The sequence below is a fragment of the Panicum virgatum genome, chromosome 9K (assembly GCF_016808335.1).
Source record: "Panicum virgatum strain AP13 chromosome 9K, P.virgatum_v5, whole genome shotgun sequence".
Lineage (NCBI taxonomy): Eukaryota > Viridiplantae > Streptophyta > Magnoliopsida > Poales > Poaceae > Panicum > Panicum virgatum.
The window spans coordinates 61,212,403-61,346,149 of NC_053144.1; the positions used below are offsets into that span (position 1 = coordinate 61,212,403).

Genomic DNA, 133,747 nt, shown 5'->3' on the forward strand with positions numbered 1-133,747 from the left:
AGACCCTTAGGATAGGGCTGTGGCGGGTCGTACACTTGAGGGCAGAGTGTGCAGCCCTCAGTTTTGTTCAAACCCGTCTGATCGGTCAGTGGACCGGTCTGACCGGTTGTAATGAACCTGAACCAGTGAGGTTAATGTAGTTATAGTTTTTATTATCCTTCTGAACTTTGGTTATAGTTGTAAATTATTTAATTCATGTAAATTATGCAAGCTTTTGTATATTTGAACTCGGTTTGTAAAACTTAAAGTTTCTATCGTGTGTACTTCTTTATATTTTCAAGTAATTGTCGTGCTTGTACCATCTGCACCCGCCTTCGCGTGGGACTACCGGTGTTTTTTCGATCGGGCCGTGGGTTGAGAAAGGACCGTCAAATTAAACCATTAAGCAAATGCACCTGATGTGTTCAAATGACGGCCATTATGCTTAATTTAGACTTTTAATTTGGCGGTTCCATCACATCAGCTGCCTTCGTCTGAGGCATCTGGCCTCAGGCGAAGCCATCGCCAAGCCTTGGACCCTCTCTCGGCCGTCAAGCCGGCAAAGCGAGGGGCGGTGCTCCTGATACGCCGACTCGGTGAGGTTGGCGCGCCTCAGTCCTTGGCGGCTTCTGTGGAGCAAGCGGTGGAGAATTTTTTTCGGGAACCTCCGCCACACCACATGGACGCATTGCAGAACACGTTTCCGATGTTGAAGAACAAGAGTAAGAGCTCTCTCTCCGTGGGATGGAGCATTGACTGAGAGCTACGCTTAAAGTCAGTCGTTTAGGTTGTGCGGGATCTGAGTAGTTCATGTGGGAGTTTATCTTTCAAGTTGTGTTCAGCTGGCTTGCCGGCTTGTGTCCATCTAGAGTCCGTTCCATTTGGGTTGTAATCGAACATTGTACCAATTTCTTCTTCGTCTTAATACAATGATACACTACGCGCGTATTCGAGGAAAAAAAACGAAAGCAGCAACATAAAGGAAGGCTCCGCCTGCCAACTGAGGATTGCTCAGAAATGTCACCAATACCGCTGCCGGCAGTGCTCATTTTAGACGGTTCGTTGTTGTGGCGTCAGCTTTCCTAACTCCATGGAGTGCGAGATGCATTGCAAGGATGCAATTGGACAAGTGGGATTCATGCGTAGATCATTAATGAAATTTGTGACCAAATACCGTTACATTGCCATTACATAAAGATTGTAGTCACTAGTTCCAGCACTAATACTAATGTGATTTGATTTCATATTCGTTTCGCATTGGCACTTGTTGAACCAATTTTTTTCCCTAAACCAGCTACTATTCAGGTAGATAGAAAAAACTTTAAACTGAGCATTATCCGGACCCGTTTAGACCCACTCCAGTGGATCCAACAAACCCTTAAACTTGCTACACTTAAAGCACCAATTAAATATTTGAGTAAATAGCACCAAACATACAACATCTCGTATGATTGTATTATTTTGATCCAACAAGTAGCAGAATGTGCAAATTGATACACGAACTTGTCAAATGTGTGCATATACAGTCACATGACCGTATGCAAATGTATTTTGTCAACATGGAAGGTGACTTGGATGATTTTTTTCACGTTATCTCCTATTTTTATTTTTCTTGCTAAAAATATCAAAACACCTACGTACAAAAGGTTCTACGATTTACTCTTGGACGGTTAAATGTGGTACCACAAAGAATGGATTGACTATGCATGGAATATCAACATATTCCATAGGAGATGAGTAGGTATAAGGGTATAAATATATTGTATTGACTGTCAATGCAATGTTCAATAATGTATTTTTTGTTCAAGCCAGCAATATTTACTGGTATGTTGAAATTTTGAGCTTTGCAGTTTTTTTAGTATACCTACTTAATTCTAGTTGGAAACCGCTTATCACTAATTAATATTGAGATAATGGTATTAAAATAAAATTTATATAGTTATATTTATACAATGCAACTTGAAAACTATATATAATAAGTTATTTATTAGGAATTAATACCCTCATGCATCTCGAGTAGCCTCGGCCCCCTAGTTAAGATACACTAGATGAGAACAAGGGACAAAAAAAAGGAGGTTGCATGCATAAAAACAACCGTGTCACCTGTCACAAAAAGGCAAAATACATCGACATGGCATACATGTGACCGTATATGCGTATATTTGACAAGTTCATGTATCTGTTTGCAAACTTTGCAATTTGTTGGACTAAAGTGATACACTCATACAAGTTGTTGTATGGTGGGCAGGGTTTTTTTTTACCGACCGGTGAGATCGAACCGCCGGCGTCCGGTTCCGGTAAACGTCCGGTTTGACCGGTTACCGGTAAAAACCGGTCAAATTCAAATTCCAAACCAAAAACCAAAGTTCAATCGTTTTTCACCGGTAGCCGACCGGTAAACTGGTCCGGTTTACGTGGGAACCGGGGAGTTGAACAAAAAACCGACGGAAAACCCACTTTAGTTCAAAATTTGAATGTTTGTATAACATGTTTTAGCCTAAATGAACCCTCCAACCCTCTTTTGTATTACTTTTACATTAATGCAATGTATAACATGTTTTACATTGTATTTTTATACTTTTGTATGCACATTTTTTTGTTTAACTTCAAATGCCCGCAAAGTATACTAAATGAATGAATATTTAAATTTTTTTGACACCATTAGATTCGTCGCAACTTGAAGTATTTTTAGAAATTTTTCATTTTTTTGAATTCAAATTTGAATTTTGAATTTGGACCGGTTTAAAACCGGCCGGTACGGTAACCGAGGTTTCCGGACCGGTTCCGGTTGGTAAAAAAACCCTGATGGTGGGTGCATTTTACTCTAAATATTTGCATTATCCTCATCTGGTTATGCTCTAATGTACAAATGAAGTGACTTTGCCTTAGAACAAAACCAATGATGATTATAAACAGAATCAACCGACAAAATAACTTCCATTTTCTGTTAGCAACAAATCATTATAATCAACATACATAGCAGCAACTTTCTCTAATGATGGTGTGTTGTCATTGTTCTGGTATCAATGGCGCTATAGAACTGTTGATCTCCTCTCGTCGTGCTTTACTTAGCGAGAGCGGCAAATACAGAGGCTTTTCGGCTTGTCTTGTCTTGGCTTGTCTCGACTTATTTCGGTGTATTTCCTCTTACAGAATATTATTCATTTTATCAGATCTATACTATTTATGCGGTGCCGAAGATGCTCACAGTTACGCTGCCCAGTGGCCGGCGGAATGAAATGTGCGCCGAGAGGGTCTTGTTCCCACGTGAAATGGACATTCCTCGCACCGTCATTTGTCGATTCGAGTCAGCGTCAGCCATTGCCCGGCCAACCACCCCCGGCGCGCCGTCCAAGCCCCGAACTCCCGAAACGAACATCTCGAGAGAGGTGTGTTTAGTTTGCGAAAAATTCGCAAAAAAGTTGTTGTAGCACATTTTGGTTTTATTTGTAACTATTGTTCAACCATGGAGTAATTAATCTCAAAAAATTCTTCTCGTCATTTATAGTCAAATTGTATAATTACTTATATTTTTTAACTATATTTAATACTTTATACATATATCGTAAGATTCAATGTGACGTGCGTCAGTGAAAAATTTTGAAAACTTTTCGTCGAGAGCAGTTTGCTGTCGGCGACGCGAGGGACGCCCGGACGGAAGAGGCACCTGGTGCCCGCTGTGCAGGCAGGTTTGACCGTTCCCAACTGATGAGCCCCGCCAGTTCCGTTCAGATTCCTGCTCGCACCTCCGTGGTTCCGTGTCCGGTGAGTTGTCCCCCAGGCCGCAGGCCCTTCGCCGCGCCGTCTACGCGTCCTTCTTTCGGTTCCTTTCTTCCAAAGTCTTCTCGTCTCATCCGTTCGCCAGATCCGATACCCCCGCCATCTCCGCGCCCCAAACCTGTGCCCGCAGCGAACGCGCGGCACACGCCGAGGCCGCGTGTCGGCGTGTGCTACGGTTTGGGCAACCGTCGCAGGTTCGCGGCAGTGGCACACCAGCCAGCCGACGAGCAGACTCCGCGTCCCTGAGCGCCACGGCGAATCAACTGTCGCCTTCACCGGCTCGCTCCTCCCCGTATTAAAAATCCCACCCCTCCCATTTCCGTCTCCCCACTTCCCTCCTCTCGATTCGATCCGCAGCAGAGCAGAGCAAGCTAGCCGTAACCGACCAGCAAACCAAGCGAATCCGCCATGGCTTCCGCCTCCTCGAATGCCAAGCAGAGCCTGTACCCCGCGGTGGATCAGTCCCACCCCGATCTCAACACCCCCTTCTACTCCGCGCCCACCACCTCCACCTCCGGCAGCGCCGCCGGCGGTTCCCTCTACCCCACCGTCGATCCCAACGAGCTCGCCGAGAACCTCTTCCCCGAGACGGCCGAGGAGGACGCCGCGCCGCCGCCGCCCACCACCGAGGAGACCGTCGTCGCGGTCCCGGGCGCGCAGCTCCACCTCGTCGACCCCGACCGCAGCCTCGACCTCGGCGCGGGCACGCTCTCCGTCGTGCGCCTCCGCCAGGGGGACCACTCCGTCGCCGTCCTCGCGCGCCTGACCCCTGAGAAGCAACACCAGCGCCGTGGCCTCTTCCGCCTCTTCAGCAGCGGGCGGTCCGGCGGCGATGGCGCCGAGCAGGAGCCCGTGCAGTGGCCGCTCACCCGCGACGTCGCGGCGGTCAAGCTCGACCCCGCGCACTACTTCTTCTCGCTCCATGTCCCGCACACGGACCACCCGGACGACAAGGATGACGCGGAGGAGGGCGCGGACGAGGCGGAGACGGCGCTGAGCTACGGCCTCACGGTCGCTGGAAAGGGGCAGGAGAAGGTACTGGGGAAGCTGGACAGAGTCCTGGAGGAGTACACCACCTTCTCGGTGAAGCAGGTGGAGGCGGCGGCGAAGGAGAAGTCGGAGGTGATGGACTCGAGGGCGGTGGCCGAGATCACTCCCGAGGAGGCTGTCGGGGATAAGAAGGAGGTTGTCGAGGAGAAGGCGGCGGCGTTCTGGACGACGATCGCGCCGAACGTGGACGACTACAGCTCGTCGGTGGCGAGGCTGATTGCTCGAGGCTCCGGGCAGCTAGTGAGGGGCATCATCTGGTGCGGGAACATCACGGCAGAGGGCCTGCGGCATGGAGAAGCGGTGGGGAAGAAGAGCGTGGGGCCCAGCGCGAAACCGACGCAGGTGAAGCCCAGCACTTTGAGGAGGATGAAGAGGTAGGATGGTGAATAATCTTATCCTATTACTAGTCAGCATTTATCATAGCTAACTGTTAATTTCGTTATGTTCCGCTTGCTCCTAAAATCAGAGAAATTAGGTACGGAATCTATATATTGAGTTACATTATCCACTTAATTTAGATTGTGACAGCTCTTGTTAGATTGCAGTATTTTAGACACTACTTGAGTTATCTTAGACAGGATTTGAATTGCATTACTATTAATCTTGCATATTGCAGTAGCTTGTAGGACCACAATCAAACAATTTACAAATAGCGGATCTGCTTAATAAATCATAATCGAACAACTTACAAATAGTTATTAGATAGTAAAATCTTCTTAGTTGGAACTCTAGTTGCATTTCGCGCATTGATAGATGTTATATTCACTTTAACAGAGCAGGGAGTCTTTTGCTTGAGCAGGCATGGACACTTTTTCCCCCTTTCTTCCGGACAAAAACTGAATGTCCTATTCATATATAGTCATGTCAATTGTTCCTTCAGAGGGTTGCCATCTATCTTTATTAGTTGATTGGTGGGAAATCGACCCCAAACTTAGCCATTGCCTGCTTTACGTCCGCCATCCAGTATCTATTATTCACATATCCGCATCCTGTTGTGAAAGCACCTAGCATCTCTTGATAACGACCACTGATATTTTCGTGCCTGATGTTACTCGCTACGATGGTATTGAAAAATGGTGGCGAAGACTTGTGAGTGAGATGTAAATCATGATTGTTCTGGGAGCATCTAACTAGTATGCTAGATTGATAGTCTGTTCAGTCAAGTATGCCCCTTGTTATCAACATGCATTGTATAAGTTTTACAGCAGCAACTGTTATTGTCATCTCCCTTTCAATTGGTTGCTGTCCATTGCTATCAAATTAATATGGTAATCAATTTTGTGTCCCTCCTTCCTGTTCCTTACGATTTTGTCTTCATTCTCAGGGCTAGGAGGGTTACAAAGATGTCCAACAGGGTGGCAAATTCGATCCTGTCTGGCGTTCTGAAGGTCACAGGCTTTGTCACAAGCACTGTGATGAACTCCAAACCAGCACAAAAGTTCTTCAAGTTGATGCCTGGAGAAGTTATTCTTGCCTCACTTGATGGATTCGGTATGTCTGCTTTGACGTTCTTTAAGATTTTGCTTGATCATTTGTGCTGGTCTACATGCTTCTAGAGGGATTGAATCTATGATAAAATTTATAAAAACAACATATTGAAGTGATTTCGTAATAGGTTGTTGGAATTTATGCCACTTCACAATGTTTAGTTTCTGCTGCATTGCATTTTATGATTGGCTGATTTCCCGCTCATTCGATGGTCCAGGTAAAATATGGGATGCTGTTGAGGTGTCTGGCAAGAATGTGATGCAGACATCATCAGTTGTGACAACTTCTGTTGTAACACACAGGTAACATAAGACGCATTTGCATAGTTTTTTGGGGCTCTGCATTTTTTTTATTGGGGTTAAACAGCCTTCATTTTTTTTCTCAAACTATGTAATTCCAGCCTTATTTTGTTAGCGAACTCTCCAAGCCATCATCTACCAACAGCTGGCACTTCAGCTGCCAGTTCCATATGGTGTATTATATTAGAAGAATTAAACAAGGCTTTAAAGTCAATATTTAAAGATCAAATTGGAATAGAAATTATCTTGATAATTAGCAGTCTGGGACATTCAAAATGAGCAAATAAGAAGTGTTTTTAGAAAAATGACATGAAAGCAATAAATTAAAAATCCTACTTCTATGTGACCTTCTGTTTCTTTAAGTCCTGTTTTCATGAAAACGGTTCTGCAACAGCTGCAACATATAGATATATCTTTTCCCGGTGGTTATATGGCAATTATTTGACTAAGATCACAAATTTTAATGCAACTACCGTGTTGGCACTAGAACAAGGCTAATAATGGTTTGACCTTGTGCAGATACGGTGAGCAAGCAGGGGAGGCCACACAGAATTACCTCCACGCTACAGGAAATGCTCTCGGAGCAGCGTGGGCTGTGTTCAAGATTAGGAAAGCACTTGACCCGAAGGGCAATATGAAGAAGTCGTCCATCGTCAGCCAAGCAGCGCACGCTGTGGCCAAAGAATCAAATGCCAGGCAAAAGAAGAAGTGAGATGACCTGGCTGACGGTGTGCCTGTAACGTAATCTGTTCTGTTAGCTAGGGAGCTGTCTCTGTGGCGTGTGTGACTGTTGTCATGATGATTTTGATCTCTTATTTCCTTTTTCTTTTCTTTGTGGCTGGGTTCATCTTGTTGTACAGTAGTGTGAAACTTCACGTGTATGGTTTGATAATTGACATATGAGTGAAATTTAGACGTTTGGATTTTCAGATGATAAAAAATTCACTCGAGTGTTCCTGTGGTAGGAGTACAGGGGTCGTGATCAGAGATAACCATGGGGTGTTATAGCTGCTTCAAATAAGTTTCAACTTTCAACCTCATGCGGCTGATGCTCATATGGCGGAGGCTTGGGCCCTGTATGATGGTCCGTGCTTGGCTCAGCATTGGTGCCAACAAAATTGTATGCCAAACTGATTGGCTTGAAGTGGTGACAACGATATAAGATGGGGGTTTCTGGGCTACTCCGGCTGCGGCAATCTATGATGAATGCATGCGGCAATCTATAATTTTTGAAGTACAATCAAACATGGTGATCGTGAAGCGAATATGGTTGCTCATGGTTTAGCTAGGCAAGATTTTATTTTGAGTGCTGTTGCACGTGATTTAACTGTCCTACATGATCAATAAAAGCTTGCCTTAGCCGTTTAGTTCCCAAAAATTTTCACCTCGAAATTTATATTTTTCTCTTTGGACACATGTATGGAGCACTAAATGTAATTAGACAACATAATTAATTACACAGTTTAGATGTACACGACGAGACAAATTTTTTGAGTCTAATTAGTGCATGATTAGCCATAAGTGCTACAGTAACCCACATGTGCTAATGATGCGGTCAAAGGGCTCAAAAGAGTCGTCTCGCGGTTTCCAAGTGATGTTTGAAATTAGTTTTTTAATTAGTGTCCGAAAAGCCCTCCCGACATCGGGTCAAACCATTGACGTGACACCCAAATTTTTTTTGTTTGGGAACTAAACACCCATAAGTGTTAAAAAAAAAGGCTCTGATGTATGAATGCTACTTCATCGGTTCGCGCGGCCGCGGATTCCCAGTTCTCTGGTGCATGCAGCCCAGCAGCGCCGCACCCAGATCAAAAATTGCTGCCCCGCGCGCGCGGCGCCCCGCGTCAGAGACGATCCGATGCCCGGGTCGCGGAGCCACCTGCCCGCGACCGGCGACGCCGACGCCCTCCTCCGCCTCGTGGCCGCCTGCCGCGCGCCCGCTCACCTCGCCTCCCTCCGCGCCGCGCACGCGCGCCTCCTCCTGCTGCTCCACCCTTCCCACCCCTCCGCCGCACCGGCCCGCGTCAAGCTCATCCAGGCCTACGCCGCCTGCTCCGCGCTCCCCGCGGCCCACGCCGTGCTCAACTCTCTCTGCTCCCCCGATCGCGGCGCCGCCGCCACCATCTGCTTCAACGTCCTCATCCGCGCGCTCACCGCCGCCTCGCTCCACCGCGACGCGCTCCGCCTTTTCGCCTCCATGCGGCCGCGGGGCTCCGCCTGCTTCCCCGACCACTACACCTACCCGCTCGTGCTCAAGTCGTGCGCGGCGTCGAAGGACCTCCAACTCGGCCTCCAGATCCACTCCGCCGTCGCCAAGCTCGGCCTCGACGCGAACCGCTACGTGGCGCACTCCGCGATCAGCATGTACGCGCGGTGCGGCTGCCCGGAGGACGCGCACAGGGTGTTCGACGGAATGCAGAACCGGGATGTCGTCTCCTGGAACGCCATGATCTCTGGGTTCGCGCGTGTGGGATTGTTCGAACGTGCTGTGGATGTTTTCAAGGAGTTTGTAGCGCTGCCGTATTCAATCCCCGATGCCGGCACAATAGCAAGCATCTTGCCAGCTATGGGGAATGCCAAGGCAGAGGACATAGTATTAGTCAGGAAAGCGTTCAACGAGATGCAGTTGAAAGAACTTATTTCTTGGAATGCAATGCTCGCTATATATGCTAACAATGGGTACCATGTTAAGGCTGTTGGACTGTTCTTGAAGATGGAAAAGGATGGGGTCGAACCTGATTCAATGACTGTGGCAACAGTTCTTCCTCCCTGTGGGGAGCTCTCAACATTTTCGGCGGGAAAACGGATCCACGAGATTATCAAAAAGAAAGGTATGCTCCCGAACTTATTGCTTGAAAATGCTCTCACAGACATGTATGCCAGCTGTGGAAGTCTGAAGGATGCTAGGAATGTTTTTGATTCCATGAGTGCACGGGATGTGATATCATGGACTTCAATCATATCTGCTTATGGCAAGCATGGTCATGGAAGAGAGGCTGTTGATCTTTTTGAGAAGATGCTAGGACTGGGTCTGGAACCAGACTCTATTGCCTTCGTTGCAGTTCTCGCAGCATGCAGCCATGCTGGCCTTTTGGATGTTGGAAAGCGCTACTTTGATTCCATGACTTGCAGGTATCACATTACTCCAAAAGCAGAGCACTATACTTGCATGGTGGACCTTCTCGGCCGTGCTGGATGTATAGGTGAGGCATATGATTTCATCATGACAATGCCAATTGAGCCAAATGAAAGAGTCTGGGGAGCGTTATTACAAGCTTGTCGAATTCACTCCAATATGGACGTTGGGCTTGTGGCAGCAGACAGTTTGTTCAGATTGGTACCTGAACAAACAGGATACTATGTGTTATTATCTAATATGTATGCTAGGGCTGGAAGATGGGCTGATGTTACCTCGGTGAGAAATGCCATGGCAAACAAGGGTATCAAGAAATTGCCTGGTGCTAGCATTGTTGAGCTAGGGGACCAGGTTCACACATTTCATATTGGCGATAGATGTCACCCACAATCCGAAATGATCTATCAGAAATTAGATGAGCTATTGGGAAGAATCAGGGGAATGGGTTATAACCCAGAAGTGGATGCTACACTTCATGATGTTGAAGAAGAAGATAAGGAGCGTCACCTTTCAGTTCACAGTGAGAAATTGGCTATTGCATTTCTACTCATAAACACTAGTCCAGGGACACCTATCAGGGTAGCGATGAATCTCAGAACATGTGGTGATTGCCATCTTGCTGCAAAGCTTATTTCAACTATCACTAGTAGAGAGATTATCCTCAAAGATAGTAATAGGATCCACCATATAGTACAAGGTGGTTGCTCTTGTGGGGACTACTGGTAAAGGATTTAGGAGTATCATATACTGCATTATTGTTGAGTCAACCGTGGCTGTTTGAAGAGAAAGGATCTTTGCTCTTTCAAGCATGAAGCCTCAATTCACCTTTCTTCCTGCATGTGCGTGCTAGATTCAATGGATGATAGTTGTCTGGACAGAATCTGTCACATTGCAACATCTTGCTCACCAGAGTCAAAAGAAAACAAAAACCTATATAGGCATGAGCACTTGACTTCCTCATCTGGTTGTTCCATGCAGCGAAATCAATCTAACAGAAAAACTAAACAGAAGTACCCTGTACACAAATCAAATATCAGCTTTCAATTGCTCAGCTTTTGTGAAGCAGATGTGTATAACAGGTGGAGCCTAGGCATACAAGAACATTCACATTTGCCTGCTCGAGTGTATTTGCCTACCATCTTTCAACTGAACAAGAAGCGGTGGAACAGAGATGTTCAAGAAGCATGTAAGCAATGGTATGATACTACTTTAAAGTCTGAGTCTACATACTGTCCCAACAAATCTAAGGAACAAGTGTCGTGGAAGCTATTTCCCCATAGCCCATGCTCAGAAGCTACATGGCTTTCTCAAAAACAGCATTCTAAGCAGTTCTCGCTTCGCTCCCAAGAAAAGCTGTATACATGGCAGTCCTTTTGCGATAATGCATCCTACTAGATCGTCAGGGGAGGCAAGCAGTTCTAGGAGTGAAAACTACAAAGATTTTTATCATGTTTTCTGCGCCAGGAATCCAAGGCATCCACTTCTTTTCCATCGCTACTTTCTTGTCATGATTACAAATCTGTTTATTTAAGGTTTTGTTTTCATGCCAGCTTGCAAATTGCTTATATAGCATTCCATGGTTAAGTACTAAAAAACCACATCATATCTTTTAGTAATTTTATTATGTGAATTTATGAAAGTTACAAAAATCATGTTCCATGAATAAATTACACAGATTCTATATTTATGAGTACTTGTCAGCAAGGCATTTCTAAAAAAAGAAAAAGTTTTTTTTTTGGTAGCAAACTTTCTGCAATCATCCTTGCATTTATTTTATCTTTTGGCCTTAAAACATATGGAGTGTATAATGTCTAAAAACGGGCGCATGAAAAGGATGGTTTGTACCAGGTCAACAAACAAAGATAGCGTGGAATTAAGGTGGAAAACTGGAAGCATATCTTTTCTTATTTATCAGAGGTAGGATTTAAAGGGTACTAACCAGCATCATTAGTTGCATAAAGTTTTTAAGCTCTATTGCTGGTATGCAGATCACCTCCCTCCCAAACGCCCAAAGTCCAAAGAGCCATGTTTGACGCAAAACCTCCTCGGCTCCTCGCCCGACTTCCGTTTACACTTGTTTGTAACGTCTTTTAAAAAAATGATCTGGACATTAAAATTTCATTCTCCAGTATAATGATCACGCAGCTTGATGAGAAGGTAAGGTTGGTTCATCTGAGATCCAAGTCCAACTGGAATATCCATCACTTGCATGTAATTTTTTTTTCTGACTGTAGGTTCCATAAATAAAGCTCACCTGTTGATAATTGATTTTCGAGATAATATATGTTCTGCCTTTTAATGCACGCCCGAATTTGGCATTATTTTGCTTATGTGAAAGTTAAATATACTTTCAGGTTCCTAAACTGATTATCCATTATGATTATGGGAAAAAGAAGCTGGCTGTTGCAGAAGAAATCGTTTGATTTCCCTTGAAGGTATTGCATGGATTTGTGAATGATTACATCTTTATATAACCAGATTAGGCCCATGGGTTCTAACACATCTCGTTTAATCTTTCTTGTAGGCGGCACATACTAGCAAACAGCTTACATGACAACACATAGCAGGGAGGCAATATGGACGCGACACAGTCAATAAAGAACGTCAAATTGAGACCATCGTCGTTGATACCTTTTTTTTTCATCATCAATCTTCTACAACGTGTCCGCTGTTTTATTACACGGCCAGTTTAGCTTATCCAGGATCTAGGATACACTGAAATGCACTATGAACTGCCAAGCTACAGAAGCAGTACAGTATTTCAACGAGTGAAAATGACATTTTCGGTCTGTTCTATAGTCTATACGGACCATCTATCCCAGGCCAGACGGCTATTCATCATGCTCTCTGACACTCATCCTGTAGCCTTTCTTACCGTCAATCATTGACTACAGTCTACAGAAGAAGCTTTGTGATGGCTTGAGGCAATGAGCCTGTACTATTCGCAGCGCGGCTATGGCCAATGGCATAAAGGCTTCGCCTGAACTGTTACCCTCGACAGGCCACAGCAACGGCGGCGCCGGCGGTTTTTGCGGCCGGCGAGCCCTCAGCATTTACGGCACGCCACCATCTGCATGAAGCCGCGATGAGGACCAGCCGGGAGCGGAGGTGCGCCGTCAGCGCGGCGGGACGACCTCGTTCTCTCGCCGGCTCCAGACCTCCAGTCAGCAAGCCGGCGGCTGGCGTCGGGAAGGGCGGTGGCCTCGTGACTCGAGAGGGAGCGCATCAAGCCTGGACGGTATTCAGTCCACCAACCGGGTGGACGGTATTTCAATTACCGTCCGCCCCTCGGGTCCCGGAAACCGTCGGATCGGCAGCGAGCGGTAGGACCCGAGGCAAAGGGCAGCGACGCCGACGCGTGGGTCCATAGGTGCCTAAATCAACTCGGCCCAATTCGATGCCAAGGCCCGGAAAATCAGTTGCCCAGGCGTTTCTCGCAGTCGCAGCGCATGCGATGCGACGCCACGCCGTCGTCCTCGCGGCCGCGGCGGGCAAAGGTGGACGCGCGCGCGGCGACGGCCGTGAGCCCGCCGTGCAGGCAGGGTCCTGCAGAATGGGGGTGGGGGAGAGGGAGGATATGCCGGACATGGAGGAGGAGGAGCTGTATTTGTGAAGAGGACGACTAGGCGAGGCAATCCTGCTGCTGGCAGGCACCACGGGCTGGCTTGATCAGCTCCATCGGCCACTGACTGGTTACGTTTCTTGTGAAAGGGAGCAGGCCAGTTTACTGTCGTCAAGAGGCACTGCCTGCGGTGTGAGGAAACAATCCCGTCTAATCGAATCATCATCCATTGATCATTTGATTAGAGGGGACCAACTCTGGTAGTCCTTGGAATGTGTCATAAACACCGTCCAAAATTTAAACACACTTCACGAGCACAACAGTAATACCATTACATAGTCACGTCCAACACACGAGATTATATTACAAAGCGGTTCAAAATTTAATACAACAAAGTCTTCAGAGTTTTGCAGCGGAAAGTTCTACTACTAGCACTCCATACATATCGCAAAATAAGAAGGTAACACTATCTGCCGATAGTGCCCTTTACATAGCCACAGGCCATCTACTCCTCACCCGCATCTCCGTCCGCGGGGTAGAAGTAGCCGAACACGGCCTCCGGCTGCGCATCACCTGCATCAACTTAATGATAGCACCATGAATACGAAGAGTACTCGCTGGACTTACCCAACATGGGTATATATATCCCGACCTCAAAGATATAGCAAGGATAGGGTACTCGCTGGACTTACCCAACATGCATTTGGTTAGTAGTAAGGATAGGGTACGGTATTTAACTTTTGCATAAAAGCATCTAATTTTGATCAAGTTGTAATAAGCAAAGACAGAGCATCTATGATCTCTAAAGTATGCATCAAACAATTATATAAGTGAAGTGTTCATAAATCATAAACTCAATCTTCCATGAACTTCCTCGGTAACTCTACGTTAAAGTCAAAGTACAAGAGCGTGCTCAATGTCCGAGAGCGCGGCTATTGCAATAGATCGAAAATCCTGCAGGGGTGTACAACTTTTCCCACACGAGAACAAGACCAATGTCCATACCCACAGCCAAGGATAAGTGTTGATTCATACCTCAACCTTTCACACAAACACAACCGACTATGAGCGAATGGTCAAGAAGGACAAGTGCACCGGAAACGCCGATCACACTCCATCACAACTCGCACCGAATCCGATCAAGGCAAGGTGTGACTTATGCTAGTTGGCTTACCATCACATTATATAGTATGTGGTTTGTACGGAAAGGTGCTCAAGTATCAAAGCGATTACGCATCGATCCTTAATCAACTCAGGCAAGACTAACCATGTGAGCTTCATCCCAATATGGCCCTATCATACTTGCCCAAGTCCGAATCATCTTTCATATTTGCTCAACTTTGATCCATTCTTGACTAATCATGTAAATTAATCAAACATCATATAGCTCGCGAGTGGTGGTGACCTTGCCACCTCTCGTCTTGTACCGTAGCTAAGCATGACTAAGCATATAGTTCGTGACACCTATTAAAGCATACTCATCTAAGGATGGTATCCTAATCAAAGTTGATAATGCATCAAATAGGTTCTACGCAATCAATGATATATACATACATACACACACACACACACACAGATATATATATATATATATATATATATATATATATATATATATATATATATATAGTAACTCATGCGCAAACAAGACACATATACTTCATTGATCCAAAATAGTGTAAGAAATGCTTAGGGGCCTGCTTTGAGTCTAAAAAAAAAACGTCGTCTCCCACGGGTTCCGGCTCACCCTCCTCTTGCTCCGGTGTCACGGTCTCTACACAAATGCAAATGATGTTTGAGAAATGAGCATGCTATGAATGCGTGCAATGATTGCTAATGACAGGAGAATGCATGCTTTAACAGGGCTAAACTATGGTATAGAGACTGGACATAAGGTACAAAGGTGGGTGGTACATGAATGAGTGAAAGGGTGCTGAACAGGTAATTGCGGACCGTCTGGGTTAGGGAAGCGGACCGTCCGCCGGTCAGTCGCGGACCGTGTTGGGTGGAAAACATGCTCTCTGACTAAATCGCGGACCGTCCGCGTGGGTTGAGCGGACTGTCCGCCTTTCAAATCTTGAAAGGCTAGAACTCGTGCAGAGGCTCCGTTGGTTTTGGTCAGGAGCTGGCGGACCGTCCGGCCATGTCGGGCGGACCGTACGCGACACGGCCGATGCTCACCGGTGAGTTAGCCGCCGGCGATTCCGGCCACGGGTTGGGGTGGGCTTTGTTCCTAGAGGTGCGTGGGAGTCCAGGGAGTTCACTTTGGTAACTAAATCGCACATGCATTAGGGTTTCGAACCTCTAGGTCATCAATGGTGATTTGTGTTCTAGGTGTGTTTTTGGCTTCGAATTCTAGGGCAATGCGGATGGATCGGGGAGGGGAAACACTCACCGGCATCGAGTGGATCACCGGTAAGGTCTTCAAGTCATCGGGAAAGGCTTGGAGTAGCTCGGGGTCGTCCTCCTTGCTTGGGCTTGAGGAAGAGGATGAAGTAGAGGAAGAAATTTGTTGGGGAAGCTCCTCCCCAAAGAAGAAGAGGAGATCGGGGTGGTGCAGCTCGTCGGCGTCGTTCCCCGGCGTCCTCCGGTGATGCTCCGGCGAGGTAGGGCTTCAATGGCAAGAGTGGAGGAAGGGAAACTCCTCCATGGCTTTGCTAGAGAGAGAGGGTGTTTGGGGAGAGTGGGAGGGAGAGAGAGAGCGCAGATGTGTGCTGGGGAGATGGAGAGCTCGGGCTGACAAGTGGATCCGAGGGTGGGACGTGGCGCCCAGACTCTGCGCGTGTGACACGCATCGGAGATGTGCTAGCGGACCGTCCGCGAGTGAGGCGCGGATTGTCCGCGGGTAGGGTGACGTGACAGTGAATTCGATGTGCCCGAGGTGCACCGTGATCGGCCACGTGGTAAGGTCGCGGACCGTCCGCCGTATAGGGGCGGACGGTCCGCCACTACAAAATAGTGGATCAGCCTAAGGTTTAATTCTCTTTTTAATTGTGAGCTAATTATGCTTAATGCTTTAAGATGTATATGCACCACATCGATGCGAGTATCGCTAATTTACGGTTAACCGTAGGGAGGGGATTCGTACGGTCGATCTTACGACCATTTTTTTTCCGTTTTTAGTAACTTTTTTGTCGTTTTCTGATAAAAAAATAAAAAAAAAGATAGAAAAAATTTTTCAAGGGAAATTTTAGAGAGACAGAAAAAAATTTTAAGAAAAAAATTGACGAGAAAAAAATGAAAGAGAAAGTTTTACGAAATAAATTTAAAAAATTGAAGAGGAAAATTTTTACATCCAAAATAAAAAAATCTCGGGTAAAAAAATTTGTTAAAATTTTTGAATCAAAAAATAAAAGAAAAAAACTACCTGGTGCTCGCCGCCTCCTCCGCTGGGGCCGAGCGCCGAGCGCTCCCGGCGCCGGCAGTCGCACTGCCCCGCCCCGCCGCCTCGCCTCCCCGCCGCACCGGCCCGCCACGCCTCCCCGCCGCCGGCGCAGTCGCGCCGCCCCGCCGCGCCGCCTCCGCCCAGCCCGCCCCGCCTCCCCGCCGCCGGCCGCCCGCCATGGAGCACTGGAAGGGGAGAAGGAAGGGTAAAGCGCCATGGAGCACTGGGAGGAGGAAGGGTAAAGGCGGACAGGAGAGAGGAAGGGGAAGGGGGAAGGAAAAAACATAAACGGGATATACTCTGTCTCTGTCTCTTAGAGGGTGTGACCGTGAGTTTGGAACTCAGGGTCGCCTGTAAACTAAGCATCGCGCATCGATGCATAGCAGTGATCAGAAAAACCGCAAAGGACGAAGCTGTAACTCAGACAGGAAGAGGACGGCAAACATCAGACACGGCAAGAAGCTTTGATTGCAGCCGATTCCACTCACAATGCAAGCCGATTGCAGCATTTATGGGTACGCTCAGCCTTCCAACCGGGAGGTTCTTCGCCCAGGCCGTCGCTTTTCACGCCCATCTTGAGCTGCCTCACGTGCACGCAGGCCCGCCATGGATGCGGCGAATCTGCTGCAGCCGGTCAAACATGTACGCTTCGCATCGTAAAACATCAGGCGCGCTACCTGCGGCAGCATAGGGAGCGGTGCCGCGGGGCGCGAAACCGTGCCGGCGCGGCGAGGCCCTCGCCCCACGGCAAGGTTACGACCTGTGTTCTGCTCATCGTCGTCGGGAGCGGCAAATCCCAGCCGGCCGGAATTCGTCAGGCTTCATAGATCGGAGGCGTCTCCCATCCTCGCGGCAGGACTACCGCGTTCCGTCACCCAGCAACCCTCCTCCGCAGCCGGCGGACGGCGGCTGGAGGTGCAGCATCTGCGGCGACGGGGAACCGGGGTGGTCGTATTTCATTTACCGTCCACTCCTGAAGCCATCTGAACCGTCGGATCGAGAAGGAGCGGTAGGATGCGAGCCGGAGTGTGGCGAGCGCTTCGTTGCGTGGGCTGATTTACGGGAGTTTTTATCTATTTTGTGGAAAATAGATAAGACATTTATTTTTAAAGTCCACTTTAACTCATTTATCTGTTGCAAATATATTTAATATTTTATTAAACATATTCAATATTTAATTTTTAAAATATTGAAACTGTAAAGACAAAATGTTGAAATTGGAAACACGAAATGTTGTAAATACTAAAATAAAAATGTTGGAGGTTTATTCTCCGGTGAGCTTCTTCGACGGCGGCGTGCGCGGGCGCAGCGCGCGACACAGCAGCGGCTACAGTAGCGCACAGTGCCGCCAGCAGCAGCCCAGCGGGCAGCGCAGCAGCGCGGCGGCGGCGGCAGCACAGCAGCGCCAGCAGCATAGCAGCAGCCCAGAAACGCGGTGGCACAGCAGTGTGGCAGCAGCGGCACACGGCGGGCAGGCGTGCGGCGGCGGACGACGGGCTAGCACGGCGCTCGCGACCGGTGGCGGGGCGGCGGCACATCCTTTCTCGAGCAGGAGGAAGGAAAAAGCTAGGGTTGAGGAGATCTAACCGTTGAGATGATGTGTACGAATCTCAAACATTGTAAGGTGGGGAAGAAAAAAATCTTAAAAAAATATATAGGATTTGCGCTGATTTACCGCTCTCTGGGCGCAGTTTAGTGCCTCGGCCCAGGAAAACCTCTGTCATTTTTTCGCGCGATCGCAGGCAGCTCTCCGGCTTCGCGACCAGGCCGCGCGCGGCGGTGAGGTGCCGCCGGCCGCCGCCGCCCGAGTGCAGCAACATGGAGGTGAGGTGAGGTGCGGCGGTGCTGCACAGGGAGGGTACGAAGGTCATGAAGAAGCTGGCGACCTGAGTGACCTGACCACGAGCGGCGGCGGCGGCGGCTACTACTCCGGCGTTGGCTCGACAAGGCGACAACCCAGGAGGCTACGACGTCGAGCACACTTATCAGAACATGCCGGCTCCTGATTTGCATACCATCTGTCCAACTCCCAACTGAATGAGCACCAGAGGAACAGAGATTTTCAGAAGGCGAAGGACGAAGCTGCAACTCAGTCAGGAAGAGGACGGCAAACATCAGACACGGCAAGAAGCTTTGATTGCAGCCGATTCCACTCACAATGCAAGCCGATTGCAGCTTTGATGGGTAAGCTCATCCTTCCAACCGGGAGATTCGTCGCCCAGGACGTCGATTTCCACGCCCATCTTGAGCCGCCTCGCGGGCCGCTCCGCACACCGCCCCGTGGCCGTGCACGCAGGCTCGCCATGGATGTGGCGAATCTGCTGCAACCGGTCAAACTTGTACGCTTTGCATCGTCAAACATCAGGCGCAGTACCTGCGACAACATAGGGAGCGGTGGCCGGGGCTAGCGGTGCCGCGGTGCGCGAGAACGTGCTGGCGCGGCGAGGCCCTCGCCCCTCGGCAAGGTTACTACGACCTGTGTCCTGATCGTCGTCGTCGGGAGCGGAAAATCCTAGCCGGGCGGAACTGGTCAGGCTGCATATCGGAGGCGCCTCCCTTCCACGCGGCAGGACTCCAGGCAGGCCTCCACAGCCGGCGGACGGCGGCGGGAAGTGCAGCGTCCGCGGCGACGGGTAACCGGGGTGGTCGGTATCGGCATGTCGCCTACCGTCCACCCCAGGGCGGACGGTATTTCATTTACCGTCCACCCCTGGGGCCAGCTGAACCATCGGATTGGGAAGGAGCGGTAGGATGCGAGCCGGAGGGGCGAGCGCTTAGTCGTGTGGGCCGATTTTCGACTCTGGGCCCAGTTTAGTAGTGCCTCGGCCCAGTAAAGCCTTATCTCATTTTCTCGCGCGATCCCAGGCAGCTCCGGCTTCGCGGCCAGCCCGCGCGCGGCGGCGTGGTGCTAGTGGTAAAGCCCGCCGTCGGCGCCGTCCAAGTCCAGCAACACGGAGGTGAGGTGAGGCGGTGCTGCAGAGGGAGGGGACGAAGGCCATGAAGGAGCTGGCGACCTGAGTGACCTGACCACGAACGGCGGCGGCGGCGGCGGCGGCTACTACGCCGGCGTTGACTCGACAAGGCGATAACCCAGGAGGCCACGACGTCGAGCAGACTTATCAGAGCATGCCGGCTCCTGATTATATTTGCATACCATCTGTCCATCTCCCAACTGAATGAGCACCAGCGTAACAGAGATTTTCAGAAGATATGAGGTAACACTACTTCGCAATGCTAGTTTCTGTAGTTCGAAGTCCCACAAACATTAGGCATAAGCTAAATGTTACAGGACTTTTCCAATTGAGATTCCCAAGCAGTTGTCTAAAAGCAACAACATGCATCCAACTAAATACTGTCCGGGAAGGCACCAGTACTAGGAGTGAGAACCTGAGGAAATCCTGTAGATGTCTGCTGCAGAAATCCAAGGCTCCTGATTATATTTGCAGAAATCCAACTAAGTATCGCTTCTGAACTTCCTCCCAACTTTACTGTTCTCGTTTAAATAAGCTGACTGCAGAATCATGCTAGCTTGCAAATGGTGCTTGATTTTGCATTCCTTGATTCAGTACAAAACGATAGCACAGCACATTTTTTAGCACTCTGTGAGTCCGTCCAATGGATGTTTGTACAAGAAACGTAGTAGTACATCTATTTGAACTTTTCAGCTCAAGGTTAACTCACCATCGTTTGTCATCTGCTTTAGTGCCATTGCATATATACACAAGACACACACACACACACACATGCATTCTCTATTTTCTGGACAAGGTTCATGATGTTGTTAAGCTCTTGCATTGAAAAAGGAACCAGAGGCGGGATTGTGATCAATGGCAACTGGTGGCTGAGCCGTGAAGATTAGCTTGCTAGGATACAGTACAACACGTGGTTTAAAATAAAGAAGGGCATCTATTTCAAAAAAGATAGAAGAAGGAAGGCGGTCAGAAGGGCATGTAAGCAATTGGACCCCTTCTGTTTGAAAGCTAATAATATACAGTGCTCTCATCATGTTGCTATTATGATATTCCTACAGATTATTGCAGGCTTTTGACGAAAGATAGGAATAAGTGCGAAGCTTTCCAATTATTGAGCTAAATTTTGGAACAACTTCATCTTTATCCAAATGAAATTACGAGATCAAGGTGCCTTTTGTGTAAATATATCAGGGAAGGAATTAAGCATGATACTACTGCCTTGTCAGCTCCCACTTGTCCTTGTTCTATGTAGTAGCCACTGAAGGGGGCATACTAATCACTTTTTACAGGTAGCTGCTTGGTGTTATCAGCTTATTCAGTACATCATAGGTTCATAGCCTTTCAATCATTCAACAAAATTTTCAACCGCTTTCCACCCGATACATACAGCATTAAAACTTTATAAGTTCAGAAAGCCAAGAAATAATATGCTTTTATAATTTGGATGCATACACTTTGTACTAGGAAAAAGAATCGAAGCCTGAATTAATGTCACTATCACATTCATGATCCTGGTTGAAGCCGACCGCTAGAAACACAGCCGAAAGAAAATCAAGTGGTAGTTTTGTGCCCTTGTCAATCATTTCGGACACCGCTTCCTCTTCCTGTCTATGAATCAGTTGAAAAAATCAGCAAGATAATAATGACTACTCTATCAGAAAGAATAACAAGAAGTGTATCTGTTGCATTATGGTTCTGATATATTTTCATCTGACCACCTTTTCTGCCATGCTACTGCGTAGCATTTGTGTTCATCTGTTTACTGCTCTTTATGTCTTACCTTGTGCTTTATTTTCCAGGGATGAGCTCTGCGTCGTTATTAATACTGAAAAAATGGTTTAGCAACCAACTGATCCTTATTGTCGGTACCCAGAAACAGCAACTGGGGTATCCACTCATACTGTGCCAAGACTCGCGTAGTTATCCGTAACTACGCCCTAAGGAGCTGAGCAGCCGGACCCCTAGGGTCCGGCTCCATCTCACCGGAACAACAGGTCCGGTGTCACCACGTGTCCCAGAGGTGGAAATGCTTAGCACCTGTGGCCGCGGATCCGGACCTTGTCAATAAGCCGACTCTGGTGGCTCTCTCCGACGTTAAGCCGACTCCTGTCGCACCCCCGACTCTACATCTCTGTAAGTCCTACCCTTAGAGACCCAGCAGGGAATAAAACTTTTTCCTTTGTAACTAGGTAGTATTTCCGTGTGGTTCAGTCCGGTGAGCCTCCCCTGTGGAGGGGTCCGGACCTCTGCGAACCAGGTTCAGGGAAGCGTACTTACCCTCCGAGGAGGTCCGGAGCCGTGTAGCCGCTTAGCCTGGTTCCGTACTCTAAGCCTGCATGCTCTACCTCCCTAGGGCGAGTACCGTAGTACCTAAGACTGGGGCCCGGAGGTCCGGACAGCTCCGGCATCATAAACCCGTGTTCTGGCTTACATCGCACATCTCATGTACATCTAGTTATAAGGGAAAAGTTTATTCTCAGTTCGCCTCTAAGGATGTTACATTCCAATTTCAATCTACGCATTCTGTTTGCGCTAACCCCCACGTGGCTTCTTACTCTTGTGCGGTGATTGTGGTCCGAATTGAGTTGGCTAGCTAGTGACTTAGCTCGAGACCCCTCATGGAAGAGAGGGGTTCGGACCCCTGGGAACCTGTAGGTTCAGGAAAGCGCACTCATTCTCCGGGGAGGTCCGGAGCCGTGTAGCCGCTTAGCCTGGTTCCGTACCCTAAGCCTGCACGCACCACCTCCTGTGAATGAGTGTCGTAGTACCTAGGACTGGGAACCTGGAGATCCGGACTCTCTTAACCTAAAGGCCGGCCCCTTGAGCTCCGTTCACTGAGCCTAGCTGTCTATCTCAAAGGATCACAGCCAACAGGATTTGGGACCCGTGGGCACGCTACTAAACATATACCTTGAGTCATGTGCAGGTCCAAACGTGATGATGCAGCAGGTGACCTAAAGGATGGACGACGCAGGACAAGACCCTTGCGGCGCACACCGCTGGGCGCCAGAAGCAGCCAAGTTGCTCACAGTAGTGGCCCCACCTGCGGGTTCGTTGCCTCTCCCGAGGCGGGCCCGGGGGCCTCTGGTGGTACCCTGCAACTGGGGTACCTACTCCTACTGTGCCAAGACTCGCGTAGTTATCCGTAACTACGCCCTAAGGAGCTGAGCAGTCGGACCCCTAGGGTCCGGCTCCATCTCACCGGACCAACGGTCCCGGACCCGCTTCCCGCTCGGGGACGGGTCCAGTGTCACCACGTGTCCCAGAGGTGGAAATGCTCAGCACCTATGGCCGCGGACCCGGACCCCCGCAGGTGGGTCCGGGACCTCCACGTGCCTATCCGAACCCCCGTGAGCTCTCGGCTCAGCTAGCTGCTCGGGAGGGGTCCGGAGCCGCCACGTGTCACGCAGACGCGGGCGCGGGCGCAAGCCTTCCACTGGATGCTCCCTCACCCACCCGCATTAAGTGCGAGCGGTTGAGACGTGCTCTGCTGCCGCTGGGCACGGGGCAGCTTTTGTCAGTCCACACTGTGGATTGACAGCCCTCCTGCCGCATTAAATGCTTGTGGTTGGGGCGTGCACTGCCGGAGCAGGGCATCGGATACCTACTCACGGGTTGGACAGGTGTGACATGACAACACGGTAAGCCCGCCTGTTTCCAAGGCGGCTCGTCAGTTACCAAGGCAAGCATTAAAGACTCAGCGCCGCGCGGATGGGCAACGAGTCATGATGACCAGCTACTAACTGGAGCAACAGTGCACGCTGCTGCAGCGGACTGAGTCAGTAGTTCGGCGCTTCATCATGACCTCGACGCGCGGCTCCAGAGGCTAGACTCTACTCCGACAGGACAGCTCAAGACCATCCCTGGTCAGAAGCTATGCACGAAAGCTGACGACAAGATCTCCGGATCTAAGGCATTGAAGGCCAAAGTATAGTTTATAATACATCACCGGGCCCACCTGTCGGGGCCCCGCTCAGTGTACGTGCTCCTCTTGGACATATAAAAGGGAGAGCACGCCCGCTAGAACACAGATTCACACGGACACGAGGTTCCACAAGTTTTCACACATGCAGAGACAGGCATAGCTCCTCCCCCAGCTTGCACACAAGCTCTCTGAGACCCTCGGACTCTCTCGAGACGAAGGGGAACACAAGCAATACAACACACAGTGGACGTAGGGTATTACGCTCTGGCGGTCCGAACCACTCTAAACCTGCTGTGTCCATCGTGTTCTTTCAGCGAGGTCGAACCAGTCCTAGCTAACCCCCGAGTACTCACCCTCTGGGCTTAGGCGGGTGCGTTACGCCACCCGGCTGTGGGTTTCCACTCCAAGACACTTATGTAGTATTTGTTGTTTGGCAATCACATCCCACATTGTTGGATCAAACCTAACATAGATTTTAGTGTCAGATCATCTGTTGCGCTCCAACGCAACAGCAGAAACGCAGGGGCAGTTTTTTGTTTGCCTGCCGGAATTCAGGACCCAAGTATGTTTATTGACGTACAATTCAAGCACCAATTATGCCGTCGTCACAAGGAATTTCCAGCTCAGTGAGCCAGTTCAGATACCTTTAGGATGCAGAGGCACTTCAGCAAGGTTCCCGATCCACACCACCTGTGACCGAACATGATCCGATTTCTTGATGATATCCCAACATAAGAAAAAAACAAATCCGGCGAATACAAAACCCCGTGGACCAGCGGCGCGCGTGTGGATGTCTCCGTTAAAAAAAAAACTCACAGAAAGGTTTAAAAATTGCATCAGAAGCAACGACCTACCGCGAGGTGGGTCACGGAGGCGGCGGCAGCAGCAGCAGGCCGAGGCGAAGTGGCACGCGACGCCTCAGCTTTTCGCGGCGTGCCCCTGCTGCCCGGCTATGCCCCCGTGAAGGCGTCCGCTACGACGCAGCACTCGCGGTGCGTGCGATGTCTCACCCGATCCAATAATTGGCCGGCCGGCCGGCCGGCGAGCTCCTCCCTGCCTGCCTGCCCAAACATTAGGTGGAGGACGCGCAGGTGCGACGTCGTCCTGGTTTTCCTCGCGTACTCTTCGAGCACCCCAATCCTAGCTCCCGGCACGACCGGACCAAACGTGCCGTGCGTGCGTGCGTGCGTGCGTGCGTGTCGCGCGTGCGCGCGCTCCTCTGTCGTGCGATGCATGGTATTGTGATAGGAGAGGGGAGCAGAAAGTGCGACGTCGACGTTCTGATGTGTGCGTGTGTGTGAGAGAGATCGGTGTGTTGGTCGCGCACCTTTCATTGCCGTGGTTGATACTTCACCGTGTCGACGTGGCGTCTCGGCGGCCTTGCTTATGCTGGAGGGGATCAATTAGCAGTAGGCATTACGTTAAAAACGGGGCCGGGGGTCGCTGTGCTGTGCGGCTGTGTGGAGGTAGTTACGGGCAGCGAGAGCTTGTGATGAGACATTGGTACTCGCTGTTACTTCATCACATCGCTTTACTTGGTTGGGACCTTGTCTTTACTTGGACCCTGTCCAGACAAGGAGATGTGATCTGACAAAAGAACGATCGATCCTATTCCTCTGATATGGTTTTCATTTGGTTGGTGTGCACGATCAAAGGATCATAACTCCTGATGCTGATCGGACTGATGAAGCATGCTGGAGGCGGCAGCACAAAATCTGGAACGAGCTGTACAAGCTGCTGGCGTAAAAAAGGAAGAAGGAACAGCGTAGCAAGTTCTTTTTTTTTTAAGAAAAAAAAAGCGTAGCAAGTCTTTGCTAGTAAGTTTCATGTTGCTAGTCCAGTCTCCTTTGCTTGCCGTCTTAGAATGCGTTTAATTAGTTGATCAGTCCTTCAAAATGTTGACCACCAATACACAGATCTCTCGCATAGAAATGACATCGGCAAATCAGACGATTGATGACCAAAAGTTCTTGATAACACCCTATTTTTCGTCAATATTTCTGCTCTCACGAAGCAGTGCTGTACTACTGTGGAAGCATCATGCTCTCGGGCCCACCACCGTTAGAGTAGTAGCCCTTTTGGTACATCCTAACCTCAGTGGCTCATAGAAACGACAAGGGCAATCATCGGGCGACAAGAGCGACTTGATATTATAATACTTACATGTTGGAATGAATGATGGAATAATATGTTTTTTAATGATTTAAATCGCTCCGACCGACACACAAGAATTATGCCCGACAAAAAGATAAGAAAGGCTAGCTGGGACGAATGAAAAAGGCGCACTACACATGCCTGCACTCGCGCAACAAGCTGAGGAGAGCAGACAGTGCGCCGTGCAGTGGCCCAAGCTCGAGTGTCTCTGCGTTCCTGGCGCCGGCAAAGAGCTCCGCATTTTTAGATGGCACAAGGGCTTATTAGAGCTATGATGAACTCAATATCGACGACGATTTAACAAGAGAGTCTCTACATGCTGCCAGGGCGTTGAAGCTCTCTGGTTGGTTATTAGCTCGTCACACCACACGTACTGCAGGCACATGCACCGTGCGTGTCCTGCCGGAGAAGCCGGCCGGTAGCCACGTAACCGCCGGTGGATGGCGCACGCACTCGCGCCTCCGATGCAGAGCCGGCCGCGTCGGTTGCGTCACCCCGTACACAGGTGCGCCCCTGGCAGCACAGAGACGGCGCCCCCACCCCGCACCGGACGGCTGGGTACCCGCCGTCCGGCCAAACAGATTTCAGCGAAGCATCCACGGCCGGCAGGCGAAGCCACATCCCGCTGGCCCATCAGTCATCATACCCCCACCGCCACCAGCAGCTCCGATCCCGCCGCCGCCGCCGTACGCGTGCCGGGACCGGCGGCCCGCCGCGCGTCGTGGCCCGCGCGCGGCCGCGTGGAGGTGTGTAACTGTGTATGCATGCGATCGAGTATCCGGAGCACTGTCATGTAACACCGAAGTACTGTCATGTATGTGACAGTACCGCCAAGTTAAATGATTTAATTAAGCGTAATGACCATCATTTGAACGCATCAGACGCATTAGCTTAATTAAGTGTAACCTGACAGTCTGTTTTCAACCCACAGGCCGATCGAAACACACCGAAAGTCTCGCGCGATGGCGAGCATAGACGGTACCAGCATAATATAATTTCACAAAAATAGATAATAACATAAATATTTACAAAATAACTTTAAATTTAGAATTTACATAAAATAAATGACAGCAGCGGAAGAGAATATGATCTGAGAGAAGAAAATTTGATTGAGAACCAATAAAATAAAATGATAACTATGAACACGTGAGGACGTCACATCGAGCCCACTAATGCGAATCCTGGTTAGCTTCTATACCTGAAACAGGGTAAACAACAAACCCTGAGTATACTAATACTCAGCAAGACTTACCCGACTTTTGGGTATACTTAGCCCACATATCTAGACATTCAAAGCTTTCTGGCTGGTGAATTTATTTGCAGAAAAGCATCTAAGGGCAGATACTTAATTTCAAAATTTTAGCTCCAAATTATAGTTATAAAGTTGTCACACATCTATGATTTGCAGATCTATAACAATCAATGTGAAAACATAATTGATTAAATAACATCAACATGTATCATATCATTTCGTTTCATTTCCTTACTACGATGTGACTCGGAGATCAAGGTGCTCATGTCCGAGAGCGACTGACGGCGAATCGATCCGATTTAACCTTGCAAGGTGGACCTAACCAACACGGCACGTATTTGCCCCGTCGGACAATACGAACCAACCATTCCCCTCCCCGCCTCGAACTACAGAACCGCCCTACCTGCATATAGTCAACCGAGCCCTACGAGAGACCACCAAAAGTAAACATATGCATCCCAATTCTCCACGGCCACTCGACTGCCCTAAGGGGTGGGTAGAAGTTCTGTACTTTCGAAACAAGTCAGTACTAGGCTTACCGGTTTCGACTACCTCCTACTCCCGGCATGCAGTTAGTACAATTCAAACATGATCAGCAGGGCCAACAACGGTACGGTCCTCAATCGACTCGGACGGGGCTAAGACACCTAGGAACCCCGTCCTGCTGCCATACCTATACATCATCATTATTCCCCGCCCGGTCTCATATTTCCATGTCAATTTCAACAACTCAGGTACTGTAAATAAGTATATAACCTATATCTCGCGAGTAACCGGAAATTACTCGACTTCTAAGTAACCTATATCTCGCGAGTGCAAAAAGTCACTCGACTTCTATCGAGAAGTATTAAGCATAGCATTTCTATCGTCCTATACATGCTAGTATAATTCAGGGAAACCTAGGGATCATGCAACTAGAGTTCCAATCAACTCCTGAAACGTAATGCACAAGTAATGAATACATATATAGGTGTCATAATTTCAAATGATATGATGTGCACCGGGGCTTGCCTGGGATTAACACTACGTCAGTGTTTGTTAGATGACACTTGCTTGGCGAGTATTCCGGTCCAAGCATGTACTCCTGGTTCTTTGCCTCTTCTGGATATGTCCACCAAACATCGTCTTCGTGTTCGGTTCCAATATCACGTCCTTCACGTGGTTCATCTATCGTACCTAAATAAGGTGCAATAATGCATATGTATGAATGCATGAAAGTACAATGCGCAAAGCATTCATAAAAGTGCAACACACTATACAATATATCATTTGATATTTAAGAAAAGATGAATCACACTTTGAAAAGAGCATAATTATCATAAACAAATGTATCAATAAATGATCATCTAAAACCAGCACTTACAGACATTGCTTTGAGCTATAGCACTATTTATTTTATCAGACTAAAATAAAGTCATATTTACTACTACTTAACGGTCATTTTAATTACAAAGCCAAGCTAGAAAATTTGCAAACATTTCATAAAGACAGGTGCTTTGGTTCAAAAATAAATACTACTACTCTAAAGGGGGTTTTAATTATAAATATAGAGCCTATATTTTGGATGATTTTTAATAACTTTTATAAAGTATTATTGTTAAATACAACATCATTGATGCAAAAAGGAATGAAATGCACCGGATAACAATTATAGCTCCTATGATCCTGTAAAGATGCAAAACTGATGTATGTTACATAATTAAAGTCTTGAACTAAGTCTCATGAATTTTATCCATAGGGATTTATTTTTAATAGAAGAAACATTAAAGCATCAACATTAAATCATTAACTCATGTATACATGCACCAAATAAATCTAACACCTTTACCACAGCATATGCATCACATGAACAGCCTACCATAAAAATTTCATAGTAAACGGAGCAATATAACTATAAATATAAATTTATTCCTAACAAATATAAATAAAATTCTAGAACAATATTTTTCTACTAACATATATCATATTATGTACCCACTGCATAGATATACTAACAAGGATTCCAAAACATCTTCATTTTCTATTTTACAATTTTTCCGTGATTTACTATGCATTTTCAAAGTTTACAGCCACTTAAACTAATATTTAAACTAGATCAAAACCTATTTAGAAAATGATGATCAACCTGTAAGAAAAGTTGTAGATATTAGAACAAGAAATCCAACAAATTTTAGTTTGCAATTTTTTGATTTTTCTATGATTTAATATGATTTTTCAAAGTTTCAACCAAACTATTGCAATAGAACCCTTTACAGTACTATTCACCTGAGTCATGGACTTCGCAGAAAGGCCCCTGCACTTCTTTCTATTATTGCATGGGGTCCCTAGCCGCGATTTATGGAACAGAGGAGGCTCAGGGAGCTCGGTTCCGGCGAGCTCGCTCACCGGCGGCGAGAGCTAGGTGGGGGAGGAGCAAGAGGAGGTCACGGGCTACCTTGGGAGGTGCTCGGCGCGGCGGGAGATGGCCGGAGATGAGCTGTCTGCGGTAGCCGTGGTGGAGGCGGCCATGGCGGCGGCGTTCTCGCCGGCAGCGAGGCAAACCGGCGGTAGAGCGAGCCGGCGCAGCGGCCAGTAGGGCCAGGCGAAGCCGGGGCGCGCGCCGGCATGGTACGGGGCGGGCATGGCGCACGCGCGGCGCTGGGCAGGGGCACGCGCGGCGCGACTGGCGAGCTCTGCGCCGCGGCAGCAGCGCAGGCAGCAGCAGCGCAAGCGGGCGGTGCAGGCAGGCTCGGCCGGCACGGCCACGGCGGCACCTGCGCGCGAGAGAGGCGATGGAGGGGGAGAGAGGTGCAGTGGTGAGCGGCAGCGTGAGACGCGCGGCGCGCACAGCGCCCTGGCGATGCCGTGGCCAAATTGGTCACGGTAACCAAGCACAGGAGCAAAATATCGAGTTCCCGCACAGGGGCAAAATATCGGTGCGTTACAATGTAACACCGACTACTCCCGTCCTGGAACGCGACGCGCGCGCACGGGGCCGGCCGGCCGGCCGGCCGGTTCGGCGTAACTGCGGCGACAGCGACCGGGCGGGAGGCAGGGCGGATGGCAACCGTGCAGCCACCATCCCCTTCCCCTCCCGCTCGTGCATGCCGCCCGGGGCACCCACAATGATTTGCCATGCACGTACGACACGCGCCGTCGTGACCGATCAGTCACCGGTCGGTTGAGCCGTCGCTGCTGGCCGGGCGCCACGAGGTCGAGGTCGACGCGACCGTGTGCTCCTGGCTCTGGCTGCACGGCAGCGATCCGCCTGGGACCCGGCCTGGCCGATCTTTTGGGGCGCTGCAGTTAATCACCGCGCCGCCGTCGCTGCGATCGCCGCTGCCGCGGCGGCGTTCTTGTGTGGAGGGAAGGCGGGGCGGGTGGCGCTCGGTCGGCTGGACTTGGGCGCCCGCGCCGCGCACTGGGTGGGGATCGTTGGTCGGTGGCTCGGTGCGGCGCGGGTGTGTCGGTGGCCGGGCTATGCGGCGAGGGCGAGGCCGCCGCGCGCTGCCGTGGGCGGAGGGCGTGGAGCTCGCACGTCACGTGCGACCTGGGGCCCGGTCAGGTGCGCGGTCGGGGGCGAGGTGCGCGGGAATCTTTTTTGTTTGGGGGGCCCGAGAATAAACAACGTACGGAGGCAGGCAGTGCAGCCCGCCACTTCAGCTCAAGCCGACAGGTCCAATCCGTTGATAATTGCGTATACATGCTTGGCGAACTCGGCTTGGAGTCCACAGAACAGAAGGCATCCTAAATCGCAAACTTCAGGACGATGGACCCTGCCTCTGAGATCATCAGCACGTTCGGGGTTTGCATTGCAACTGGCCCTAACTTAGCACACGTGTCCATGTTAGGACAACTGGACAAGATCATGCGGCGGGCGTGCTCCGTGTAATCGCTCGCCGTGTCAATCCTGTGTGGAAGTGTCCGGTGGACTAACACCACTTTGTTCATGTGCTGTACTGCTGTCTACCGCGCCCGCAGCTGCTGAATTCATCCCCCCAAAAAATAGTACTACTACTCCACTTGGCAAGCAGGTCAGATTTAAAAACTAGCAGCACCAATTTTCTTTTTCAAGATGATCATTCTATCTGACCCTACTCTATTCATCCTCCACGCACAGTGTCGGTGTGGCATTCCCCAGCCAGTGCAAACGAAAAATCAAATAAAATAAAATCAAACGGCAAGCTGAAATGCCGAACTCACTGGTGCGTCCGTACATGTGGAATCTGTCCAGAAGCAGAAGCCGCCGCGCTTGTGGGCAGGCACTGGCGAGTGACGAGCGTCCATCCCGAGGGAGTACATGCCAGAGCGGGGGTTTGGCCCCACGTGCGCCTCCTCGCGACCTCACAGTCACTCGTCCGCCACCGAGAGATGGTGGTGTGGTGGGCGGCAGCCGTAGGTGCTAGCGGTAATTCGTGCTTGTCCCGCGCCGCGCTGCCGCGAACGCATTTACTGCGCGCACTCCGTTCGCCCGCCTGCCCCCGCGCGGCCGCCGGGGTCGGTCCCGGGCGGCCAGGGCGCCCACGGCGACGACGCGTCCGGCGCCTCGGTCCAGCCGCCGTCCCCAGCCAGTGCCAGGCAAGCAACCGTGGCGGAAGATTCTCACGATCCCATCGCCCGCCATCTCGTTGCGGATGCCACGGGTGGGAGACCACGACCTGCCCGCCCGCTCGCGTCGCGTCACCGCCTCCTCCCCTCCCGCCGTCCCGAAACGACCGCGTCGTCGCGTTCGGTCGCCCGCCGCGCGTGCGCGGCACGGCAGCGCGCGCTCGGCGTCGGGCGAGCTGGCATGGCTGGTCCTGCGGGGGCTCGCGCGGGTTCGCCGCCGGAGGCGGGGGGACGCCACGGCGGCTGCTCCGGAAGAGGAAGTAGGCGTAGAACAGAAGAAAATCGCCTGGGATTTGCACACGTTTATCACGTTAATGGTTGGTTGCGTGATGGCGGACCTAGCTTTTCGATATAGGGTATGCCGTGCCAATTTTTCACATACAAAATAGTATAATTCAATTTTCAATTTGGTAAAAGACAGTAAATTCACCAAACATTTCGGGATACAAGTAAGAAATAACATATTATCTTGAATTCAACAATTAAAAAAACTCGACCTAGGAGAGACAAGCCGCTCTCCGAGCTTTAAGAAGACCTCTCACGCAGACCGAAAAAATTTCCGAACCCCTGCCCCACTTTTACATAGGGATGTTGTAACTCATACCGTAACCCGCGTGAGAGCAGGTCAGGGTGAGCCAGGACCTATTTCTATATGCTTTGGCATGTAGCGAGAGGATTTTTTAAACTTCGGGCTGAAATTTGATTCCACCGGGAGTCGAATCCAGGACCCGAGAAAGTGCTACTGAGACCACATACCTAAAGAAGATTACAATACTACTTGTGCTTGTCTAGCCTATGATGTCTAGTGGCCATGAAAGTCTCCATTATATCATCTTCATCCACTTCAAAGAAAATATTCCGCTCAATTAATGTGACAAGACAATCATCAAAACACTATCACCGATTTTATTTTCTTGGTTTTGACTAAATTCAAAGCTATAAATACATGAGCTAACGGACTTGAAGATATATAGGAATTTTTTACATGAATCTAGCCTATTTTTTAGGGTATGCCAAGGCCCATATGGACCACCCTGTAGGTCCGCCCCTGGTTGCGTCTGCCGCGCCCGCGCGCAGCACGCAAGATTTGCACGCAAGGATATTTTGTAGCTTCAGGTCGTTCAGGTCAGCAAACGGGAGTGCTACTGTGCGGGGGACGGAAATGTTTTTCCTGTACAGTTACAGGTGCGACGACTGCTGCGGATGTTGAGCTGAAGTCGTCCTGCGTGATGGCCACCGGTCGCTGTCGTCAGCTGCATACAATTGGAAGCAACACGATCGGTTATCCCTGCAACGTCAGCGTCTATCCAGTAATCCAGTATCCTCAGGTCCTCCTTTCAGCGTGTCTGCCCAGGACACTGTCTGGTAGCAATTGGACGACCTCTGGCTGTCGACATGATGCTTGGGTACTGTTTTAGTGTTTTTGCAAAATTGGTGAGGAGATTTGTTTAGAAAGAAGAGATTTGCGATGCATAGAACTATTTGCGAATTTGTTTATGCCCTGACGTCACAAATTTGCGATGCATAGAGTAGTACAACTTTATATTTTCTTTTCTTTTTGACGGGCAAACACTTGATACGTGTGGATGGGACCCTGGCGGATGAATGAAACCAACCGTATTCTATTACCCGCCACAAAGTCGCCGTCAGCTCTGATCGCATGAAGCTTAACAAAAAGGACTCCTACCATAGATGACGCCCCTGCGCTGCACCCGCCCCCGCGCGCGCATTGAATTCGCGATTCGGTCCGCAGCAGCGCGCGATACAGTTCAGCTGTACTCTTCTGTCAATCCCGGTCTGTCAATTGCCAAAGCGGTACCACCAGTACAGCAAACACATGTTTGTTTTTCCATTTGACCTTGATGAGAGTCTTCCAGCAGTATCTTTTGCAGAACAAAACCATCTCTCACCTCACCTCCCGTTGAGAAGTTGGAACCCAATGTAAAAACCACGTGCGATCCTCCTCGGTCTCAACGCAACATCTCGCTAGACACTAGATGAAGATGATGATGCCCTTTTGCTTTTTTCCAAAGAGTGTTCTCCAAATTCCTATTCAGCTTCTTCTCCTTTTCAATCCATGTGTGTGTGTGGGGGGGGGGGGGGGGGGGGGGGGCTATTCCCGTCCTCTTTTTTTCGCCGTATTGCGATTGCAGTAAGTGAATGTATGGACCAGATCACTAGGGGCGCGATTGGTTCACTTCTCCCGCGAGCCAGGCTGCGTGAGCCAGCACCGGCGGAGCCTGGCTCCCGAGATGCGACCAATTTGCTCGTATCTGCGAAGCCTGGCTGAGGGTGCTTTAAACATCGTGCGAGCCTTGCTCCCAACCTCGGTGCAGGCAACCAAACACCAGTATTGTACACACAGAGCCTGGCTCACAGCAACCAAACAGCAAGAGGTTGCATTTGCGGATGCTTGCACGCGCAGAAGCAGGTAACCAAACGCACCCTAGGCCGATCGCCGATGGCGCCCTGTCGTGCGTCTCCAATTGCTCGCTTTCCACCCCCCGCGGCCCTGTCTCTCCATTCTCCGACCTCCACCACCAAGTCCTTGGCCCAATTCCCATCGTCCCCGTCAGCCCGTCCACCTCTCCCCGTCGCCTCGCGTCATCGCCGATCCCCATTGCCCACACTTCTGCTCCTCCCCCACAGGCCGTACGAGGCCACAGCCTCAAGTCATCCCCGCCGCCCCTCCCCTCCCCTTGCCTCTCGCACGCTTCCAGTGATCCTGTCGCTGTCGGCTATTGCTACTGCCGCTGGTCCGCGCGAAAACAGCAGCCGTGCTGGCTGGCTCGCCGTCGCTGACCGGCGACGGCGTGTCCGGCTCGTTCGTTCGTTCGTCTCGTGTCCGTTCCTCCGGCCCTCCTCCCCCGCCGCAGGACGGGACGGGACGGGGGGTGCCGCCGGCCTCGTGCTTTTTGCGCGGCGTGGTTGGAGTGGTTGAGCCGATGGCGACGATCCCGGGCGGCGCGCCATGACGGAAACCATTTTAATACGCGCCCCCCTGCAGCTGAAACCTGACAAGCTAACCAGATTTTAGGTGGTTAACTCTGTCGCCGCGACGCCTCTCTTTCCGCCCGGCGCCCAGGATAATAGTTCCCGCTCTGGCCGCTTGCGCATGTATCTTCTTCCTCGCCTCAGCTCAGGGCCTTTCGGTTCGGGCTGGCCGAGCGAATTCGGCCACGAGGCGAGTGCGCGGCCGGAGGGGGAGCACCGGCGCTTGGCTGGGTAACGGAACTCGCTCGCTTTCCAGGCCAGGAGGCGACGACCGCCGCCTCGGCACTTTTCTATTCGAGCAGCCTCGGTTCTACTTCTTCTACGACTTCCGGGTCAGACATTGGTTGCAGGCGTGCAGCCAGCAGCAGCCGGGCGGCTTCGTCTTGTGTCAGCGCGGAGTCCACGGCGACAAGTGGTTGAGCTAACCGGCGGCCCCGCCGTGCTAGTTACTGACCAGCTCCGTGGGCGCGCCATGGCGGCGAGGTGCGCCTCGTGCTGATTTCTTGAGGCGATCGCGAGCCGGGGGCGAGCAGGCGCCATGGCGGTGGAGGAGCGCGGGGAGGGCGTCGGCCGGTGCATACTGGTGGGGCTGCACATGGACGCCGTCGGCAGGGACCTGCTCCGTTGGGCGCTCAACCAGGCGGCGAGGCCGGGGGACCGCGTCGTCGCCGTGCACATTTACCGCAAGTCCGGTTGGTATCTGCCAAGAGCTCGATCGGCATGGCAGCTCGTCTCCGTTTCAATCCTAGCGAAGCGGTTGGGAATTAGTAGCGCTCTTTTAATTTTCCTGACATTTTTCTCGGCTCTGGTTGCATGCAGACCTGTGCAAGACGAACACTCTGAGGCTGATCAGGACGCTGGACGACTACCTGGCGGAGTACGAGTCCCTCTGCAGCCGGAAAGAGGTAAAGCAAGCGGGGATGGGCTGGAGGAGCAGGCGCTGATTACTGCAACGGAGTCGTGTCCCATGCTGCTCCCGATTCAACTCACATGCTACCATTGATTGGGATTTGTGTCAGATCGTTCTGGTCGGCCGGGTGACGCCGGGGAGCTCGATCCAGAAGGAGCTGGTGAAGGAGGCCAAGCTCTGCGCCGCCATGGTCGTGGTGCTCGGCGCCAACAAGAAGTACTCCTTCGGGTAAGTTCGCGGGGATGGAATGGAAGCAACCTTTGTATGATCCAACCGTTTCTTTCGTCACCATTCCTTACCATTTTTCCCCCTTTTTTCGGGGGCGGTTGGTTGCGGGTGCTCAGAGGGTCGACTTGCCTGGCCAAGTACTGCGCCAAGAAGCTGCCGCCGACGACCACCGTGGTCGCCATCCAGAACGGCAAGCCCGTCTTCGTCCGGGAGGCGCCCAAGCCGCCACTTGGTAATCGAAGCGCCTCATAATCCGAGCAATAATGCCTGGTAGCGGAGACTTGGTTAGCGGGTCGCTAATCGTTTGGTGGCGAGCTGGTGTGTGCGCAGGAGCAGAGCCGAAGCCGGTGCTGCGCATGGTGCTGCACCCGAGCGTGGGGCTGGAGGCCAAGGTCATCATCCCGAACCAGGACCGGAGCGCGCGGTCCATGGACTTCGACGCCGAGGGATGCGGCCACGGTGCGCCGGCGACGGAGTCCGTCGAGGACGCCACTAAGGCCAGCGGCGGCGTGGCGCCAGAGCAGAGGCTCGGGTGGCCGCTCCTCCGCCGCGCGCACGCCGCCGCAGCGGCCGCGGCGGTGGCGGCGGCCGTCCCCGCGCCAAGCGCCAAGGAGCAAGAGCCGCGGAAGCAGTCGGTGGTGCAGTGGGTGATGAGCCTGCCCCGGCGGACCACGCCGTCGGAGTCCGCCGGGGCGCCCGCGGGGGCGGGGCTCGCGTCGGAGCTCAAGGCAATGCTCGACGGCGGCGGCGCGCGGTGCCGGTGGTTCCGCTACGAGGAGCTCTACGACTCCACCAACCACTTCTCCGCAGGTTCGTCTCTTCATCGTCAGTCTGGCGCCTTTCTTCCATCGCACGACTCGCCGCCGCCACGGCCACCAACCCCGTTCTCGGCTTCCTCGCAGAGAACCTGATCGGGAACGGCGGGAACAGCCGGGTGTACAGGGGCAGCCTAGCCTGCGGGCAGCAGGTGGCGATCAAGCTGTCCAAGGCGTCGGCCGAGGCGTCCAAGGACTTCCTCCGGGAGGTGGACATCATCACCAAGCTCCAGCACCAGCGGATCCTCCCGCTGATCGGCGTCTGCGTGGAAGGCCCCAACCTCATCTCTGTCTACAGCTACCTCCCCCGAGGCAGCCTCGAGGACAACCTGCACGGTACCAACCATCCCGCTTCATTTCATCAAAAAACCATCCCGCTTCAGTTACAAATTCGGTCCTGTTAAACTGTTCATGTGAAGTCACCAAGAAACAATGCTCCTCAGTAAGGTGGATTCGGTTCTAAGGAACCGGGAATTCTGCAGACAACGATTCGTGCAGGATGCTAGTTTTTTCTGTTTTCTTTTTTCTTTTAACGAAATCAGTCGTGTTCAGAACAGTTGGATGGTGTGGGAGCAGTTGCGAGGTGTTCTTCACTCCCTGACGTCTGATGATGCTTCTTTCTTGGAGTGTGCAGGGGAGAGGTCAAAGCCGGCGCTGTCATGGGAGAAACGGTACAAGGCGGCGCTGGGGATCGCGGAGGCCCTGAGCTACGTGCACTCCGGCGGCCCCCGGCCGGTGATCCACAGGGATGTCAAGTCCTCCAACATCCTCCTCACGGAAGAGTTCGAGCCCCAGGTGGAGTAACCATTCAACTCCCCCCGCCTGTTGGACTCGGTTTTCGTTTGGACTCGGCACTGATGACCTGATGAACTCCCCGTCGCGGCAGCTTTCCGATTTCGGGCTCGCCATCTGGGCGCCGACGAACCCGACCTCCATGGCGCACAGCGACGTCGTCGGCACGTTCGGGTACCTGGCGCCGGAGTACTTCATGTACGGGAAGGTGACGGACAAGGTGGACGTGTACGCGTTCGGCGTCGTGCTGCTGGAGCTCCTGTCCGGGCGGAAGCCCATCAGCAGCGACGGGGCGTCGCCCAAGGGCCAGGAGAGCCTCGTCATGTGGGTAAGATACTAAGATTTAGCCCTCCTGCTAATCCACGAGGCACGATCACGTACGAGGCGTAACGACTGGGCCGCCGTTTTTCTTGGCGCGACAGGCGACTCCGGTGCTCAGCAGCGGCGACATCACGGACCTGCTGGACCCGAGGCTAGACGTGGAGCACGACGACGCGGAGGTGAGGCGGATGGTCACGGCCGCGTGCCTCTGCCTCCGGAGGTCGGCTCGGCTCAGGCCGCCGATATCGCAGGTCAGTCAGTTCCCATTCAGTTTATTGACTCTTTGCAATCCGCGATTGGACTCTGCATTTCGCTGACCAGTTTGGTTGTGCCGTGCAGATACTGAGCATACTACGAGGAGAGAGCGCGGCGAGCATCGCCGACCAGGGCGGTGCCGCGGAGCTGGACTGCCTGGACGACGAGGCGTACCCGGCGGCGAACGTGAGGTCGCACCTGGGCCTCGCGCTGCTGGACGTGGAGGACTCGGAGTCCATCTCCAGCACGGAGCATAGCAGCGGCCTCAGCCCGTTGGAGGAGTACCTGCGGGAACGGTGGAGCCGATCGTCCAGCTTCGACTGATTTGACGCTTGCGATCTTGTGGACATGTAATTTTCATTTTCTCCCCCGGTATCTCCTTTGTTCGTCGTTTGGTTTTGTTACCGGGACCGTGTACAGTATAGAATCAAAGAATCATCACAGCCACATTTTCGGCAAGAAGATTCAGATTATCCATGACAGAATAGCATCATCGGAGAAGAAAAGGATTCATAGTATTATCCTTTTTAAGCCTACTAATGTTATTTCACTAACATTAATAAGCGTTTTCATTTAACAATTGTACAGCTAATATATAAATTATGGAGATCGTGGTTGGAACAAATACAGCGTGTCATACAACAGTAACTGCAAAGATTTAGGTCACTTGCAGCTCAACAGCTTACATAAATGAGCGCAAGAATGCATCACCAATAAAGTAAGTTTGCCTCGGCACAGTTGTCCTCAAAACGAAGAAACACTCTCTGGAACAAAGCTGGAAAACTGCGGCAGGGAACCATTATCTCCCACATCCACACAGCTCTCTCCCAACATCTCTTCTACTTCTCATCTACCTCACCACACGTTTAAAATGGGATAACATATGGCAACTGATAGATATGGAGGTCCGGCAAAAGAGTAGCCCTGGGTTGCAACGAAGGCTGCTGCTCCATCGATTGGAAGGGTACTGAACAATCACTTGCTCTGCAGGTCATGCTGGCATCAGTGTTCCTTGTACCACCAAGCAGCCAGTCTTGCTCAGCAACATCTGAACCTTCCATCTCTAGCGAAATGGGATTCCAGGTAACAAAGAGATCACTGAACTTCTTCTCTTTCTTCTCAGCCTTGCGGATTTTCTTTCTATCTGACCGGGACAGCTTCGCTTCCTTCCCTGGAGCAGCTTCCACATTCCTACCAGAGAAGCAAGGCTCTTCTTTGGGCACAGAGATGATTGGCTCCTGTTGCTGCTTGAGGACAGGTGGTTCCTTCGGTTTTTGCGGGACAGGGGCTTCAGGCACTCGAACATCAGATCTGAATTCCTTCTGGGCCACCTTTGCAACTGCAAGGCTTTTTCTTTGAATCCCCTCAGATGGAACCTGAGGACCTTTCTGCAAATCCCTAGCAGGTGGATGTTGAACTCTCTGCGTCATCTTAACAGGTTGAGGTCCAGATCTTCCCATAGTTCTCGAAGGTGAAGGCTCCACTCTTCCCAAAACTTTCGGAGGTAGGAGGTCAGATCTTCCCACTGGTGCTTTCACAGATAACTCAACCGGTTGTGTGACCTTCACTGCAGGCTGGGAGACAACTCTCTGCATGGGTTTTGCAAGGGGCTCTGTTATCACTCGTTTTTGTACTGCTTGGTGTGCAGCTGCAGATCTTACATTCACTTCATTGCGATGCTGGATTGAATTTTGCTTGCTCACCAGGGAACCAGCTCCCATTTGTTGGATAGATGGTTGCTCAAGATCCCTGGGTTTCTCCAATACAGCTTGGGAGTCTTGATTGCTTTTGAACTTGATGCGGACAATGTTCCCTGTAAAATCAAAAGTTGGGATGAACAAAATCCTAAAAAAATAATTTCTAAAATAACAAAACAGAACAATGATCTCACCATTCTTAGCTTGGCTAGGACTGGGCAGGACAACCTTTCTTCTCTTGCTGCTGTCCTGCGAGCTCTGAGGAGAGTCACGCACAATCTGTATAAAACAAGGAGCTCCACGCTCTTCTGAGAGCCCACTCTTCTCCGACTGCTCAACTGATTCTTTGGAGACCTTTTTGGCCTCCTGACCAGCAGTGCTGACATCTTCATGCTTCCTCTTCTTATGGCTGTGCTTTAAGTGTTTAGATGTCTCACCCAGCTGGAGAGCTTTCTTGCCACTCCGTTTCTCTTTCTTCTTTTCAGCCTTTACACTTTCTTTCTGGAGCTTCAGTGACCAGAGTAATCGTCAGTTCTGATTTAGAACGGACGACGGGAAATGGAATGCAGCATTTCGGCAATATCACACTAATGTATTCGGATGGATACTTACACAACCAAACTCAAATTCAGCATTTGCACATAAGTACAATCAATTACAGTTCAGGAATGAATGCTTCACAAAGATCTATTCAGTTGATAATTTCATTACACAGTTAGCCACAAAATTGCAATAATTACAATTATACTGAACAGATTCCTTTCTTTACAATAGTCTGAGACCTGCAATACTGCAAATTCTACATAGCACAGAAAACTAACAATCAAACAAATGCAGTTAGTAGCTACTCCATATATGTATATCAGTCAAGAAGACCCAATACGACCAACACCAAATACTTAAGAAGACCCAAATGCAGTGAGCATCAGCAGCTCAGTAAAAGAACACTCAAAACGATTGGAACAAAGAACCCTACCACAATTCTCAATACAATTCATACCAAATCGGTTACATTTACAAGCTTCGACTGTAACATACAAGGATACAATAACACCTATGCTGCTCCTCGTGGAAAGTATATAATGACAAGCTCAAATTAGAAAAACAACGATGTACGGAAAAAGCTAAACGAACCTTGCAAAGCAAACCAAACAACCATAAAATTCTACAATAACTTCATTGAAACAATTGGTACAGAAGATTTTGATCGACAAGTATTTGGTCAGCATCAAAAACATTTCATGGTTACGAAACTTTCCGAATAAAAAATGGAAAAACAACAATTTGGGGATTCCAAATTTGCCAGGGCGTCTTATGTAATCCCAAGCAATTTTTGGGGAGATTGAATGTACAAGATCAACACGCAATAGTTCAATCAAATTTGTTATTCTAGTCTTCTCTGAAATTCCATGGTCGCCATGCAACCAAGATTAGAATATTTAAGGTAACCAATCTCGCCTACAGGTCATGCCAGTTAATATTTTCAATCGATCCGAAAGACCTCGCGCAGCTAAGGTGCACAAGATCCACAAACTTCCCCCCCACCGCCGCAAGGGTTAGCTTCCAGGCTCGTGCGTTCCCCAAATCACACACGCACTACCCACAGATCCGATCAAAACCAACAGGCAAGAGCAAATGATCCAGGCACGTGCGTGTGTAAATCCGATGGTTCAACAAACCTTAGCGGTCGTCTCCGCCTCGGCCACGGCCACTGGGTTTCGCACGTACCCCGGCGGCGGGTAGGGGAAGCACCTCGACATGGCCGACGGGCGACCGCGCTCTACCGCGCCGAGAGATCACAAGGGTTGGCGGCAAAGCCGGCGTAATCGGCCGCGAATCGCTCGAAATCAACCGATTCGCGCCGAGGAGCCCGCCGGAAATTTTCGGGCGCGGCGGGATTTGGTTTTGGCGTGGCGGCTAGGGTTTCGCTACGGAGGATAGGAGGGGAAATTTCTAGGGCTGCGGAAGGAGGAGGAAACAAAGGGAGTCTCTTCGATGGAGAGGGGGTAGGCCGCAATTTAAAGCCGGGGGCGAGGTGCCCGAGTCGTGCGGGGAACTAGCGCGTCCGACTCGGTTACGCGCTTGTTGGCGGGACGTCTAACTGACAGGATGGCCCACTCGTCTGCCGGGACGGCATGTCAGTGGATGAAACGGCGTGCGGGGTGCCGTGACGAACCTTGCGCTCCCCCTCCGCGTCGCGGGTGGGCCAGGTTAAGCGGCGGCCCCTGATTGGCCACGGGAGTGTGGGTCCCACTTGCAGGCTGATGCGAGGTCGGCTTGTCCCGCGGGGCACGAAACGGGTTTGCGGTGTCCGGTGGGTCCCACGGCGCCGAACCGACCTAGAAGCGTCGGCAATCCGCAATCACGGGCCGGCACGTGGGTCACGGCTTTCGCGTTGCCGGCCCAGCGCCAGGGGACGACGATAGGGCTCTGCGGCGCCGAGCGAACCACACATCGCGCGGCGGCGCGGAGCTCCGTTCTAGTGGGGTGGCTGCTCAAAGCCTCAAACGATTTACAGGCGTGGAAAGAGAGCATCATTTGGCAAACACTTACCAGGCAAAACAAGTGACGGACAATTCATCCACCGACGACGCAAACATGCTGTTGCCATGCAACTCAACGACTTATGCCAGGTACAAATTATACCGAATGAACAGTAGAAACCAAAAGTAAATCTATGCTACACAGAACCAGGCAAAACAATAACAATGGAAGAACAAATATGGAACTTAGGCACCCTTCACCTAGCCAACACACATAAACCTTTTGTGCTGAAAGTGGTCGCAAGAAGTTGCAAACCAGCCAAATTATCAATTCTCACAACTCATTGCCATCAGCTGTTACAATAATGGTCGGAATCTCGACAGAAACCACCATGATACAGACGCCTTACAAGAGTCACAAATAAGATAAGATGCCGCAGCACAAATTCAAGTATGATCGACTTTTAACAGTCTTCAAACATAATAGTTTGGAACGCACAAAATCTAGTAAACAAGACACCATCACCAGTCCAAGCCTCTGAAAAATGTGTCCCTCTGAGGCCCATCACACTGAAAGGTCTTTGGTAAATCAGATGAGAAGCTTCTCGATAGAGTCCTACAAATCATAAAATTTGAATAACCTACTGAGGTACATGTACTAAACAGCTGACAAATAAATATAACAAAGTCAAGATATGCATACAAGAAGAAATATCAAGTACCTTGAGACTCTGAATCGGCTGTTTCAGCTGGCTACCCTCGTTGCTGGTCACTGAGCAAGCAATAACCGGTCTTGTCACACCACAAGCGCGTCCAAGAGCTTGCTTCGATGGAACAAATACATATGGCACATTCTGCACATATCATAGGACAAAATGAATTAACCAAGGTGATTGGGCATATGGTACTTTCAGCTGGCGAACAGAAATAATGTATACAAGACGTTGGAATCATCAAGAAGACCAAAGTGCGCAAAGAAGCATATGGAACATAACTTGACTACAGCCAAACAAGCAAACAGGAGTGCACTGCAAGGCTAAATTATCCATACAAGGCCCTTATACCATTTAAAGAAGGGTGCGTACAATCAACTAAGTAATTTCTTTTCAGACGGACTAAACGACAAAGAAAGTCCACCATAATTTATTACAAATATGCATGATGCAAAACATTTAGCACAGTTAAAGTAATTGCTTTTTGGGCATACTAAACGACAAAGAATATCCAACAGAACTGACTATATAAATGAAGTTAACATAAAATAGTTGGCTTTAATTTCGATCAAAGCAAATAAGAATTTCTCAAACAACTTTACCTTGTACTAAGCAGGTAAAACCCTCGTTCCCGCACACAATCCAATAAATTCAGGTTTTCACTGTAACGGCAAGAGAGGGCAGGCCAGCAAACTCCAGCTGTTTTTTTTAAGGAAAGGCCTCCCCCAGTTTATTTCGAGTGAAACAAAGCAGTATCATATAAATTTTACATTGTTTGAGCGTTATAAGTGCATTCAAGGCGCGACCACCAAACTCCAGCTGCATCTATACAGACTAATACCCACCTACCACATCACAATATCACATATTCACAATGAACATGGCACACAGATGACTAAATCAAATTACACCATGACAGGACAAAGGGAAAAATAACTAACCAACCTGCAACAAGCTAGCGATAACCATATACTAGACCAACAATCACAAAGCGCTACTGCAAAAACTAAGCGAAACAGAACAAAAGGGGGGAAAGCAAACCAGTACCTTATCCTCAGCTAGCAAGGGGAGGTGGAGAAGGATCTCGAGCGGCTCAGTGTCAGCCGCCATCACCACGAACTCCGATATTCCCCTGTTTAGGGTCTTCGTCGCTGGGCGCAAACAGAAAAGACACAAATTTAAGCCGAACACCCCCAAAATTAACAAAGTACAGCGCAGAAAACGTGGGGAAGGGACTGGTAAGATACCTTCGTTGGCGCCCTTCTTGAGCTGCTTGTAGTTGGCGGCCTGCTGGATGATCTCGAGGATACTAATCGTCAGCTGCGCGTCCGCCAGCGGGTACGCCTTGGGGTTCACTGCCTCCTGGCTCTGCAAGAAAAAAAAAATCCACCATCAATTAGCGGGCGGCTGATTCGATTCGACGGAGATGGTGGGGAATTGGAAGGAAGCAAAGAGCAAGGAGGGGCAAGCAAACCATTTTCGCGAGGTGAGAAGGATTCCGCGAGGAGAAGGCGGCCGCCTCAGGGGAGGGTGAAGGGCTTCTAGGGTTTTCGAGGGAGGCGGATTGGGTGAAGTAGCTAGGGTTTATTCATATAGTCGGGCGCCGGGTCGGTAGCATTGACGACGGATCACGGATCTAGTGAGCGGGCCTGGTGGGCCTAGGCTCATTCTAATTTGGCCCAACAAAGGAGGATAGAGGAGGCGAAGGCTTGGTGCTCCTCCTGTATTTTTAGGCCCCGTTTAGTTCCCAAAAATTTTCACCCAAAAATTTTCATCTCCCCTTTAAACACATGTATGAAGCACTAAATGTAATTAAATAATAAAACTAATTACACAGTTTGGATGTACACGACGAGACGAATCTTTTGAGCCTAATTAGGGCATGATTAGCCATAAGTGCTACAGTAACCCACATGTACTAATGATGCGGTCAAAGGCCTCAAAAGATTCGTCTCGTGGTTTCCAAGTGAGTTCTGAAATTAATTTTTTAATTAGTGTCCGAAAAACCCTCCCGACATCTGGTCAAAGTGCTGACGTGACATCCAAAAAATTTTGGGGAAGGAACTAAACGCCCCCTTAGTAGATGTAAACATTTTGAATCACAGTTAATAGAACTCCTACCTTTCCACTAAAAAAAGGTGAGGCGAAGCAGCAGGAGCAGGGAGCAGGAGGATGGAGGAGGCACCCTGCCGATGCCACCGGGAAAAAAGAAAAAAAAAAACAGTGGTGGGGCATGTTGGAGTGTTGGACTAACGATGAACGCCTCGTTCGGCTGGCTGGTGGCTGGTAGCTGGGCTGATTTGGCGTGAGAAAAAAATACTGCTGGATGGCTGGTGACTGGGCTGATTTTGCGTGAGAGAAAAACACTGTGCTGGCTGGCTGAACCAGCCAGCCGAACAAGGCAGAAGGCGGGCTGGCCTGTGCAAGCCTTGCGTCGGACAGATCTGTGCCGTCCACGCAGGAGCGGATGGTGATATACAGGCAGTTCCCTTCATCAATTAGAACGAAGAACGGAAGAAGCGCGCAACCCTTTGGCGGTCATTAGGCACTGGACACATTGATCTTATACACTGCAGAGAAGCTTTATTGTAACCAAGCGCTTGTATGTGCTTTTTGTACATGACCACCACAACTTACATGGAAAAACAGGTTAGCACATCCATTATGTTATATCTTACAAGTTACAACAACATGCGCTCCTCTCCAATGCAGCGAGTCCGCATCTGTTGGATACTTGGATCAGCAGCGCACAGCTCGCTTGGACAATATAAAGCTCCCTCTTCAGCGAAATGCAACACCGGCGGTTCCTTCCTAACCAACGCAGCAAGTTGGTGATGGAATCCTAAAACACCCCTTCTACATGATCGATGGAATCGAGTCATTCTTATCTACCGAGGAGAAGAACGACAGGTTCCGGAATGCATCAAGACTATTTGCCATCATGCGATTCCAACTATTTTGACTGTCCCCTATGAGTAAGTCATCGGCTTGATATCTCACAGACGGTATGTCCAAGTCCAGTGGTCCGAGTGAATCAGTCTGTCAAAAAGAGAAAAATGTTAGCACAGCTCAGATAAGGGCAATATAAAAGAACACTAGGATTTCTTCTAGTACCCAATATATGTCAGCTAGAGACTGATCCTTCAATTCATTAGTGTCTTCATTTCGAGGTGGTGATTTAGCACAAAACTCCTCCCTGTCTTTGGCATCATTATAAGTATTATCACCAGCAGCCTCTCCTCCAGTCAAGTCCTATTCCATTAAATTATATATTGGTAAACAAGGTAAAAAAATGTATAAACTTGTTTTGCTTATAGGAAAGCCCAAAGAAGTCAGCAGACCTGAAGAAAACCTTTAAACCCTTCCGAATTTGATGGATGAACTTCACTGTCAGTATCAGGAGAGCTGCTAGAGGGCGTGTTCGAGCCTTCTTGCTTCCTGGAGGCTGACAAATTAAAACTGAACCCATCACATGTTTCTTCTGCTCCCCAGATGGTTGAATGGGGACTGTGGGCTGGCTGCTCTGATGCTTGAAAACGAGAAACATGAAGGGCAACAGCAGCATCAAACGAGTCATAGCTGCACGGATTCTCAAGGAACAAGGCATTTTTTATGCTAGAAGTTCCTATACAGTCCAAATCAGCACCCTTGGATGCTTCCGTCAGCAAGTACCCAACACTGATATCAGTAAGGGTGTCTGCCCACTCTCCTTCGGATATGGCAGCACAATTCATTCCTTGACCATCCTAAAGTATAGATGATAATATATATGATTAGGGAAAGGAAGATAGCCCATAGAAACATTTAGATGTCACTTTACAGAAGCATGCAAGAGAAAGAAATTAGAACCTCGAAAGCTTGAGTTACAGGAGCCTGCCCTTGCTTCTGGCTGCCAAACTGAGAGGGGGGTGCACTGGTGGGCTGCTCTGGAAGCTCAGTGTTCTTGCCTATACAAGATGGTGTAATACGCAATAGTGCTGACTGATCTTTTGAACTACAAGGATATTGCTCAAGAATACTGTTACTGAACAAAGTACCATTCTTTTGCACACAAGCCTTATCTCCAGAGGGCGATTTGACCTGGATGTCTTCCGGTATCATGCAGTTCTCAAAATGGGTTAAAGATATTTCACTTACTCCTGCTTCAAGCTCAACAAGGGAAAACCAACCATACCTTAACAACAAAAGGTTGACACAGCAATTAGCAATCTATATGCGCCTACTAGTGATCTAGTAGATTGTGATTTTCTATCAAACAAGGAAATTATATACCTTAAACGGAAAACAGAAGGGCTATTCACAGAAAGAAACACATCAGCTACTGCAACAGTATCTCTTGTTGTCCACCTCTGATATGTAGCTAAATCCTCTTGATGAGCACAATATGGAAAAAGAATAAGCTCTCCAGATGTGATGTTTGAGTTACCCCATTTGCGGTTCAGGTGTTCTAGCACAGATGATATTTTCTTCCTAGAACTTAATGTGAGCTCCAGATGTGGATTATGTTCATCCTGTTAAGAGGAGACAAGGCAGCCATGCCCATATCCAATATGCTCACAAATTAGAGAGAAGTGCATGATATCATAAACCCAAACAAACCATAAAGAAAGGTTTGATCAAAATGCAGAGGGCACTAATCAAGTAATCCATTCACCATCTTTCATCTATAACATGCATGAATTTGACTACACAAACCTTTGTGCTCAGCCAATAATTCACCAGTAACAGCTGACATGTTAAATACAACTGATGGAGTTTCATATGCAGTTTGCTAGTAAAAAAAGACCATGATGTACCTTCTCCAATGCCTTCCGTGTAGCTTCATTTATTGGAAATAACTGCAGCTTCAGCTTTGCAGGTGCTTGTGAATCTGCTTCCTTCATCTGGTTTGTGCTAATGCCTGCCAATGCAGAATAAACACATCAAGACGATAGGAATGTGCATCTGCTACTATTAACTTCAAGGAGGTGCAAAACAAAGTTCAGTAAATTCAAGAACAAAAATAAAATTGCTAGAGGCAATACCATCAACATTAGAAAGTTTGTCTGGTGAAGATGTCAGTGTTCTTGCATCAACATTACATAACACGCCAGGGTTAATGGCATTGCGCTCAAGCTCCTCAGCTGCATCAGCAACTAAAGAAACACCTGCCATAGCTGCTCTCTCCCATTTTTTGTATGCAGCAGATGCAACAACACCACCTGAAACAAATCACCAGCTATCCACATTAATGCAACAAAGGTTCAATCCTAGAGAGCTCCTCCATAAGATGATTTAACCATCAAAGATTCTGTCAAAATTCAAAGCATGGAGATCGTGTGACAAAAGATGAGTAAGGCTAATCATATCAAAAGAAAAGTGAAGATGTTCCCACCTGCCCTCCTTTTTTGTTTCACGGTTCTTGTGGCAGAGAGGTCTCCTTTAGTCGTTCCTGACTTGCTACAATTTGTTTCTGGCATCCGCTTGAAAAATGCCCCTTTAGGAGATGCCACTCTGGTACCATTTTGAGCATCAACTGGCAAGAACTTTACAGGGAAAGACTCAATCCCAGGACTCTTGCTGACAATTGGAGATGGAGAAGATATGCACATATCCACTCTTGGACACTTTCTTCTGGACTTATTTCTGTCTTTTACCAGTTGATTTGCCTATATAAAATAAGAGACATACTGCGTGAGAAAGAAGAAAAAAACTGAAGACGTGTTACTGAAAGAAAAAAAAAACATGGGGACAAAGTAACGCACCAATGCTTCTACAAATGTTTTGAATCTCCGAGGCTTCAGATGCAGCTTCGATGCACTGCAGCTAAATTTTTCGAGCAGAGACCACCTGCATAAAAACCAGCTAATATCTGAGAATTTTCAACGCGATGTAAAAGACATAGTGCAGGGTCAAATGAGAAGGCGATGATAATCAACAACAGACAATGTCCGCTCCCTTTTTACAAGGACAATTCACACATGTATATTGAATAGAAAAATTTAACTCTCTCTACCTCCATAATTCTGTTCCCACCTCAAACAAGCACATCCTTAGCAGTGAAACTTTTTCATTATTAACAAAAGGCTCTTTGGAGGAGAGCCATATGAGATGAAAACATCAAGTACAGTTTTGGAATGGAGCGCTTTTTTTGAATGGAATGAATGACCATAACAGATGTTGGCTCAATCAGAAAGAAATTATCATCATGAAGCTACATGACTATAAATTGAATTTAGATTGTGCATGTAAGTAAGCCAAGCACTTCAAAATCAAGAGAACCATTTTAACTAAATGGATCTGAAAGGTACATAACAGATCAGTAGTATGACAACATATCTACCACATAACAAAATTATAATGACTGATTGGCAGTCCAGTCTCAGATATTATAGCTGGCTAGCTACAATCTACCAGTGTGTTGTGTAATAGAAAGACAATATATCCTAAGTCCTATGTCAAAGAGATAGCTCAGGAAATATTACAAAGTAACTGCTAGTTTTTTGCTGCTATGATGAAAAAATAAAACCAATTGTGAACTATATTTCTCAGACAATTTGCACGTCATAAGATCTACTAAATTACCAACGGAGCATAGCAGCAATGGTATCCTTGGAGTTTTTTGCATCAAGTGAGAATCCAGGACCCAGTAGTTTCTTCATGCGCCGAACAAGACGATAGTAGTAATGCCTGACCTGTATGGCAAGAAGAGCATTGAATATTTTTATGTTACATTCATATACAATGGAATTGAACCTTATGTATAATAAAACAGCCATTTGATGTTGTAAGAGAAGATTAAACATCTTAAGTAACAAAGATTTGATAACCAACTGTAACTACCACTCTAAATACTGCACACTGTCCAGTTCTATCAAAGGCGCGCGCTCCTAGGTCTCAAGTTGCTCTAGGAGACTCTACAATGTGAAGCATTTCTAGTCACAGTGCAAGGCCTAAATGGAAGACTTGATAACATAAAGAAAACCCAAAAGTCTGAAGGATACTATGCCTAAATGAAACCTATCAACATTAACTGGTGGGACCTCAATTTTCGGGATTTGAACAAGCTTTGAAAGGAAAGGAAGCAAAACAAAATGTGGAATCAGCTGAAAGTGAAGAAGAATGACTGGTTGCAAGGGAAAGGAACTCCTTCTCCCATATGAATGCTAACATGGAGCTTGCAATCCTCCCCTCCCCTTACTCCCCACCACCATCACCACACCCCACTCACCCAACCCTTCCCTGTCCTATAATGGCAACATCAGAAAAGAACATCTTGGAAATTACGTACCTGATCCTTGTTTTTACTCTGAACACGGTGTGTAATCTTCTCAAAATTCTGGGGAAAACAACATGGGATTCCCAATCAATCAATTAGTATGCCCTAACTAGATAGTAAATAGCAGAAGAGCATTGCATCCATAATGTATGCTTCTTACTTTTCCAACTTGACGCAGAGCATTGAAGAAATTCTCCTCTTCTTGGCGCGTCCACGCAGCCCATTGACGAGTCGGCTTTTTCGCTATCAAAATCAGACACAGTGAAACTACATCAGGCGAAATCGAACTGTGGGGGGGGGGGGGGGGAGAAGAATACAAAGATAGTTCACCAGAACGAACCAGGTTTCTGATTGGGATCGGAAGGCTGCACCAAATCAAGCTTCTGATTTGGATCAGATGTTGAAGGAGCAAACTCTATAGTTTGAAGTAGTGGATTCAACTCTCCACGCACCTCCTCCTCCATGGCATTCGTAGCACAGGTATCACGAAATTCCTCTGCTCTGATTTGGACAGAAACAACGAAGAATTACAAAAGAGAAGAACAGATCGAATGATTGAGTGGGCTATCAGAGCGAAGCAGACTGACCGTGGTGGCGATCCGAGAGATCCGTCAGTGAATTTTTTATTTAGGGGAAATTCAGAGTTTGAGGAAATTTTGAGGATTGGGGAAGTTAGGGATTTGGAGAATTGGGGAAAATTATGGGCGAGAAGATGAGTACAACCGGTGAAAAGGGGATCTATCGCCACGTGTGCCTCCTTTTTCAATCGCACGGCTATGTTTCGTCCAGGTACGATATCCAAGCAGTCGGATACGGACGCGGTCGGAGGGCATACGAGGGGGGAGGGAGCGGCGCTGGTATGGTTGTCCGGGGGCGTCAGGTGACGGGCGGAGTTCCAGAACGATGGAATTCAGGCACCGCCCATACAGCGGTAATTTTGGCCTATAAAAAAAATATTCGGCGCTGTAGCATAAAGTGTTAGAAAGGTGAAAAGACCACGACCAGAATCTCTTGGGGTAATCTGGTTCCAAGGCACTCCAATGCTGTGGCAAATTCTTTCTAGGGATGTCTTTTTTTTAGGCAAGTCTAATTTAGAAAAGTGTAAAAAATTTTAATTCCTCATCTAATAGAATTCTTGAGGTCGTGGAGCAGAATTTGGTTATTATGAATTTATCACTAAGAGCCAACGATGTACGAATGAGAGCTCAGTTCGTTAGCACCTCTCTCTCTATATATATTCTGCCCACCCGTGTTCGATTTCCAAGATAGACACTAGTGGCCCGCGCCTTAAAACTTTTAAATAATTAAATAATGAACGAAACAATTCACACACACATGGTGTATAGTATTTGCTACCGCATATATCTAGCATGCAACTCCACGTATAACACTTGGAAATTACTCAACTAAAGGCATTCCATATTTAAATTAGAGAATTATATCTATATACACAAAATGAAGAAAGAACATAATCATGGGAGAGAAATGAACAAATTTTAGTAAGCTTGTCTATAGTTGTTAGGTGTTTCATCGGGCAAGAATCCAAGGACATTCACATTAATGCGATGGTCACAATGTTTCTTCCACTTCTTACCCAAAAAAGACATTCATCTAGCAACAAGCTTTTAGCCACTGCATGATTCTCTTGCTGCCCTCATCTCTGTAGTGAATGCACCACTCTAGCAACCGTGCTAGGTCATTTGCCTACCCTTTCTTCTTAATATATTCATACGCAACTCTCCTACGTGTTCGAGAAAAAGATCGTTTGCCTACCATGACCAGCAATGTCTGCCATCATTGGTGTCCAACCTTCGTCCCATCGCATACCTTCATACCTAATCGAAAGTAAAAAAAAAAAAGAATCACTAAACGTAAATATCAACGAATATTGAGTGGATTGAAAATCGAGTGCCAAAAAAGAATGAAACACTCTAGTGAGAAAGTAGCTTTCTTCATTTTGGCAGGTCAAGTCATACTACTCGCTGGATATCTTGCACTTTTACGATCAGTTGTAGCACCTGTGTTGCAGGGCAGATCCCCCCCCCCCCCCAACAATCATCAACCATGGACAAAGAAGAGGAAGAGGAAAAGAGAGGAAGAATAAGAAGAGGAAAATGAGCCCTAAACCCGCCAATGCTGTGTTGTGGTAGTAAAAGCCGATGTATTCAAATCGTTGAAAATAGTTGTGCTATTTGCAAATGCTCAACTATTTTCCCTTAAGCGTTTGTTAGATTAGATCCAAGGAATGGAGATGATGAGTTAAGACTTTGTGGTGGATACATTTTTTAGACGAGCAATTGTGCAATGGATCGATTGTTTCTTCTTTGTTTCCACCGTGAGGTTTTGTTGCCAGAGCGCAGCACAATAACGGGAACTGTGGAAGTGACACAAGACACTGTGCGGACGCGACCGTAGCCTAAAACCGCATCACGGAAGCTGGAATCGACTGTAGAAGCACCAACAAATGGAAACAAATGGAAAGGCCATTTGGGAGGGCTCCAAAACATCTTCACCGGTGAATTCAAAGTAGTAGTTTTACCCGACTTCTAGTTTATTTTTGCCCTGGTGAATTTTTTACCCTCCGAAGCCGGTAAAAGCTCTGCCAAACGAGCCTTAAACATGCACAAGGCGTCTCACTTGACTAGTATCCTGTAATGCCGACGATGGTGCGCAACGGGCCAATGAAGAATTAAGAATACGAAAAACTTTACCGAGAAAAATACCCAGATAAAACTGTCATTCTGACAAATCAAAACAGCTGCCACGAATACTGCCGAACTTCAACGAAAGCAGGCTGATGGGGATATAAACGTATTGGTCCAATCATCCAAACAGGCTGACGAACAGATTGCATTCAAGCTTCTATCTCTGCCCACCGTTAACACATCACATAGGCACACTAACAACAAGCCGCATCCATCCCTTGAGCAGATAGATCATACAGGAGGCACATAGGCAGTTTTAACTACTGAGACAACGTTGGTTCTGATATTGAAGACAGCAACGTCCTCAGCCAGATGAGAAAGCTGTGGGATGCCATGAAATCTACCTCCTCACCGGAGGTGCGCCGCCTCGCCCCACAGGACCACCACCACGGCCAGCAGCAGCCTACAAATTGGCAGGTAAATGAGTTTAGGAATGATATCAAGTGATGAACTGATGAGTGTAGAAGTCCAAATATTATTTAGATCAGAATGAGCCTATGCCATCTATCTATCAAATCAGAAGAATCTACAGGTACTTCCAGATGTTTTGGGTTCCAGTATCACCCCAAGTGCTCAGTTCTCTCATTCTTACAAGATAAACTACGGAGGTCACAAAATGAACACATCATGCATGCTTATTGCTTCAATCCTGCATCAGCAATTCAAGAGCTGAACTTGCCAGCTTTGTGAAGCTCAAATGAATCCTTGTAAGTTCAACAAGAAAAGCCTGAGAGCTCAAATGAATCTGCATTCTAAAGCTCCAGCTAAAGATGTATACATGAAAAAAAAATATGGCTGAAAGCTAGCCGCGAAAAGGGTCAATACTGATTGAGATAATGGTACAAAGCCTCTGCTAATTTTGTATTTTGAGCATGTTCCATTTGCCCAGTCCATATTACATTTGTTTTGTTGTTCAAAAGAAGAGCAGAATAAAATCCCTCTTCGTTGTCATTTTGTCTCGCAGTACCAGCTGAAGTGAAGGACTATGGTATGATCGAAACCTCCCATTCTATTTAACTAAAAATATAGTTTTAACCAGAAACTTGAATAACGGTGCACCCATACCAGTTTACACTGTTCCCATCCTCACTTGCAAACCATTGATAACCCCATATAAAGTTCTAATAAGAAAATCTTAGCATTTAACACTTCGTTTTTAATTAGATAGACAAGTTTTTGCCCCCTATTGCTCTGACACTAGACAGTTCATTCAAATTCCTCCAGGTGCAAAAAAGACAAATTTATCCCACAAATTCTGTGCACCCAAGCCTCTATAGTCAAGAGCGGCAAATCCCATGAACTAATATTAACATCATTGGTTCGGTAATGATTAATCTGTTCTAACACACAGATCATCATCTTAATATCAAAAGCAAACCAACAATCGTACACACACAGATCACAACTCATGCATTTCAGAGTGAACATAACAGAACTATCAAATTAAGGTACATCAACAAAAAAAAAATCATAGGCTCGTAGCTGCACAGCTTGTCACATAGCTGCACAATTGTATACTTGTATCACATAACAGAACAGTTCCAAATTGTCTTACATAAAAGATGAAAAATCAACTCCATGGTGAAGAAAGATTATGCCACACAGATGCTTTTGTAAAACATGACTAAACAAGACATGAGACGCCATTAATTTTCTAGGTAAAAGAAGCAATATTAGTATTAGGGTACCATAGAATGCTAAGGGCAATATCTGAATTTAGAGAAAAGACTTGTTGATCAACAAGAGGAATGCATAAGCAGGTGCCGGTCAACAAATATAACAGAAACAACAAATTTTTCCACAACCATAATATGTATACTGAGACAAGAAATAAAACACTGTTCAACCTACATAATTCAGATAATTTTTCATTTTCACAAAAAGGGGGGAGGACCCTTTGTCCATCATGCAACTGCACCAAGATCTTCTCTTTTGTACTTTTTCTACTTATCATAGTCCACTTTTAGCTCCAATTAGTTAGGACAAATGAAGATAAAATAGAATTATATAAGATGGTCTGGTGGCAGTGAATAGCAACTATCTTCAGTAGTATTTTGCACATTTTATGAATTTTGGAATGCCTTTGAGCCAGCCATATAGGGCCCAACCAAAGGCAATGGCTAAAGTGAAACAATGACTGGGGTAAGTAAAGAGCGGGAGAGTAAGAAAACGGTGAAAATTACAATGGTCTACTGAGGAACATGGCTGCCATTAGTGAGAAAAATGACCCACCCCCACCCCAAGACACACACACGCACAACAAAGAAACAAAGATTGCATGAGACCCATCAGATTAGTATTACATCAATCCAGTACAGAATTATGAAGATATTTTATTGGAGTTCTAACTATCCATGAGAAAGCTGGATTTGAAGTGTTTGCAGTGTAATTTATATTTGACATGTAAGATAGTGGGCCAGACCTTCCCAAATTCACAATGGTTACTGATACGTGAGATAGTTCTATATGGTACCCAAACAAAACTGTTATGTTGCCTTTGAAAGAGGCAATGCACAGATAATTTTATTCTTTCAAGTACACATACACATTACATTTTTGTTTTAAAAATTATAGAAACAGGAGTGCCATATCACGCTAAGTATGTAGTCAATACGAAGAATGAGAAAAGGTGAAGCAATCATAGTGCATAGAGTTAGAACATCGGAAGAAGAAATTACCCGAGCACGCATCGCGACTGCACGACCACGGCCAACTCCAACAGCTGATCCTTTGCCCTACATTAGACAAAAGACACAAGAATCGTGCATCATCTCACCATTAGCTTGTCACACAGCGAAACACTAAACGGTACAGGAAATCATCAGCCACTAACCCTAATCCTCGCTTCCAAACGCTTGAACATTGGAGCGTTCTTGAGCATATCCGGTATAATCATAAATCTGCAGAACGATAAAGGCAAAACCCACACACAGGAAAAAAAATTAGGGCGCTGCAACTCAACAACATTGCATCGAGAAACAAATCGAGTCTTCCAATTACCTCACTCTGCTTCCTCTGATGAAGACGTGCTCCAGCTGCGACACCTTCCCATCCTGCAGATAAATCGACAAAAAAAAGAAGGGAATTACTCAGGGGAGCGAAATCGATGGGGATCTGGCTCAGATCCGGAGGTAGCGCGGGCGGAGAGAGCGTACCTTGGCGGTGAAGGTGATGTTCTCGAGCTGGCAGTTCCAGTTGTCCTCGCACTCGACCATGGACCCCCGGTACACCTCGCCGGTCTTGAGCTCCACCGTCACCACGTGGCCCGCCGCCTCGTGGAGCAGCTTCACGGGGATTCCCAGGCTCCGGCTCATCTTCCCCTCCCCGCCCTCCTCTCTCTCTCTCTCTCTCTCTCTCTCTCTCTCTCTCTCTCTCTCCCTCTTTCCCCTTCGCGCCGCTAAAACCCCAGCTCGCGGAAAAAGCAGGCGGCACGAGACGAAGCCGAGGCGGCGAAGGAAGGGAAGGAAAATAAAGAGGAAGAAGAAGGCTTGGATCGTACTGGGCCGTTTGGTTACAAGACCCAGCCCGAACAAGAGAACGGAGGCCCGGCCCAAGTCGCCGCGAGAAACGACCGCACCGAATCGCTTGGCGATGAAGGAAAATCGCCGAAACGGAGGAAAGAAACGGATGCGACGCCGACGCGGCTTCAATCCACCACCAGTCCGTCCGCTCACCTAGAAACCAGCCAGCTCCCACATTCATTTCGCTCCCCAGTCCCCCACGCGTACGAACTCGCAGATCGGAGAGACCGAGGCGACCGCGGACTTGCTTCCCCTCTCTTCCTCCCTCCGACCCTCCCCACTTTCGCGCGAGAAGGTTCTAGAGTGGTCGAGTCGAAGGGGTTCCGATGGCGCTGCAATGGATGATCCTGGCGTGCGTGGTGGCGGTGGAGGCGGCGGTGGCCGCGCTGGTCACGCTCCCGGCGCCCCGCGCCGTGCGGGGCCAGATCGTCGGGCTCACGTCCTTGCTCCTGCAGCCGCTCGCCAGCGTGATACCCTTCGCTGCCTTCCAGCTTCTCGGTGCGTGCGTCGCCCCGGCCTCCCGGACCTCCTGCTTGTGCCGCTGATCCTTTTCAGAATCTGATTGGTTCCCCTCTTTTTTCTGATGTGAGTGCAGATATCTACTGGAAGAAGGAGCACAGGCTGATGTGCACCTCGGAGATTTGCACAGCCGAGGAGCGCATCCGTTTTGAGAAATCGGTGAGTGGTCGGTTTTTCTTTGTGCGTGTAGATTTGTTGACTGTTCTTAGGGTTATGGTTTTCCTGAGTACTAGCTTTTTAAGTCTAAAATAAGTTAATTAGCTGTTTTCCCCTTAGAGAGGGTTATATATTAGTTGGGCTATCTTGATTCTGTCTTCTTGACATCATAGTATTGGCGAATGGCGATTCGCGACTTTGAAAAACAACACCGTGGTAATATAGAGAAAGTATCAGAGTATTGGGTATGGTTATGGCTGGATTATTGATGTATTGGTGATACATAGTGACATGGACCTGATTTAGTGAACTATGGCTACCGAGGATGCATGAGCTGGTCTGTTTAAATCTTACTACGAGTTTTGGAAAGGTTTAATGATACTCTTATCTTCAATTTGATATGCTACTAATTTAGTAATATGATTACTCCCCAAATTTTAAATGGCTGTGGCAAGAAGTGGAATAAAGACAAATTACTCCCCAAATTTTAAATGGCTCTGGCAAGAAGTGGAATTTTTATTTTTAAACACAAGTTAGAGAACCAGAAACTGGATGCAAGTTGCAGGAGCAAAATTTGGGTTTGGGATAACAGAGGAAATGAATGTATTCTTGTGTTAGACACAGAACCTATTATCCTTCATGCGTAAGCCCAGTATGCAGATTAGAAGCTTCGCCTATCAGCTTACTTTCTGCAAAGGAACTTCAGGTTTTCTCTGTTAAATATCATCAAATATATGTTCATTTGCAGCCAGCATAACTAAGGACACCATTTCTTAAAAGGACACCGTCCTGTGAGGCTGGAATATCTGTGTTAAGAACTATGAAGTTTATGTACAGGTTGCATGATAAGTACCATCGTTGAGGCACCTTTTGGGCTAAACTTCTCAGAGTCTGAAATGCTCTCATGTATTCCAGAAGAGTAAGGCCCAATGAAGTTGGTAGTGCATAATACACTTTTTTACCCTTTAGGAGTAATGTTAGATGGATCTTGTTCTACTACTAGTAAAGGGAAACCAATGTGGAGCGTGATGGGTGCATTTTGATCATGTGTCAATTTGAGGAAGTAGGTGCAACTGAGGCAAAAGTATCACGCTGGAGTAATGTTAGTCGCAAAATAATAGCGGGTGTCCCTTTATTTTGTAGATTGAAAAATTTAAACATTAATTCAGCATTTACAAATCAATTAGCAATACATCGCACACAAGCTATTCTACAATGTTGCATCTGCAAAAAGATCACAAAATATTACTGTCGTGGCTCTAAGAGGAGGGCCACAGCCGGGTGGCGTAGTGCACCCGCCTAATCCCAGAGGGTGGTTACTCGGGAAAGTGCAAGCTATTCCTCAGACCTACTCATGAAGCAAGAACACAAGAACACACGAGGATTTAGAGTGGTTCGGGCCGCCGGAGCGTAATACCCTACGTCCACTGAGAGTTCTATTGCTCTAGAGTTCGTGGATGAGTCTATCCTCTGCCTCTAAGCCCCTTTTGAGACTTGAGTCCTTCTCTAGCGGGCGTCCCCCTTTTATAGCGCAAGCAGGACTCGTACACAGGCGTTGGACCCCGACAGGTGGGCCCAACAAGGATGCATAGTTTACCATCCAAAAGACATTAACAGTGCCTTGTGAATCTCTTTCTGGATACGCTTCATCGCCCTTAAGACTCTCTGACCGAGGGAGGTCTTCACCTGTCCCATCGGCGAGGCGCCCGTTGAGGCGGTGTAGGTTGCGGCGTAGAGTATTGGGTCTACCGCGTAGGCGTTATGATATTCCGTCGCCGAGCTATCGTGTCTAACTGGCGTTGCAGACTGACGCGCATGGCGTGGGCAGCGCCAGCGGCTGCACTGTGCATCTTGGTAACGCGCGATCACAGTACAGCCTGGCAAAAGTCACCTCGGGCTCTGCTGTAGCAGAGCGCACTTAACATCGCCCGCATTGAATGCGGTAGGTGGCTAGTCTTCCCGGGGAAGCTTCGCGGCTGCGCGCGTGCCTGCGCCTGCGGGCACGTGGCGGCTCCGGACCCCCTCAAGCGGGGTGTCTGTTCCCTCCCCGCTGAGGGGTCCGGATAGTATATGGGGGTCCGGGATCCCGTGGAAGGTCCGGGGCCCCCGGCTGTTTTGGCTGAGCACTCCCTTCTCCGGGACACGCGGCGACACGCGGCGTCACCGGACCCTTCCCTAGCAAGGAATGGGTCTGGGGCTGCTGACCGGGTGAGAAGGGCTTCGGACCGCGGGGGTCCGGCTGCTCAAGCCGTCAGCGTGTAGTCACAGATAACTACGAGACTTTTGACTAGACACGGAAATCACCTCTGGGACACGTGGTGACATCGGACCCGTCCCAGAGCGGGAAGCGGGTCCGGGACAGTTGGTCCGGTGAGGTGGAGTCGGACCCCAGGGTTTCGGCTGCTCAGCTCCTTAGGGCGTAGTTACGGATAACTACGCGAGTCTTGTCGCAGCAAGAGGGGGTACCCTAGTCCAGAGGTACCGACAGTGGCCCCCGGGCCCACCTCGGGGGAGGTACGAACCCGCAGGTGGGGCCATTATCGTGACGTGTTCCGACGCAATCCTGGTTGCGTTGGCGTGCTCATGTCGAGAGCGGGTGCTTCGGACCCCCTAAAGGTCGTAGCACTTGTTGCCAGGTTCTGGTACTAAAGCGTTCTCCGCAGGGCGGCGAAGGTGCAGCCTTAGGGTACGGAACCAAGCTAAGCGGCTGCACGGACCTCGAACCGCCCAGGGAGCGAGCACCACTTCCCCGGACCCGGCTTCAGGCGATCGTGGCGAGCGGTCTCCGCCGGAGCGGGCCACCGGAGTGGACTTGAGGGACCGTGGCGAGCGGTCTCCGCCGGAGTGGACTTGGGCGACCGTGGCGAGCGGTCTCCGCCGAAGTGGACTTGGGCGACCGTGGCGAGCGGTTTCCGCCGGAGCGGGCCACCGGAGTGGACTTGGGCGACCGTGGCGAGCGGTCTCCGCCGGAGCGGACTTGGGCGACCGTGGCGAGCGGTCTCCGCCGAAGTGGACTTGGGCGACCGTGGCGAGCGGTCTCCGCCGGAGCGGGCCACCGGAGTGGACTTGAGCGACCGTGGCGAGCGGTCTCCGCCGGAGCGGGCCACCGGAGTGGACTTGAGCGACCGTGGCGAGCGGTCTCCGCCGGAGTGGGCCACCGGAGTGGACTTGGGCGACCGTGGCGAGCGGTCTCCGCTGGAGCGGGCCACCGGAGTGGACTTGAGCTGTTGCCATTTATCCAACGAGATACGCCACCGGACCTTGTGGTAGGGCATAGGAAACCACACCTTATACTAGAAAGGAGTCCGGACCTCTAGGCACGACAGCTTCGGATACTAGGGGACTCGTAACAGGGCAGTGAAATGCGTAGGCTTAGGGTACGTTACCAGGCTAAGAGGCTATGCAGAACTTCTCCACCCCAGGATACAAGTACCACTTCCCCGGAGCAGGTCCCTAGGAGTTCGGGCCACCTTCCAGCTAGAAGGGGTATCACAGCCTGTCCACAAGCCAGCAAACTCAATGTGGATCGTTAGCAACAACGGAAAGACTCCGCACGAAAGAAGGAAACAATCAAGCCGAACGGACAAGTGCCATTAAGTTAATGTAAAGATAAGACTGAGGAAGCAAATCTCCTTCATTACTTGATTTGTGGTGTACATCAGAGGTCGGGATTACGAGGGTGAACCTCTACCGCTCTGGACCACTTGCTGGTGACGTCTGTTTGTGCGATGAAGCCAGAGGTCGGGTTTACAAGGGCGGACCTTTACCGCTCTGGACCACATGTAGTCACCACATCATTACAAAGGAGAAACACACTCAATTATGTCTAGAGGTAACCTACAGCCGTCGCCTCGTAAGGCATGCACGTTCCTGGCCGGAGTGGAACTGCCACCTTGGAGGTTCTTCTCAGTCGTTGGGGGCGAAGGCGCCCTGGACGTGCCTATACAGCATCATCCAGCATCACCTCGGGAGCTTGCAGGGCTCTTCCCAGCACAAGAATTGTCCCACGCTCAGACAGCATGGGAACAGATTCTTTGCCTTTGAATGGGAGTGGTCCTGCCGTTGGCAGCTGCCGTCGGAAGTCAGCCCGATGGCCGCTCATAGTGAGCTGAAGCCAGCTTGACACCCTGACGCAGCGGAAGGACGGGTGCTCGTTTGGACGAGCACGGAGCGTGGAGAAGGGCGGTCGTTCGCCGGCTCCACCTTGGTGCTGGCACAGGGCCCCCGCGGCTTGCGGTGGAGGTCGACGCCTGTCTGCAGCAGCTCCAAGGGAGGCTTGAGCCAGGCGAGGGAGAAGGCGACAGACATCCTTCCCGAGCCACAGCCGTCGGCTCCAGACTCCATCTTGAGAGGAAACCTTGAGCCGACGCCATGCCGCCGCAGGGGACCCCCGGTGGTTGCTTGAGAGAAAACCTTGAGCCGACGCTAAGGTGTCGCAGGGTGATGCGCAGCAGGCGTCGCCCCTGCGCGCCACCGTGCCGGCTCTGAGGTGTCGCCGTGGCGACGCACAGCAGGCGCCGCTGCCGTGCGCCACCGCACCGAGGACACTGCTGTCTCGGTGCCAGGGCATACGGCGTAGGTGACGCCGTGCCACTCTTCATCTTCTCGTCGTCGTTGCAGAGGATGAGCTCAACCTTAGAAGCCAGGAGGTGAGGGAAGATCTGGCCAACGCTTGCGCGATCCCCACGGACGGCGCCAGATGTCGTGGCTCTAAGAGGAGGGCCACAGCCGGGTAGCGTAGTGCACCGCCTAATCCCAGAGGGTGGTTACTCGGGAAAGTGCAAGCTATTCCTCAGATCTACTCATGAAGCAAGAACACAAGAACACACGAGGATTTAGAGTGGTTCGGGCCGCCGGAGCGTAATACCCTACGTCCACTGATAGTTCTATTGCCCTAGAGTTCGTGGATGAGTCTATCCTCTGTCTCTAAGCCCATTTTGAGACTTGAGTCCTTCTCTAGCGGGCGTCCCCCTTTTATAGCGCAAGGAGGACGCGTACACAGGCGGTGGACCCCGACAGGTGGGCCCAACAAGGATGTATAGTTTACCATCCAAAAGACATTAACAGTGCCTTGTGAATCTCTTTCTGGATACGCTTCATCGCCCTGTAGACTCTCTGACCGAGGGGGGTCTTCACCTGTCCCATCGGCGAGGTGCCCGTTGAGGCGGTGTAGGTTGCGGCGTAGAGTGTTGGGTCTACCGCGTAGGCGTTATGATATTCCGTCGCCGAGCTATCGTGTCTAACTGGCGTTGCAGACTGACGCGCCAGCGGCTGCACTGTGCGTCTTGGTAACGCGCGATCAACAGTACAGCCTGGCAAAAGTCACCTCGGGCTCTGCTGTGGCAGAGCGCACTTAACATCTCCCGCATTGAATGCGGTAGGTGGCTAGTCTTCCCGGGGAAGCTTCGCTGCTGCGTGCGTGCCTGCGCCATCGGGCACGTGGCGGCTCCGGACCCCCTCAAGCGGGGTGTCTGTTCCCTCCCCGCTGAGGGGTCCGGATAGTATATGGGGGTCCGGGATCCCGTGAAAGGTCTGGGGCCCCCGGCTGTTTTGACTGAGCGCTCCCTTCTCCGGGACACGCGGCGTCACCGGACCCTTCCCTAGCAAGGAATGGGTCTGGGGCTGCTGACCGGGGGAGAAGGGCTTCGGACCGCGGGGGTCCGGCTGCTCAAGCCGTCAGCGCGTAGTCACAGATAACTACGAGGCTCTTGCCTATACACGGAAATTACCTCTGGGACACGTGGTGACACCGGACCCGTCCCAGAGCGGGAAGCGGGTCCGGGACCGTTGGTCCGGTGAGGTGGAGTCGGACCCCAGGGGTCCGGCTGCTCAGCTCCTTAGGGCGTAGTTACGAATAACTACGCGAGTCTTGACGCAGTAAGAGGGATTACCCTAGTCCAGAGGTACCGACAATTACTATTGTTAAAGCTTCCATAAAGTAGTCCACCTTCAAAAAAAAAGGTCTGCATGGTGATAGTTTGCCCCCCTCGCCCAGTTAGCCTACCTGCCATTGTTAACTTACTAACTTTCCGTACCTTTGAACATCTCTAGTTATACCATTGATTTTCTTATGCGCAGAATTAACTATCATGAAGCTTGTGCCTTGTGAATGTGATTTTTTTCTGTATTGTATTATAAAAACTCGACTGTGGGGGAAGCCCCCATAGCATTTCAATTAAGAAGGGAAGGGACTGTATGACCCCGGCCGAGAAAACCCCCCGAACCCTGACCCATGCCCATTGGGCCAAACCGAACTTGGGCCGGCAGAATCCGGAACCCAGGCCGGCGCATGCACCGTAGCCTAGGACGGCGACACACACAGCCACAAGCCAGCGAGCACAGCGAGGGTTTTTTTTTTGTGGGTGCAATACCAGGGTTTGAACCCTGTTCGGTGGGCACGACCACAACCTGCCACACCACTGAGCTATTTCTCAGTTTGCGCCGTATTGTATATTTGTATTATCATTACAGGGATCCCCCTTACCTTTAGAAGTTATAAAGTTATCAGAATTAATTTTATGCATGTCACTGAATTGTAGTGCCGTGTTTTATAGGAAGTTGTAATATTATTTTGTAATTTCTTCTGTGTCTCAATGATGATTTCTTGCACAGATGTTCAAAGCCCAGAGGAATGTCATATTATGTGTTTCAGCATGCCTCCTTTATTGGTAAGCTTCTTATCTGCAGAATCTGATTAACAGGCTTTCCATGAGTGTCCATTTATCCAATTATCCTCTTCTTTTTTACTTTGCTACAGGTGCATTTATCGCATTGTCAAGTACAACAAGGATATTAAAGCATTGGAAGAGACTGAGAAGCGCCTCAAGGAAGAATAGATTTATTGTATTTCCAGGTTAGTTGTTTTAGTGTGTGATCCAGTCTACCTCAGGAAGGATATAAGATTGGTGATCAGTTCAATGTTAATTTAATATTACTTTCATGAAGAAAAATTAAAGTCAGCGATTGAATTGTTGGTTAAACCAGAGTTTAAACTTTAAAGATTTAGTTGGTTTTACTTTGATGTGCTTTGAGTATGTTTGCTGAAATTAATAATGGGAAAATAGGTATGTTCATGCTGACACTGGAACTTAGGTAATGCCCACCTAATTGTTGTGCTACAGCTATGAAACCAAGAATGCATACATATCTTTTTAGTTTCCACTAGAAGTTTTTGTGCTTCTGATTGGTTTGATCTGGGTTTATGAATCTGTCTGCTCATCCAGCATGCAATCCACTAGCACCGTCATCCTTGTCTCTTATTTTTATTTTCTTTTGTTACCAATAGTGGCATGACTGCTAGATAGTGCTTGTTTCTTAGCCTCAGTAAAGCAGGAACATGGCATACATGATACAGCAGCATACCATCTTAATATATGCATTCGGATGTGTTGTTGGAATTCTTGAACAATGCTTACCCCCATTTCGGTAAGCGCAAATTCTTGGGCACCTCCATCCAGGCAATGGGGTCAATTTTTTTTTTCTTTGAAGCCTGTCTTCCATCCATCCAAGAAGCAACCAGGTTCCAGTTTCGCAAATTTAGATTACTGTGTTCATTATAAAAACTATGAGTTTGAGCTATGATCTGCATTGTGTTTAAAAAAAATTGTAGTTTGATCACTATGTGCTCTTCGTTCTATTATTCTTTGATCTCATAGTTTGTAATTGTCAACAAAAGGGACAATTGAGTTATGTTTTTTTTTCTCCCCTTTGCTTAATGCAGGTGGATCATCTGGTGTTCGTGGCCTTCAGAAGATGTGTTAAGATAGTAGTTCTGTCGGATTTCTGGTGTATAGTATCCTCCTTGGAGCAAAGAAGAGAATGTCATGCTGTTTCAGCACACATCTTCTGTATCAGCGTTATTTGGTGGTTTTTAACTTATGATGATGATCACAGCGGGCATTTCTAGCATCGCATGTTTATCAACAGTACAAACATTTTCGATAAGTTGTCTGAACATCCGTAAACCGGGCTTTTCTTGGTCTTGCATGTTGAATTAGTCTGGTATTTGTTTAGGATTGTATTTAGATACGAAGACCATGAAACTTATCTTGTCCAAGTTTAGAGCAGTTGAAATAAGACCGGGTCGCAAACCTTGGACGGATGATGTACTATTACTGTTGCAGTAAGAAAAATTAGATGCCTGTGTGCCTACGGGTGTTGCCGTCTGCTGTTCGCCGATGGTCAGGTCAAAGTGTCAGACTTTGTTACTCGCGGCTCTTGGGAACCTCTCTCTATGGTTGGTTGTTTTCTCTTCAATGGGACTTAAAGCCGCATCCAGCCATAGGGTTAAAATCCCTAGCAACAACAAGTAGTTCATAATTTTTTTTAAAAAAAATAGAAAAGTGACAAAAATTCAAAAGCTCGTTACATATCTACACATATATTTTAACACACGAAATCTAAGTCAAACGCTGACAAACGCCTAAATTACACTCGTTTGCCAATGCATCTCCATTGTTGTTTTAATAAGCTGGGGCATAGGTACTTAGACAGGGATATTACTCAACACTTCGAGTCAAGTACTTACTATGGGCGTTCCTATAGATCTAGAGTAGTAGTGTACGGCAAGCGCGAGTAGGTTTACATCTCGGGCTCGGTTTAGTTCAAAAAAAATTTATACGTAGCCGTCACATCGAATTTTCGGACACATGCATGGAGTATTAAATATAGTTAAAAAATCAATTACACAATCTAACTAATTATCACGAGATGAAACTTTTAAGTCTAATTAATTTATAATTGAGTATTATTTATCAAGTAACAACCAAATGTGCTACAATACAAAATTCAAACTTTTTCACTAACTAAACACACCCTCACTTGAGAGCTCGCAGATAGAGGAGGAAAAACAAAATTCGAGTGTGAGAGACAAAGAAAATGCTCGAGTAGAGTATAGTTTTCCCATTTTTTAAGGAAAAAAAACTAGTTTACAACCTGCCCATGAATGACCTTTGCAGGTGTCGTCTACAAAATTCAACGTGGCATGCAAAAAAAAAACACAAAAAGAAAAACTTAACCGTGCGCTGAGGTAGGCGGGCGCTATCTGCTTCACGGAAGACATGAAAATGACAGGCGAAACGGGAGCTCGGGACGCTTGGACCGGGTCGATGTGAACCTCGTCGAGCTGCTGCCACAGGGAACACGGAGGCGCCGGCCTGCTCGCATCAGAAACAGGCGGGGCTTGCGCCGGCCGGAAAAGGCGACGACCTAGCTCGTCTCTTCCTCGGAAACACGCGTACGGCGTACCGGCGAAACCGTGTCCCCCGCTTCATCGCATCGAAAGAGAACGGAGGAAAAACGCGCAGATCACACGCACCGTCGCCGCTGTGTGCTGACGCGCTGTGCTGGTCGGCTGGAGGAGGGACGGAGTGGTAGGAGCTACGAAGCAGGCAGGCATACCCACTTCTCCGCCGTGTGATCGCTGCGAATCATGGAACAAGTGCAAATGTACAGTGCGTTTAAAAACGCTTCTGCGAACCAAATCTTTGCGTAGCAGATTGTTGACGTGTTTTCTGGCCCTAACACACAGATGCACTCGGACGTGCGACGTGAGGAGTCCATTTTGATCATTCTATATATACATTTTGATCATCTCGATGAGAGCTACCCAATGGTGAAATCCATTTTGCCTTTTGAGCAACTTGACCAAACCAGTCTGACCGGTCCTGCACAGTCGTGCCAATTTTGGCCGTCATCACAGATAAACAAGTATCACCAGAGCAAATACAACTCACAATAAGAAAAACAAAGAGCAAAAACATTGTTATATATTACCCCAAAAATATATAGACAAGGAATAAGTCCATTTTACCCCCCTGAATTTGTCAAGGAATCCGAATTACCCCCCTCAACTACGAAACCAGGAATGGAAGTTCCCTCAACTCTTAAAACCAGATAAATAATCCCCCTGGGTGGTTTTGTAGGTGGTTTTCGTTGACGTGGCGCTGATGTGGCACTGGGCTCCACATGTCAGTCCTTCCTCTCTCCTCTCCCGTACTCTGGTTAGCCATCGTTGCCGCCCTTCCTCTACCGTTGCCTCCCTCCCTTCGCCGTGCCTCCCTCCCTCCGCGACAGTGCGCCATCGTTGCCCGCCCGCTCCTCCCTCCCTCCCTCAGCCCCGCCGCGCCGCCGCCGCTACCTGGTAGCGTGCCTTGCTCTGCTCCGCCCTGCCGGACGAGGCGCGGCTGGCGGGCGGGCGGAGCTCCAGCGGCGGGCGCGATGCGGCCGGCGGCGGAGCTCAAAAAGGCATAGACCGGCGGCCGGCGGAGCATGGGTGCGGAGAGGGGCGGGCGGGCCGGCGGCGCCGACCTGGCGGAGGAAGGGCGTGCGGCCCTGCACGCCGCCGGTCCACCCCCCCGGATCTGCTCGCCCTGGGCCGGCCAGGGCAGGGGAGGGGAGGCGTGGAGCCCCCCCACCCCCACTCGGATCTGCTCGCCCTCGCCGCGTGCGCCGCCTCCGCCTCACCACGCGCCGGCGGACGGCGCGGGGACGAGCGAGCCGCCGCGGCTCCATGGCCCCTGCTCGCGCCGCGCGTGCTGGAGCATGAGGGGCCCTCGCCGAGGACACCGCGGCGGCCGGCCGCCAACGCCGCCGCAAGATAGCCCTGCCGCTGCTTCCTGTGCCATCGCGGAGGCAACGGCAGCCGGCCGCCGTTGCCTCCGCGATGGCACAGGGAGCAGCGGCAGGGCTATTTTGCGGCGGCGCTGCAGGGAGGGAGACAGGGGAGAAGAGCTGGAGAGAGAGAGGGGATGACATGTGGGGCCCAGTGCCACGTCAGCAAAAAAACCACCTAGAAAACCAGCCAGGGGGGTTATTTACCCGGTTTTTAAGAGTTGAGGGATCTTCCATTTCTGGTTTCGTAGTTGAAGAGGTAATCCGTATTTCTTGACAAGTTCAGAGGGTAAAATGGACTTATTACTTTAGATAATATACTCAATATGTACATCTCGATGCATGCTTTGGTCACAGCATGTGTGCAGAAATACAGAATAATTTATGTGGCTAGAGGAGCGCGTGTGCCTACTCAGACATGACAGCAACTAGAGAGAACGCCGCGTTGGTCTTTTTTAGTTAAAAAGAACTCATAACGGCGTCCGGTCTGAACTACTTCCCGTCGGAGACCGGGGATTGACCCATCAATCATCCCACGCAGCTCGAACAAACGTACTAGGGATATTGATTATTGATATAAAAAATCACAAGAGACCAAACTTTCAATCTAGTGGACGTCCAGATGGGAGAATTTGAACGTTAGGTGAAATTTTGCCTGCATTTGATTTCCACGCAGCTGATTAGACCGAGAGTATATATAGTAGCTGAATGGGAACACGAGGGGAGGCATGGAACTGACCGCCCTACCATGGGGACTGTTTGTCTAATAAACTGGTTTAGTATATGTTGTCCCAAATGTTGGAAGGTAGTGATCGGGGTTGTACTTGCAGTGCATGCCTGTTTGATTTTCAGATTCTTTTTTGGCCTTCATGTGTGTAGGACTTCTAGAATGAGGAGCAGGTACTGTGAGTTGACCTTCAGCTGGTATGCTTCTAGAGAAAGAACGCAAACGTGAGGGAAGCATTTCTTTGAGCAAGGTGCTGCGTGTGTGCTTGTTCGATCTCCAAGTTTTGGCGCCTGTACGACTTCTAGAATGTGGAGAAGGTGATGTTAGTCTTTAACTGACAGCTGACATGCTTCTAGAAAAAGAAAAAAAAAGAATGCTGCCATGAAGTTATACTTTCAAAAATATCATCCCAAAGAAAATTGTTATCGAGCTAGCAAATGCATTCGTGGGAAGCAGGAATTCGGAGTAATTTCATTGCAGAACTTTGAATTTACAGCCTTGGATAACATGCTTACTTTTAGTACAATTTTTGAACTCGTAGCACTGGATAACAAGCTTACAATTAGCAGATAATCACATAGTAGTTCAGTGCTGTAAAGCAAAAGCAAAAGGGCCTCTTCAAGATTTTAATACAGCTGCTAACTTTGAATGAAGCAGTGCTGGAAGGATTTCAGTGGTAGCTTTTGTCTGAGTTGCTTTCAGGCACTCCACATGGGCAGGAAAAGATCAAAAGAGAGCTCTAGTTTGGAGGTATCTTTCTACCAGTTTTAGGAGAACCTGTGATTTGACGTGTTGCTACTTGCTAGTATGAGTTTCTAGACCAGCTCACTTGGTTTGAGCAATTCTTGGCTAGTGACTGGACATGTATTGATGGGAGCTGCATCCTTTGAACAGCTCTTCCAGAGAGTTCACTTGCAAGTTACTGGCTACAATTAATCGACGGTTACACGTAACTGAGATATGATAATCTTTGGTCGCAATTCCTCGGGGAGAACTGTGACAACCGCCAAATTAAAACTCAAAATCAAGCTAAATGGCCATCATTTGAACACATCAGGCACATTTGGCTTAACGGTTTAATTTAACAGTCTTTTCGAAACTGACCTTCCGATCGAAACAAACACCAGTAGTCCCATGCGAAGGTGAGCGCAGGCAGTACAAACATGATGAGTACATATAAATACGATTACAATACAGAGTAGAGTACATTAAGTTCTACAAACCTGATTTAATTACATAAACAATATATAAGAGCAACTTTATTTTAAAACAAAGTCCGATGTAGGAAACCTGACGTCTATAATACATGAAACGCAGTATCGAATCACACACTCAGCCCACGGGTGTGTGATTTTGTAACTGGCAAGGTCTAAACATCTGGTCCGGCCACCTCCCAACCATCCGCGCCAAGCTGGATGAACTTAGCACAACAAGGGCAGAAGTCTAGCTCATCCTGACCTGAAATAGTTTGAGCCACAACCCTGAGTATACTAATACTCCGCAAGACTTACCCGACTATGGGTATACATAACCCATTATCTAGACATGCACGACTTTTTGGCTGTGGGTTGTTTTGCGGACTTGCATTTAAGAGTGAGTCCTTACTTTCAATATTTTAGCTCACATTCTATATAAATTAATATCCTCTAGACATTTGCAGAACCCCTTTCTAGAACAATCATAATAAAAGATCAATTAGTAATCTTAACATTTCCTTCAACATATACGTTAATATTCCATCACATTACTACGATGCGGTGCTGCGATCAAGGTGCTCATATCCGAGAGCGACTGACGGTGAAACGATCCGATTTAACCTTGCAAGGTGGACCTAACCAACATGGCACGTATTTACCCCGTCGGACAATACAAACCAACCATTCCCCTCCCCGCCTCGAACTACAGAACCGCCCCACCTGCATATAGTCAACCGAGCCCTACGAGAGACCACCAAAAGTAAACATATGCGTCCCAATTCTCCGCGGCCACTCGACTGCCCTAAGGGGTGGGTAGAAGCTATGTACTTTCGAAACAAGGCAGTACTAGGCTTACCGGTTTCGACTACCTCCTACTCCCGGCATGCAGTTAGTACAATTCAAACTCGATCACAGGGCCAGACAACGAACGGTCCTTAATCGACACAGACGGGCTAGCCTTTCCCCGCCCGGTCTCCATTTTCTTTTCCTTCTCCAACCTATTCCAATATTCCATATACTCAAAATAACGAGACATCCTATATCTCACGAGTGACCAGAAATCACTCGACTTCTACCGAGATCTTATTAATCATAGCATTTCTATCGTCCTATACATACTAGTATAACTCCAGGGAACCTAGGGATCATGCAACTAGAGTTCCAAATAATTCCTAAACCTAATGCACAAGTAATAGAAACATATGTAGATGTCATAAATTGAAATAATAGGATGTGCACCGGGGCTTGCCTGCGGGCTGCTGCTCAGAGCTAGTGTCCACTGGGCCTTGGGCCGGGTCGTCACGAAACTCCTGCGGGGCTGGCTCCGTCTGCTCCTGCGGCTCCGCGATCACCTCGTACACGACTTCCTCGGTCGCGGATTCTATATGTATGCATATGAGACAATGAGTAAATGTCATGCATATGAGACAATGAATAAATGCCAACATGACTTTGCCATTAGATGATAAACATTAAACAAATTAACAATTTACCTAAAATGACACAGGTATGGTGATAATTAACTTTAACCCTAAGTGCTAGGAACAATTAGAGGCCAAATTATTAATTAGAGCATGATTTACTATAAAATAAAATATGACTAGCAAAGACATTATTATTTGCCTCTTATAATTTGTATAAAAATTTACATGTAAAAATATTATTATTCCTATACACATATTTAAGTTTGGTTACATTTTATATTCATATACTAAACTAGGTCCTATGAGTATGAAAATTTTATGGTGGATCACCCATGCTTAAAGTAAGCTACTGCAAAAATTTCACAATTTTTAGATTAACAGATCTATAGAAACTAATTAAGCAATACTAAACACAATCTAAACTCTTGCAGGGGTAAAAAGGTCATTTCGCCATCATGGATATTTTTCCTCTATATATCTTACTCTAACAAATCTAACAAAATTTATTTCATATTTTTCACATTTTTCCTTGATTTTATATGGATTTTACAAATCACAGCCGAAATAAATCAACAAAATAAAATAAACCCCCTAACTCCCCCCTGACCAGTGGGCCCCACTGGTCAGTGGGAGGGCAACTTGCCCTGTCCAGGGCGGCGGGGCTCGGGCGCTGGGGAGGAGAGGCCGCGGCGGCGGCGGCGGCCGACGGCGAGCAGGGCGGCGGCGCCGGCCGACGGCGAGCAGGGCGGCGGCGGGGCCCCTGGCTCGCGCACCTAGGCCCGGGGTGGCGGCGCGACGCGGGGGTGGCGCAGAGGCGGCGGCGGCGGCGCTAGGGCAGGGGAGGCGGCGGCGCGGCTGTCCCGGCGGCGGTGGGGCCAGGCGGCGGCGGCGCGAGGCGGTGCGAGCACCAGCGGGGTAGGGCGGCCCTGGTGCGCGCGCAAGGGTGGGGGCGACGCGAGCATGACGCGCAGCGTGCGGCGGCGAGCACGGCGACCGGCGGCGGCATGGCGTGGAACGAGCGTGGAAATCAAGCGAACGCGAGGAAACGTGGAGAGCACGAGCATTAGCGTCTCACCTAGGGTCGATTTGAGCTACTGGACGAAGAAAACAATGACCGGACGAGGGAGTTCAACGTCGAGGTGGATCTCGAGCTCACTAGTGACCGGCGGCCGCGAAACTAAGGATTCCCGGTGCTCTGGTCGAGGGGGCTCGCGAAGGAGAGATCGAGGAGGAAGCTAGAGATGTGGAGGAACTTTGGGTACGGTGGATTTGGAAGCTATGGAGAGGAGCTCGCGAATCGGGCCGGCGAGCGCGAGCTGCTCAAACGCCGTCCATGGCGAACTGAGGAAGGAGAAGGAGAGGAGAGCGAGGCGTAAACGGGAGTGAGGCAGGTGGCGAGCTCGGAAGGCGTCGTGGGCGACTTGGCGACGACACCAGCCGGGAAAACGGGATCGTCTTCCACGACGGCAACGCACAGCGGGGGAGCTTCGGGGGGCCTCGCCTCCATTACTGCTGACCGTTGCGCACAGGGAGAAACAGGGAGAAGAGAGGGAGAGAGACTGACATGTGGGGGCCACGTGTAAGAAATTTTTTATTTGAATTCAATTTTTTTTTGGATTGTTACAAGAACTTAATACGTAAGGAAGGCCTGAGATCATGACATGCTTCAGTTCAGCCGTAACGACGGGAGCCAAGTTTTTTTTCAAGCATTGTAAAAAATCTCTTTTCAAACCAAAACAGTGTTAATTGAAATGCCGCCGGTACCGGATCCAGTTCGGCAGACTTACTTGATGATCCGCAACGAGAATTGGTGCCCAAGATTGCTGAAAGGGTGCCATGTGCTGACAAAAGGTAGTTTGATTACTGGGACTTTGAATTGTTCATGTTCCAACTTTCACCAAGGAATGGTCCGTCTTCTAGTATTTTGTAGAACAGTTTTGCTGTAATCGACCTGTCATTATTTTTGAATTTGAAATACTTTTCGAAAAATTACGATCAGATACTAACCGAGACCGATCGCTTATGTTACGTGGCAGAATGAAGTTGCTAATCTGGACGACTCTGAATGACTCTGATGTCTGAAATAGGAAAGCTAGACCCATGGATGAGCTCCATCCACACAAGATCATAATACACGTGCCTTTTCTTCCTACAATTAAATCCCACAAAGAATTCTGAAAAACTCATTTTGTTTGGCTGGCTGTGGTTAGTAGCTAGTGCTGATTTGCTGTGAGAGAAAAGTACTGTTATCTGACTGGTGGCTGGTGCTGATTTGGTAACCAGCAGAACAGTGCCAAAAATGAATATTTCAAATCTTGTCCCGGTGATCCCAACCCAAACAGGGCCTGAAATGCTATACCTGCCGGACCTGCCAAAAAGGAAAAAAGACCGTGACGGCTGGCACCTAACTAAAGCCAGCGCGCGTTAAGGCATTACCGACCGTTTCTTCCCTCCCCCGCGGTTTATACGCATTCAAACATGCGTTCAACGTCAACGTTCCAATTCAAACCCTTTACCCGTCCGTTGCCTTCCCTCCCTATTTGAACCCGCCTCCCTCCACCCAGTCTTCGCATTGAACGCTTCACACCTCACCCACAAGAGAACAACCCAGCACGCCTCTCCGAGTACTCATCGTCCACCTCCTGACCTTCTAGCTAATTCCGCTTGTTCCGATGGCGCTGCTGGCGCGGAGGGCGCGGAGGGCAGTCGCCAAGGCGGCGCCGCTCGGCGGCGGCGGCGGCGGCGGCGTGGAGCTGGCGATCCCGGCGCACTTCCGGTGCCCGATCTCGCTGGACCTGATGCGGGACCCCGTCACGGGGCCGACGGGGATCACGTACGACCGGGAGAGCATCGAGGCGTGGCTGGACACGGGCCGCGCCACCTGCCCCGTCACGCACGCGCCGCTCCGCCACGAGGACCTCGTCCCCAACCACGCCATCCGGCGGGTCATCCAGGACTGGTGCGTCGCCAACCGCTCCCGCGGAGTCGAGCGGATCCCCACGCCCAAGATCCCTGTCACGCCCGTCCAGGCATCCGAGCTCCTCTTCGACCTCGCCGGGGCCGCGCGACGCCGCGACGCCGCCGCGCGGTGCGCCGAGGTGGTCGCCAAGATAAAGGCCCTCGCGAGGGACAGCGAGCGGAACAGGCGCTGCTTCGCGTCCATCGGCACGGGCCGCGCGCTCGCCGCCGCGTTCCAGACGCTCGCTGCCGCTGACGCCGCGCCGGCGGGGCGCGTCCCCGAGGACATCCTGGCGGCATTGGTCTGCATGATGCCGCTGGACGAGGAGGCCGCCGGGACATTGGGCTCGCCGAGCTCGCTGGGGTCTCTGGTCGCCATTGCGGAGAACGGGAGCTTGGCGGGAAGGATGAACGCCGTGCTCGCGATCAAGGAGATCGTCTCGTGCGACGGAGCGTTCGTGGATTTGAGCGAGAAGGTGGACGCAATCGTAGACTCGCTGGTCAAGATCATCAAGGCTCCCATCTGTCCGCTGGCTACCAAGGCCGCCATGGTCGCCACCTACCACCTGGCGCGGTCCGACGAGCGCGTTGCGGCTCGCCTGGCCACCGCCGGGCTCGTCCCGGTGCTCATCGAGGCCCTCGTCGAAGCCGACAAGAGCGTGTCCGAGAAGGCGCTGGGGCTTGTCGACGCGGTGCTCACGTCGGAGGAAGGCCGCGCGAGCGCGCGGGCGCACGCGCTCACCATGCCCGTTCTGGTCAAGAAGATGTTCCGCGTGTCCGACCTGGCCACCGAGCTAGCCGTGTCGGCGATGTGGCGCCTTGGCAAGGCGCCCTGCGCTGGAGAAGAGGACGAGGCGGTGGTGCGGTGCCTGGTCGATGCGCTGCGGGTTGGCGCCTTCCAGAAGCTGCTCCTGCTCTTGCAGGTCGGCTGCAGGGACGCAACCAAGGAGAAGGCCACCGAACTGCTCAAGATGCTCAACAAGCACAAGGGCGTAGGCGAATGCGTCGACGCTGGGGATTTCCGAGGACTCAATAGGCTGTCGGCTTAAATCAAAGGGGGGACTATGATGTAAAAAAGGGTACTGTAAAATAGAGAGATGCAACCTGTAAGTAGATAGGGATAGTTGCAATTTTGTTGGACATGTTTCCATGATATTTCGGCAGTTTAGGTTCAACTGAAAACATAGATCTTTTTTTTCCTTTTGTGAAGAATTTGAGTGTAAATTTCTTGTTTAACATTTTTCAAGAGAGTAATACCATGCTCTCTAAAGAACTTTAGAATAACCAAAGCTAAGATTTTATCTACTAAACTGATTTGCATCTACTAGAACTTAGAACCTCGTACTTGAGGTATGGGATTGTTAAGTTAGTAATGTAAATATTTCACTAATATATTGTGCTCACCTAGTTTTGAACTTTATACTAATTAACCATATGGTGGTTTGGCGCCAATTATAGATAAAATTATTATAGCTTATGGATGCTAACATCATACTAACAAGTCAGTAATTAGCACTAAAATAGATCAATTCTCATCAAAAGATGTGGCTAATTTTTTGTGTCACACCTTGTTATAATTTGGGGCAACACTACATCACAGTGTTCTGTATTCTGGACCTCACTAGGACACGACTCGAGTGTAACTATCTAGTGAACAATGCTATTTACCCTTTTCACACTTCTCATTGCCCGGAGACTCACTCTTCTCCATTGTCACCGGCGAGATGAGTTTAGAAATCAAGGTTTCAGGCATGGTTTAGGGTCTATTTGGAAGGATTTTTACCAGCTTCGGCCTCACCTATTTGGCGTAATTAAGATAATGTAGCGTAAAGCCGATTTGTAAGTTGGGATAAAAATAAGCCAAATGAAACCTTTTTGCTTCACCAGCAGGCTTCAGCTTCACCGGTGAAGCCGTTTCGGAAGAGCCCTCCCAAACGCCCCCTTACTACTAAAGAAAACCTGAAGCGGGAACTGAGAGAGTAGCTTATAACCAAACGTTTTGATTTTTTTTTCTTTTACCAGCGCTGTGAATTTGCTAGGACAATTCGCAGCACCACCTATAGATTTGTCAAAATCCGGCTCGCTCAATGCATGTGTTCTGTTACCTCGGCATTCGTTTTCTTGTAAGACCTAGTCGTGGCTTGGAAGTTGGAATGTTCCGCAGCAACGTGAGTCCAATGTATTCGCCTGGATGCACGAACAGTTCTCGTCTTTGAAAACCCGAGTTCAAGCTTTGACGGAGCAGTAGAACGTGACTAGCAGGTTGACCCTACACCGACCGAGCTTGACCGTGGGCAGTCTATTTGCCTGCCGGTCCCATCCACATCTTTGACCTCTTGCTCTCTGCCCGGTCGCGTATCCGGCTGCTTGTGCTCGTAGTCGACAGCGTGGTAGCAGGTCATCGTTTGATGGTTTCCTTAGTTTGGGCACGCAGTCTTTGCAACTTATTAATTGGCTCGCGCGTCGCGTCTCTACCACTGACACCAAAGCTTGGTGCCCGACCTCATCGTCTGCCAGACTGCCACCGCCGGCGGCCGGTCGCCGGTCGGCGCGGTGTGCTGAACTGCTGATCCGCCGGACGGCGGGAGGTCGCACTCGGCCGAATCAGGTCAACTGCCGCTTTGCCAGTCTTTGTATTCTTGATGATCGTACGCCGCCACCGGCGGTCGGCCCGTGCTGCCTACTGATGAAGCACGACGTGAAACGCGAGCCGCCGCCGGTGGCGGCGCCCTCGGCCAGTCGGCGAACCAAGCTGCCTCGCTTACCTGACTACTAGTCAGTCAACCCCCTTCAGTTTGCGCGCGGTGAGGGGCCATTGGGCCGGTGGGGTTCGGAGTGATCGGTAGACTGGGCCGTGAGAAGTGGACCGACAAGGCCCAACTCTGGGAAACAGCGGTCCGTGGCCCGCCTCCCCACAGATTGAAAGTTCTATGGACCAAGCCCACAGCAAGGCTATCGTTTACAGCACGGCATAGCCCACAGAGAATAAAAAAGGAAAAAAAGAGGAAAAGAAAAGGCCCTCCCGTCAGGAACCGGCCAAACCCAACCCCAACTCCCCACGCGAAGAAAAAAAAACTCCCCACGGGACTCCTCTAGGACGGCAATGGATACCCAAAACCCAACGGGTTTTTCTCCATTAGGGTTCGGATTTAGGTCAACTTTTTAGATCCGTGGGTTTGTTAATGGACATAAAGTCTTACCTGTTGGGTTTATGGGCATGAGTTTGTTCCTATAATACCTAAACCCGTGAACCCATGAGTTTTTTAAAACCGATCCAACATAGAGCAATTGTTATTTTATTTTGTGAGATTATAACAAATTTTATCATTTCTTTCCTACAATTCTTACTTCACCTTATTGTTTATATATGTATATGATGGATTTGTAATATTTTATGATGTGACGATCATTTAAATATAGAGTTTGTTATTTATATATTTATTTTCTTTTGGAATTTTTAGTAAACATAGATGTCTTACTCATAATACACTACAATGATATTTACGATATTAAACTTATTGATCATGAGAAAAAATTGTATAGTAGAGTGTAGACCCACGGGTGACCTGTGGGTATCCGTTAACCCGATGGGTTTGGGTTTGGGCAAAATTCCAAACCCGTCACGGGTATGAGTTTTTTAATGGGTTCAAATATTTTTCATGGGTTTGGGTTTGGGATGGAAAAACCGATGTGTTCAGGCCCTGTTTAGTTCTTTACATGTAAACGCAAAAAAGCCGTAAACACATTAAAGTGAAAAGGAATCTTGCTAATTTGAAGTACTAAATAAAGTCTATTTACAAAACTTTTTGCATGGTTGGGCTGTAAATCGCGAGACGAATCTAATGAGCCTACTTAATCCATGATTTGCAACAGTGATGCTACAGTAACCATCCGCTAATTATTGATTAAATATGGATTAATTAGCATCATTAGATTCATCTTGCGATTTACAACTCATCTATGCAAAAAATTTTACAAATAGACTTCATTTAGTACTTCAAATACCCTATTTACATCTTTACACATTTTTCCAAAATGAACATTTCCAAAATGAACACACCCTTGGACCCGTTGCCATCCCACCCTCTCCTTATCCTTCCCTTCGCATAACCCCCCCCCCCCCCCCCCCCCCCCCCCCGCGGCGCCGTCCTCGCCCTCGCCGCGACCCCGCCTCCGCCGCTAGGTTTCAACTGCCAGCCTCTCGGCATCCGCGTCTCCCGGTATGCGTCTCCGCCGCGCGCGCCCTCCGCTCCGTCCTGGCGGAATTGGTTTGCGTTTCTGATTTCGTTTAGGGCCTTGTCGCAGGGGAAAGGAAGGGCAGGGGAGGTAGAGGATGGCGGCGCCGATACCGCGCGAGTGGACCGGGCTGCAGCAGTTCCCGGCGGCCACCCAGACCAAGCTGCACGAGCTCCTCGGCAAGATGAAGGAGGAGGTACTCCACCACACGTCTCTGCAATCAGTTACTACATACGGTCTAAACTCTAAAATAGATGTCATACGGGAATGTGTGCAGTGGGAGGTCTAATCATTAGTGCACATGGAATTACTTTTGTTTATCGTCATCATAAATACTGCAATGTCGTTATAGTTTGGTTAATGGCTAAATTGATGAGTTAGGTTATCATTGTCCTAAATGACAAGTGGATTGGACCGGATGTAGTAATTTAGCCAATGATGGTTGTGTTTTCTGGTTGGTTATGTGCTGTTACGAATTGGTAATGTTCTGCTTGTGTTTGTGATGTGAAGAATGTGAGCACATTAACAATTCTGGTGATGGGGAAAGGTGGAGTGGGCAAGTCATCCACTGTAAACTCCATTGTTGGGGAGAGGGTCGCCACTGTCAGCGCTTTCCAGGTTTTTCTTCTCCCTGTTCTAGTTTCTGGTTGGGACTCTTGCTGGAGTAGCTTATATGTGGCTGTGTTGTTGGGTGCTGTGATGTGCAGTCCGAGGGTCTGAGGCCAACGATGTGCTCCCGCACAAGGGTGGGATTCACCTTGAACATTATCGACACTCCTGGGCTCATTGAAGGTGGATACATCAATGAGCAGGCTGTCGAGATCATAAAGAGGTATGCACATTTCAGCATGTTATGCTATACCCTTGCTTGGCTGTAAGTGAAGTGATTAGATACAGATTGTATAGCATGTAACATAGGGTTTTATACGTCACCGTTGCCAACTTGAACTTGGTTTAAGGAAGGTTTGTTTCTTAGTATCTGGTTGCTTTTGGTTGGATGCTTTTACATAGTGGAATTAGCAAGGTCTTTTGGTGAAACATTTTAAAATCATTGTTTGGACATGAAATGCTACATGGCTGGTCCTTATTATTATTCTCTTGTGAAATCTGTGCTGAAACATCCTCTTGGGATATGCATATCCTTATTATTATTCTGTACAGTCATAACCACAATCTGGTTTACAATTGATGTGCCTGTCTCTAGTGAAGCACTCCATAACCTTGACTGAATTTTATAAGTCGAACAAAACCTTCTTGCAATTTGAAGATCTTATCTTAAGCAATGCAAGGATGCAGAGCAGAGAATTCAATAAAATGTGCAGATATTTGGGTTAGGGTGCAGCTCTAACAGTCTTAACTTCCCTTTCTCTTATACATTTGCAAAAATTTCAGAAAAAAAAACTTTTCAAAAAATAAACCACCAAGCATCACAAGTGTGTAATTTAGCAATTCATTACTTTCACAAGCAAACAAAAAAAAATGATGCCTATATTTTTTTTCTGACAGTAAATGTTCTGTTGGAGTTGTGTTCTGGCCTGAGGGTAGTTCATCAAATTGACTTTGTGTAATCTTCCTGGTTCGGTGGTCTCACTAACATGTGACCCTTGGATCCACAATTCCACATGCGATGCGAGTGAGACATTGACTAGCAAGTGCTAATGATTGAAGTAGCAACTCCTGTAGTCTCTTTTAAATTAAAATGCACGCATCTTAATGTTATTAATGCTATCACAGGTTTCTTCTGGGCAAGACTATTGATGTTCTCCTGTATGTGGATCGCTTGGATGCGTACCGAATGGATACACTGGATGAACAGGTTATAAAAACCATCACTAATTCATTTGGAAAGGACATCTGGCGAAGAGCACTGGTTGTGTTGACCCATGCTCAGCTCTCACCGCCTGATGGAATCGACTATAATGAGTTCTTTACAAAAAGATCAGAGGCACTTTTGCGATACATCCATTCAGGCGCAGGAATCAACAAACGAGAATATGGGGTAATGCATGTTTTTATTTGTTATATGATCAGTTCCATCATGCTCTGTGGAATGCATATGCATCTACTAGGAGGTGGAAATTGTGTTTAGCTGCCTCAGCCTAGAACTAATCATTTTCTGCCATCTTTTGGTTGGACATACTCCCATGGAATTGCCTTTGACTTCTGATCTTGGCTTTCACTTCCCTAATATGAGTGCTAGAAACAACACTAGCTGCTAGATGAAGGCTACATGCAGATATATCTATTAGTTTATGCCATTAACCTTGCATGTTCATCATTTACAGTCAGTTCAACTTGATAGTTAGTCTCCATGTGTAACTGAACGTGGCGTATTCTCAGAGTTTTGGGCATTATACTATGCTGACTGCAGTCTAGAGATGTTCAGTTTGCAAATATTATTTGTGGTTATGGCCTTAGATTATGCTGATAGTAGTGCAATTTGCCAATTTCATCCCAACTGGCAGCTGTGCATATAGCCATTTAGCATGTATACAAAATGAAGTTGAATTTTGTATTTCAATCATCAGCAGCTCAGCAGAATGTACGTGCTGTATAATTTGTGTTTTGCTGTTCGGCTCTTATCCTTGTGCCGGTAATTCAAACAATATTTGGCGAACCTTCAATAATTTCTCAGTTAGTTATGCTCCTCCATGTGCTTAATCCCAAACTCCTTAGTGTTGGCCATGTCATAACTAGTGGGGGTAAAAAAAAAACTTTAGCTAAGTTGCTGTTTCAGTACTAGTTACTTTTATCCTACCCTCTGATTTAATGTACATCGCAGGTCTCTCGTACACTTATGAAATCATTAAAAACCATTTTTGCATGTGAGAATTAGTTATAATGGAAGCTCTACATTTTCCTTAATTTAGGATTTCCGCTTGCCAATAGCATTGGTGGAGAACAGTGGAAGGTGCAAGACTAATGAGCATGGGGAGAAGGTTTGTCTGTTTCATGCTGTATTTGACCTAACATTTATTTGTGCTCGCATCTTGATGGTTGAATTGATAGATGATGCTCCTGACGGTTGGCAGATTCTTCCGGATGGTACTCCATGGGTTCCAAACCTGATGAAAGAAATTACTGCTGTCATCTCAAATGGGAGCATGCCCATTCATGTCGACCAGAAGTTAATCGATGGTCCAAACCCCAACAATCGCTGGAAGATGTTCATTCCACTTATCCTGGCTGTGGAGGTCGACTATAGTACATAATACTCCTTTCATTCACCCTCAAACAGAATTCTTCACTCATACCTTTCGTACTCTTTTCCAGTACTTCTTGGTGGTCAAAGGAATCCGGAGGGCAATACATGCTGATATTGCAAATGGAAATGTGGATGACTGGGAGCAGCGCTACCGGGACTTGGTCGGAAGCAGGGATCCTATAGAGCAGAAAGGTTCCCGGAACCGCAAGGCTTAAGTTGGTTTACTGGAGCGGATCTCATTCCAATTGTGACCCTACTGTTCGTTTTCCTAATTCTGTGTTGGGGGCTTTATAGAGTTCGCCGAAATCCCTGCCCGTTTATTGTTTTTATAAAATGGCATGAAAGCATGCTACTCTGGAGTGATTTTGAACAGTCCCCTTGATGATTTGATGCGAGGTAGAGAATTATGTTTCGGATCAAAATTTGAAACAAATTTACGTTTTGCATTCAGTTTGTGTAAGTCTGGAAGCTTTTATTCGGAGCCAGAAGCTAAGGTGTGCCGGTAAATACACTGAAACCTTGGCTCCTTTGGCAGAAAAGGCATCATTCTGGACCAGAAAGCATGGTGTGCCTGTGAAAAGGTTCTCCAAGTTCAAAAGTTCCTACCAAAGTTTCTAGCAAACTTGCAGTGCGCCATTACATCTCACTCTTTGTGGCACTGTTATTACTGCAACAGGTAAGCATATGATGATATGCACGGGGGCACGGCAACACAAATTCCAAATCAGTGACAACTGTACGTACCTGTATATACAGTATTATAACAGAAGCGCAGCAGTGCAACACATTGAAGACAACATTTCTCCTATTCAAACGCAGATTATGCGTATGTACATCTGGCAACATACCTGAGCATTTAATTCTCAGTCTGCTCTTTCCCTCCGAAAGAAAAGGTCAACTACAGCATATGCCTAAATCTACAAGCCCTGCTAAAACTGCATGAAGCATGGAAGGGCCTATTGCATTAGCCTTTGTATTTTATGAGAGCTACAAAAATCTTGGTATGGCTTGAAATTGTTTTGCCATGCCACAAATTGTTTCCTCAAACATTTGTACACTTTTTCTTCATCAGGCTGAATTTCCATGCCTGGGGTATCAAAGTCCATCCTCACTGGGCCAAAATCAAACAAAGAAGTTGCAGCTTGTTCAGGTCCAGAATCAGGAACTTTGGCTTTTCCGCAGACAAATGTTGTAAAGATTTTATCCTGATATGGTGTTGCAGATGTATGCAACGGATTATCTATCTTCCGACCTTCTTTCTTCTTTCCAGCATTTCCATCTAGGGTGAACTTATGTTCAATCTGAGGCTCATAACTAAAATAGGGATTCTCGTGATTCAACCCTTGCGAAACATCACAATTGTGTGTGTCAGCAATTGATATTACAGGATCAAAGGCTTCAAAAACTTCACTACATTGATCGCTTACAGAGTCAGTTTCTAAAGTTGCTCCTTCAGAAAAGCTTTCTATACCCTTGTTTATGTCTTCCATTGCAAGTAGAACATGTATGGGCAGTACTGGACCAACAAGTGCATTTGGAGATTGAACCTTGCTAGTCACATAGTAACTTATGCTTGAAGGTTTTGCCAACAGGAAAGGTCGAAGTTCATTGTGTGCCAAACAGGTAGGAACATTTAACTGTTCACCTACGGTTTTCTCTGTGCTGCATGCTAGCATGTCCTTGTATTTCGAGAAGGTAACATGAAGGATATTTGCTGGTAGGCTGTTCAATATTCTCTGGCATGCCATTTCAAAAATGTTCATGGGGATACTAGCATTGCATAGAAAATCTGAAACTGATCGAGAAGATGAACTAGAGTTATCTTCTGCATATTCTGACACAGCTTCACTAACAATGATTTGCCCCATCTGTTTATTGACACCAGAATCATGCTTCACCAATGCATTGCACAGATTCCCTTCCAGATATTTAGATAGGAAATGCAACTTCATGAAACTATATCTGAAGGGGAAATCTTCACACGGAATGTCAGGAAATGTAGATGAACTGCTAGTCCTGGCTATATGTTGTGATTCATCACATGGGATATCATCATGAGATGCTGATGCACGGTACCTTTGCATTTCTAACTTCCCCAATGCTTTCAGACAAATCAAAGCAAAGCCAGTAAATGATGGCTCTGGCACCAAGAGGTCGTGTGGAAGCACATAGTAGCCAATAGTGGGGTTCTTACTTGGTTGGGAAGCATAGCCATCTCTTGAAATAGGCCTTGAGAATACATCTTTCACTATTCCATCGCTGCAGCTGCAGTGCTCATTTGTGAGAGAAAGCCGTGATGGAAGATCCCAAGCATACAGGTGAGAATTCTCAGGACAGCCTTGCTCCTTAGGTCCATAACAAAAGACACTGAACTCGCCTGTCCAGAACGAACCAACCAAAATAGCAAAACCAGAACTCGATGCCCACTCATGTTCCTTGGAATGTCTCAATTCAGAAAGCCGAAACATAGCAACATTGTTAGGGCTCTCAAGCTCATGTTGCCATGCCAGCACAGGTGTCAGCGGCTGTCTCACATCAAGGAGAATCAAATAACGCTTTGTCACCACTGAGAAATGGAAACGATCAAACCCAGCCCTGCAGAATGCGAGATACTGATCCGCCCCAGCAAAAGGGTCAGTTTCAAACAGTCCTGGCATCCCAACTCTTGCTAAAACCTTGCACTCACCACAGTCCCCAAATCTCAAGTCAATCAAAAGAACTGATTTTGAACTGGCAACAATTACCATCCACGGTTGAGTCCCATAGTCACAGCTTAGCCAGTCCCCACAGTCATCCGTGCTGCCAAAATCAATTTTCATTTTCCCACCTTGCCGTGTATCCAGATTGAACCAGCACAACTCCCCACTCTCCAGCAACACAACACATTCAGACAGCAAATGCCTGCTCCAGCAAGCATGCACGATGACAGAGTCGAACCCCTGCTTGGCAGCCGGCACTAGGGCCGAAGTACCCAAACCCCGCGACTCGACCCTGAACCAATTCAGGGAGTGCATTGTCACGGCAAGCAGGAACCCCTCAAGGCTGTCTTCCGGCTCTGACGGCCAGGATGGCTCATTAACAGTGGTAGCAAGCTGCTGGATGCGTTGACCCGGGTGCATGAACCCATCCCTCTGAACGAACGGCGAGACGGGCGTGGAACCAGTGGCCGTGGTGGCATCCAGAGTAACAAAGGCAACATGATCCGCATTCTCGCCATAGGGGAAGAAGAGGATAAGAGAGCACGAGGAGAGGCGGGGCCGGCGGAGGACGGCGATCAGATTGTACGGAGGCGAGGAGGGCAGAGACGACTGCGCGAGGAGTGTCTCGGAGAGGGAGTCTAGGTCGGAGCGCGGGAGGAAGGAGGTGCCCCGGACAAACGAGCGGAGGTGGCGGTCCAGGCGGCGGGTGGAGGAGCGCGGCGGCAGGACAGGGTAGGGGAGGGAGAGCAGCGGGGTGCGAGGCGGGAGAGGGGAGAAGTGGAGGGGCCCGCGGGAGGAGGCGGCGGCGGGCAGCGGGGCAGCGGATGGCGCCGCGAACACAGCAGAGACCGGGAAGAGGAAGCGCCAGTCCTCCGAGAGGTTCATGGAGGGCAGGGCCACGGCGAGCGGGGCCCGCCCGCGCGGGCGAGGGTGGAAACCGGTGGCGCGCGGCTGGAGCGAGAGCGGCGGGGGAGAGGGGCGGCCGCCACGCGCTGGAGCGGGAGGTGGAGCAGGGAGCCGGCCTGGTCGGCGGAAAGATTTTGGGTGAGGAAATTGTGGGAGCCGGCGCTTCGCTGGAGAAGTTTGGGGCTTTTACATTTTTATCATTATAACGAATTGCACTCATCAGATTATCACTATTACGATGCCACCTACATCTATACCATAAGAGAGAAGTTTGACTTACAAATTTACCACATTTGAGGATGTGGCAGCCACGAGACCGGTCCACACTGGCGTTGAGTCAGCAGGCACCGACGTCGTTCGGCCCCGTTACTGCGCGCTGGGCCCGGTTGACGCCGCCGCCGCTAACCCTTGCCGCCGCGCCGGACGCGCCAAGCCATGAGCGCCACCATTGCCCGCCGCGCCGGGCCGCGAGCGCCGCCCACTGCACTGGCGCACCGGGCCACGAGCCACACTGCCGCCACCGCTCCCCGCCCCGCCGAGCCCCAGATCAGGCCGCAGGCCACCGGGAATGGCTGCCGCCGCCGCGGAACTGGCCGCCGAGAACTGCCGCCGCCGCCGCGGATCTAGCAGCCACCATGAGAGGACAAGGGGGGAGGGAAAGAGAGAGGGAGAGAGGTTGGAACCCCCCCCCCCCCCGCCGCCTTCCTCACGGCCGGCCGGACTTCCGGTGGCCACTCGGGCGACGGCAAGGCGCGGGAGCTGGGATTGGGAGGGGCGGCGGCGCACAGGCGAGAGTTCCGCCCGAACCGCCCTTGGAAAGCGACGCGGGGGACGGCCCTACCACTCCCCCTGTCCATCCATTCATCCCTGCGACCGACTCCATCTCTTGTGCCCGCCTGGAAGCCGCCAGTCGCAGCTGGGCACTCAATGCCGCGCCCTCAGCCGACGCGCGGGGCCACACAGCCCTCTGCCGGCGCCGGGCCTGCGCTCGGGCCCTGGCCGCTGCGGGGTGCCGCGTCCGCCGCCCTCGCCAATACTGTGCACCTGAGCCTGCATGCCGACCGGCGCCCGCGCCGCGTCGCCGCCCTAGCGCCGGCCGCCGCCTGCGCGCGCGTCGCCTCGCGTGCGCCGCCGCTGCCCACGCCGACGCGTTGGTTTTCGCGTGCTGCTGCCTGGCGTCGTCCTCCTCGAGCAGACGCAGCCGCTCGGCCCGCGCGCCGCTAGGCGTCGACGAGCGCCTGCGGAAAGCAACAGTGCAAGATTCGGAAACGACGTGCGGCTCTTACGTGTTTCTCGCTGAGGTAGTGGAGCATGATGGCGAGCTGGCCAAAGGGAAGGAGCACATTGATCCTGGCCTGGAAGATGACGACGCGCACGCTGGTGAGCGCCCTCCCCCACCTGCTCCCGGGCGAGAGCAACTCGGCCACCGCGGCGAGCGAGCTGATGTGCTCGAAGTCCAGCGTGTGCATCTTCCGGGGCGGCGGCACCGGCGAACCCGCCGGCGATGACAGCTCCAGCTCGTCCACCTCCGCGAACCCCAGAGCCGGCTTCTCCGCCCCCATCATCGGCGAGCTGCCGCCCAAATCGAAGGGCCGCGCCAGCGGATCCGCGCAATGCAGAGCCGGCTGGGCTCCCTCTCCCAAGAGCGAAGGGACACGAGCACCGGGTGAAGGCGGCGGCGTCAACCGGGCCCAGCATGCAGTAACGGGGCCGAACGGCGTCGGTGCCTGCTGACTCAGCGCCAGCGTGGACCGGTCTCGTGGCTGCCACATCCTCAAATGTGGTAAATTTGTAAGTCAAACTTCTCTCTTATGGTATAGATGTAGGTGGCATCGTAATAGTGATAATCTGATGAGTGCAATTCGTTATAATGGTAAAAATGTAAAAACCCCGAGAAGTTTTGGTGTTTTTTTTCTTCTGTAATGCGGGCCTTGGCGGCGGCGGCCGGCGGCCGGGCGGGCTCGAGCGTTCACGGCTTGAGCCTTGAGGCCGCCCTGCAGTCGCTGAGATTACGGCCTACTGGGCCCTTGTTTAGGCCCTGTTTAGTTTCCAAAAACTTTTATATAGTATCCGTTACATCGAATCTTTGGACACATACACGAAGTGTTAAATGTAGTTGAAAAATAATTAATTATATAGTCTAACTGATTAGCATGAAACAAATCTTTTAAGCCTAATTAGTCTATAATTAAACATTAATTACCAAATAACAATGAAAGTGCCACAGTGTAGCAACTCAAAAAAATTAGCAAACTAAACAAGGTCTTAATTGCAAAATTTAAAATTTCAAAATTATCACATCAAAAAAAAATCTCATAAGTATGAAGTATTAAATCTAGATGAAATAAAAAATATGTGCTAATTAAAAATTAATTAGTTTTAATAAAATCGTCTCGTAGTTTATAGATGAGTTCTGTAATTAGTTTTATGATCAATCTATATTTAATACCTCAAATCTGAAAAGATTTCATTTCAAAAAATTTACACGTGCAACTAAAAAAGACCTTGATTTTTTTTATGAACTCGATGAAGTAAAAACTGCAAAATCCCAACTCTATCCGCTTCACGCCTTCACACACGTCTGTCATGCGCGTAAACAAGAATCTTACTGATAAAAAAGTATACGAACAATGATCAACAGGGGCTATTATTGATTTACTTCATTGTCTAACCAAACACCAAAGAATAATGGTATGCTTATTCTCATCTGCTCACATGGGTTTCTATATCTTTTCTCTATTACGAAGCATTCGTATAAATTTTTATAAATTAGCACAGGTCGAGTTGGAACAAGACGATATCAGTGTAACGTGTAATCTTAACTTGTAATACTTGAATGGGAAAACAATTATACCTCTATCTAAAATGTTTAACCTTACGTTGTAATTAGCTTGTGTCATTTAAACAAATATAATTTGAAAATTTGTCGAAAAGATCCTACCCATTTTTTCTTGTGTATTTAACAAACGGATATATTTTTTATCTATGTAATTTCGATATGTAAAATATAAATTATACGGTTTAAAATCTATCTAGAAAATATGCTCACTCGGCTTATGCTAGAGAAAAATATAGACTTTGTTTGTGATTACACTAGTGCGATAACAGGCCAAAGTCATTCTAGTAGCGGAGGTCTGAATCTGCCACGACACTTAGTAACATAATTGTTCTGTGGTGGGTGTGGGTCAGATGCAATACAATTTGTTTTTTCTTTTAGAATCACAACAATTGAGTAGGTGATAAATCATGAATAATTATATTTTAAATATGATATTGGTGTATAATCTAGATATCTAGAATTGACGTCACCTAGACAAAATCACTGCGTTCGGCAGGCTGGAGCTGGAGTAGTGTGAGAGAAAAATATTGTTACCTGGCTGGTGGCCGGAGCTGGAGTGATGTGAGAGAGAAACACTGTAGCGCTGGAGAACTGCCCACCAGCCGAACGCAGTGAATAAATATAATTTAAAACCTTCAAGTTGGCTATAGCAAAAGCTTTCCCTTAAAATAAGCTCACAGAGCTGGCCATTGCTTGCTTGTGCTATTTGCCGTCCGATTGGAAAAGAAGAAAATGAAATACAGGAGGAAATCCACGCTTTGCCCCTCAACCCTCGCCCTCTCTCTCTCTCCCTCTCTCTCTCCGACCCTGCATTGTGAGTGGCCGAGTGGGGAGTGCTCACACCATTTCTTCTCGCCTGTCCATTCACATCAGCCCTCCACGCCCCCGCCCCGAATTTCCCAAATCCTGCGCTGCCTCCTCCCCAACCCCGCTCGTCAAATCCTCTCCACCTAACACGCCGGAGGAATCCCTCCGGGACTCGTCTTCCTGACCCCCTCCGCAGGGCTGGCGTGGAGTGGAGATCCACCTGCACGTGGATTGGTCTCTCCTGCTGCTGGTAAGTGATCCTAGCTTTACTTGGGCGGAATTCCGTCTTCTAAGAGCTCAATCAAATCCAAATCCTACCTCCCACCGCCATTGAGCCAGTCGTGGATTTGTGTGCTGCGCGGGGCCCGCTGATCCAAGTTATCCACCCATGGACCATGGTCGGATTTGGTTGTTCTTCAGTGAGCCTGGATCAACATTAGTTGACGCCATAGGACGATTAGGTGCGTGTACAGTATGTGTTCGTAACTGTCTGGGGTTAACTGACCCCCCTGCCCCCTGATCAGGGTCACCGAGGGTGTTAGATAGATCTATTTGGTTTTCAAGAGCACTATGTGAATTCTAATGTAGAACTGCTGTGAGGATTCGTGATTTTCCGTTTTTATGTTGCTCCTTTGTTTTTTTTGCCCTGTAGGGCTTTTTTTAGAGAAGCACTCAAGCACATGTCACCCAATGTTGTTTAGTGCTATATCACTTGAGGAAAATTCACCATTACATTACTCTCAGATTGAATATGCAACCTTGAGAGAATATTAACAGCTTAACTGCCTGTATTTTTAAATACTATCAGCTTAACTGCCTGTATTTTTGAATTTTCTCCAGTTAGTCCTTTTCTTAACGATTCAAGGTGGCTATTATGTCTGAGAAGTGAGACCTTTAGTAAACTATAAATGTCCTGTTTCTAAATAGATGGTAGCATAGAGTGCGTGTAATCAAACTTTTTAAACTGGTCATCAGTCTGTTTAGCTGACATGCTACTTAGGAGGCTAATGGTTTTCAATTCAAGATCATGCTAATAACATAAAGTTGTATTTATTTGCAAACATATGAGGCACGAGCAATACTTTTCAAATATAAACAAATGCCGCAGCCATCCTGTCAGGTTACGAGCTATGTTGACTAGAATATCTGAAATCATGTTTATTTTCGCACATGAATATCTGAAATCAGCATTTATACTGAAAACGCAAAGGTGTAAGAAGATACATTATATACTGTTGGCTAGAATAGATAGAATATTGGAGTCTGGATGGAGTTAGAATTCACAGCTAGGATAGCAATCCCACTTTGATCAGAAATTGACAGGGCTCTCCTGCTCTGTAGAGTCAAAGTCAATAGAGGCTAGAGTTCTAAGAGATGATAACATTTTAATGATAAATGTCTTATTCTAGATGTAGATTGCTGTGTGTTCTGGATATGGATAATGGTGGCAACATGGATTAACCTTTGCTAGTAACTGTTACCTGTATTTCCCTGCCATGTGTTGGGAACTTGATATTAAGTATGACTTTGGTTATTCTAATTACGAAAGTGTCTAATTATTTAAAAGAACATCAAACTTGGGCTTTCATGTTGGTTACCTATCAAACACCCTGTCAGTGTAAAACATTTGACAGTGGTGACAGACTAACAATCATGCAAAATATGCTCATTATGCCGCTATCTGATTGGATCCTTGTAGTCCCTATATAAATACCTTTCAAGGACCTCCGATTTCCCCAGCTGTATGCTTGTTGCACAAAATATTATGGTTAATGTTTATTTCCTTCTGTTTTTTAGAGAAACCCATTAATACATTCTTGTATCTTTCTTTCTTTTTTTTGTTTGTTTCACAGAGCTAGTAAATAAGTGAATTCTGTGAATCATTCGATAAAGGAACTCTGCACTGGGGGCAGGTGACCACACTTTTTTCTTGGTATGTTCTCTGTTTCAATGTTTTTCTTGATGGACTTCGCCTTAGTTTTTGGATATGGGGAGTTCCGGTGCACTTCTGATTTCCCCTATGTTTCTGTAATGTAGAAAAGTAGTTCATCCTTTTAGAATAGTTTTTCTCATCATGTTCCGACATGTTTGCCTGCCAAAATATGTTTCTTACATTCATTCAAGTTATAGTTAATCTAGTATAAGTACTTTGAAAAATACAACTGGAGATGAAATTATCATGGAAAGGAATGGATTCATTTTGTGAGAGGTAATTTGCCTCCACAGCAAAATGGATTTTGATTTCTTTACCTGAAACCTTACCCTGGTCACATCTCTGTTGCACAAAGTGTCAATAGACTAATAGTAAACGAGATATGTTCCTACCAGCTTTTTTATATAAATATATGGTGCCGACACTCCTTGATTGTTATGTAAAGCTAAGGATTTTTCATTTTGTAATGGCGGTTCACCTCTTCCCTACAGGTCTGACCCTTCATATTCTCAGTGTCATGCGTTCTCTGGTTAGTGTGATTGTTCCTAAATCCTTACTCAAATAAAGTACATTATGCTGGGCATGTTTCAAGGCCCTCAGGATTCTAATTACCTGAAAATATCTCATGTAATTTGTTTTTGTTTCTTTTGTTCGTCAACCGAAAGATGTTGCTTCTTGCTTTAGAGTGAAAGCTCTGTCCTTTTTGGGAGCTAAAGAGGCAAAAAGAACATAGGGCTAGAGGAGAGGAATAAACAATGGGAAAGGGAGATGTGGCCACGAGGTCCAAATCTAAAAAATCGTCAGCAATACAGGTTTGTATGATAAGCCTGAAATTACAAGAGTAACTAGTGGCACCCTCTTACTTTATCCTACTTGTTTCAGAATGAGCAGAGTACGCCTACTAATCCCCCCACAGCATATCCTGACTGGTCCCAGTTCCAGGTATGTAGAATGAAAATGCGCAGCATTGTTTTTTTATTGATATAGTAGATTGATTTGTGTAACTGTTAGTATACATATGTAGGCATACTATAATGCTGCTGGGACAGCTCCAGTGACCCCTCCGGCTTTTTTTCATTCATCTGTAGCTCCAAGTCCACAGGGACACCCATACATGTGGGGTCCACAGGTATATTGTCTCTAGTCTACTCTACTCTACTCTACTCTCTTTCTCTCTCTCCATCATCTTTTTGCAACAGTAAGTCTAGTAGCTGGTGTAAGTCTGTAAGCATGAGTGTTAGTGAGCAGATGTTAGGATGAACCTGTTTGTCAAAGACGAGTTTGGCAGATTTTTTAGCGTTGCGATAAGGGGGTTCGCAAGCCATTTATTTATTTGAATGATACTATCAGCTATTACAACCACTGAAGCGGGAGATAATCAGTCTACTAACTTTGATTACTCAACTGGTGATAGATGATGCCTCCTTATGGGACACCACCACCATATGCAGCTATGTATGCACAAGGCACACCATATCAGCAGGCACCCATGCCACCGGTAATCCTTCACTTTTTACTTGAGAGCATGATCTTATCGTGCTTATGCATGGCTCATATATACTAATTACAATATTTTTGTTTCTGTGTCAGGGTTCACACCTATACAGTCCTTATCCTATGCAGTCACCAAATGGGACAGTTCAAACTCCAGTAAGTTAACGGACACCTTTTATTTGAATTTTTTGTTGTTGCAGAATGCGGGACGAATTTCACCCATCCCTTTCTAAATCTTGCTGTCTCAACTGTTCTGACTTATATTTATAATTTAGGAATTCACTTGTTCAAATTGTTCTGTTTGCGCCATTTGTCTTATGATTGTGAATTTGTGATTGGATCATGTTGCTAGACATCTGGTGCTGGCGGTACAGAGACAGATAAATCAAGCAAAAATAAGCGGAAGACTCCCCTGAAGAGATCCAGAGGAAGTTTAGGTAGTCTGGATGTAGTTGCAGCTAAAAGTAATAAATCACCTGCGAAACCTTCAACTTCTTCCTCCAATGAAGGTTCTTCACAAAGGTGATCTCTTTAATTATTTTTCTTTGTGTGATACCAACAGTTAAATTACTGAACCCACTATCGATCTGATATGCAGTGAGAGTGGAAGTGGGAGTTCTTCTGAAGGAAGCAGTACAAATTCAAAAAGTGTATGCCATTGCACTATATAACTTCTTCACATTTGACCTCATGATGCTTTACAAATTCCAAAACAGTATCTATTTTCCAGTGTTCTCATTATGGAAGGCCTAATTTGTATGAGTAATTTCAGAGTGTTCTAATTTCAAATCCTCTGGATGGCACCTGCCGTGTGCAGATCAAGTGCATGAGACGTGCAATTTGGTAGAGTTTTGCACAGGTTCAATCTGTGTACATGTTTTAAGCGGATGCCAAAAAATGAGTACCGAGTTCATTTTTTTTTGGAAATAAGTTCTATAAAATTAAACTGTAGCCTTGTATAAGTTTTTGTTGTTGTTCAGTTAACAAATTTACTGACCGTCCTTAAGTCGCATGTCATCTCAATTAATGTTAAGCATGGACCCATTCGTTTACAATTCATAACTTTCATGAGATACTAAAAATATTTGCAAACCTAGTTTTCTGTTTAACCTATCTTCTTGTTGGTTGCTGTACTTTAGATGTATATGTTTGCGACACTTTGAAAACACATGGTTAGCCTGCTATCCGAATGACAAACTAGAAGGATGCGCGCTACCCTCTGCATTTTTCTTGCTTTATATGCTGGATATGACCATTCTCATGCTATTAATGCTAACTGGCACAAAAAATAATAATTTACCTTCAGGATTCAAGGGTAAAGGATAGTTCTGAGCGTGGGCAGGGTAATGGTAAGACTTGAAGCTTTATATAACTTGTAACCAACTACTTTTATCCCCATTGGGGGAATATGTACGGAGAATCAAACTTTGTGTTTTTATTAGCGCAAAACATACATTAGTTAGGTTACTTCTTCTGTTAGGAAATGATTAGTCTAAATACTTCTTTCTTGCCAGACTCTAGGAGTAAAGGTGCTCAAAGCTCTGCAGTTGAATCCACACAACCATCTTCTGGTCCAGTTGTGCTTAACCCCATGATGCCATTTTGGCCCGTCCCCCCACCGATGGGTGGCCCAGCAACTACTATGAATATGGGAGTGGATTACTGGGGTGCTCCTGCATCTGTACCTGTGCATGGTAAAGTTATTGCAGCACCGGCATCAGCTCCTTCATCAAATTCGCGTGATATTGTTCTCAGTGATCCAGCTATACAGGTCTGTCACGGTGATGGTTTTGTTCTCTTTGTCTTTATTTTATTATAGTACCCTACCTTGCATTTTTCTTACTAATGTTTTTTTTCTTTTCCTTTTTTGTTTAACATAGGATGAGCGAGAATTGAAGAAACAAAAGCGGAAGCAATCGAATAGGGAATCAGCTCGCCGCTCAAGATTGCGCAAGCAGGTCTGTAATGTCTGCAGCATTTCACATGACTCAGTGGATTTCTTTAGAATATCTTGTAGATGGTTTGCATTTCTGCCAACTGCTTATCTTGGAGCAAGAGCAATCAACTTGTTAGTGATATATCTAAGTTAAGGGGGAAGGTAACTCAGTTTTTGTTTCACCTCCATAAAACACAATTGGTTATATCTATAAGATTTTTACCTATTCTCCTGTACAAGGCCATGAAATATATTGGATTATGACATTATATGTGCGGTTGCTGTAGAATTCTGGACAATATGAACTCTACCTATATCTAACCTAAGCCGCAGTGAATTAGGATATGGTTGAACCTACTTGAATTGATTTCAGTACATGATGAGAATAATGGCCAAATAAGTAAATATGCATGACCATGAGCATGAATACGTTCCTGCGCAATTTTCTAGGAATCAAGAATAGTGATGGTGTTACTCTACTGATAAGTACTCTTTCACAGACGACAACCAACGTTTTTAACAGAATAAGTATGAGAACAATATATTTATGCTCAGAAGATGATGGTTCTTGAACCAGGATCCTAGGATGCAGATAGTATCCTCGGAATAATAGATTGTAATTTTTTCATCTACTTTTATTTTTTTGATAAGGCCAAAGAAAATTTTCTGGAGGCGCATTGTCAACAGCTGCATATTTGTTTATGAGCTCATGCACATAACTGATCGTGCGAGCAACATATTTGTTTGGTTATTTCTAGCTGTAATGCATAGAAAGGGTAGATGTTGCCACCTTCATGGTCAATTCATACAAAGTCGTGTTCTTTGGTTCTTGCTAGCCATGATAATGGTAATTCGAGGATTTATGGTATGTTAAGTGTTTTATATTTGCTATTGAGGGTAGTCTGATTTAAATGTAGTACACCCAATGCCAACTGTATCTCTGATTCTCTGTTACTACTATGAATATGTGACACTGCTGGGGTTATACTTAGTTATGCCAGGGAAGGACGTGCAATAAAAAAATCAATTTGGTACTATGGCATTAGCTTTGTGTAACTTTTATTTGTTTTCCCTTTGATGTATTATATGTTTGGATGGCTTACTACAGGCTGAATGGGAGGAAGTAGCCAACCGTGCGGATTTGCTAAAGCAGGAAAACAGTTCACTCAAAGAAGAATTGAAGCAACTTCAGGAGAAATGTGATAGCTTGACCTCAGAAAATACATCTCTACATGTAAGCTTTATCTTTTGTTTTTGTCATGTAGTTTCCAAAAGTTCTTGAGTATTCTTGTACATTAGATGCTTAATGTTTGTTTTGCTGCAAATAACAACCAAAACTAGGGTCTACTAACTATTGAACCATCCAAAGCTGTGTTTGGGCCATGCGGATTGAAGCAGATTAGTCGCATTCACCCCTAAAATAGCGCAGCATCATTGTTGAGTTCCAAAACGGATATATCTCCAGAAGCACACTGGTGCTGGCAGCATGGACCCTGTTATATGTGCGCAATAACATGTTGAAGTAGGTTCTTCTTTTGTAGTGCTGGTGGTTGGGAGCTGGTTTAGAGTTTTCGAGTTAATTTTGCGCTCCTGACTTTGGGTAACTTATGCGAGATGTTACTATTGCTTGCAGGAGAAGCTTAAAGCGCTTGAAGATGAGAAATCAAATGGAAATTGGTACAAAGATTAATGGCTGAAACTTCTCTCTTTCTGACTGCTGATGTAAGGAACAATTTATTTGTCAGCTGCCATTGGCTTTCACAGAATTCTGACTCTGATTTCTTCTGCAATGTTCTCAACTTTTCAGATAATTTGGTGGTGACATGATAGGTCGGACAATTAGGAGGTATTCATGTAACGTATTAGATTTTTGGCTGAGGGATAACATTGTATCATAGGATTTGACATGGGAGATGGCTACAGATTCTTCTTTTTTCCAGTTGCATCGGCTGTTGTGCTATGGCTTTCTTCTTCCTTGTGCTAGATGCCAGTTGCCACAGAAGTAATACTGTAGAAATCCCCCGGTGATGTTTCAAACCTGGGGATTAGCGTATGTTGTAGCTGTTGTAGAGCTGCTCATTGGGCTTCTTAAGATAAACTGAAGCGTGTTAAAGTTATTATTTGCGATTTATCGATTCAAATTAGCTAATTTGTATACTATATACACTATAGTGCTGCACTAATTAATAGTATTTATGGATCACCCTTTTACTTGCCCTCTTGATTTCGTCGTTATATGGGTAATGGGTTTGAGAAGTTGTGGAAGTATGCTGTTGCTGTTCTTCATATGTTGGCAGTTCGAAACACAGTATTCCCATCTTTAAGCGGTGACTCCTGCAAATTTTAGTTAAACTTCAGCTGAAAACTTTTTGCGAATCCCCAAGCAATAAAATTCAAGGGTTAGCATTATTATTTGTGATTGATCCTCTGTTCCGATCACGTGCTCCACCGATTATACCAGAGTATTTTCAGCTGGCATTCATGATGCACATATATATCGCTGTTCAATCACTTTACCCGATCCTTTTTCGCCCTCCCCTTTTCTAGTCTTTTTACCCTTTTTGTTCTCCATGTCCAACGCCACTCTTTTCCCCCGTGTATATAGCCTTCGAACAAAAGGCCATGATGCTGTTCAAGGTAATCAACCTCTCTCTCTTTTTTTCTCTCTTTTCACTCGCATCGCCAATCTCGTGCTTTCGTCAAGCACATGGCGGCTCTCGTCGTAGCTGGTAGAGCATTTGGATGTCGTGACTGACTAGGTGACGCAACAACCGCAGGACACGTCAGAACACGCGGTGAAACTCACTCGGCATCTGCACGAAGAGCACTTGCAATTTTGCACGCGTCTGATCACGCAAGATTTCAGAAAAAAAAACTCGGCATGTCCCGGATCCAAAACACAGTTGAGGAACACGATTGAGGAATAACTTCCAGATCTCGCCGCTGCAGATTCGCAGTCGGCAATCAAGCTTTGCAGGAGCGCACACAGTAGACAGTACCACAAAACTCATCTCAGCTTTGCCCAAAGCCCGAAAGCCATTGCCGTACGAACTCCCTTCTTTTCTTTTCTTCCCCGACCCTGCCCTGTCCCCCTTCCAACCATCCAAAGGCCAAAGGGGATGGCAGCTGCAGCCTGCATCAGAGCAGAGCAACCAACCCAACCATCGCGATGCGTGGGTCATCCGATCCATCCCTCCGTCCATCAGATCAGCAGCCGAGCGCACGAGGCGCGGCGGCCCAGGCCAGCGGAGGTAACTCGCAGGCAGGCATGTTGTGCAGAGCAGCAGGAGGCAGCAGCTGCTGCAAAAAAAAGGTAGTGGCTTTATTTACATCTGTAAAATAATGATAAAAAGAGTCACATCGGACACTGTGACACACTGTATTATTTTTGTTTGTTTATGTTAATTGTTGTCATACTATGACCTAACTAGGTTCAAATCGTTGTTGTCGGTACCTCTGGACTAGGGTACCCTCTCTTGCTGCGTCAAGACTCGCTTAGTTATCCGTAACTACACCCTAAGGAGCTGAGCAGTCAGACCTCTGGGGTCCGACTCCAACTCACCGGACCAACGGTCCCGGACCCGCTTCCCTCTCGGGGACGGGTCCGGTGTCACCACGTGTCCCAGAGGTGTTGTTGTGTCTAGGCAAGAGCCTCGTAGTTATCCTTGCTAGGGAAGGGTTCGGTGACGCCGCGTGTCCCGGCGAAAGGAGCGCTGAGCCAAAACAGCCGGGGGCCCCGGACTTCTCACGAGGTTCTGGACCCCCATATACCATCCGGACCCCACAGCGGGGAGGGAACAGACACCCCGCCTGGGGGGTCCGGAGCCGCCACGTGTCCGCAGGCGTAGGCACGCGCGGGGCCTTGAAGCTTTCTCGGAAAGACTCGCCCACCTACCGCATTCAATGCGGAAGACGTAAGTGCGCTCTGCCACAGCAGAGCTCTAGGCGACTTTTGTCAGACTGTACTGTTGATCGCGAGTTTCCAAGGCGTACAGTGCAGCCATTGGCGCCGCCCACGCCACGCTCGTCAGTCTGCTACGCCAGTTAGACACGACAGCTCGGCTTTGCCCATTATAACGCCTGCACGGTAGACCCAACAGTCTACGCCGCAACCTACGCTGCCTCAACGGGCGCCTCGCCGATGGGACAGGTGAAGACCCCCCTTGGTCAGAGAGTCTACAGGGCGATGAAGTGTATCCGGTAAAAGATTCTCCATCACTATAGCACCATCAATATCTTTTTCGTGGTAGACTATGTATCCTTGTTGGACCCACCAGTCGGGGTCCAACGCCTGTGTACGCGTCCTCCTTGTGCTATAAAAGGGAGACGCCCGTTAGAGAAGAACTCAAGTCGGAAAAAGGACTTAGAAGCAGAGGATAAACTCATCCACAAACACAATAGCAATACAACACACAGTGGACGTAGGGTATTACGCTTCGGCGGCCCGAACCACTCTAAATCCTCGAGTGTTCTTGTGCGCTTGCTTCGTGAGTAGATCTGAGAAATCGCTTGCACATTTCCGAGTAACCACCCTCGGGGATTAGACGGTGTGCACTACGCCATCCGGCTGTGGCCCTCCTCCTATAGCCACGACATCTCAAATGTCGTGGTGTGGCAAACCACAACCGGGTGGCGAAATGCACCCGGCTAAGCCCAGAGGGTGAGTACTCGGGGACTAGTTAGGACTAGTTCGATCTCCTGGAAGAACACGATGAACACAGCCAGTTTAGAGTTGTTCGGGCCGCCGGAGCGTAATACCCTACGTCCACTGTGTGCTGTATTGCTTGAGTCTGAGTGAGCTTGGGGCAAAAAAAATCTCAGTGTGTGCAGCGAGCGCCTCCCTTTTATATCTCAAGGGAGGCGCGTACATGGCCGTTGGGTCCCCGACAGATGGGCCTAACGATGCAGTAAAAAATAACATACTGTTCATACATTATGGCATTGCAGGCGAAGGAGATCTCATCCCCGGATTTCCCTGGTTTGTTCGTGGGAATCTTCCGACCGGCGTACTTTGCCCTGTCTTGTCGAAACGGCGCCAGGGTGTAGCGCGGGGCGTTGCCTGCAGCGTAACTGAACGGCCGTGTAGCTTGCGTCGTAGGCGGCATGATGGAAAAGTGACGTGCCGTCGTATCCAATTAATGCGGCAGACGGCTCTGCGCGGGTGCGGCGCAGGCGGCTGCACTGTGTACCTCGGTAATACGCGGTCTACAGTGAGTACTGACAAAGGCTGTCCCGCAAGCCGCGGCGGTAGAGCACGCCTCAACCACCCGCATTGAATGTGATTTGTGGGCGAGTCTTCCAGCGGAAATCCCGCGCCAGCGCCCGTGTCTGCGGGACACGTGGTGGCTCCGGACCCCCCCCCCCCCGACGGTATGTTGGTTCTTCGCGCGTGGGAGGTCCGGATGGACGCGGGAGGTCCTGGACCACTAAGGGGGTCCAAGCCCTAGGCTGTTGGTTTGGAGCTTCCTTTCTTCAGGGACACGTGACGTCACCGGATCCGTCCTAGAGCGGAGAGCGGGTCCGGGGCCGTTGGCCCGGTGAGGTCAAAACCTGACCCGTGGGCCCCGGCTGCTCCGCCCCTTATGGCGTAGTTACGGATCCCTATGCGAGTCCTGCCTTGCTGCAGTAAGAGTGAGTATTCCTGCTACAGGGTACTGACAGTCGTGTACATTAAAACTATGCAATTAGTTTTTTTATTTAGCTACATTTAATGCTCCATGCATGAGCCAAAAGATTTGATGTAGATTCAAAATTACTCTCTTCAAACTTCACTATTCACATATCACATCAAATCTTTTATCTCATGCATTGAGGATTAAATGTAGGTAAATAAAAAAAATTAATTGTATAGTTTTGATGTACACGACGAGACGAATATTTTGAGTCTAGTTAGGTCACGATAGGACAACAATTACCAGAAACAAACGAAAAGTGTTACAGTGTCCGATGTGACCCTTTTTACCACCATTTTACGAATATAAACACAAGGTCACATCGGACACTATAGGATATTGTTGCACTTTTTGTTTGTTTGTGGTAAATATTGTCCTATTATAAGCTAACTAGGCTCAAAAAATTCGTCTCGCAACGTACATCAAAACTATGCAATTAGTTTTTTTATTTACCTATATTTAGTACTTCATGCATGAGTCATTTGCTATATTTAATATTTTGATGTGATTTCGATGTGATGGAAAATTTGGAAAATTTAGAGCAATGGTAGGGAAGTGAACACAGCCACAGCCGCCAAAAAGCTACGCCACTAGCCCCGAACTGCTTTCTGACAGCGGAAATAAAACCACGCACTGGTGACTGGTCATGGCCATGCTGCCACTGCACTGGATTGCTGGGTGCTGGCCACCACCACCGCAAATACGCGGTGAAATTGCCAGAAGGCATGTTACGCAAGAACAGCTACCATGGAAAAAGGCACAATTCTGACAAAAATCTCATGGCGGATGGCGCTACCTCCACCCTCGATGGTCCCCTGCCGGCTCCAACTCGCGCACCATGACACACGTCCCTCGAGTTGAATCCCTTTCATCTTTAGAAAAAAGAGTTGAATCCCTTTCGTCTCTTTTCCATGCTCATGCTCCTATCCCTTCCCTAAAAAAATACTACTAATACTGAATGGCCATCTGAACTTGAGTGTTTAGATGGGTGGAAGCACGCTTAATCCAAAGCCAGGGGGAGTAAACTAAACAAGTGCCAGTACCAGGAATGAGCAGCCCAGCAGCCATCCCAGTTGTTTGTTTACTCCAGGCTGTGTGGCACTTTCTGTTGTGGCCCTTTTCTTGGACGGATGGATGATGGTGGTGATGGTACAAAGACAGCAAAAGGGGTGGAATGGAAAGGAAAGCTGAACTGAAGTGTATGCATACTTGTAGCCTTGTACACACCAATAATATCCTGGCGCGCCTTTAGTGCAGCGCCGCGCAGGCGCATACGACATCCCTTTGGCTTGCAGTACCACCACTAGTGAGATGTGGAAGCAGCGAAGGGAAGGGCATCACTGTCCTGCATCCATCCATCCCCTACCAGTAATTTACCAAACCTCTGCGGCTTTCCATAATCAAACACCACAGTGGGGGTGCCACTTTAACTGAAACACCACCCCACACCACTTCACCCCCTCCTCTTCCTCTTCACTTGGCCCATCTCTAGTCTCTCTGTCTGTCTCCCCCCTTCGGTGAGGACAAAGGGCAATTGCTCAGGAGGAGCCATGGCCTGAGCTTGCCGGTTCCTTCCTTGGCAGCATCGTCTTCAGGCTTTCGGCGTCCGCTGGAGTGAAGCGGTGTGAAGAATTCTGCTCCTGGGTGGTTGAGGTAGTTCTACTTCCGTTCAAGTGCGTTTTCCTTGAGAAACCTGCGATTTGCTTGTTGCTTGGCTGCTGTTCTTGTGTTCTTGGCTCATGCAGTTCATCGTAGTGTTCTCGGTTCTCTGAATATAGTTCTGTCTCTGGGCATGCCCGCTTGGCTTGGACTAGAAGATACTTGAGAAGAATCTAGGTTCTCATGAGCTGTGATCCTTCTGATCTTGGACTAGTTAGACCCTTCCAAGAACTTTTGCTTGGATAAAAATCGTTCAGGCCTGAGGTTGTTTATTCAAGTTAGTAGGGATAGTAGTGGAATTCTGGTATGAAATCACTTAGTTCGCTGGTGTCTATGCTTAAAAAAAAACGCTTGCATGTTAGTCTTGCCCAAGTTTCATCATGTTATTGTCGCGATGATAGTTTGGGTATAGTGGTACCAGATGCCGTAGATGAGTTAGGTAATATCCTGTCTAGATATTTCTGTGTCCATGCTGTACTTCGCGACATCAGCTTAATCTCTGATCCGGATGCTTTGCTAATGTATCAAGCCAGAACAATATAATTTCGCGACTCTGTTCTGCTGGCTTGTCAGCCAACCAGCCAGTAATACTTTTCTCTCACACCGAATCAGCATCGGTCACCAATCAATCAGCAGTACTTTTCTCTCACAACAAATCAGCACCAGCCACCGGCCACAGTCAGCTGAACAGAGTGTTGCAAAACTCATTCTAAGGGAACTAGTGTTTCAGCACGCTCGATTTTTTAACTAGTAATTTCATGAGTACGTCAAATAAAATCTTTAAGATGTGGAAAACACCATTGAAGCTCCCTGACAGTGAATCTGGCTTAGTTATTCACCGTTTACAGTTTAAAAATGAGCCGGCGAATTTATCTGTAGAACACCAAAGTATAACTGGAAGGGCTAGGTGGTGCATTCTGAGCCGGTGGATTTATCTAAAGAACAACATAATTTAACTGAACGGGGTTTAGATAGGAACAACAGAGCTCCCATCTTTTCTGACAACTACTGAATATGCTATTCTTGGCCTTTACCATAGATAAGGTTCCATTTTAGAGATTCTCAGACCAGAAAAGATGGCATGCTTTTCCTATGTTTGTCTTCAGACTCGGAATTTGAAACTAGCATATCTTGGCCTAACAACGAATCAGATGCTTCTCATGATTGCTGAGCTGAAAATTGAGCAATCTGGCAATAGGCTAAAGTTTCCCTTTCTGGTCTTCTGCTCTTTTTTCACTGTTATTTGCGATGCCTATTTTTTAGCAGTAATTCCTTTAAACTGAAAATGTGATTTAGCATGGTAATTCAGCAACCAGAAATTTTGTTTCCCTACTAACACATGACAAATTAGTAGTTAATGGGTGGCCTCTAGTCTATTTGGATAAACAAGGGTTATCTTGAGTATCACTTAAGCTGCAAGCAATTTCAGCCAAAAGAAATCATTTGAGACTCCATCCTTTTATCAACAAGGCTGTCTGGTTAGACATATCCATCTTTAAACAATCAGTTTGTCATTGGTTTACACAGAAGTTTGTCATGAACTCATCATCACCAATTTTCGCCAAACTGACAAGAACTGCACATGCCAATGAGTGCAACTGGGGCTGAGAACACTGGGATTGTTCCCAATTTATGCATCTCGACAAAGTTGCTTTCGCTACCCTTCAGGACAAAGCATGTTTTATGCCTTCATCATGGATCCATGCATCTGTGTTCCTGCACTTACCTAACCTTCCATGTTCACAGAAGAATCGTGATTCGATCAGAGCATCTTATTAGAGCCCACACAGACCCATGCTGATATGAGCTGATGTGTTGTCTGAGTGCAGGTAAGACAAGAAACCAAGTGACGAGTGAAAAGATTGTTGCCATCAGCCAGAGATGAACAGCAAGGAGATGTGCCAAGAACCGTGCGACGAGCTGTCTGAGATCAGCAGCCAGGCGGCGTCCAACACCGAGGCGTCCAACTCCTCCGGCCGGGTCAGCCTCGACCTCTTGCTCACCGTCGCCGCCGCTGCCGCCGCCGAGTCGAGCACCACCGACAACAGCAACGGCAGCAGCGGCGGCGGGGGCGCCCAGGCGAACGCTGCCGCGGCCGTGGCTGCCCGCGAGCCGTCGCGCGTGTTCACGTGCAACTACTGCCAGCGCAAGTTCTTCAGCTCGCAGGCGCTGGGCGGGCACCAGAACGCGCACCGGCGGGAGCGCACGCTGGCCCGGCGCGCGCTGCGGCTCGACGCGGCCGCCCCCTACGGCTACTACGCCGACGTGGCGTCCCTGCCGCTGTACGGCTCCGGCATGTACCCCATCGGCATCCAGGCGCACGCGTCGCCGGCGGTGCGCCCGCGCCCGGAGCAGCAGCAGCGGCGGCGGCACGACGCCGCCGCCGCCGCCGCCGCCGCGCGCGCCGACGAGCTGAAGCCAGCGCGGGGGCTGCTGAGCCCGATGCCGTTCTTCGTGGGCGACGACGAGGTGAGCTTCGGCTGGCCCGGCAGCTTCAGGCCGACCGCGGCAGCCGCGCCGGCGGGTGGCGCGGCCCTCATCTCGGCCGACGCCGGCGCCGTGCTTGCCGGCGAGGAGCCCGACCTGACGCTCAGGCTCTGAACTGATCCGTCTGACTAGACCCGGTGTAATTCGTCAGGCTGTTTCTTCTTCTTGCGGGATTGATCGGTTCCTGTTTGATATTGATCAGATCGTCACGGTCTCTCTTGCTTGACCAGATCCCTCGTGTTGTTTCATGCGTGCAAGAATTTTTTGTACAGCAGTTGGATGTGCAAGAGCCAGGGATATGTTCAGTGATCTTTGCTATGCTACACCATGTTCTTACGCGTCCAGACTGAAGTTTACTATGGCTACCGGCGGTGGCGTCGCCGGCGGCGAGCGAATCGTTACATTCTTCCCCCCTTCAACGGGCAGCAACAGGAGTTGCGGCTGCAAGCTGCCAAGCAGAGTTGCAACTTGTACTAGCTGTCGACTGTCAGCGGTGGTCACCCGGCGATGCGCTCAAGGTCCGAGGCGAACGGCAACTTGCGGCGGTGGCCCCCGGCCCCATGGATGGAATGAGGACATGAATAGGCAAATCTACGCAGGATTCCATTCCACTAGTGGCAGCTGATAAGGTTTCCTTGCGCTGCTACGGTTTTTTGTACGCGCTGCACAGGCTGCCTGTAGTCTAGTGGAATAGTCCATCACGGGACCATTGTCTTTGCTTCAAGTCTGATCCTGCACTTGAATAATTTTATCACACTGAGTGGGGTGGGACTTCTTTTCCTACTCCCTTATTGCAAGAATCAGGTGATATGAATACGGGTCTATCCATTCCATTCATCAAACCAAACGACTAAACTATCATGGACAAGTAATGAATCGACTAATTCTATTTCTGGAGCTAGACAGAGAAAGCGCGGAAACTGCCCTGAAAATAACACAAGGAAAATGACGCGGAGCAGGACGCCGATGGCATTCTGATGGAGATGCCGACAGCAGGCATGGGAGCAACACGTCCAAGGTGTGACCGAACAACTCCACCAATCCGAGCATGGAAAAATGGGGAAAGAAATATCTGCAACGATGCAACGCAAATTGGCAAACCATTGATTGAATATGCTGGCAAGTTATATCTGCCAGCGCAAGGTTAGGCATCCACTTACAGGCTACAACAAGAACAGGCAGTTTATGACACAAGATGGTGAAGGAATACAACAGTTGACAAACTCTCCTAATGAAAAGCAACACATCTCAGGTATTCAGCAGCAGCGGGAGGAGACAGTTGTTAACTGCAGTCTATACCCACAGGTATTCAGCAGCACCAGCAGATGATTGTTACCAGAGCCTATACCCACATCTTCTTTGTAGCTTCCATCCGCTCGAGCAGGCCCTGGATTTCGGTCTGCATCCGTAGCTTCATCTTGTTGTAGTCGTAGTGCGAGTTCTCAAGCATCTTGAGCTCCTCGAGTTTCTTCCGCCGCTTCTCCTCTATCTCTTGGAAGCCCAATTTTGCCAGCTTCATGGCGTACTCCTCCTCCAGCTTCTGGGTCTTGGCGCGCACGATGTGGCGGTAGCTGTCCACTTCCTTCCTGGCATCATCGGCAAGTTTCTGGAAGAGTTTCGCCTCAGCCTCCTTGCACTTCACAATGGTCTCCAGGCTGGAGGCGTCATCGTCCTTTGAGGCAGAGCTGAAATGGGTCTCAATAGGGAGTGCTTTTGGGCTGGCCTTAAGTGCTTCGATCTGTGTATCAAGAATGGAGGTGCTGGGCTTGAAGTTGAAGGATGATTTTGGTGGGGTGATGGTTGGGGTTTGGAGATGAAGCATATCTGTGGATTTACTCGTCTGAGCCGCCAGTATTCCTTTCGACTTGCTACCAGTAACAGAGTAGTCTGTAACTCCATCTGTGGAAACGAAAAGTTAGCTCAAGATACTGCATTTGATAAATTTTATGAACCCAATAACTCATCTATTGCGTTGGTAATATAGAATGCCATCAGATTTCTGATGCATCACAAAAACCAACTGCATAGGATGACCGTATCTAGAGATAGCGAGTCATGTACTAGCTTGCAGTTTCAATATTAGAAACATTTTGTTTCTCAAAAAAAATTCTGACACAGTTGGAGCAACTAGAAAGAGTAGAAAGCCAGTCAAACACTCAAGCAAAAGTGCCACTTGTGTCAGGGATGATCCTATAATGAGCTTAGAATAAATCATTGACAAAATAAAAGTGCATCAAAGGGTCTCAAGCCCTTAGCCCATGGCTTAGTTTGGCCACATGTTCCCAATTGATTTAAATGAAGGCATTTTGACCAAAGAAAAATCAAAGATCACTAGTAAAAATAGAGTTACCAGCTTAGTGATATGAATTGTGATCTTTTCATCAGCATTCAAACTCCAAATTCTTGCCACTCGTGAAAATAATTGTCCAGTTTTTGCAATTAAGATAAATGTTCTACATGAAGGAATTCAGTACTTTACGTAGATATGTCATCAGCAATGTTGCCATACAAAAAAAAAGATAAATATCCCAGCATAAGATCAAAATTGTATCAGCAATAGTGCCACACAGAAAGATAATTAACTGGACAAACAAATGATAAATGATCACGTGAATGTGGCTAACAGAGCAGCGTGTAGAAAGAAATATATAAGAAAATGATCGGTAGTTGCATAACAAGTGCTCATGAAATCACTTTCAGAATTCAATAAATTAATATAATTAATCAAGAACCTATGCCTAACAAGTAAACAAAAATGTCTGAGTTCCCACATGATTGTGCTGGTAGAAATATTAAAGCAAGCAGTGATGCATTTAGACAACTAGAGCTCATAATATGACATGCTAGAATGCAAGGGAGTAAAAAGTATCTCACATTTAAAGAATTGTAGCATGCTGCTTGTGGCTTCAGAAGGGGTAATAAGTTTCTTTGCGAGCATGCTGAGGACCTCTTCTGCCTTAGCATGGAGCCCCTTCCCCTCAAAATCCTCACTAGCTGCAAATATCTTCCTAACAAAGTCCAGCTCTTTCATCTGAGTCTCAGGACTCCAGTTCTCTGCGCAGCAATTGAACACCTCCTTAACGAACCCAAACATCTCAGAAGCATGGTTGCACCCGAGGCATTGGAACTGCATCTCAGTTGTACCCATAGCCCCCTTCAATGTCGGTCCAGGCCTGATCAAGTTCTTCTCCAGGGCACATGCAGCATGGCACCAGTGGGAGCAGACATCGCACCCAACCCAGCTGCAGGTATTTGCAGCACAATCAAACTTCTGGCACACCGGGCACATACACGCACTGCAGAACCCTTTCTTGGTGGAGCAAATCTTGCACTCACAGTCATCCACAGGGAGCGCACTCTTGCAGTTCAGGTTGCGGCATCGTGTCAATAGGAACATCTCCACAAGCTCGCTGCTAGACACACGTCCCTTCCCAGTCACGAAAACAGCCATGTCAGTCTTGATGGCCACAAGGATCTCCAGCTGTGTCTTGTTAGCACGTCCCAACATCTCGGCTGTTAGGTCTGATCGGCGCTCCAGCTTCCGCTGGAGGCTTGTCAGTTCATCCCTCCTCTCAGGCGCATCAATAATGCTCCGCACCGTCTCCCGCAGCACCTCTAGCGTTTCGCTCGGGAAATCCTGCAGCACCTGCGCCATGGTAGGCACCGAGTCGGACACGATCTCCCGCAGGATCCTATCAGGCCGCGAGGAGTGCATCCCGCCATGGCTGCCGTCGAAGCTGCCGCCCGCGCTGAGCGCCGCTGCAGACGCTACCATCCTCGCGGGGAGCTCGGTGGGGAAGAAGGAGGACGTGCCCTCCTTGAGCGGCGCCGTGGCGAAGGCGACGCTCCCGTCCCCCATGGGGCGGAAGTTGAAGCGGCTGTGAACGGAGCCGTTGGTGCCCTCCCCGGCGGCGTAGATGTCGGTGGAGTTGTGCGTAAGGGAGCAGCTCGGGTTGTGCGAGAACATCGAGTAGGAGTATGACATGTCGTCGGAGTTGATGCTCCGGGTGCGCCCCGTGTTGGCGCTGTAGGTCCGCCTGGGGGGCGGCGCGGCAGGCACCGCGGCGGCGGCGGCGACGGCAGCTGTCGCGGCGCTTCCGCCCCGCAGATCGCCATCGGCCGGGAGCAGGGCCGCGAGCTGCGAGGGCGGCTGGGAGGACGGCGGCGGCGCGGTCGCGTCGTTGGAGAGGGAGAGCGAGAGCTGGAGCGAGTCGAGGCGGGGCTTCTTACCCCCGACCACGGAGGAGTCGTCGCCGGGCGGATCCCCGCGCTTGGGCGCGGAGAGGTGGAGGAAGTCCCTCTCGACGCAGAGCTTGGCGCTGGCGGCGGCATCCTCGGCCGCCGGGCCCGCCGCGGCGGCCGCGGGGTTCGGCGGCGAGGACGGCCCCGCCGCGGCGGCCGCCGCCGAGGCGAGCGGCGGCTTGTCGCAGAGGTAGCTGCTGAGCGTGAGCTCGCGGTTGGGGAAGGGCGGGTCGGGCGCGCTGGAGCCGGGCGCCGCGGCGCTGGCGTCCTTGGATCCGTCGGAGTCGCCGAACATCGCCGCTGGATCCGGGCCGGATTCTGGGCGGAGTTCTGCGGTGGTTGTTCCGGCCGGCGGGGGTGGGAGGAAGGAGAGGGAGGGGCGGCGGGCGCTGGGCTCGGTTGACTTCCGCAGGCCGCAGCGCCCACGCGGAAATGGAGTGGCGTGGTGGGGACTGACGGGCGTGACGACGAAATGAAATGGGATTTGATTTGATTTCCCCCCTTCGCTTTCCTGATGTTTTTTTATTGCATTATTAATTATTATCATTATATATCCCCGGGGTGGGCTGCTAGGGATGTCCCTCTATCTCTAGGACGACGGACTTCCCCCGCAGGCGGCCGCCGGGTTCAGAGCGGCGCGGCGGCCGGCGTCTCTCGGGCCCTGTACTCTTCTTGTGGGCTTCGGCCGTTTTGCCGGCTGGTTGCGTGCGTTCTCGTAAGGATTCCACCACAGCCAGGCGCGGCCGCGCGGGAGTTTTGGCCGTTCACCACGCTAAGGAGCCGGCCGGTTCGCCGTTGGAGCTGTGACGACGCGCACGGCGCTGGCATTTTGACCGAAACAAGGCAGGAACAAGCTCTCCCGTCTCGCCATCTGCGGTGGTGTGGACTACTGGGACTGGCCCGTGCCCGCGCTCCGTGCAAACGTCTTCGAAGAAGCGAAGCGACTTGGTGTCGCGGCTCGTGACCAGAGACCAGCGCGGGTCGTGTCGTGAGCGCGTAGCCCGAACCGGTTCCATCCGTCCGCGCCGACCGGTGCGCCGTGCACGGGAGATGAAGAAGAAAGGCCGGATCGCATGTGATCTCGGACACGCGCCGCCGCCGTTTCGCGCTGGTGTCTCGGCCTGGGAAGTGATAGTACTCCCTCCGTTTTCGTTTATAGGGCGCCACCGAGAAAATCTCAGAGACCAAGGCAGAGCCCTCCTGACGTACTCGCAGTAATGGCGTCGCTTCGTTTAACCGAAAAAACAAAACCGCGCTCTCCCCTCACAACAGAAAAACACAAACTAGCGCGCCCCTGTTTGCATCCTTTTGGGACCGATTCATTTAATCACGTTGCTAATTACTAGGTGAGAACCTCACGCGACGCGAGTCGGCAGAAAGGGCACGGCGAGGGGGGACACCGGTCTGAGTGAGTGGAGTGCCGACGCGGAAGCAATCCCGGCAGAAAGCCTCCGATTTCTTTCCATCTCGTGCCAGCGGGAGGGATGGAGAGGTAAGTGCAGCGCTGACGCTGTGCCACTTAAGATTAGGTACGATAAGCCAGGGCGTGTGCCGATCTTCCCAGCAGGTGTCGCGCCGGCGCCCCCGTCCAAAAGGTCCAAACACCACTGGGTGGAACGCGGCGCCTCCGTCCGAGACTCCGAGTCCGACAACGGCTGGGGGACGCCAGTCACGTAGCGAAGGCGCCGGGCCGCCGGCTACTCGGCGAGGAAATTCCAACCCGCATTCAAGGCCGGGCGCGGGGCGACGGCGTCGTCACGGGCTCACGGCATGTGCTTCTTGCGCTGCGCCCGTCAACGCCACGAGGCACGAGCCACGGGCCGCCCAACCGCCGCCGGTTCCTGTTGTTCCGCGGACAAGCTGCTCGTGTTCTGCGTTGACACCGCCGGAGTAGTAGTAGATTTCTTCGCATGCAGCCTTTCTTCTGGTCTGGACTGTGGAGGAATCGCCACTTGGTCAGCTCAAATGCTTTGCTTTGTTTGCCCGCGTGCTGCAGCAACCGAACTGGTGCCCCAACTTGAACGGGAGATACTCGTATTTTCGTTTCCCCGCGTTGCCGACGCTTTCTTCGAGCTCGCAACTCGTACGCACTTTCCAAACGCTGCTGGACCGCCGGTATGGTACTACTGCCGCGTGGGGGGTTCGTCGCTGTCCCGGCCTCGCATGGCAGGCCCGGACGCCGCATTCACTCCTAGCTGACGGCCGGCCGGCCGGCCGTCATCAACGTCCGGTTAATCGCATGCGGCGTGCTTTTTTTACTGCCGCTCTGCCATCACCGTGATCCTCCATGGACCATGCGTGGCGAGAGAAGCTAGGCAGCCGTTGAGCCGTTGGAGTGGTCACTGGGGTTCGCTTGGACGCTCGCTGCTGCCTCGACGGCTCGGCAATCAATCCCGCATTGAAGCGGGGACGTTACATGTCTCGCTCCGGTTCCCCGGCTCATCGGCCGGCACTAGCTAGCTCATCGGCAGGCGCATTGCGCCCCGCCCTCCTTCCCATGGCGCGAGGCCGGCATCGGCGTGGTCCCCTCCGTCCCCGGGCGCCCGGCCAGTTCGTTGCGGCGATCCCCCCAAAATTGCCGGCGCGGCGCTCTCGTGCGCCGCTGCGTCGCGCAATCAATGGCCGCCAAACTGTATGGCCGCCAAACTGTTTGGCAGGGCTCCGATTCTTTCAAAAATAGCTCGACTTTGAATTTTTTGGTGGAGCGGTTTTTCTGGTGGAGTTGGAGCCGTTTTAAAAAATATTTGGTAAAACAGCTTCACCTATTGAATTGAGCTAGTGAAATGTCTAAATTACCCTTTCTTGTATTTTGTATTTCTTTTCTTTTTAATTTTTTCTTCTTATTTTCTTCTCTCAGTTTCCTTCTCTTTTATTTTTTTTCCTTTCTCCTCCTCCAGCTTTACTCTCCTTCTTCTCCACGCCGCAGGCCACTGGCGTCTTGTTTGCTCCAATGGCGCCGAAGGAGAGGTTGGCCTTGCGGCCGTTGAGGAGGATGTCCCTGAGAGGAAGGCGTTGGCAGCGAGGCGGCTGGCGAGCGTGTCGAGTAGCGTGGACTTGCTGGAGCCGGAGGGCCCATGAGCGCGGTGATGGTGCCCGGCTCGGCGTGGCCCGTGAGGTCCTGCCTGCAGCACGGCCTGCGTGTCGCCGTCGGCGAGCGCGACGGTGACGACTGGCGGATGCTGGCTAGCTAGCTCGGTTCTTTCAGAAAACGGAGGGCGCGGAGGTGGCGGCCGGGTGCTGCAATCGCTGGAGCCCGCTCGAGCAGTGCGGCGGCAGGGAAGCAGCGCGCGGCAGTAGTCGCCGGTTCCCGCTGGGCCGTGCCCCTGCGGCGGCCGGCGGCCGCAGGCGCGCCCTGCAGCTGGAAGGCAATCGGGCCAGCCGCTGGGGAGCTTGGCCACGGCGCATCCACACCCCTCCCCTCGGAGCCTGCAGTGCGGGCGCCGCTGCGCCTTGGTCGGCCGCCGAAGCTCCACCTGGACGTAAGGTCTGCGACGGGGTATTTTGGGCCGGACGAACGCGGAGCCGCTTGGAGCTAGGTTTCCGTGGCTCCGCCTCCCATATGGAAGCTGCAACCAGCTCCAGATGTGGCTTCTTGTGTAGAGTTGCAGCAAAATTCACCGTTTGGCAGAGCCAGTGTTGGAGCCGGAGCCGGAGCCTCAATTCCTGAACTTCGCCGAGTTGGTGGTGGTGATGGTGGTACTCCTCCATGGCACTCCCTGCCGTTTGATACACTAGGGCACGTACCTTATCCGTTACGCTGCGGCCTCGTCGGATCTGAATGCATCTCGCCGGCCTTGCACTTGCAGCGTCCACGTTTTGGTTTTCTTGAAGGGATCATGTGCAGAGCAAATGGTCTGGACCAGATTTGCACAGTTCTTAGGCCGAGACACTGCAGTGATAAGATCTCGCTACGCTCGGCGCCAGATGCCAAAGGCTACTGTTTGCAACCGAACGAACGGACGACCGGATTCGGGTAATCTGCAGGGTCAGACGTGTAATCTCCACGCAGGCGCGCGCTAGATGCGCTTGCAAGTTGCAACCGGTAGTGGTCTGCTCTGAACGAGTTTGGCGTCAAGAAATAGGAAGATTCTGCCGAGAGGAAAATTTACCTGGGCTCAACGGTAAAAAAGAAAAACTGTGAAATTTACACTTGTCCTGTTGGCTGTTGTGCAGTGGTGATTGGAGAAGGCGTGGGACTGGGAGCTGCGCTGCTGTGAATGATTGCCGGATAGGCAAGGGTTGATTTCATAGACGAATCAGCAGCGAGACGTGTAGCGGCGCAGTTGGGTACAGCTCTCGGATGTGAGCAGTACGAGAAAATACCCGGCATCACTTCGGTCGCGTTTAGTTCCAAAAAAATTTTCAACTCGAAATTTATGATTTTCCCTTTAGATATGTATGGAACACTAAATGTAATTAAATAACAAAACTAATTACACAGTTTGGATGTACACGACGAGACGAATTTTTTGATTCTAATTAGTGCATGATTAGCCATAAGTGCTACAGTAATCCACATGTGCTAATGATGCGGTCAAAAGCTTCAAAAAATTCGTCTTGCGGTTTCTAAGTGAGTTCAGAAATTAATTTTTTAATTAATGTCCGAAAAATTCTCCCACCTCTGGTCAAATTGTTGACCGTGACACTATTTTTTTTTGTTTGTGACCTAAACGGCCCCTTCGAGTCTTCGATACACGGCGCGTAGGGCTGGGAGCCTGGGACTAGGACTAGGAGGAGACCTCTGCTGCCACGGCACAGTGCTCCCTCGTACGCCGTCTCGCCACTGCCAGTGCAACTCCCAATAAAGAGGGGCCAGCAGCTGCTCATCCATGTCCTCCTCGTCCAGCTCGGTTCACACCCGGCGCATGAAAAAGCCGGACGAGGCTCCGCTGCAGTTGGCAGCCGTGCAGTTGAGTCACTGTGGGGTCTGCACATGTGGGGCTCATGTGGCAGTGACCTAACTTCAGAGGAGGTAACTGCAGCGGATCCGGTTACGAAAAAGCCACCCTCCTTTCCAGCCCGTTTAGCTCGCTATAGGTAGCGGTAGAGACAGACAGCGCGAGGAAAAGGGCGGCGCGCGGCTCAGTGCAGCAGAGCCTTGCGGATCAATGGCTTGTTCCTCCATGGTCTTCTTGGCCGTCTTCGTCGCGGCGGCGGCGGCGGCGGGGTCGTGCCTGCCAGTGGCCGCTGCGGGCGAGCCTCTCCCTCCGGCGGGAACGCCCCTCTCCTTCCGGGAGGGCTACACGCAGCTGTTCGGCGACTCCAACCTCGCGCTCCACGGCGACGGGAGGAGGGTGCACATCTCCCTCGACGAGCGAACAGGTCTCGGCGCTCGCTCTTCTTCCCCGATCGATCAGGTCTCATCGCCGTTGCTCTGTTTTCCGTCGCGCAGGCGCCGGGTTCGCGTCGCAGGGCGCGTACCTCCACGGCCTCTTCAGCGCCCGCATCAAGCTCCCCGCCGACCACACCGCCGGCGTCGTCGTCGCCTTCTACGTGAGCATCCATCCACCCACCCGCAAGGTCTCTGGCGCCGTGGCGGCGCGCCGCCGTGGCCCGTCTGACGCTCTGCGCCGCGCGATGCAGATGTCGAACGGGGACGTGTACGAGCGGACGCACGACGAGCTGGACTTCGAGTTCCTGGGGAACGTGCGGGGGCGGGAGTGGCGGGTGCAGACCAACGTGTACGGCAACGGCAGCACGGCGGCCGGCCGGGAGGAGCGCTACGGCCTCTGGTTCGACCCCACGGAGGACTTCCACCGCTACGCCATCCTCTGGAGCCGCGACAGGATCATGTAAGAAGAACCTGCACGAACCTATTTCTCTCCTCACCCCCAGGCCGCACTCATCAACCTTGATACTGTTGCTAACATGTACTCCACCTGTGGATGCAAATCTCAAGCACATTTTTGAAGTGATCAAGTAGACTTGCTAGGAAGATTAGTTTCGAGGAACACATGAACATTAGTAAATTTTGAGGTTGTCTGTTAAAATTTGGGCATAGAAAGGAGTATATCAACCAAAAAAAGTTCCACTGTGATGATTACATGATACAACCGAACAAAGGTTTGTGTACGTGTACCCCTTGATGGTATGGTGTCAGTTCAGTACGTAACTGTTATGTTCTTCGTGGGAGTAGTTCCTCTGACAGAACTGCAGGGGAGACATAGGCCGTGTTTGGTTGGATTTCATGGAATTTTTTTTCACCTTTGACCACTAATTTAGAGTATTAAATGAAGTCTAATTACAAACCGTTCTTCATGGTGCAAGCCTGCTTCAAGTACTGTACAGAGCTACATATGGCTGGTCTGATCATTGCGCTCTATCTATCTCTACTACGGTTTACTGGAGCAACTTACAATCTTCATTATTAGGTTGAAGTACTTTCTGTTTGTTTCTTCCTTATTGCCTTTTCGCCCCTTTTCTTTTCATTTCTGGCTCTCATGAATCATGATTGAGAGATATTGGCCTCTTCATCTTTACAGCTTGTAGATTCCTTCGCCTGTTGTCACTTTAATCATGTAAGTTCTGAGGCCCCAACAAAAATTGAGCAGAGTTGGCATTGCCACTAAGGGTTTCAGAATAAGTATACAGTGAAAAATGTAACGTACTAATAATTACCTCCAGGCCAAATCTCAAACTGCTCAATCGATACATAGAGCAAGCTTCTGCTTAGGCAATACCTATTGATAGCTTTCAGACTTTCACCTGAAGTTTACATTGTTTTGTCTCTGCACTGAAATTTATCATTCACGGTGACCTTCAAATCCTCTGTTTTGATTCAGATTCTGCATTCTTGAAACTAAACTCCAAAAATGTGGCAATTGTTTGCCTTTCAGCAACCAAAATGCTGCAAAACACAAATGCCTCCTGCTCGTACATATTTATCTTCACGTGAATAAAGTTAACATCTAAAGTGGTCCATTTACTGCTACAGTACCCACTAGGCCTGAACATCAATCCATCACAGCATGTGCATGAGCTTCTTATCTCTGATCTCTCCACCAAGACCCGCATGCCGCCTTCCCCTGCATAATTGCATTCCGCACCTGCTTTTCTGTATCCTGAAGAACTCACAAGGAACCCTTTTGATTTCTTGGTGGCATGGAGAAGCAAAAGAGGCCTCCACGATCAGACAATCCATCACCTGCTTTTCAGTTTCAGCATGCGTTTTCCCATGAGCACTCACCCTTTTCAGGTTCATGCATCTTTTTTTTTTCCAAGAAGCGTGGCTCATACTGTTGCCATTACTGGTCGTACAATCCCAAAGTCTGAAGCTTTGACAATTTCTGCCAATCTATTGACTTAAAAGTCAGACAATCAGTAGATGAGTAGATGACTGATGTCTGACGAGACTTTAAACATGGCACGACTTGAGCGCACGTAGGAGTGCAAAAGTTCAAAACTGTCAGATGAACTTCCTATTTTTACAATATAAAATTTTACACATTTACGTAATAAAGAAAGAGGTACTGTACTACACTCCAAAGCATCCCTGATGTAATTTCATCTTACTTAAGTAACCTACTGGCGGTTCTGCAGATTCTACGTCGATGAGACGCCGATCAGGGAGGTGGTGCGGACGGAGTCCATGGGCGCGCAGTTCCCGTTCAAGCCCATGTCGCTGTACGCCACCATCTGGGACGGCTCCAGCTGGGCCACCTCGGGCGGCCGCTACAAGGTGGACTACAAGTACGCGCCCTACGTCGCCGAGTTCGCCGACCTCGCGCTCCGCGGCTGCGCGGTGGGCGGCCGTCGGGCGTGCGAGGAGCCGGGCGCCGCGATGTCGCCCGCGCAGCGGTCGGCGATGGAGGCGTTCCGGGCGCGGTACATGACGTACGGCTACTGCTACGACCGCCTCCGGTACCCCGCGCCGCTGCCGGAGTGCACCGTCGGCCCGGAGGCCGCGGCGTTCCTCCCGTCGGGGGATGCGAGGGCGGCACTGCGTAGGCGTGGCAGGCGCCACCAGAAGCGCGGCGGCGCGGACTCGGCTGTCTGAACGTCGGCGCTGATGGTGTCAGTGTTCCCAAGTGTGCCCGTATCGTCTGTAATCCATGATTAGGGTCCCTTGATTCCTGACGGGCACCACCATTGTAGGGTAACAGTAACCGGAGTTCCACTGATTATAAGCCTCATCACTTATCTACGCGTCACTGAGATTCCTACGAACAAGATAACAAAGATGAATCATCGAGGGTAACTAAGCCGGGACTAGTAGCTCATAACAAACTTTTGCAAAAAATTCCGTCTGTCTCACCAACTGCAACAAAACCATCGCTTCTTCGCATTTCATATCTAAGAATAGCTTGCACGGTTACACACGCCCATACATCTGTAGCAGAGCCAAACATCGGCAGGGAACTATGGCCATGAGTAGTCAGCTACAGATGCATCCAAGATCCGTAGATCACGGTGCAAAGAGTTAATAAGGACCATACTCATGCAATAAGTCTCCCCCATTTTTTCCATTTCCGATGTGTTGGCAAGATTACGGCAACGAAATACATCAGAAATGGCTTTCACTGCCCAAAGAACCAATATCTAGTCCCACATTCGGGTAATGATAGCTGATGATAACTTAAGGCAGCTTGATAAATCCAGTTTGCTACAGAGCAGCTACAAAATTTAAGAGCGTTTTCAGTCTTAGGAACTTGACACCAAGGTTTCTTGTCAAGGTTACGAGAGTTGCCAGCGAAAGGCCTCTGCAAAGCTCTGCATGCTCCCGCAATATCACCGCCTGAAAAATCCAAGTCTCCTGATCTCTTCAGTTTCTGTTGTCTATGTACTGTAACTCCCCCTCTATTTAGAGGCATGTCCATGCGGCTGGACCTTGCTACTCCCAACATTCTTCAGACTACCATTCTGCTGCTCCTTGCCTACGGCAGACTTTTCTTCTTCAAAGTTGCCGCCACCATTTGAGCTCCCATTACATTCTGCTTTCTCCTCGGTTGTGCAAGATATGTTTGTTGGTGAGCTCTTTGGGGAAAGATGACCATTAGACATCTCCTTGCCAGCGATCTTGTTCTGCAGGTAAGCAGATGATGAACCTTGTGGAGAGTTAGGTTCACCGTGACCTTGAGATGCTGGCATCATCTGGTGAGGCAGTGGGTGGCCTGATCCTGGAGGAAGGAAGACCCCTGTACCGGGACCAGGGAATCGCGGTGGAGCAGGCCTTGGAGTAGCTTCTGGTATCCAAGCTGTTGTTGTGTTTGGCAAGGGAACGGTTGGCGTGAAAGGAATGGCTGCAGCAGAAACAGGAGCAGGGGCCACAAATAGTGGCTGCATTCCATCAGATGGAGAGACGTGATGAGGTCCAACAGCTGGAGCTGGAAGAACACCACTAGCGGGAGCATAACCGAAGTGTTTAGGACTTTGGGGATGGCGTGCCATGTTAGCCGGCCTTGATGATGGACCCCACAGCATAGGAGGAGGTGTCAATGGGGGAGTTAACCGAGCACTTTCAGCTGGAATGTGCTTTCTTGCTACAGACTTTCCAAAACTCAGTAGGATTCGCTGCTTACGTGTGCAAGGAATAGCTTGTTTTGCAATGTCAGCACTTTTCCCTTCCAGGAGTAGAAGCGACCTGCAGTTGAGAGACGGAAATTTTTAGGAATTAAGCTTACACAATAAGCATGCATAATGTCTTGAATTGCGTATTGAACTACCTTAGAAAACCAAAGATGGAAAGCTAACATCTAAGAAATATAGCACGAGTTGTTTTGTTACAAATCATATGCCTACCTATATTTTGTATGTAATTCCCACTTGATCAACTAAAAAAGACTCCTGGCATAGCTCAGATTCGCCCAATATACCTACTAATAAAATGCACCACAAAGTTTCCAACTCCATTTTAAGTACTAACCAGCTAAATCTTTGCTTCCCTTACCAGATACTTAAGTTCATAGTGTATTAAAGAGAGTGATGGATAAACAATCAAGCCAGAGTTCGTCAACAGTTTGAACTATTTAGAAGTCAAATGTAACAGTAAACACAGATTACAGGGGGGAGACGGGGAGTTTTACCCTGTTGTGAGCGTGAGCTTCAGGGGAGCTCTATGATCACCTCGTTCTCCTGATATAGCTCGGCCAAACACCATATCACAATCTGTTAAGCAGAGCGTACAAAGAGGTCTACCATACCAAGGAGGGGAGTAGTGAGGATGAGAATAGTCTCCCTGGAAGAAAAAGCATTCAATCATACCCGTGGTCGATTTAAGCCAAGACAGTTATGAAAGAAAATTACCTCACTGAAGAAGTCGATAACACAATAATCTGGTTTGAAAGGTATAATTTCCTGCTGAGACAAGCGATCAAACAGATCATGCAGCAGCCCAGGAACCGCCTCCACCCTTGTCTCTGGACTCACATTTAAAGGTACAAAGGTTGTCATTGAAAATATGACATACTAGCATGAGGTACTGCAGTACAAGCTTGATCTACCTCTTTGATTCTCATCATCAGGAGGGCCTTCGATGATAGGAACACCCATCTGAACAATTTCCCTTCCATGACCCTTCATTGGTCTTTTACCAATTATAACGGTCTGCCCAGCTGTTTCATCAAATAAAGTAAGGCCCTGTTTAGTTCCAGCGCAATTTTTTTTTTGCGTTGGAATCTTACTAATTTGAAGTACTAAATGAAGTCTATTTACAAAACTTTTTGCACAGATGGGTTGTAAATCGCGAGATGAATCTAATGATGCTAATTAATCCATGATTAATCAATAATTAGCGGATGGTTACTGTAGCATCACTGTTGCAAATCATGGATTAAGTAGGCTCATTAGATTCGTCTCGCGATTTACAGCCCATCTATGCAAAAAGTTTGTAAATAGACTTCATTTAGTACTCCATGCATGTGCCGAAACATTCGATGTGACGGTTTTTTTGCGTTTACGGGGTTACAGTGGCGGGCCCAGCAATTGAACAATGGGTATTCAAAATTGGCAATATCTACCATCATACATCTATTTTTAACATTTATAGCTAATTATAACTTTGAATACCAGTGATTAGCAAAAACAATGGGTATTCAATGCATACCCATGAATACCCCTTGGGCCCGCCCCTGCGGGGTTATGGGGTGGGAACTAATCAGAGCCTAACATGATTTGACAAAAACCCAGATAACTAACTTTCTGGTGCATAATGATTTAGACATATTCGGTTAACAGAAATGTGAAATTCTGGCAAGAGACAATATTATCCTAAACATATTTTTTTTCTGCATTGTCAACTTAACACTGGTAATTGGTAAATCTCTCCGTTCTATCATGGTTTGTGGTATACATATAGATTCAAATTAGATATAGTGAATGTGAAACAATAGACAGACACTCCAAATACGGATAATGCACCCATATAAAGTAATAAGCACAAAACCAAATAACATCTACTGCAAGATGATCACCAAAAGGAAAGAACAAACATTTAAAAGATTACCTTCAAGACCCCCTCGCCGGAAAGAAGCTTTTGTTTCATTAACTAAAGAAAGAATCTTGTTTGTCTCGGTAACATTTACCAACCCTTCATAAACCTTGAGCCCTTCAACAGTATTAACCTAAAGGAACACAACATATACTCCATTATAAGTAATGCAGTTCAAAAACTCTTTAAGTTGTCTGGATAACTTGAAAGGGAAAGCTGAATATTCCAATCAAAATTCTGATTTGTTTGACTAACGTACCGTTTTGCCTTCAATGATTTCATTGGTTGAATACTCTATAGGAGTTGGAACCCCTTTGTTGTTTCCATCGGAAACAGCTTGCAGCTTTGAATTTTTCTCACCTTCTACAAAATACATAATACAAGGACATGTTTAGAAACCATAGGAACCTATTGAACCATTTAATTTTTTATCACAATCTTCCAGAATTCATAAGGCACCACTGATTCAGAAAAAAGAGCATAACCAGGAATATAGCAACACTAGGTTATGCCAGTCAAGAGAAAGTAAAGGAGGTCATGTTCAGGCCATATTTTTTTACATTAATCTCACCCAAAATCTGAGGTTACAAATATGGAATAGTTACATTGAGCAATTTCCACACAAATGAGCATGATCCAAATGTCCCATTGGTCATTTGAACGATAATCATAAGATGGATAATAAATCTTGTACACATAGCCACAGAAAACTATCATGGAATGGCAGTGCAGTTTGATTAGTTAATTCTTTACTTCTGTACAAAATTGCAATACGTGGGGCATGACATTATTGAAACTGATGCAAAACTGAACGATAGACAAGCTCACAAGAACTACACATCAACTAGTTACTGTGCAGGTACTAACAGAAGTTCAACTGTTTCCAGCGGCAGGGCTTGAAGAGAGATCTTAAGGGGACCAAGTTAACGAAAATTGCTCAAAATTCAGTCAATACGTGGTGAAGTTCAATACTGACTAAAGAAATTTTCTAGTAGCAAGGGCAGCCATGACCACCTTTGGCCACGAACCCATGACTAAGCTTCGCCGCTGGCTGTTTTGTCACAATACTGACTAGCTGCTTTCTTTATTTACTAACAGGTTACTTAGAGCTTGAACATTGTAAGCCAGTATTTAGTTATCTATAATTGATCCAAAGGCACGGAACTTTTTGAGCTGACTAGGCAACTTATGTCATTTCTATTAATTTTATGGATATACTTCAACAAAATAAAATAATGAAGCAAGGACTGTGGTAAGAGAAAAAAATGGCATGCATTTATATCAATAAGTGGTACACGAGAATATCGTTTTTCAGTGCACAAAGCATCTCCAATGTATTAGTATTTAGTCGCAACAATATGACGCAACATGCTGTTTTAAACAAATGAAAACACACAAAAAAAAACTGTATGCATAAGTCTGCTTGCGTACCATCAATTTTAGGAGAATCCAACCGCAAGCTTTTAGTGTCACCCATGTTCTCCATTTCTTTCAGCACCTTCCCTTCCTTGTGATTATGAGCTTCACGTCCTAGAAGGTGCCAAGGGCACATGAGAGAGTATTTTAAGAAACTAATTAATTACTCAGGAATTCATCACTTGCAAATAGGGAACATAATCATGCATTAAATGAGCTACAGTTTAAGAAGAATTTGACCTTCCGATGCAAATCCTTTATTATAAGATTCAAATATGCCAATACTGCATAAATTGCAACTCTAAGCCAATTAGCCAACAGAAGAATACACAAGCTCACCCCATTGCGGAACGATCAGAACTATGAGATGCTCAGAAAGAACACTTTCCACATGAAGCATCTATACATAATTTTGCACGTGCCCATACATATGTACCACTGAAAAGCTATTTCTGGATAACATTATCAGTATCTTTAGGGCCTCCCCACTTGGCAATGGTACAGAACCACACAATACAGGACGCTAAAAGCTTGCCCGTTTAATATGTCCACATTTTTTTAATCAAAACAGGTACAAGTCAGAAGCAACTTGGCTCCAGCAGCTTGAGATGACCACACCAACATGTACTAGTAATTGGGAACAGCATTTTGGCAACAAGCACAACATTGGCTCGATATCTTGAAGACGTGAGAACCAATTAGCAAACAAGTAAATCAAATGAACACCACAAATGCGTCTGATGGATCGTACCGTTTTGTGGCCCAACCGAGAGGGGGAAAAGCAACCTTTATGTAACAACAGAACAGACACTACACTAGCACCAAACAAATAAAAGAAGAGCACGATATCACACCAAGAGATCTCGTCTCACCATCTTTATCGGATCCAGCCGACGCAACCGCGCCGCCGCCGCGCGCCGGATCGGGGCGATAGTGGCCGCCGCCGTGGCGATGGTGATGGTGGGAGTGGTGGGACTGCGAGAACGCTGGGCGGCGAGCGGGCGGCGGCGGCGGCGCGTTCTGCGACGCGGCAGCCCCCAGCGCCTGCGCCGGCTGCGCGCGGCGGCGCCAGCCGGCCTGCTGAAGCGCGAAGGCGACGTCGGCGACGGGGAAGAACTGCTGCATGTGGATCACGGGCGCCCAGTGGTGGCGGCGCTGCTGCACGGCGGCGGCGACGTGGTCGTACTCGCCCGGGTCGCCGACGCCGCGGAGGTGGACGACGAGGAGGTCGATGATGGCGTTGGCGGCCGCGAACTCGCCGCGCAGCCAGGAGATGAAGCCGTCGCGCTCGTCCATGAGCCAGCCGGCGGGCTCGGCCGCGGCGGCGCCGGGCGCCGGGGAGGCGATGACGGCGGCGGCGTTGGCCATCGCCGTGGCGTCCCTCACCACCGGGGGCCCGCGCTCATAGAAAGGCGCGCCCAACAAGCAATGCCGAGGGGGCAGAGAGATCTAGGGTTTTGCTGTATATTTTTCCTCCCAAAGTTGTTTTTGTCTTCTGGTGCCGGTGGTGTGCTCGTGGTGTTGAAATGGAGGCGCGAGAGAGAGAATGGCAGGCTCGGCTAGTGGCAGCAGTACAACTGTACAAGTAACAGTGTGAGGAGCGAGGAGAGAGAGAGAGGAGGAGGAGAGGAGGCGAGGCCGGGCGGAGAGGATAGCCGGATCTGGGGCACCGAAGATTCGCGAAACTGGAGGCGGGCGGAGGACGACGCGGCGTCGCCGGTGGAAACCTAACGACTATCCGGAGGCGAGCCGCCGACAGATGGGTCCGGGGACCGCCTGTCGGCGTCAGGGATCGGGAAGCGGCGGGTAGGCGGCGGCCGGAGTGTCTTGATGCCGCTGGTCGGCTGGTGTTGGTGCTAACGGGAGCCGGCTGTGGTTGTTGGCTCGCCGTTATCTCTCTGATGCTCGGCTGGTGGACCGAGGGCCCGCTTGTCAGAGTCGCTGCTGCGTTCTGGCTGGCTGGCAGCGCGTGCCTCTGCTCGGCGAGACAATTTCGCATTGACCGATAGGGAAAAGCGGAACAGAAAAGCCCCTGCCGTTACAGTCTTCCACGCGGGGGCAGCCGTGACTGGTAGTGGTAGCTGCGCGCTCAAATCTCATCGCCCGGCCGACATGTGGGCCATGGCCATGCTGGTGGCTTCACGCCTGTCTGCCGGCCCGAGGCCCCACCTGGCAGCGGCGGCCGCATCCGGATCCGCGCGACCCGGGACGGACGGACGGCCCGATGCCGGCCGGGCGGCCGTGGTGGGGTGTCGGTTGCAGCGGCCCCCACATTTAACGCGGGTGGGGTATGGGGGCACCGGGCCCACGGGACAGGGGACGGGGGACGAGGGAGGGAGGCAGCCAGGCAGGCCTTTGCCTTTACGCCACCCCCATCCGTCCGTCTCACATGGCGGGCGCCCCCACCCGTCAGCCGCGACGGAGCGGCGCCCGCGCGTCAGCCTCGGCGGGAGTAAAAGCGGAGTTCGTTTCCGAGATCCCGTGCTGACTCGGGCAACCCCGGCCGCGTCGGTTTCTCCTCCTGGGTTTCGTTTCGGCTTGGCGCGTTCCCGGTTGCGGCGCTCCGCGACGGCACGGCGCCAGGCGGGAGCCCGCCCGGTGTCCGGTCTGGTCCGTTCCGGCCCGATAGGGGAGAGGGAGAGCGATCCGGCCGCCGATCCCAGCGAGCGACTGCATTTGTCACCGGCTCACCGCGCGGCAGCCGCCGCGGCACAAACAGACGGCCGAGGTGTGTTTCACGCGGCCGGGCTTGGCAAAAGCCGGTGCGATGGCGGGGGATTTCGCGTCCGATTCGTCGCGGGAAAAAAGGCCGGCTTCTTTTTCTTTTACCACGGAAAAAAGGGCCTGGGCGGGGGAATCCGCGGCATGGCGGATTCGGCAGGTCGGGGTGAATGAGGTGGCCAGGTGGGGGTGGGGCGGCGGCCGCTGCTGCCATGCTGACTGCCGCTGTCGCGGGTGCCGGCGGATGGCCGATGTGATGGGTTGGCACGTTGCGGCGGAGACGGCAAAGCGCGGCGGGGGGGTTGCTTGCGGAGCAATCTTGTTACCTGTGTTGTTGAAGGCGCACGGAACGGGGCGGGAACTTTTTTGTGTTCGGCAACAGGCGTGCGACGGGACGGGGACGGGGTTTGATTTGATCCGTCCAAGTCAAACTTTTTCTATGGTGTGGCGGCTATCAAAGTCAGTTATTAAGCGGCTGCCATTGCCATTTGCACCGTGCACCAGGTGCGGGGGGTTGACCAGGTGCCGTGGACGGGTTCAAAGGTTTTACTAATCCAGCCAGTAGTAATAACGTCACTGGCAGGTTACTGGTACGGATTGAATTAAAAATAAACCGTGCTTTTGCAGCCTTGCACACGGCCGATGGGAACGTTTTTTTTTTCTCAAGAGAATTGCTGAGAGGAGAACGACCGCGAATCAAAACACGCACGCGGATGGAACGCGACGTGGAGTCACGTATTCAAACGACAAGTTTTCCACCTTTCCTTTTGCATACAAACTTTTAACCGCAATTTTTTACTCTACGTGTGCAACGGCACCATGGCAAGTTGACGCCTGGAAGGGCGAAAGGTTAAGGTGAGAAACCGAACGACTAGTGAGGCAGTGAGGAAATAACCACGCTGCTTTTTGGCTCAGTAAGCCTGTAAAGATGGTTTCGCCCCTTAGTTGCTGCACAAGCGCGCAAAGGATAAAATGTAGTTCCGGGCTTTTTGGCACGTTTGTGAAGCCGAACCCCCCTGGTTTCAGACGTGCTCGTATTTAAAGTGAGGACGAGACCAGGTAGACCGTGACCAAAAGTTTGGTACACGTCGCATGCAGCGCTAGTCTTTGTACCAACATTCATCGATCTGAAGAATTGACCGATTTTTTCTGGTCCAGCGGGTCATGGGAGCAGCATAAGAAAGGGGAGAAGACGTTACCACTCAAAATAATGAAAAATCATGACTCTGTGCAGTGTGATAGAGTCTGCAAAAATCAGCCCTTGACATTCCTTTTTTTTTTTGAGCCCTTGCCATTCCTGAATCCTGATGCCGCCTCTAGTACATTTTCCTAGCCTTGGGCCAGCAAAGGCCAGGAGCCAGCATGGGCTGCCAGCCTGCGACGGAAATGCTCAATTCCATGCAGAACATGTTTTTCAGGTCCGGTCCAGCTCAAGTTTTTCAGATGAATGCGGCGGGCCCGTTCCATGCAGAACACCCCTAACTGGGCCTAATAATGGCCCAAGATATTGTCTCCTTGGGCCCTTTCCTTTTCTCAACCCGACAGCAACAGCCTGGTCATCCCCTCTTCCCCAGGGGTCCTACCTGTCGGCCTCCGAAGTCCACTCGCCTCCCCACGCCATGGCCGGCACAACCACCTCGCCGCCGCCGGCCGCCGGCGACCACCCCCGCGTTCTCCTCCGCGGCTTCCTCTCCCGCGAGACCTGCAAGGTGCTCGCCCTCCTCCCCCGACCCCCTCTTCCTCTGAAGCTTCTCAGAACCCTAAACCTTAGCTGCTCTGCTCGGCTCGGCCTGCGTCGTTTTGACCGACGCCGTTCGTGCGTGTGTGCGTGCTGCAGGAGCTGGAGTTCGTGCACCGGAGCTGCGGCGCCGCCGGGTACCGCCCGTCGGTGGTGTCGACGTCGCTGCCGCACCTGTCGGCCACCGGCTGCGGCCACCTCCTGCTCCCGTTCGTGCCCGTGCGCGAGCGCCTCCGCGACGCCGTGGAGTCCTTCTTCGACTGCCTCTTCGATGTCTTCATCGAGTTCACTGGGCTCATCAGGTGCTCAACTCTCGCGTAACTTGCATTTCTCTTACTATCTGCTTGATTCAATCAGTTTAGCGATAGGGATGAAAGATCTCGTGCGATTTAAATTTGGGTGCTTATGTGCAGCGAGCTTAGTTATATTGGTCAAAATTGACGTTGTTGTTCACTGGAAATGTGTGGGCTGTGATCTGTGGAGGTGCCGCAAAAGACTGGTGTAGACTTAGTTTCCAGGCGGCATCAAGTACCTACTATTATGAATGGAAATACCACTGTGGACTTACATGTTCTGAATTGTATGTGGTATTGGGCAGTGCCCACAATGATTTGATGCCATTTTGATTCATTTGAGCCTTATTATGATGAAATTTTTCTGACACATGATGGTTAATTTATAATGAGATTGCATTGCATAGTTTGCATGTGCAGGACATAAGATATATGCTATTGTTTGACCATATTAAGGGTACATGCACGTCCTTAAATGTTGGATTATCATATCTGAATGCCCTTTAAGTAGTTGGCATTATATGTTCATGATATTGAAACGCAGTCTGTTTGCTATGCAGTTGGTGTAAGGGAGCTTCTATTGGATGGCATAGTGATGATAATAAGCCTTATCTTAGGCAAAGGGCATTCACAGTAAGGACCAATCTTTTTTCTCCTCGGAGTTCCATCAGTTCAGTGTGGGCCTTTTCCTGTTATATGTTGAATCTGTTGTTCCTATCGATAATTATGGCACACTCTGCTGAAGCCATTAATGTTTGTGTCGCCTGGATCCTCTTCACAATGCTTCAGAGTTCCTCTGGTTTACTTTGCTTGTCAGTATTTCACCTTGTCTATCACTTGCTCTTTCTTGTCTTATTTCAAAGGCGGTTTGCTACTTGAACAATCATGGAGAGGACTATAAGGGTGGAATTCTGCAATTTCAGGATGGTGATCCTTCCTCTATTGTTCCAGTTGCTGGTGTAAGCAAATATACTTTTACTTTGATCCATGTGCAGAATACTTTTCTTATGAAGGACACGTATTTGTTATTGGGTAATTATGTGAAGTTTTATGAAAAGTTTTTTTTTCTAGGATGTTGTCATCTACACTGCTGATAACCGTAATGTCCATTGTGTAACCGAGGTACATTTCTGTTGTCTGCATTATTTAAATGTTTCCTTTCTTTTGTTTTTAGTGTATACATTGTGAACTTACTGCATTTCATCATCTATAATTGCAAGTTTTGCCTTACAGGTGACTGAAGGGGAAAGGCTCACCCTGACTCTTTGGTTCACTAGAGACCGTGCTTATAATGAGGATCCAAAACTCCTTACTTTTCTCTCTCAGACATCGTTGAGCTGTGAACCAACTGAGCAAAAATCTTATATTCCTATGCCAGCCTCTGATAGCATGTATTGGTTTTCCTATGATCAATCTGGCTTTGATATACGATGTGCTAGAGTGCATGTCCTTGGGTTTAGTTTTCACTCAAGCAGTGGTGAATACAGTACATCTGTGTTGCCAGCTGAAGATGACCCAATAGAGCTGCTTGGGAAGCAAGTGCGGCTCGGGAGGGGAGATGATGTCTTTGAGAAAATATTTTCTAACAGCCTGCATGCTCTTCAGGTATCCTTAATTTTTTGAGTGGCTTCAAAGTCTTCTGTTGACTAGAAGACATCAAATCATGTCAATCTTTCAGACCTTGACAAACTCTATGCTGCAAGAGACTTATTTTAATATTATTCTCGGAATGAGGTATAACCATAGATGCACAATAATGCCATGACAAGTGACATGTTCACATGTCTCCGGTTGTCTTGGAGAATAACATTATTCCGAATAAGTCGATCCTTTTCAAAAACCATCTAGACCAAATGATATTGTTTTAAAGTATTTCAAATGGTCTACTTCCCATTCTGTTCTGTCATCAATTAGATCTATCTATCTATCTATCTATCTATCTATCTATCTCTTAAATAGGTGGTGCAATTCTACTACTGGAAAGCACCTGAGCTGGCAGCAAGGAGGGAACAAAGTGCCGTTGGTTCAAGAACAGCCCGCTATCCAGTTATCATACATCAGTCAAGAGGAACACAACTACCATTACCATGCAATCACACACTTTCACAAACCATATTTGGATCAATTAGCGCTGCAGAGATTGCTTTCGAGTGGAATGATTTTGCATTAGGTATTGCTATGTGGGAAAATTATTCAGAAGAGTTAAAGAAACAGTTGTTGACATTTTTGCCATTCTGGTTGTCCAATGAATCCATTTTCGTCTTCGATTCCTCTGAGCTATAGGTATGTAAGAAAGTAAGCAGCGATCTGGACTTATGCTCTATTTTACATAAAAGAATTTTAGTCTTGATTGAAATTGTTCTGTTCTATGAAAATTTCATGTGTAGTGTAGACCCCTTTTTTTTAATCCGAGAACAAAAGTGCAGTTAGCATGGATGATGGCCCAAATTCACCGGGAAGAACATCACTGAAGCATTGGCAGGTGTCTATTCCTGGAAATAATATCAGCTGCCAAAACTACCATGCACCTCTGTCATGCTCGCGCATAGAAACACAAGAGAGCACATGGTTCTTAATTCATGGGTTCTGTAGAAAATATTCTTACAGTCCAGTCCAATATAGCTCATAAGTCATAAGTAGTTCCCAGCAGCTGATATGCCAGAAACAAATGGACCTTGCAGGCTTGCACATTCACATTACATCTCTGCTCCTACTGTAGTAGGAAGTTTGTGCCCACAACATGTTTCTCTGCAGATGAACTACACACCACATTAAATACTAGCATGTTTTTCCTTTCTAGACCACTTATGCCACTTAGGCACTTACCCCAATGTCTTGTTCAAATTTTACACAGAGAGCTGAACCAATCTAATTCTCCAATGGTGATTTGGATCTGCCTCATGCTTCAGCGATATAGCTGGAGGGGAGGTATGCTTTTCTCGAGCTCCACTGGGACTACTGGCACAGTATATTCCCATCATCAACGTCATAAAAGATGAAGTCAGCTTGGTCCTGGTGTAGCTGGACGGACATGAACCCTTGCCCATCATAAAAGAACTCGAGGCTACCTTGATTGGCTGGAAGAATCCTCTCCATGCTCTGGAACCACCACCACTTGTGAAGTATTGGATTAGACTGGAAACAACAGAAGCGTGTACGCTATATAGGTAAGACCACTTCACTTGATTTGTTAATATTGGCATGCATGTTGAATTCTAAATTACTATAAAAATTGACTTTTGTATAAATGGATGCTAACCTGTCTCTGCTGCTTATGTGTCCCAGGCAGTGGTCATGCCCATTGATGTAGAAGTCAATGCCGTTAACATGGAATGTTGCAAAATTATGATTAAACAATTCTTTTCTATATACTTTGGGAGGATAAGTAGTGGCTACTTCTGACTTGAGGATTGGAAGAAGCAACTGCAGAAGCTCCTCGGTGTGACTGACACTCAATCCTCATGGTAGGATGGCCAACAGCAATCTTCCACTTTGCAAAGAAGAGTAAACTAATTTTGCTCCATGGCATGATAGCATTATCTGTCGCTGATGAATTTATTCATATACGCACCTTCAGCAAGTTGGCTATGTATTTTTCACGAGGCGCCACTCCTCTCCAGCTATGTTTTTAAAGCGGTAAGGCGAGGCGATCCACCACCGCCTAGGCGGGCTAAGACGGGCTAAGGCGAGACCTTAAGCAAGGCGAGCCGCCACCGCCTTGTCGCCTAGGCGACGCCTTGAAAACAGAGCTCTCCAGTCGTAATGATTTTCCTTCGGGTGGGTCCAATACTTAAGTTGAAATGGGGTGGAGTCAATAAAGAAGAAAACCGCAATTTCTGTCAGGATCATGTCATTGTTAGCCCTCTTTCTCAGATTCTTCACAAACCTTGCAAGTTTTTCCGGTTTGAGTAAAATACAAATTTGTACCTGCGTCCATGATGAATGTTCTCATGCAAATAAAGCGGCTCTCGATCTTCCGCAGGACTGGGCTGAACGGCGCACTCTGAGCAAGAACGGACGGGACGGACCCGCAGCGACCGGCAGCAGTTGGTAGGCCCCCGGCAGTAAGGCTCAGCCGGCTCAGGCAGACAGCAGGGGAAAGGAGCCCACAGCCCAGGGAGAAGTCTGGGCCAGTGGGCCGGGCGGCGAGGCTGCCTGCCTGTAGTGCCCAATGGTGGGCAACCCGCAGGCCGCAAGGCCGCAACCGGGCGCGGCATGCGTGAGCGTGAGTGGCTGACGCGGCCCCCACGGCACGTCCCGTCCGGTCCGGCCTCCTTTCTGGGGTGTGTTTAGATGAGATGAGAAGGGGAGAAAAAGTCACATCAGTCACTGTAGCACACTGTAACATTTTTTTTTTGTTTGTGGTAAATATTGTCCTACCATGACCTAACTAGGCTCAAAAGATTCGTCTCGCAACGTACATCAAAACTATACAATTAGTTTTTTTATTTAACTACATTTAGTACTCCATGCATGTATTATTTACTATATTTAATGTTTCGATGTGATAGGAGATGTGATGGAAAGTTTGGAAATTTGGTGGGAACTAAACACACCCCTGGTTGCTTTTGCCTGTAGCGTTTGGAAATGGCAAAACCGTCATGCTTTTGTGCCAGCCAGTGGACTGCCGTGGTGGGGGCGCGATGCTGCCATCTCTCAAAGGGAAAAGGTTGGGTGTGTGAGTGCGACAGTGGAGTGGAGTTGATAACCAGAGTGGGCGCGGTGAATGTGTGGGTGACTTGCTCTGATTGGTTTCCCGCATCCCCCCTCAACCAGGTCCGTCGGGTGCAACAATGATCTGCTAGGAAACCTGCATGACTTATCTGGCTTTGGTTCCCGTGATGCAAAAGCTGGCCTGCAGCCCGATACGGCGAGCCTGGCTGGGTGCCTGGGAAGCGCAGTGGCGAGCATGCGCAGTGAAAAATGTTTTTCCGTCTGGGCAACCAATCACCAGCTCTAGCTGGCCTGATCCGCCAGAAATGTCAACCAAACCAAGGGTCACTGCATATGGGCAGCCTGGCCACGGCGGGCCTGGTTGAATGACACGACCCAGGCTACGAAGCGAAGCGAAACAATCAAGCGGGCAGCGGCCCCGCTCGTGTTTACTCCCGCGCTTGCTCACCCAAATTGGAGCCACGGAATAGTAGCTGATCATGGGCTCGCCCTGTTTGGATGCGGAAGTTTTTAAGTCTGGCTAAAGTTCAACCCATCACATTAGCGCTCTTGTTTGGATGAACTAGTGCTAAAGTTTAGCACTTTGGATATTAGCACTTGGATCCAAACACACCCCTGGATCCGCTCCAAAATATAAACTAGGGTCCACAGGCCATCACAGGAACATTGTTGCATGGTAAGGCAATGCCCCTCTGCCTCACGTGGTTCATGGAATGGAATGGTTGACACCCGGCGCTCCATCTGGCTCATATGGAAGCGGAGTGAGTTCCCAGTACCCCATTCCTCGGCCATCTCCCTGCTCTGTTCTATTCTCCTCTTTCACCCGCTCCGGCAAGTGCCGTCATTCGACCCACCGCACTACCCCACCTCCTCCCTTTTGCCTCTCCTCCCTCTATGAGTGTTCACCTCGTTCCGCTTGTTTTTATGTTGGGGGTGCACAACGAACATTTTGAATTTGTATCATGGTACTTTTAGAGATGGTGTCATGAGCCACATAATCTCAAAAAGCAGTGATAAATGTTGAAAGCGGTATTGAAGCACAACCTAAATATCCCTTCTCTCTGGATAGATGAACCACATACCATACTTCAGGACTAGTTAAGACTAGTACATTTCCTCTATAGACCACTTCTGCCGCTTACTACAATACCACATTCAAATTTCACACGGATGTGGGATATACCTGAACCGGTCTCTATTCTCTGTTGGTGATCTGCATCCGCCTCATTCCTCAGTGGCATAGCCAGAGGGCTGGAGGTGGCTTGTTTTCCTCAGGCTTGACTGCGTGTATTGGTACAACACATTCCCATTGACGTCATAAAAGGTGAACTCGGCTTGGTTGTGGTCGAGCTGGAGGGACATGAACCCTTGCCCATCATAGAAGAACTCAGCGTTGTCTTCGTTGGGCTGGAACACTCCTCTCCATGCTTTCGAACCGCCTCCGCTTGTGAAGTATTGGATTGGGCTGGAACAACGGAAATGTGAGCGTTGGCATTTGCCATTTGGTTATGAGTTACTGCTAAAGATGAGATCGTTTGCATATCAAACGGATGCTAACCTGTTTTTGCTGCTAATATGTTCCAGGCAGTGGTCGTGTCCGTTGATGTAGAAGTCGATGCCATTGGCCTGGAAAAAGGTATGAAAATTGTCGTTGAGAGATTCCTTTCCATTGAGCTTCTCAAGCTAATAATATGGATAGTTCTGATTTTTTTTCCTCCAAGAAATGGATAGTTCTAAGTAACCTGGAGGACTGGAAGAAGTAGCTGCAGAAGCTCCTTGGTGTCACCATGATCACTGACACTCCTCATGGTATGATGGCCCACAGCAATCTTCCACGTTGCTGTTGATTTCCTCATGGCCTCGTCCAGATCCTGTCCACACACACAAAGAAAGAGGATTGAAAAAAATCTTGCTTCGAAGACATCATCGAGCTGGTTAATCATTGATGATCCCAACCTTCAGCAAATTGGCTAAGTACTTCTCTCGAGGCGCCACTCCTCTCCAGTCATAATGATCATCTTTAGGGTGAGTCCAGTACTTCAGTTGAAATGGAGTGGTGTCAACAAAGAAGAAATCCACAATTTCTGGTTAAAAAAAGAATGATATGTTAACTGTTAGTCCCTTCTTTTTTTCCATCACAGTTTTCACACCTTTTCTATTCCTTTTCAGAAAAAAATACGACTCTGTACCTGCGTTAACGATGAACGACCTCATGCAAATGAATCGGCTGTCGATCTTTCGCAGGACTGGGCTCAGCTGTGCAAGAACATCACCCCTGTAGTCATGATTTCCCAGAACTGAAAAGGAAAATGGAAACATGATTCGCGCGAGCAAGATGAGGAGTGACGGAAAGCAAAAGCAAAAGCTTACCGAGGTACCACGGCTTCTGCAAGCTCTTGGCCGTGTAGATGTCGGTGAAGGATTGCTCGAACGCCTGGTCATCTGTGCCAGTCAGGCCGTTCTCGTAGAAGTTGTCGCCGGTGGATACGACGAAGTCGATGCCGAGCTGCTCCCCAACCTTCCCCATCTACATTGCAAACCACTCGACTCATCATCGAGTACTAGCGGTAACTTTTAGCGAGTGCACAACAGCTGGATCATCTTCCCCCCCCCCTAAAAAAAGGGATCGAAGAATGCGCTGCGCCGGCCGGCTACTGGGGCATCCACGACTTTTTCTTGAGTAAAGATAAAGAAGGAAAACCGAAGTGGCAACCGATGATGGAGACTTGCACTATTCTCATTCCTCCTCCACCCAATCAGAGCAGCAAACCAACCGGCGGTTGCCACCATGAACCCTACCCTGATGGCTGATGTTCTGAACAGGATCGTCCCCATCTTCGATGAGCAGTATGACCCTTGACCACCACCAAGATTACAATCCCAAACCTGTCTATATAGGATGACTACTGCTCGGCGTCTACATCAACGGATGTATATCTGGATAGGATTACTACTGCTCGGTGTCTAAATCAACGGATCAAGATCGTAAGAGATCGAGCTGCATGTTCTAGATCCGTCACTCGAATGTTACGTACCTGCTCGGCGACCCTGGATTGGTTGTACGTGCCCTTGCGGCCCCAGTCTCCGACGACGAGCAGGCTGAGCGACCCGTCGTTCTTGGCCGGGTGCTCCAGCCGGGCCAGCTCCGCGGCGGCCGGCGCGCACAGGAGCGCCGCCAGGGCGAGGACCGCGGCGGCGGCGGCGGCCATGGCAGCGCTGCCCTTCGCCATCGCCCCCTGCCACTCGAGAGCAAACTGGAAACGAGGTGCCACGACCGGGCCGCGGGCACCACCGACTCCCAATATATAACAGCAGCAGCAGCAGTTGCGCGCGATGGCAAGTCACCCACCACTGCCCGGTCATGTCTGGTGTCTTGCACGCATTGGCAGAGCGGCGCGGGAAGGGGGCGGAGACTCCTGCTGTCCCTGTCCGTCCAATGGGGGCGCGTGAACGGGCGAGAGACTAACAACAAGGCCAGGCCCCCCGCACGCGGCACGCCCCCCGCCAAGGCGC

General features: G+C 48.9%; 19 protein-coding genes and 2 long non-coding RNA genes across 36 annotated transcripts in view; 11 read left to right on the forward strand and 10 right to left on the reverse strand.

Annotated features, from left to right (window-relative positions):
• The first annotated feature begins 3,862 nt into the window (after positions 1-3,862).
• LOC120646691 (protein EARLY-RESPONSIVE TO DEHYDRATION 7, chloroplastic-like) lies at positions 3,863-7,558 on the forward strand. Its single transcript, XM_039923119.1, has 4 exons — positions 3,863-5,183; positions 6,134-6,300; positions 6,515-6,599; positions 7,116-7,558. The coding sequence occupies exons 1-4, from the start codon at positions 4,168-4,170 to the stop codon at positions 7,306-7,308; spliced, it is 1,461 nt and encodes a 486-aa protein (XP_039779053.1). The 5' UTR covers positions 3,863-4,167; the 3' UTR covers positions 7,309-7,558.
• An 844-nt stretch (positions 7,559-8,402) lies between these two features.
• LOC120646692 (putative pentatricopeptide repeat-containing protein At3g49142) lies at positions 8,403-12,521 on the forward strand. 3 transcript variants are annotated; one of them, XM_039923121.1, is made up of 4 exons: positions 8,403-11,649; positions 11,721-11,889; positions 12,087-12,167; positions 12,257-12,521. In XM_039923121.1, the coding sequence occupies exon 1, from the start codon at positions 8,455-8,457 to the stop codon at positions 10,456-10,458; it is 2,004 nt and encodes a 667-aa protein (XP_039779055.1). In that variant the 5' UTR covers positions 8,403-8,454; the 3' UTR covers positions 10,459-11,649; positions 11,721-11,889; positions 12,087-12,167; positions 12,257-12,521. The 3 variants fall into 3 exon arrangements, with proteins under 3 accessions (XP_039779055.1, XP_039779054.1, XP_039779056.1); XM_039923120.1 differs by having other exon boundaries at positions 8,403-11,889; XM_039923122.1 differs by lacking the exon at positions 11,721-11,889 and having other exon boundaries at positions 8,403-10,928.
• A 6,999-nt stretch (positions 12,522-19,520) lies between these two features.
• On the forward strand, positions 19,521-20,876 carry LOC120648857. The gene is made up of 3 exons (XR_005665104.1): positions 19,521-19,894; positions 20,483-20,629; positions 20,710-20,876. It is a non-coding gene; the product is annotated as an uncharacterized LOC120648857 (long non-coding RNA).
• Positions 20,877-26,868: 5,992 nt separating this feature from the next.
• On the reverse strand, positions 26,869-29,817 carry LOC120646693. 2 transcript variants are annotated; one of them, XM_039923123.1, is made up of 3 exons: positions 29,417-29,817; positions 27,994-28,158; positions 26,869-26,928 (listed from the first exon to the last, which is right to left on the reverse strand). In XM_039923123.1, the coding sequence occupies exons 1-3, from the start codon at positions 29,586-29,588 to the stop codon at positions 26,900-26,902; spliced, it is 366 nt and encodes a 121-aa protein (XP_039779057.1). In that variant the 5' UTR covers positions 29,589-29,817; the 3' UTR covers positions 26,869-26,899. The 2 variants fall into 2 exon arrangements, 1 of the variants encoding a protein (XP_039779057.1); XR_005664543.1 differs by lacking the exons at positions 26,869-26,928; positions 29,417-29,817 and adding an exon at positions 29,248-29,409 and having other exon boundaries at positions 27,924-28,158.
• A 4,274-nt stretch (positions 29,818-34,091) lies between these two features.
• On the forward strand, positions 34,092-38,420 carry LOC120646694 (probable receptor-like serine/threonine-protein kinase At5g57670). The gene is made up of 10 exons (XM_039923124.1): positions 34,092-35,255; positions 35,383-35,468; positions 35,583-35,701; positions 35,818-35,933; positions 36,032-36,511; positions 36,604-36,852; positions 37,151-37,311; positions 37,403-37,636; positions 37,731-37,880; positions 37,969-38,420. Exons 1-10 carry the CDS (start codon positions 35,102-35,104, stop codon positions 38,206-38,208), a joined length of 1,989 nt encoding a protein of 662 aa, XP_039779058.1. The 5' UTR covers positions 34,092-35,101; the 3' UTR covers positions 38,209-38,420.
• On the reverse strand, positions 38,381-41,573 carry LOC120646695 (neurofilament heavy polypeptide-like). The gene is made up of 3 exons (XM_039923125.1): positions 41,261-41,573; positions 39,776-40,088; positions 38,381-39,697 (listed from the first exon to the last, which is right to left on the reverse strand). The coding sequence occupies exons 1-3, from the start codon at positions 41,339-41,341 to the stop codon at positions 38,751-38,753; spliced, it is 1,341 nt and encodes a 446-aa protein (XP_039779059.1). The 5' UTR covers positions 41,342-41,573; the 3' UTR covers positions 38,381-38,750.
• A 731-nt stretch (positions 41,574-42,304) lies between these two features.
• Positions 42,305-44,407, reverse strand: LOC120646696 (NHP2-like protein 1). The gene is made up of 5 exons (XM_039923127.1): positions 44,252-44,407; positions 44,025-44,145; positions 43,825-43,928; positions 42,787-42,918; positions 42,305-42,680 (listed from the first exon to the last, which is right to left on the reverse strand). Exons 1-5 carry the CDS (start codon positions 44,252-44,254, stop codon positions 42,654-42,656), a joined length of 387 nt encoding a protein of 128 aa, XP_039779061.1. The 5' UTR covers positions 44,255-44,407; the 3' UTR covers positions 42,305-42,653.
• A 927-nt stretch (positions 44,408-45,334) lies between these two features.
• On the reverse strand, positions 45,335-50,890 carry LOC120646697 (TSL-kinase interacting protein 1-like). Of its 3 annotated transcripts, XM_039923130.1 has the most exons (15): positions 50,623-50,890; positions 50,376-50,536; positions 50,196-50,278; positions 50,048-50,095; positions 49,342-49,451; positions 48,522-48,606; positions 48,152-48,425; positions 47,802-47,978; positions 47,574-47,677; positions 47,050-47,288; positions 46,815-46,951; positions 46,627-46,724; positions 46,119-46,523; positions 45,892-46,029; positions 45,335-45,816 (listed from the first exon to the last, which is right to left on the reverse strand). In XM_039923130.1, the coding sequence occupies exons 2-15, from the start codon at positions 50,497-50,499 to the stop codon at positions 45,634-45,636; spliced, it is 2,205 nt and encodes a 734-aa protein (XP_039779064.1). In that variant the 5' UTR covers positions 50,500-50,536; positions 50,623-50,890; the 3' UTR covers positions 45,335-45,633. The 3 variants fall into 3 exon arrangements, with proteins under 3 accessions (XP_039779064.1, XP_039779063.1, XP_039779062.1); XM_039923129.1 differs by having other exon boundaries at positions 46,627-46,951; positions 50,376-50,531; positions 50,623-50,889; XM_039923128.1 differs by having other exon boundaries at positions 46,627-46,951; positions 50,623-50,888.
• Positions 50,891-52,751: 1,861 nt separating this feature from the next.
• Positions 52,752-56,101, reverse strand: LOC120646698 (small nuclear ribonucleoprotein SmD3b-like). Its single transcript, XM_039923131.1, has 5 exons — positions 55,896-56,101; positions 55,741-55,793; positions 55,574-55,640; positions 55,419-55,475; positions 52,752-53,143 (listed from the first exon to the last, which is right to left on the reverse strand). Exons 1-5 carry the CDS (start codon positions 56,052-56,054, stop codon positions 53,081-53,083), a joined length of 399 nt encoding a protein of 132 aa, XP_039779065.1. The 5' UTR covers positions 56,055-56,101; the 3' UTR covers positions 52,752-53,080.
• Positions 56,102-56,385: 284 nt separating this feature from the next.
• LOC120646699 lies at positions 56,386-65,101 on the forward strand. The gene is made up of 5 exons (XM_039923132.1): positions 56,386-56,759; positions 56,857-56,939; positions 63,549-63,604; positions 63,694-63,789; positions 64,657-65,101. Exons 1-4 carry the CDS (start codon positions 56,588-56,590, stop codon positions 63,770-63,772), a joined length of 390 nt encoding a protein of 129 aa, XP_039779066.1. The 5' UTR covers positions 56,386-56,587; the 3' UTR covers positions 63,773-63,789; positions 64,657-65,101.
• An 8,386-nt stretch (positions 65,102-73,487) lies between these two features.
• LOC120646700 (U-box domain-containing protein 21-like) lies at positions 73,488-75,061 on the forward strand. Its single transcript, XM_039923133.1, has one exon. It carries the CDS (start codon positions 73,567-73,569, stop codon positions 74,899-74,901), a length of 1,335 nt encoding a protein of 444 aa, XP_039779067.1. The 5' UTR covers positions 73,488-73,566; the 3' UTR covers positions 74,902-75,061.
• A 2,823-nt stretch (positions 75,062-77,884) lies between these two features.
• LOC120646703 (translocase of chloroplast 34, chloroplastic-like) lies at positions 77,885-81,743 on the forward strand. The gene is made up of 8 exons (XM_039923136.1): positions 77,885-78,072; positions 78,158-78,284; positions 78,599-78,706; positions 78,796-78,920; positions 79,823-80,087; positions 80,959-81,027; positions 81,121-81,282; positions 81,362-81,743. The coding sequence occupies exons 2-8, from the start codon at positions 78,186-78,188 to the stop codon at positions 81,506-81,508; spliced, it is 975 nt and encodes a 324-aa protein (XP_039779070.1). The 5' UTR covers positions 77,885-78,072; positions 78,158-78,185; the 3' UTR covers positions 81,509-81,743.
• A 278-nt stretch (positions 81,744-82,021) lies between these two features.
• Positions 82,022-85,048, reverse strand: LOC120646701. Its single transcript, XM_039923134.1, has one exon. The coding sequence runs from the start codon at positions 84,875-84,877 to the stop codon at positions 82,250-82,252; it is 2,628 nt and encodes an 875-aa protein (XP_039779068.1). The 5' UTR covers positions 84,878-85,048; the 3' UTR covers positions 82,022-82,249.
• Positions 85,049-88,514: 3,466 nt separating this feature from the next.
• LOC120646704 (bZIP transcription factor 16-like) lies at positions 88,515-96,123 on the forward strand. 4 transcript variants are annotated; one of them, XM_039923138.1, is made up of 16 exons: positions 88,515-88,794; positions 90,398-90,457; positions 90,969-91,006; positions 91,143-91,289; positions 91,360-91,419; positions 91,502-91,606; positions 91,892-91,975; positions 92,068-92,127; positions 92,324-92,493; positions 92,570-92,621; positions 93,278-93,320; positions 93,486-93,742; positions 93,852-93,929; positions 95,016-95,141; positions 95,541-95,629; positions 95,715-96,123. In XM_039923138.1, exons 4-15 carry the CDS (start codon positions 91,233-91,235, stop codon positions 95,595-95,597), a joined length of 1,149 nt encoding a protein of 382 aa, XP_039779072.1. In that variant the 5' UTR covers positions 88,515-88,794; positions 90,398-90,457; positions 90,969-91,006; positions 91,143-91,232; the 3' UTR covers positions 95,598-95,629; positions 95,715-96,123. The 4 variants fall into 4 exon arrangements, with proteins under 4 accessions (XP_039779072.1, XP_039779071.1, XP_039779073.1 ...); XM_039923137.1 differs by having other exon boundaries at positions 88,527-88,794; positions 90,398-90,477; XM_039923139.1 differs by lacking the exons at positions 88,515-88,794; positions 90,398-90,457 and having other exon boundaries at positions 90,951-91,006.
• Positions 96,124-100,821: 4,698 nt separating this feature from the next.
• On the forward strand, positions 100,822-104,053 carry LOC120646709 (zinc finger protein 4-like). Its single transcript, XM_039923145.1, has 2 exons — positions 100,822-101,232; positions 103,068-104,053. Exon 2 carries the CDS (start codon positions 103,120-103,122, stop codon positions 103,837-103,839), a length of 720 nt encoding a protein of 239 aa, XP_039779079.1. The 5' UTR covers positions 100,822-101,232; positions 103,068-103,119; the 3' UTR covers positions 103,840-104,053.
• A 745-nt stretch (positions 104,054-104,798) lies between these two features.
• LOC120646705 (protein TITANIA-like) lies at positions 104,799-108,424 on the reverse strand. Its single transcript, XM_039923141.1, has 2 exons — positions 106,600-108,424; positions 104,799-105,624 (listed from the first exon to the last, which is right to left on the reverse strand). Exons 1-2 carry the CDS (start codon positions 108,260-108,262, stop codon positions 105,068-105,070), a joined length of 2,220 nt encoding a protein of 739 aa, XP_039779075.1. The 5' UTR covers positions 108,263-108,424; the 3' UTR covers positions 104,799-105,067.
• A 4,531-nt stretch (positions 108,425-112,955) lies between these two features.
• On the forward strand, positions 112,956-116,164 carry LOC120646708 (probable xyloglucan endotransglucosylase/hydrolase protein 28). The gene is made up of 4 exons (XM_039923144.1): positions 112,956-113,289; positions 113,360-113,460; positions 113,551-113,759; positions 115,507-116,164. Exons 1-4 carry the CDS (start codon positions 113,076-113,078, stop codon positions 115,961-115,963), a joined length of 981 nt encoding a protein of 326 aa, XP_039779078.1. The 5' UTR covers positions 112,956-113,075; the 3' UTR covers positions 115,964-116,164.
• Positions 116,165-116,390: 226 nt separating this feature from the next.
• On the reverse strand, positions 116,391-122,457 carry LOC120646706 (RNA demethylase ALKBH10B-like). 2 transcript variants are annotated; one of them, XM_039923143.1, is made up of 8 exons: positions 121,681-122,457; positions 120,824-120,913; positions 119,652-119,755; positions 119,408-119,525; positions 118,407-118,517; positions 118,210-118,322; positions 117,990-118,141; positions 116,391-117,547 (listed from the first exon to the last, which is right to left on the reverse strand). In XM_039923143.1, exons 1-8 carry the CDS (start codon positions 122,174-122,176, stop codon positions 116,764-116,766), a joined length of 1,968 nt encoding a protein of 655 aa, XP_039779077.1. In that variant the 5' UTR covers positions 122,177-122,457; the 3' UTR covers positions 116,391-116,763. The 2 variants fall into 2 exon arrangements, with proteins under 2 accessions (XP_039779077.1, XP_039779076.1); XM_039923142.1 differs by having other exon boundaries at positions 120,824-120,922; positions 121,681-122,456.
• Positions 122,458-125,106: 2,649 nt separating this feature from the next.
• LOC120646710 (prolyl 3-hydroxylase 2-like) lies at positions 125,107-129,169 on the forward strand. Of its 7 annotated transcripts, XM_039923150.1 has the most exons (11): positions 125,107-125,238; positions 125,367-125,569; positions 126,121-126,193; positions 126,424-126,519; positions 126,632-126,682; positions 126,794-127,165; positions 127,520-127,843; positions 127,987-128,042; positions 128,415-128,488; positions 128,582-128,727; positions 128,846-129,169. In XM_039923150.1, the coding sequence occupies exons 1-7, from the start codon at positions 125,149-125,151 to the stop codon at positions 127,841-127,843; spliced, it is 1,209 nt and encodes a 402-aa protein (XP_039779084.1). In that variant the 5' UTR covers positions 125,107-125,148; the 3' UTR covers positions 127,987-128,042; positions 128,415-128,488; positions 128,582-128,727; positions 128,846-129,169. The 7 variants fall into 7 exon arrangements, with proteins under 7 accessions (XP_039779084.1, XP_039779082.1, XP_039779083.1 ...); XM_039923148.1 differs by having other exon boundaries at positions 128,415-128,727; XM_039923149.1 differs by lacking the exon at positions 127,987-128,042.
• LOC120646712 lies at positions 128,109-128,959 on the reverse strand. Its single transcript, XR_005664544.1, has 2 exons — positions 128,820-128,959; positions 128,109-128,695 (listed from the first exon to the last, which is right to left on the reverse strand). It is a non-coding gene; the product is annotated as an uncharacterized LOC120646712 (long non-coding RNA).
• Positions 129,170-131,222: 2,053 nt separating the features above from the next.
• The window catches only part of LOC120646711 (purple acid phosphatase 4-like), a 2,543-nt gene continuing 18 nt past the window's right edge, over positions 131,223-133,747 (reverse strand). The window contains exons 1-7 of the mRNA XM_039923154.1: positions 133,270-133,747; positions 132,605-132,761; positions 132,424-132,531; positions 132,191-132,318; positions 131,977-132,105; positions 131,793-131,860; positions 131,223-131,699 (exon numbers count right to left, since the gene is read on the reverse strand). The exon at positions 133,270-133,747 is cut by the window's right edge and continues 18 nt beyond it. Coding sequence (XP_039779088.1) covers positions 131,459-131,699; positions 131,793-131,860; positions 131,977-132,105; positions 132,191-132,318; positions 132,424-132,531; positions 132,605-132,761; positions 133,270-133,464 — 1,026 coding nt within the window. The 5' untranslated portion in view covers positions 133,465-133,747 and the 3' untranslated portion in view covers positions 131,223-131,458. The remainder of the gene's footprint in view (positions 131,700-131,792; positions 131,861-131,976; positions 132,106-132,190; positions 132,319-132,423; positions 132,532-132,604; positions 132,762-133,269) is intronic.

Excerpts from the sequence above, each read along its gene's own strand:
- LOC120646692 (XM_039923120.1), top strand. The coding sequence starts at position 8,455 with ATGCCCGGGTCGCGGAGCCACCTGCCCGCGACCGGCGACGCCGACGCC.
- LOC120646691 (XM_039923119.1), top strand. The coding sequence starts at position 4,168 with ATGGCTTCCGCCTCCTCGAATGCCAAGCAGAGCCTGTACCCCGCGGTG. Across the intron at positions 5,184-6,133 it reads ACTTTGAGGAGGATGAAGAG|GGCTAGGAGGGTTACAAAGA; the intron begins GTAGGATGGTGA and ends CTTCATTCTCAG. Across the intron at positions 6,301-6,514 it reads TGCCTCACTTGATGGATTCG|GTAAAATATGGGATGCTGTT; the intron begins GTATGTCTGCTT and ends TCGATGGTCCAG.
- LOC120646708 (XM_039923144.1), top strand. The coding sequence starts at position 113,076 with ATGGCTTGTTCCTCCATGGTCTTCTTGGCCGTCTTCGTCGCGGCGGCG. Across the intron at positions 113,290-113,359 it reads CTCCCTCGACGAGCGAACAG|GCGCCGGGTTCGCGTCGCAG; the intron begins GTCTCGGCGCTC and ends TCCGTCGCGCAG. Across the intron at positions 113,760-115,506 it reads TGGAGCCGCGACAGGATCAT|ATTCTACGTCGATGAGACGC; the intron begins GTAAGAAGAACC and ends GCGGTTCTGCAG.
- LOC120646710 (XM_039923148.1), top strand. The coding sequence starts at position 125,149 with ATGGCCGGCACAACCACCTCGCCGCCGCCGGCCGCCGGCGACCACCCC. Across the intron at positions 125,570-126,120 it reads GAGTTCACTGGGCTCATCAG|TTGGTGTAAGGGAGCTTCTA; the intron begins GTGCTCAACTCT and ends TTTGCTATGCAG. Across the intron at positions 126,520-126,631 it reads CTATTGTTCCAGTTGCTGGT|GATGTTGTCATCTACACTGC; the intron begins GTAAGCAAATAT and ends TTTTTTTTCTAG.
- LOC120646706 (XM_039923142.1), bottom strand. The coding sequence starts at position 122,176 with ATGGCCAACGCCGCCGCCGTCATCGCCTCCCCGGCGCCCGGCGCCGCC. Across the intron at positions 120,923-121,680 it reads GGCTGGATCCGATAAAGATG|GACGTGAAGCTCATAATCAC; the intron begins GTGAGACGAGAT and ends GGCACCTTCTAG. Across the intron at positions 119,526-119,651 it reads AAATCATTGAAGGCAAAACG|GTTAATACTGTTGAAGGGCT; the intron begins GTACGTTAGTCA and ends GTGTTCCTTTAG.
- LOC120646696 (XM_039923127.1), bottom strand. Across the intron at positions 43,929-44,024 it reads CAAGAAGGGCGCCAACGAAG|CGACGAAGACCCTAAACAGG; the intron begins GTATCTTACCAG and ends GTTTGCGCCCAG. Across the intron at positions 42,681-42,786 it reads AGCCGATTCAGAGTCTCAAG|GACTCTATCGAGAAGCTTCT; the intron begins GTACTTGATATT and ends TATGATTTGTAG.
- LOC120646700 (XM_039923133.1), top strand. The coding sequence starts at position 73,567 with ATGGCGCTGCTGGCGCGGAGGGCGCGGAGGGCAGTCGCCAAGGCGGCG.
- LOC120646698 (XM_039923131.1), bottom strand. The coding sequence starts at position 56,054 with ATGAGCCGGAGCCTGGGAATCCCCGTGAAGCTGCTCCACGAGGCGGCG. Across the intron at positions 55,794-55,895 it reads ACATCACCTTCACCGCCAAG|GATGGGAAGGTGTCGCAGCT; the intron begins GTACGCTCTCTC and ends ATTTATCTGCAG. Across the intron at positions 53,144-55,418 it reads CAGTCGCGATGCGTGCTCGG|GCTGCTGCTGGCCGTGGTGG; the intron begins GTAATTTCTTCT and ends GCCAATTTGTAG.
- LOC120646704 (XM_039923138.1), top strand. The coding sequence starts at position 91,233 with ATGGGAAAGGGAGATGTGGCCACGAGGTCCAAATCTAAAAAATCGTCA. Across the intron at positions 91,976-92,067 it reads AGCAGGCACCCATGCCACCG|GGTTCACACCTATACAGTCC; the intron begins GTAATCCTTCAC and ends TTTCTGTGTCAG. Across the intron at positions 93,321-93,485 it reads TGAGCGTGGGCAGGGTAATG|ACTCTAGGAGTAAAGGTGCT; the intron begins GTAAGACTTGAA and ends CTTTCTTGCCAG.
- LOC120646709 (XM_039923145.1), top strand. The coding sequence starts at position 103,120 with ATGAACAGCAAGGAGATGTGCCAAGAACCGTGCGACGAGCTGTCTGAG.
- LOC120646703 (XM_039923136.1), top strand. The coding sequence starts at position 78,186 with ATGGCGGCGCCGATACCGCGCGAGTGGACCGGGCTGCAGCAGTTCCCG. Across the intron at positions 80,088-80,958 it reads TCAACAAACGAGAATATGGG|GATTTCCGCTTGCCAATAGC; the intron begins GTAATGCATGTT and ends TCCTTAATTTAG. Across the intron at positions 81,028-81,120 it reads CTAATGAGCATGGGGAGAAG|ATTCTTCCGGATGGTACTCC; the intron begins GTTTGTCTGTTT and ends GACGGTTGGCAG.
- LOC120646699 (XM_039923132.1), top strand. The coding sequence starts at position 56,588 with ATGGCGCTGCAATGGATGATCCTGGCGTGCGTGGTGGCGGTGGAGGCG. Across the intron at positions 56,940-63,548 it reads GCATCCGTTTTGAGAAATCG|ATGTTCAAAGCCCAGAGGAA; the intron begins GTGAGTGGTCGG and ends TTTCTTGCACAG. Across the intron at positions 63,605-63,693 it reads TCAGCATGCCTCCTTTATTG|GTGCATTTATCGCATTGTCA; the intron begins GTAAGCTTCTTA and ends ACTTTGCTACAG.
- LOC120646694 (XM_039923124.1), top strand. The coding sequence starts at position 35,102 with ATGGCGGTGGAGGAGCGCGGGGAGGGCGTCGGCCGGTGCATACTGGTG. Across the intron at positions 35,469-35,582 it reads CCCTCTGCAGCCGGAAAGAG|ATCGTTCTGGTCGGCCGGGT; the intron begins GTAAAGCAAGCG and ends GATTTGTGTCAG. Across the intron at positions 37,312-37,402 it reads CGGAAGAGTTCGAGCCCCAG|CTTTCCGATTTCGGGCTCGC; the intron begins GTGGAGTAACCA and ends CCGTCGCGGCAG.
- LOC120646693 (XM_039923123.1), bottom strand. The coding sequence starts at position 29,588 with ATGCCGGCGCGCGCCCCGGCTTCGCCTGGCCCTACTGGCCGCTGCGCC. Across the intron at positions 28,159-29,416 it reads CGCGCCGAGCACCTCCCAAG|GTACGATAGATGAACCACGT; the intron begins GTAGCCCGTGAC and ends CACCTTATTTAG. Across the intron at positions 26,929-27,993 it reads TGACGTAGTGTTAATCCCAG|GTATAGAAGCTAACCAGGAT; the intron begins GCAAGCCCCGGT and ends ACCCTGTTTCAG.
- LOC120646705 (XM_039923141.1), bottom strand. The coding sequence starts at position 108,262 with ATGTTCGGCGACTCCGACGGATCCAAGGACGCCAGCGCCGCGGCGCCC. Across the intron at positions 105,625-106,599 it reads CATGCTACAATTCTTTAAAT|ATGGAGTTACAGACTACTCT; the intron begins GTGAGATACTTT and ends TCGTTTCCACAG.
- LOC120646701 (XM_039923134.1), bottom strand. The coding sequence starts at position 84,877 with ATGAACCTCTCGGAGGACTGGCGCTTCCTCTTCCCGGTCTCTGCTGTG.
- LOC120646697 (XM_039923129.1), bottom strand. The coding sequence starts at position 50,499 with ATGGAGGAGGAGGTGCGTGGAGAGTTGAATCCACTACTTCAAACTATA. Across the intron at positions 46,952-47,049 it reads CCTTCTGTTTTCCGTTTAAG|GTATGGTTGGTTTTCCCTTG; the intron begins GTATATAATTTC and ends TTTGTTGTTAAG. Across the intron at positions 46,524-46,626 it reads CTGTAACTCAAGCTTTCGAG|GATGGTCAAGGAATGAATTG; the intron begins GTTCTAATTTCT and ends TCTATACTTTAG.
- LOC120646695 (XM_039923125.1), bottom strand. The coding sequence starts at position 41,341 with ATGTCGAGGTGCTTCCCCTACCCGCCGCCGGGGTACGTGCGAAACCCA. Across the intron at positions 40,089-41,260 it reads AGGCGGAGACGACCGCTAAG|CTCCAGAAAGAAAGTGTAAA; the intron begins GTTTGTTGAACC and ends TGGTCACTGAAG. Across the intron at positions 39,698-39,775 it reads TCCTAGCCAAGCTAAGAATG|GGAACATTGTCCGCATCAAG; the intron begins GTGAGATCATTG and ends TTGATTTTACAG.